At 34.4% G+C, this 143831-nt stretch overlaps 16 protein-coding genes, 1 long non-coding RNA gene and 2 pseudogenes across 22 annotated transcripts in view; 7 read left to right on the top strand and 12 right to left on the bottom strand.

The window, feature by feature from the left end:
* LOC145559166 (uncharacterized) overlaps window positions 1-3045 on the top strand; it is a 7313-nt gene extending 4268 nt beyond the window's left edge. For both annotated transcript variants that reach the window (XM_081620598.1, XM_081620606.1), the window contains exons 3-4: window positions 1-328; window positions 562-3045. The exon at window positions 1-328 is cut by the window's left edge and continues 474 nt beyond it. In XM_081620598.1, the coding sequence (XP_081476724.1) occupies window positions 1-328; window positions 562-2612 (2379 nt within the window). In that variant the 3' untranslated portion in view covers window positions 2613-3045. The remainder of the gene's footprint in view (window positions 329-561) is intronic.
* A 2136-nt stretch (window positions 3046-5181) lies between these two features.
* On the bottom strand, window positions 5182-7997 carry LOC145637165 (pentatricopeptide repeat-containing protein At2g03380, mitochondrial pseudogene; annotated as a pseudogene).
* An 857-nt stretch (window positions 7998-8854) lies between these two features.
* LOC145559158 (uncharacterized) lies at window positions 8855-16084 on the bottom strand. Its single transcript, XM_081620589.1, has 15 exons — window positions 15858-16084; window positions 15010-15401; window positions 14481-14558; window positions 14010-14065; window positions 13417-13536; window positions 13260-13330; window positions 12458-12551; window positions 12111-12320; window positions 10539-10790; window positions 10230-10338; window positions 10066-10133; window positions 9811-9880; window positions 9621-9695; window positions 9420-9511; window positions 8855-9209 (listed from the first exon to the last, which is right to left on the bottom strand). Exons 2-15 carry the CDS (start codon window positions 15325-15327, stop codon window positions 9134-9136), a joined length of 1689 nt encoding a protein of 562 aa, XP_081476715.1. The 5' UTR covers window positions 15328-15401; window positions 15858-16084; the 3' UTR covers window positions 8855-9133.
* A 1961-nt stretch (window positions 16085-18045) lies between these two features.
* On the bottom strand, window positions 18046-19307 carry LOC145622091 (uncharacterized). Its single transcript, XM_081676387.1, has 4 exons — window positions 18943-19307; window positions 18759-18848; window positions 18523-18619; window positions 18046-18344 (listed from the first exon to the last, which is right to left on the bottom strand). The coding sequence occupies exons 1-4, from the start codon at window positions 19175-19177 to the stop codon at window positions 18206-18208; spliced, it is 561 nt and encodes a 186-aa protein (XP_081532513.1). The 5' UTR covers window positions 19178-19307; the 3' UTR covers window positions 18046-18205.
* Window positions 19308-20638: 1331 nt separating this feature from the next.
* On the bottom strand, window positions 20639-26034 carry LOC145621886 (uncharacterized). Of its 2 annotated transcripts, XR_014108748.1 has the most exons (6): window positions 25794-26034; window positions 25573-25705; window positions 22449-22573; window positions 22175-22321; window positions 21177-21379; window positions 20639-20981 (listed from the first exon to the last, which is right to left on the bottom strand). XR_014108748.1 is itself a non-coding variant. In XM_081676368.1 (5 exons), exons 1-5 carry the CDS (start codon window positions 25980-25982, stop codon window positions 21245-21247), a joined length of 729 nt encoding a protein of 242 aa, XP_081532494.1. In that variant the 5' UTR covers window positions 25983-26034; the 3' UTR covers window positions 21023-21244. The 2 variants fall into 2 exon arrangements, 1 of the variants encoding a protein (XP_081532494.1); XM_081676368.1 differs by lacking the exon at window positions 20639-20981 and having other exon boundaries at window positions 21023-21379.
* A 2995-nt stretch (window positions 26035-29029) lies between these two features.
* On the bottom strand, window positions 29030-43587 carry LOC145621629 (thiamine biosynthetic bifunctional enzyme TH1, chloroplastic-like). Of its 2 annotated transcripts, XM_081676358.1 has the most exons (10): window positions 43445-43587; window positions 42889-43122; window positions 41599-41673; window positions 40769-40844; window positions 40606-40681; window positions 40001-40135; window positions 31805-31869; window positions 31547-31674; window positions 31102-31352; window positions 29030-29973 (listed from the first exon to the last, which is right to left on the bottom strand). In XM_081676358.1, the coding sequence occupies exons 1-10, from the start codon at window positions 43481-43483 to the stop codon at window positions 29442-29444; spliced, it is 1611 nt and encodes a 536-aa protein (XP_081532484.1). In that variant the 5' UTR covers window positions 43484-43587; the 3' UTR covers window positions 29030-29441. The 2 variants fall into 2 exon arrangements, with proteins under 2 accessions (XP_081532484.1, XP_081532487.1); XM_081676361.1 differs by lacking the exon at window positions 31547-31674 and having other exon boundaries at window positions 31102-31189.
* Window positions 43588-45142: 1555 nt separating this feature from the next.
* On the top strand, window positions 45143-46108 carry LOC145559140 (uncharacterized). Its single transcript, XM_081620567.1, has one exon. It carries the CDS (start codon window positions 45302-45304, stop codon window positions 45992-45994), a length of 693 nt encoding a protein of 230 aa, XP_081476693.1. The 5' UTR covers window positions 45143-45301; the 3' UTR covers window positions 45995-46108.
* A 3143-nt stretch (window positions 46109-49251) lies between these two features.
* LOC145559132 (nodulin-related protein 2 pseudogene) lies at window positions 49252-50126 on the top strand (annotated as a pseudogene).
* A 1539-nt stretch (window positions 50127-51665) lies between these two features.
* LOC145621531 (uncharacterized) lies at window positions 51666-52452 on the top strand. Its single transcript, XM_081676291.1, has one exon. It carries the CDS (start codon window positions 51798-51800, stop codon window positions 52230-52232), a length of 435 nt encoding a protein of 144 aa, XP_081532417.1. The 5' UTR covers window positions 51666-51797; the 3' UTR covers window positions 52233-52452.
* A 25263-nt stretch (window positions 52453-77715) lies between these two features.
* Window positions 77716-79982, top strand: LOC145559116 (uncharacterized). The gene is made up of 3 exons (XM_081620539.1): window positions 77716-78090; window positions 78758-78823; window positions 79166-79982. Exon 3 carries the CDS (start codon window positions 79167-79169, stop codon window positions 79962-79964), a length of 798 nt encoding a protein of 265 aa, XP_081476665.1. The 5' UTR covers window positions 77716-78090; window positions 78758-78823; window position 79166; the 3' UTR covers window positions 79965-79982.
* Window positions 79983-81232: 1250 nt separating this feature from the next.
* Window positions 81233-83089, bottom strand: LOC145559097 (uncharacterized). Of its 3 annotated transcripts, XM_081620519.1 has the most exons (6): window positions 82961-83089; window positions 82770-82834; window positions 82422-82673; window positions 81869-82325; window positions 81699-81780; window positions 81233-81614 (listed from the first exon to the last, which is right to left on the bottom strand). In XM_081620519.1, exons 1-6 carry the CDS (start codon window positions 82984-82986, stop codon window positions 81417-81419), a joined length of 1080 nt encoding a protein of 359 aa, XP_081476645.1. In that variant the 5' UTR covers window positions 82987-83089; the 3' UTR covers window positions 81233-81416. The 3 variants fall into 3 exon arrangements, with proteins under 3 accessions (XP_081476645.1, XP_081476639.1, XP_081476653.1); XM_081620513.1 differs by having other exon boundaries at window positions 81233-81780; XM_081620527.1 differs by having other exon boundaries at window positions 81233-81780; window positions 82913-83039.
* On the top strand, window positions 82126-84468 carry LOC145559125 (uncharacterized). The gene is made up of 4 exons (XR_014092670.1): window positions 82126-82237; window positions 82449-82664; window positions 83811-83867; window positions 83974-84468. It is a non-coding gene; the product is annotated as an uncharacterized LOC145559125 (long non-coding RNA).
* Window positions 84469-85294: 826 nt separating this feature from the next.
* Window positions 85295-85972, bottom strand: LOC145637141 (putative aspartic protease At2g35615). Its single transcript, XM_081688640.1, has one exon. It carries the CDS (start codon window positions 85970-85972, stop codon window positions 85295-85297), a length of 678 nt encoding a protein of 225 aa, XP_081544766.1.
* A 1545-nt stretch (window positions 85973-87517) lies between these two features.
* Window positions 87518-88015, bottom strand: LOC145637134 (aspartic proteinase nepenthesin-2-like). The gene has a single exon (XM_081688636.1). It carries the CDS (start codon window positions 88013-88015, stop codon window positions 87518-87520), a length of 498 nt encoding a protein of 165 aa, XP_081544762.1.
* An 11548-nt stretch (window positions 88016-99563) lies between these two features.
* LOC145637127 (aspartic proteinase nepenthesin-2-like) lies at window positions 99564-101260 on the top strand. The gene is made up of 2 exons (XM_081688629.1): window positions 99564-99933; window positions 100608-101260. Exons 1-2 carry the CDS (start codon window positions 99564-99566, stop codon window positions 101258-101260), a joined length of 1023 nt encoding a protein of 340 aa, XP_081544755.1.
* A 1521-nt stretch (window positions 101261-102781) lies between these two features.
* On the bottom strand, window positions 102782-104712 carry LOC145637121 (protein ASPARTIC PROTEASE IN GUARD CELL 1-like). The gene is made up of 2 exons (XM_081688624.1): window positions 104334-104712; window positions 102782-103452 (listed from the first exon to the last, which is right to left on the bottom strand). Exons 1-2 carry the CDS (start codon window positions 104710-104712, stop codon window positions 102782-102784), a joined length of 1050 nt encoding a protein of 349 aa, XP_081544750.1.
* A 1461-nt stretch (window positions 104713-106173) lies between these two features.
* On the bottom strand, window positions 106174-108461 carry LOC145637115 (aspartic proteinase nepenthesin-2-like). Its single transcript, XM_081688621.1, has 2 exons — window positions 108002-108461; window positions 106174-106829 (listed from the first exon to the last, which is right to left on the bottom strand). Exons 1-2 carry the CDS (start codon window positions 108459-108461, stop codon window positions 106174-106176), a joined length of 1116 nt encoding a protein of 371 aa, XP_081544747.1.
* Window positions 108462-109859: 1398 nt separating this feature from the next.
* Window positions 109860-111716, bottom strand: LOC145637108 (protein ASPARTIC PROTEASE IN GUARD CELL 1-like). Its single transcript, XM_081688618.1, has 2 exons — window positions 111341-111716; window positions 109860-110512 (listed from the first exon to the last, which is right to left on the bottom strand). Exons 1-2 carry the CDS (start codon window positions 111714-111716, stop codon window positions 109860-109862), a joined length of 1029 nt encoding a protein of 342 aa, XP_081544744.1.
* A 29661-nt stretch (window positions 111717-141377) lies between these two features.
* The window catches only part of LOC145637105 (protein ASPARTIC PROTEASE IN GUARD CELL 1-like), a 3239-nt gene continuing 785 nt past the window's right edge, over window positions 141378-143831 (bottom strand). Inside the window, exon 2 of the mRNA XM_081688614.1 lies at window positions 141378-142039. Coding sequence (XP_081544740.1) covers window positions 141378-142039 — 662 coding nt within the window. The remainder of the gene's footprint in view (window positions 142040-143831) is intronic.

The raw sequence follows: 143831 nt of genomic DNA, 5'->3' as shown, positions 1-143831 counted from the left end.
AAACGGTTAATGGACTATCCTGCAAAGACTGAATTTCAGGGAGATGCTTCAAGATCTAATTTGCACGTCAGTAAACCTAGGGCTCTGGCGGACTTGAATGAGCCGTTACTTATGGAAGAAGCGACCTCTGTCTCATCTGTTGACTTTTTGCGCCGTGGTGGTAGTCACATTGATGTTCAGTACAGGGATCTTTCTGCACGGTTGTTAAGGTCATCTAATGATGTTCCTCAGAACCCCAAGAATAATGGCAGCATGAATGGGACTTTGAACAATGTACACTTAGAACATAGATCAAATGGCGCGGACTGGTTTGGTACATTAGAACAAGGTAATAATGAACCACATTGCTCTTAAAAATTTTGGTTTTCCTGCATTTGGATTCTTGATCTCTAGAATTAGGAACTTGAGGCTTCATTAGAACAAGGATTCTTCATTAGAACAAGCCATGACTTCACTTTTAGACAAGTGATGTATACTTGAGTCTTCTCATGTGTTTTATTTATTGTATTATCAAGGTAGTTGTTCGTACTGTTGATCATTATTTCCGTGTCTAAATTGCAGATAATAAAGGTAGCATTAGATCCATCAATCAAGGAATCTGTCCAGAAAAAGCGCCTGTACCATCTCAGCCAGTACATATTATGCTTGATCAAGTTTGTCAACCTCCGGCTTTTCTGACCAGTGATCGTGTCAAGGGAGATCTTTGGAAAGCAAAATCTGGTGGCATCGTAGAAAAATCTGACAGAGGTTATTCTCTATCCAGCTATAATGTTCCTGGAACAGGTGCTTCTCATCTTCCAAATCAACCTGGATTTTTTCAGCCATGGGATCAATGTACCTCATCTTGGGGGAAACCGGGCAGCTTTTTTGGCCAAAAGCCCATACCAGTTCAGACAAGTCCATATCCAACTTCTGCTACCTTGAGCAAGAGTCCCCAGTCATCTGCCCAAAGCAATGATTTGTTTGGCAATAATAAGTGGAATCTAAATAGCAGCCCTTCAGCTTTGGGGACTGACACACCTGTGAGAAACGGTTTTTATGAAGGTTCATCATATTCTTATAAAGGCGCTGATTATGCAAATGGCAGTTACAGTGAGAAAAAGGTGCCTTGTTCCAGTATCAACTACTTCAAGGCTACAAGTTGCTCCAATATGAATCCTGTAAAAGATATGAACTTAAATGTGGCACTTCCAAATGGTATGTCTGACGATCATTATAGCAGGCAAGGTGTTAGGATCTCAGACAAGGAATACAGATCCGAGGATCCTGTAGCTGTTTTGCCATGGCTCAGAGGAAAGGGCGCTTGCAATAATGAGGCAGAGAATTCAAGGAAAGGTCTTAACTCGCTGGATTCAGCCCTTTCTCAATGGGGTTCAGTCGCTTCAAATTCATGTGAGGGTGATGTTAAAGCCAAGGTTCTTGATAGCAGCAGAAAAATTCTTGGGGTACCCATTTTTGAAAACCCTCCAACACCGAAGAAAGAGATTTCCAATCCTTTGCTTATTCACAAATGTTCAGGAAACAAGGAGAGTGAAAGAAGTGGGAGAAAAGGTGGTTTTGATATGAATTTACCTTGTGACCCCACTGAAGAGGAAGTTGTGATTGTAGAAGAGAATATTCAAACTGAATCTGCTAGTCTCAGACATCATTTTGATCTTAATTCTTGCATATTTGAGGAGGAAATTCCGAGTGAAACCCCTCTTCCAGAAAATAAAACCTCCTTGAGGAATTGCACTGGTATAGATTTGGAAGCTCCTTTCATTCTTGAAGACGAGGAGGTCATTCCTCCTGATGAAGATTCTTTAATAAAAGAGACGGAGAAAGAGCCAGAGTTACCCCAACATGATGCTGGTGATGGAGAAGCCGAACTTGCCAAGTCAGCAGCAGTGGCAATCGTTGCCATTTCATCATTTGTTAACCCAAATCAATCCAAGGAAGCAACTTTCCTACAAGTCGAAACTGACTTGGATGATCCCCTTCAGTGGTTTGTTGATATCGCTTGTTCTAATGGATCTGATCTTGAAAATGTGGATGGGATACCCGAAGATTTGGATGATTTTGAATTGATGACTTTGAGACAGAAGGAGTGTACTGCAGAAGAGTCCTTCCCGAAACCAAGCTTTCCTGAAGTCCCTAACATTGAAGAAAAAGGGACGTGTGTCTTAACTACAACTAGAGCACGAAAGGGACATGGTCGTAGAGGAAGACAAAGAAGAGACTTTCAAAGAGACATTCTTCCTGGCCTAACATCACTTGCAAGGCACGAAGTAACCGAAGACCTCCAAATGTTTGGTGGTCTAATGAGAGCTACAGGTCATCCTTGGCAATCTGGGCCAAATAGGCGGAATGCTACTAGATCCGGAGGTGCAAGAGGCAGGCGACGGTCTGTCGCATCAGCACCAACACCAACACCTGCACCTGCAACAGCAAATGCAGTCTGTGCCCTTCCATTGAAGCAGCAGCAGCAGCAACATTTACAGAATAGTAATACAGAAGTGGTTTTGGAAGATAGAAGCCTGACGGGATGGGGAAAAACAACTAGACGTCCCAGAAGACAAAGGTGCCCTGCAGGTAATCCTGCATCCGCCCCTCCTCCCGTTCCTTTGACCTAATTTATTGAATCGAGGCTCTGATTTCATGAATCGGGAAAAAACCTATAGAGCGAAACAAAACAAAAAAAAAAAATACTCGAGTAGAGTTGTTCGTTGAAGACCTTCGGAACTGAGCTTTTCCTTTCTCCTCCTTTCTTTTTTTTTTTCTTAGTTACAAAAGGGGATTGTCTTTGTACATGTTCCTTAGCCCAAAATTTGGGTCCCCTTTTTAATTATCTGTCTTTTGCAACCAACTTTGTATTGTTTCATGAATAATGTTGCATGGGGTTTCTTGTCCTTAGCTTATGCTTTTGTGCATGAGCTAATTTGAACTATAGTAGATCATGCACCTGTATTGTGTGCTTGTCTTCTTCATATCTTTCTGATGATTATTAACAAAGCCTTTTTCTGCTCAAATCTAGGACATATATTTTATATAATCATTTTTGAGTTTCATATACTTTTAAGATATTGTCACAGATTTTCATAAATGTTATAGTCCCTTTTGTTCCTAAATTAAGTTATATAAAAATGTTCATAAATGTCCTATGACTCAGTCTAAAAGTATGATCTTGAATGTGGCCATGTGCTACCGCATTTGTTGCGGGATTTCATCCTTTTATTTGGACCCTACTCAGGCTCACTCGGTTGGGATTTTGCTGTCTATTTAATGTAACAGCAGTGTTGATTTTGCCTGATATAGGTGTTTAATTAGAATGAACAAACTTGTATTTCAACTAAATCTAATTGGCACTAAAGTCTTTGAGTTGTTGAATAGTACTTAATTTGGAATAAACCTCTATACATATAGAATCGTGATTGTGTGTCCTAAGATTATTGACTTGGGTTTAAGGAACGCTGTTTTATTGGTGATTCTATAAATTGCATTGAAATGGATACGGAATTTAATATGGTTAGATATAGAATGGGAATGGGAGTGCGGTGATATAAAAATTGAAGATTTTTTATATATACGCAAAATGTGTACATAATATTTACCGAAAAACACTCTTGTTGAACATTTTTGACAAAAAATCTACTACTTCCAAGGTAAATTATTGGTGGGTTTTTATTTTTTTACTTTTATTTGTAAAGAATTATTTATCACAAGTATATAGGAAAATAATAAAGGAAAAATTATGGACGGATAATTTTACAAAAGAACAAGCACCAAGTTTTGAGGCATCTCCAGACTTAAAGTGTAAGGACCACAAAGAGAATCACAATTCATAATTAAATTTAATAAATGAATTTTATTTAATCAATCAATGAAAAAAAAGTTTGAGTCATTATATGTCACGACTCACGAACCATCAACCTCACATAATAAATAATGCGAGTAATACCAAATCAAATATACTTCTATCAGATTCAATTTCTATACCATGCATCCGTGTAGAAATAGTTGCACCAATTTAATTTTTGCACTATGAATTCACTAAATTTAACCCTTCTTTTAAGTAAAAATAATTTTAACATAGATAATAAATTTAGCTGGATATATCTCAATGTCTAATTTAAGATTTAAGAATATCAACTTTTAGAAAAATTTACAACATACTCCCACTGTTTTATGTTGGTTGTCTCATTTGTGATATTGAGAGATTCCAATGGAAATAAAATCTAGTACTTTAAAGATTTTTCTATATACTTTAAAAAATAGTAATGTGGAATCTTGTAAGATTTGTCTTAATTTTATTTTTCAAGTATGCAATTTTTAATCTTACAATTTTTTTTTTTTTTTTTTAATTTTTTGGTAATTTGTAATTTTTACCAATTGGATTACAATTGTGCAAAAAGAAAATGAGAGAAAAAAAAAAAGAATAAACAATAAGGAAGTAATAAGTCAAAAGTGTGCATTCCTAACATGAAAGTCAGGAGGCATGTTCGGCAAAATATAGTTATGAAGGTACGTAACTGTTAGCTGTGGAGGTAGCTGTACGCTGTGTAGATAGTGGTTGACTAGCTATTACATGTAAAAATTAATATTTTATTTTTAAAACTATAGATTAAATTTTCAACAGGTACCTCAAAAGTTTCAAAAGCTAATATTATAACTTTTCATGAAAACTAACTCCACCACTAAAATTTACCGTAACCACTACTTTGCCAAACACTCACATTTTTTTGTTAAATGCTACCTAAAAGCTACTCGAACGCTAATGCCGAACACGCCATATAAGAAGAAAGTTTTAACGGATAAAGTAATTTATTCAATGCCTTCATCCCATTTACTAGGTCCATTTTCCTTTTTGGATTGTCATAATTTACTTTTGCAAGTTAAATTTTAGAAAAAAAAAAAAAAATATCTTTCTTCTTTTTCTTGAGTTGTGTCTTGCATTCATCCACAGACGGAGGGAGTGAAAATAAAAGGCGGAGTAAATTTCAGTTTAGTGAAAATTAGATGAAAAAAAAAAGCTCAAGAAAGAATTGGTATTTACGGTCTAATTAAAGTAAGAATGGGAAGAGAGTTTTCAATGATGAGTACAATGGTCACTAATTTTTACTTCCTCTCTCATTCTAGTAATTCAGTGGTCTGGATACTGCACAGAAACCTCACTCCACTAGCTAAAATTGCAATTCTCTTATATGATGAACTAGCTACTAGATGATCAAGTATAATAAGCGTTGGGCAAACCCCATTTGCATATAACACATTTACATAATTACAATGTGGAGGAACTCTATATATTTCATGTCAGATACAGTATTTCGTAAACATCTGCAGGTAGAACAAAATTAGCTGTATTATAGTCAGTATTCACCAGCTCAATACCCCCAAAAATTCGCTCTTTCACAGAGATCAGCTTATAAAACCACTATCATCTTTGAAGAGAGAACATTTTGTTTCCAGCTGACAAATTTGTGCATCATAGCCACCAAGCCATCTCAGTCATTCTTGAAAGTTAAGTCTTTTTAGGTGGCTTTGCCACAGTCCACAGATCCAGAATGCAAAACCTTTTTTTCTACTCTTACTCCATGCAGCTGCTTTCGTTGATAATTATAGGCAAGGAAGCTCCAGAGATAATCACCACAGATTTTTTTTTTGATCTTTTACTCAGTCAGTGACACGGAAGATATTACTATCTTCTGTCTTGAGCGATTACCTAGTAGAAGATAATTGCAAGGAAGGAAGCTGGTTAAAACTTTCCATCTCTGAGGAGCTCCAACCAGGTGACTTGCTCAACCCTCTTTCCTTCATTAAATCTCTGATCTCATCTGCCTTGTCCCATCTTCCATCTGAAGCATACAACTTATACAAAAGCACATAGTAACAAGCTTCGTTAGGATGCATGTCTAGCATTCTTCGTGCTGCAATCTCTCCCAGTTCAAACTGGGAATGAAGGCTGCATCCATGAACAAATGCTCCTAGGACAGTGATATCTGGACAAATAGGCATATTCTCCATGATGTCTGCAGCTTCCTCTAATTTTCCTGCACGAGCTAATATGTCTACCATACATGCATAATGTTTCATGGAGGGCACAAAGTTATGCTCCCTACAGATAGAAGTGAAATATTTCCATCCTTCACCGACATTTCCTGAGTGACTACATGCTGATAAAAGAACAGTAACATGGACATCATTAAGTTCCACATCTTCCTTTAACATATTGTTGAACAGTGTAACAGACTCCTCGCCATCACCATGCATCCCATAACCCCTAATCATAGAACTCCAAGTTACTTCATTCTTTACTCCCATCTCATCAAAAACCTTCCGTGCACATATCACATCACCACACTTGGCATAAAAATTTAGAAGTGCCGTGCCAACATAGGTGTTAACAGATGACAAACCTTCCCTGATTAATAAAGCATGTAAAGAAGAACCAACTTTAACAGCATTTATAGAAGCACAAGCAGAGATTACGCTGACCAAAGTCACTGTATCTGGAGACATAGATTCTAAAGTCATTTGATGAAAGAGTTTAAGGGCTTCAAGAGCATACCCATTTTGGGCGTAACCTGAAATCATTGAATTCCAAGCAATCACACTCTTGTTGTGTATTGAATCAAAGATATACCGAGAATCTCTCATCAGGTTGCATTTTGCATACATGTCAATGAGGGCATGTTTGACATCAACATCTTCTAAACCTTGCAAAGTTGCAAGGCAGTGAACCGACCTGCCCATACTCAGATCTCCGAGTTGAGAACAAGCTGAAAGTACACTAGCTATGGTCATGGAATTAGGAAAAATTCTAGCTCGCCTCTTGTCTGCAAATAACTTCAGGGCCTCATTAGGCTGGCCGCATTGAGTGTGCCCAACTATCATAGCGGTCCAAGAGATTAGATCATCGGTAGAACAGAACTCGTCAAATACAGAACGAGCATCTTTAATGCTCCCACTTTTGACATACATGTCTAGAAGCGCGGTAGCCAGAAAGGAATTCAGATTGATCCCAGCTTTGAGCAAATACCCATGAAGCCACTTCCCTTGATGCAAAGCTCCTAACTTCCCACAACCTGTCAGTAAGCTCCCCAATGTAAACTGATTTGCATCAACAAGGCTTTCCCTCATCCTATTAAACAAAATCAAACCCTCTTCAGAACAATCATTCTGCACATACCCCGTGATTAACGAAGTCCATGAAACGACATTTCTATCCTCTATCTCTTCGAAAACTCCCCGAGCAGAATCAATCTCCCCACATTTAGCATACACATCCACCAAACTAGTAAGCACAAAACTATCAGGACTCCCTGCCTTGACAATATGGCAATGCACCTTCCTCCCCTCACTGACATCCCTCAACTCACAACAAGCCTTCAACACAATAGAGAATACAATATCATCAGTCTCTCTGAGGCATTTCCTCAAACACCTGTAGCACATAATTGTTTCAAGATGCAATTCATTCAAAAAATACCATCTAATCATTACTTTGAAAGAATAAAGATCTGGGTTAGGAATTTTATCGAACACCTTACGGGCAATCCTCAAATACCCAAATGAACCATACAAACTCACCAATTTAGTGAGGCAAAGAAGATTATCAACTACACCATGAACAATGAGTAAAGCATGAACTTTTTGGAGAGAAGAATGATTTTTGCAGGTACCCAGAAGAAGGTAAGCTGGGTTTGAAGAAATGGAGAGCAACGAAGCTTTAGATTGCTGGGAAGTGTGGTACTCCTTGGGAGGAGGATTGAGAAATGGGAAGGAAGAGAGAGAAATTGCCCGCCATTGATGAGGGTATTTGGTGATGAAAGCAGGAATTTGCTTCAGAAAATGGGAAAATGATTGATTCATGATGATTTGAAGAAGATGATTCTAATTTGGGGGAAGAAATTGCTGCCGCCATTTTCTAATTGGGACTTCTTAAGGTTTTGGTTGTTGGCATTGGCGGCAAATCGATTGTTGCCTGTTGGTTTGAAGGCAACTAATACGAGTACGTCCATATAGCTAAAGATGGTGCCGGGCCGTGCCTCATGCCGGGTTTTGGGGCTAGCTAGGCTTAGTCCACAGCTCAGCTCAAAAATTACGTGTTGTGTCATGTCGTCGAAATTATAAATTGTAGTCAAAGTCGTGTTTAAGCTAAGCTTTTTAAATTGTAAAATGTTTAGCTTAAGCATAGTAGTACGGATTATTTGAAGCACATCCTTGGTACTTCAAGGACCATACCCATACAATAATTAAGCTTTTTCATTGAGTCATACTCTTCTTTTTTTTTTAGATGGTAATCAAAGCAATCAGATAAACATGCTAGGTCGCTTATTATGTGTAATCAGTTAGCAGATTTTACAAAGGTATACTTCAAAAAGTGTCTTCTCCATGATCAACCATTTCTATTCAAGTCTTTATCTTAATCACTTTTCCCATCAGAAGTTTACCTAATTTGAAATTCTTTATTCTACTCAAGCCTCACAAATTTACATTTTACTTTAGTCAAGTCCTTTTATATTTCCCTGCAAAATCTTAATAAATGTGAAAAACATTCAGTAGTGTTAAAATTCTCACCAACTAAAAAACATTCAGTTAAGATTTCATTGATCTCCCACGAGTCAATATATACTTTTTTTTTTTACTAATTTAAAATTGTGGGTAAATATGGTTGAAGTTGTGGCTTTAACTATGACATTCCAATATAAAAGGAAATAAATGTAAGCAGATAGGATGAGACAACGCCAACAACAAAAGCCTTAGTCCCAAAATGATTTGGGATCGGCTAACATGAATCGTCATAAGAAATTGTACGATAGAATGAGACGACGCCCATTAGTGTAGTTAAAAACCTTTCTATGTTACAAATTTACAATTAAGACCAAAATATATACACTGAATAAAATGAAAAATTTATTCTTATCATCTTATTACATCAAGATATATCTTGGATAGCTATACTAAACATAGAACAGAAAAAATCAAGCAGAGAAAAAACTAAAGAGAAAGATGTGGATCTAGTATACAAGATTGATGATAAATTCTATCTCAATGAAAGAAAAAAAAATTATGATGTAGTGAAAATTCAAACTTATGGTCCAAAGAAGAAAATAAAGAATACAGTCCCTAACTGCACAGACCGTCAATCTCTAGCTTAAGGTCGTTGATACACATACTTTGTTCTGGGATCTACAATAAGACCTTTCCCTCCGTTCACTTCCAGATCATGCCTGCTTAACCCATCACCATTAATATATAAACATTTACGTAATTTATATAAAGAAAAGACATAATCATGAGTCATCTAGTTAAATTTGTTTTAATGTGGATTTTCATAAAATGAAACTAATGATAATTATGATCAAAGTGCAAATTGGAGACTGCAAAATACAGATGAGTGTATGTTCAAAGAACAAAGGGGGTGAAAGTGTATACTCAACTGGAAAACAAAATCAGGGATGGTTAGCTGCTCACGAGGGACGTATCTGAACAGCTGTAGTAGTCGATCAACATATACAACTTTCTTCCAGACCTAGCCAATCACGTTAATGCATTATAAAGAATGAAGAATTTGGTGGCTGGGAAGTGAGAAAAAAAAAAAACAACCCATTAAACAATGATAAAATATGATGGATGCATACCATATTATCCACGAACATTTGTAAGGCAAATATGGCTGCTTTCAATCCAAATGTTGGATGTAGTACATATATCGCCTATATCAATCAAATCAAACAAAACCATAAGTTAAATTGATCTCTTTTTTTTAGTAACAAATATCAGGTAAGGCAATAGATTATCTTGTAAGATTGAAGTCATCCAGTAGCATACATGCAGATTTCGCTGGTGTTTGCGGCCAAGAATTTGCTGTAATCTTCTCATCCACCCTAAGTCTGGTTGACTGTACACCCAGAAGAACAGATAATAAAAGTTAAAGACATAAATTGACTTGTTATACATGCGAAATATGTAATATACACAAGCTTAGAAATGTTAGATTTCAGGCACATGAACACAGGACATCAATGACAATCATTAAAAGTAAACAGCATCTCATACAAACTTTTAAAGAGACATAATCCTTACGGCTGTAAAGAGGCAGCAGAGTGGAAGTAGACAATAGAATACGGCTTCTGACCTATAGGCTCGAACTCCTAAAAAACAATCATGAGCATATGTTATTATAAGAAACCACATACTCATTACGTCCATATCATGAAGAAATATCATCAAAGAAAAAAGTACTATACCTTCACTACATACATGATAAAACGCTCAAGATCAAGGCACCGCAACAAGAAATGAGCTCCAACTACTACCATAACTGGACGTCCTTCACTATCAACCCCACCACGATATCTGAAGAAAACCAGTAGCATAACTTAAATTAAGTGGATCCCCAATCTACCAAGGTCAAAATATACCTTTAGTCCAAGTCAGAGCAAAAAATCAAGACAGAAGCTGAAAATTTTCTCTAACACTGTATTTTTTCCCTAGAAAGGCTGAGTAAATAGCAGCATTTAATTGTTGGGGGTGGGGAGAGGCATAGTAATGCTTACACAATTTTCATTTCTGCAATCTCAGAAAGGTTTGTAGAATTAGCTTTAGCAAGGTATCTTGAATGGAGAGAATATTCTTCAGCAGCAGATAGTGGAGGGCCACCAAGGTTTCCATATCCAAGCATTTTTGCACAATTCCATCCACTTTGAGCTTGAGCAGCCTTTTCCCACTGCTCCTTTCGTCTTTGATCTGGATCCTTAATTAGTGACATAAATGCAGGATCCAAGTAAGTATCCAAATAGGAGGGATTCCTGTCAGGTTGTGTAAAAAAACTTAATTAGGCCCAATATAAAATTAAGTCCTTCAAAATTTAAAGGGCAAGTCATGAAATTGTCTAAAGTTTGACAGTTATAGTCAATTCTATTATATTATATAATAGATGAAAGGCGAACAGAGGTTACCCAAGTCACAAAGTGTGAAGGAGGAAAAGATGTCCTCAGACATCAGAAAATTTATTACAGATTAACCCAGTTCCTTTTACTTTCCCGCCTTCCCCAACAAAATACTGTCAAAAGCTCAAAACTTAAAAGCCCCAGCCAACTTGGCCCACAAAGATGCCCAGTAAGCACCACAGAATAGCCATAAACAATTCCGGCATAACACCTTCTCCTAAACCTTTCCAAAACCCACAGAATGAATCTGCAGCAACTCCAAATAGTATAAACTATAAAGGAAAACCCAGGACTTCCCACACTCACCTAAAGCCTCCTCAGAGTTAGGGGTGTAAATGAACCAAGCCGATCAATAAACTACTCGTGTTCGGGCTCGGTTGAAGCTCGTTCACGTACGTTTATTTAATAAATGAACCGAACTTTAACAAATTTTGAAGCTCGTTTAATAAATGAGCTTGAACACAAACATAGATATGCTCGTTCAGATAAGTTCATGAACAACTAGTTTTTTTATGTTCATGATTTACTCGTTTATCTATGTTCATGAATCATTGGTTTATTTACAATTGTTAATTTAGTTATTAAATTTAATTAAGATTCAATTATTATGCTAATTTTGAAATTTTCAAATATCAAAAGTACAAAGCTCATTTATTGGAGAAACTCGATTATTATTAAGTTCGTTCATGAAAGACTTGTTAAATAAACGAGTTGTTCACGAACCGTTCGTGAACATATAGTGTACAGTGTACTAAATGAGCCGAGCTTGAACAGAAATTTGAGCTCGCTCAAAAGCTCGGGATCGTGCTCGAACTCACCTAAGTTAAATGAACTTGAACATGAACAAGGTAATACTCGGCTCGGCTCATTTACTCCCCTACTTAGAGTATTAAATGCCATCTCATAATAAAGACATTAATGCAAAACCTGCTATAGGCATGACATATCATGACATACACAGTAAATAGCCATCCTTGGTCTATCCTTCGGATAACATCATTGAAATTAACTCCACTCACTGCCCAAGTCCACACAAAAGGCTCTCACCTTAAAGGAACCCTGGCCTTCCAAAAGTAAGAACTGGTGTTTCACATTGTTTTATATACGCACTGTAGTAAAAATAAAATTGAAAAGGTAACAAATGTAGGATTATAAAACATAGACTTTAGAGAAACTAACCTTCTAGCCAATCCAACCTCATTTAGAGTAATTTCATTTGAAACTTGAGAAGGTTTGGGCTCTGTCTTCTTAGCATTTGGAAGTGGCTTTATTCTGATTTTACGCTCATCTATAACAGTTTCACCATTCTCGTCCCCAACATCAGCAGGAAGTTTTGATATAGCAACCTCTTCTTCATGTTTATCACGAGGGAAGTAGAGAGGAAGTAGTCTAAACATAAAAAGCACATGCAAACAATTCACATATAAGGACATAAACTACAGAAATCAATTAGAAGCATCCAGTATTTAAGTTTACTTGTATGAATAAAAAAAAAAAATAAAGGGTTATAAAAAGAAGTGCTTTACCTTTTATATATCTCCGTGTCAGTTGATGTGGTAGTGCAAAATACAATGGCAGTAATTTTGTCCTTCTGTTTCTCGAGAAATCGTCTTACAGTCCCTATTAAATAAAAGCAGTACTCAGAAAAATGTTTTGACCAGTTTTTTTCACAGAACTGACAATAAGAGAACAATCCACTTAGAATATTTGCATCTATGACACATACCCATGTCAAACTAGGGTATGAATTCAAGTGACACAGCTATATTTTTAATTTTCTGTCCATATTCTTGGTCTGCATCAAGTACCCATACCCATGTTAGAGTGTCCAGAATATGACAAGGGTACTAGAAGTGAAATGAAGAGTCCAAGTGCCAATGTGTCATTGAACCCATAGGAGGTTGGAAGTTCACGAGCTAATCAGCTTGACATATAACAAGTTTTAGCGTACCAAACCCATAGAAGTGAGCAAAGTAAGGCACATTTGTGTGAAGGCCTTACATAGTTCCATATATTAGTAATTATATTTTCTAAGGTAGCCATTATAACAAAGGTACAAGAGGTGAAATGATGAGTCAATATGACATTAAATGCTATAAGGAGGTTGGAAGATCAAGAGCTACTCATCTTCACATATAACAAGAATGTTAGACCACCAATCCCATAAAATTGAACAATGGTAAGGCAAATTGGCAAAAACATTGGTTGCCACTTTGTCTGAAAGCCTTATATAGTTCTATTATTTTAGCAGTATTACATTTTCATAGGAGCTCATCAAGGAAGTCACTTTTTCTAAAATGCAAGAAAAGAAAATTTGAAACATCTTACTGATGGCCACATGTGCTGCAGGTTCACGAGGATAGTTTTTTGACTCTGTATAAATGCAACCCATTGCTATGCTGCACAAGCAAAAATATACAAATTTATACAACAGCAAAAAAAAAAAAACACAGAAGTAAATTAAAACAAGCATACACTCTTAAACCTTCGAAGCCCATTTTCTATAAGCAGCTCAAGGCATGATCGATAGCAATGGCTAAGAGCATTCTCTGCGGCTGTGTGATATTTGACTGCATACTTAGGGCCAACAGTATGAATTACCTTCCTAAGAATATTAATGGACACAAGTCAGTCTGATAAAAAGAAAAGAAAACATCAAATGAGGGGAAGAAAATTGATTAAAAAAAAAAGTCATAGAGTCAACAGATGAAAATGCACCGACATGTCTAGAATCTAGAATTACATGAATAGAGAGCTTCCAAATTAGATATCCTTATATTCATTAATCTTTACTTTTCTCTCCCAGATATGAATAACATGTTACTTACACAGCCTTGATCTACCAATTGCATACAATCAAGCATGACATAAGTTTTGGCTCAATTAGTGTAAACATCAAATGCAACAGAATGATGAACAGATGGACTGAAACATTTAAAAATATCAAAACAGAATTATATTTAGTGCTTGAAAAACTGCTCTGAAATTCCAGGACAATAGAAAGCATTGCTTCTACACGTTAATCATGAAACAAGATTTATCATAAATATCAAATTAAAATATTTATGTTAAACCTACCTAGCTGGAAGCTCATGAGCACCTGTCATCTTCGCCATCCCAGTTCTGCACCCACCCTGCCAAAGACAAGGCCATATTAATTTCAACTCCGACCTTTGTACAAATATTCCCCAAACCAAGTACATGGGTAGCTACACCAATAAGATTGATAGCAGACTAGCAGATCATTAGGTAGTATCAACCACAGACAAGAAACAATCAAACAATGAACATTAAAGAGAATATCCCTCCATCCTAATTTATAGAAGTCAAGTTTTAGTATTTGAATAATCTTTTTATCTATTTTTTTTTTATCTTTTTTTGTAAACATTAAAATTTGAAATTAATTTATACTCTAAGTTTGACCTGCAAAAATACTTGGAAATGAAGGGAGATGTAAATGACGCCAAAGGTAATGAGCCTCTACATTAAACTGACACTTATATCAATTGAAAGAGAAACTTGATCCAGACTTGGAGTGGAAAGGCCTACCAGTGTAGCACATTCTTCAGCCAGGCCAGGACCAGCAGCAGCATGTAAACCAGGACTGCTATGTGCTTCATCCATATTCTGTCCATAAACCAGGCTATTTTGTAAAAGACAATACAGGAAAAAAGCATTCATACATACATTCACCTCAAGAGCGATATTTACCTAAAACAGTAATCCCTTTATAATCTAGACTTGAAAAAATACCATACACAAGCAAAAGCAGCAAAGTGACTTAAATCACAAGTGACCCCATTGCATTCTACTGCTCGCTTAAGTATTCAAATAAAAAATGCTGCCTCATTTGTACACCATGATCATATTCCAGGTCCAAATGTAAATGTAATTATCCATATAATATGTAATTATCCATATAATTATTTAAGCCATCTTACTGACGCCAAAAACAAGATAATAATGAAGTTAATCATGTCATTTTACATTTTACTTCGTATAAAGTATTGCCTGTACAGAAATTTATGCATGCAATACAGGCAAAGAGAAACACAGCAAAAGTATGATAGTAAGTTACCTCGTTCGTGGAGTTAACAACATCATCTACTTCAATATTCCAAGGATTTCCCCTCCATAGATAAACCTTCGAGTTAATCTCATGGTCAACAGGAAATCTAGACACCATTCCATTACTTCCATTCTCTGAAGTAGAAGCTGATGCAAGAGGATCAGGGAAATGAGAACTAGGATAAACCGAGTCATCACCTTGGTGTTCTGAAGACCAACGAACCTCAGTATCGCTCCACCGAGGAACTTGATCCAAAGTCACAACAGAATCTACCGTATCAGCTGGTGACCCATCCCTAGTGGGTTCAGTAGGCATTGATCTATACATGTTTCCCCAATTACTCAACAAAGCTTTCCTGGGCTCCTCTAACTCAAACCCTCATTAACTAACACCTCATTTTCCTGCCCACCAAATACATAATCATGAAAAGGGTTTCTTCAGCATTGCAGAAATCAACAATTAAACTTCCATGAAAAAGGACAATGACCCAATACAGATCCATAATTCAACAGCACATAAACAGTTAATTTCGCATATTTAAATTAAATCTAGACTTAGAACAAAACTGAAACAAAACCCAAATAAGAATGATTAAATAATCGATTGCAGAAAATATCATGTCAGCAATGGTATACCAAAATTTCCCCAAAAACCACAGAAAAAACCCAAATTAAAAATAGAAAGAAGGGAAGAATCACAATCAAACATGAGGGATAAATAACAAGCAAGATTAACACTTTTTGCAACCATATAACCTGAAAATTGTTGTGATTAAGAAAGAATTGAAAATAATGAAGTAAAGTGATGAAAAATTAACAAATTCATAATTAAAAGAAGTGGGTAGAACAGAAAAATACCTGGAGAGAGAAAGAGGGAGATGGAGAAAGAGGAAGAAAGGTGGGCGAAGATGAGTTTGGAGAATTATCGATGAGCTTGAAAGGATCAACTTGTACCAGAACCCGACATATGATTGAAGACGTCTTTTTTTCCTTTCTTTTTTCGTTTGCAATTATTCTGGGTATTTTGACTTGGATATTGGCTTATTCCATTTGTTTTTCTTTTTGTTTGCCAGCCTAGCTTCTTTAGCCTCGTAGGAGGATCAAATAGCATCGCATCACAAAGGTTGAGTGTTCGATTCTCTATCACTTAGGTATTGACGTATTGTGGTACTTAATGGCGGATCTTGCTGAAATATAGAAAGATTGGAATTTGAATCTCTGACCTTTCACTCAAAGCTAATCATTATGACGCAATATTTTATAAGTAATAGGGTTATATTTAGGATTAATAACTAATTAATTACAGAAGTGCGTCTAGTGACACTACGGTAAATGACTAATTCTTATAATTCATGGGAATTTTGATTTTGATTTTGATTTTTTTTTTTTTGGGGGGGGGGGGGGGGAGGGAGGGGAGGGGAGGGGGTAGACTGTATTCTATACTGTTTAATAACGAGACTTTTACATTACTTCATGAAATATTGAAGTATTCATGAGCCTTTGGCTTTATAATCTTTATGTTAGCAAGATTTAGAGAGTTTCATGATGGCTTACAATACAATGTTTATTTTATAACTATTTCTCACGTATTCTTCCTTTGTGTGTAGAATGTGAGAGGGTGTAATTTTACATCCAGGTCGATCATGTGTATGATTGAAATTCTAGAACTTGTATGAGTAACAACTTAATCATTAGTGAGTACTGGATAGTGACCCTCTTAGAATATCCTTCAAGATACACCAACTACGGAGCATGTTGTATACTTATATGTGTTTTGATCTTCAATTTTAGAGTTTGCTTCCTCCCTGATTTTTGGTTGCAATTTTAAGGTTTTTCCCTAACCATGAGTGAAAGTCACCTTAGTTCGTTACCCCAAAATTGAAAGTCTCTGTAATACTCACTCTTGAATATATATCTACGCATCAAGTTTTATCACTTGTACCTACCTCTCAAAACACCTAGTATTAAATTTAATGTTTCCCTCATAGTGCAACTACATGCATATAAATATATCCGAGTACTTCGTAAATTCGTAAAATATTGTGGTTAGAATAGCATTAAAGTCAAATGTCTATATCATCAATAATCATCAATAACATAATACTAAAGGCGAATCTGATATGACATTTGTTATGTTTTGATTAAAAAAATTCCCGCCACTTTTACTTTTATTTTTTTAACAATATTTATGAATATTATTTTATAATATCCTATAATATTTAACTTTCAATTTGACAACTATATATAAAGTATATTCTATATGCATTCAATCAATGAAAATATTTTGACATATAATATTTTGTAATAGGTATTTTTCTATATCAAACAAACATATACTACATATAAGGTAATATAAGGAATATAGGAATAATGTAAAACTCCAGTTTTCCATAGTTCATATCATTCTACATCATATATTTTTTTTCCTTTGAAAGATTTTTTGCTCCAACCGGGATTGTTACCCTATAATCATTAAATATTGCTTCTTTTTTTTTAAATAACTTTTGATATCAATATAATATAAAATTCAATGGAAAAGAAAATCAAGTATTGTTTCAACTAAAAATATTAATTTTTAATTATTGTTAAATTAACATTATAATTTATAAATATGCTAAGTAAAAACCGTGCATTGCACGGGACTTAAACTAGTATATATATATATATATATATATATATATATATATATATATATATATATATATATATATATATATATATATATATATATATATATATATATATATATATATATATATATACAAGTCGTGGCAAAGCCACCCCGACAACATCATCATGTAGAATACGCCCTAAAACTAGGGGAGCATTGAATCGATGAGGTTGTTCTGGGAAACTCCATGATTACCTAGCCAAATGTCTACATGTCTATATTAATTAATGGTTTTTAAAATATTTTTTCATGGAAAGTTGATAATACGGTATTTTCTTAATAGGACGTATTACGTCTATTATTTTCCTTTTATAATAAAGATACTCTATAAAATTATATGTATGTAGTATAATTGTATAAGTTAAAACAAAGTAGTTTTATAAGAATACTTTCATGAAAATTAGATTCAAAATTTCAAATGAGATCAAACAAGAGTAAAACTTTAATAACTTGTGTACATGGATCATGATCTACCTAATTAATGGCTTACAAAAAGATTTTTTTTTTTTTTTTCTTAAAAAAAAAAAATGAAAAATCATTTGGTGCCAATCTTCTGCTTGAGCGTTTCTATGAAAGTATCTCTTTCCTCTGCTGTCATTCCTTCAGTAGAGCAATCTCCAACTCCCCACTCTGCTCCTCGTAAGCAATACTTGTCCAATATTTCTTGTTTGTTCCTGTCAATTTTACCATAACCAAATTCAGTTGTCACATTATCGATGCAAATAACATGTTATCAACGTGACAATTAATTTTGAACAAAGCCGAGTGATTTCAATAACATAACAAGAATATCCTACCGTAGCATATAATAAACATGATGTTATAAACTTTGTAAGGGTATTAGAAATTTACTTTTCCTTATTCTTTTTGGACCGTTCAAGTAGCTCTTTGATAATTGGGGATGACTTGATTCTCTCATCATTTTCAGCGTACTTCTTTTGGTTCTCTTCTGCAGGTATCATCAAAGTAACCAAACAGCGCAATCACAGTTAGTTTAGTTGTCACATTGCTAGTTCAAATTATTCTAGTAACACGTGACATGAGGATAAAATCCGGACTAGAGTAGTACGAGTTTATGGACTACATACCATTAAAGCGATCTAGGAATTCAACCTTGGGAAGTTCAGGACCTGGAATAGATTCAATTCCAGTAGAGCCTGACAAGAACCCTGCTTGAGCTACATAATTTCACCAAAAAAAAAAAAAAAAAAATCAGTAAAATCCCAAATTCATCAAATAATAAAAATGAAAGAAAATTAGAAATGAGATTACCTGGATTAGACCAACAAAGGACTAATGAAATAGCTAAAGGAACACAATATTTTTGCATTCCTTGTTGGGTGAGTTTAGGAGTAGGAGGATTGTTAACATAATTGGACACTAAGTTTTTTTGAGATTTAATTTGGGAAATGAAAATTGTAGATTGGAATTTTTTTGGGTATTGATTGGAAAGAGGAAGTTGAAGAGAAGAGCCATGAAAAGAGGAGTGTAAAGATGAAGAAATCATTGGAAAGTAGGGGAGTTTCTCACCTTCTTTCTTCTTCCTTTCAAACTTCCTCTCTTACAAAGAGAGTAGAGAAAAGATAACAAGAGAACAAAAACAAGCGGTTGGCATTAGTTTTGATTGTCTCGCCTTTTCAAAGGCATTAGGCCCGTTAGTTGCTATTCCCTCTTTTCATTTTTGTTTGTCTTATATGTGGACATAATTTCTGATTTTAGAAAAGTTCCGGTTAATCAAAATGGTAAATAAAACAATATAAAAGTTTAATTATCATATTATTTTCATAAATATATTAACAGTGGAACCCAAGATTGCGTTCTGTTAAAATGATTTTTACTTATCTGAACTTATCTGAACATATTAGTCCTTATTAAAACTTATTTTAGTTATAAATTAAACTTGGATAATCCTGATTAAACTTTATCACAACTTATCTGCACTTAACATTTTTTTTTTTTTTTTTTTAACTTATTAACCCTGAAATAAGTAGAAAGAAGTGAACAGAATAGGACCCAAATTTAATAAAAAAATTGTTGATTTATTTACAATTTTACCATTTGATAAACAAATTTTGTTTATCATATTGATAAACTAGTATTTTTTGTCTATTGTTTTTATAGAATGCCCCTTGATATTACTCAATTGCGTTATTTGGTATATTTTCTCATTTGATGCCCTACTTGCTTTCTCCCTCTTCCTTTTAAATTAATCAATTACACTTCTTAAAAATGAACTTGCTCTATATAAGGAACACTAAAAAAGACTGGAATCCTATATATCAATTAATATTGGATGAATGGATTATGTAGGATGCAGATGATTTTTTCATTAAAAATCCAATCATTCAAGATTTAAAATCTTGCTGAAGGATTTATTTCGCTAGATAAAAAAAATGATTTTCCTAGATAATTTAAAAATTCCAAATGCATCTTTTGATTTTACAATCTCATATTGTCCAAGCTAACAAGTGAATCCTTTTTTTTTTCCCCAAAGGAAGCTAAGTGAATCATTATTAAATAAGACTAAAAAATCGTTGAATCATTACACTTGTTTAAAAAAAAAATAAAAGTGATATATTAAACTAAAAAACTAATTTAATTGGTGTTTCTTAATTTAATAAACCTCTAATTCAATCAGTGGGTTAATGGATGACTATTTATCTACCATGACTGAATTTTATGCACGATTTTCCCAGATAAACTGCTAATCGAATTGATAGCTTTCCTTGGTACAGCACTAAACCACAAATTGAGTTATCGATTATTTTCTTCATATAACATCAATTATATTGACCCTTCTATCCCGAGGAAAAAAAGTCATTCAACAAGGAGATTCTAATTTTGTGGAATCAAGTTGTTGAGTGTTCAAAGAGCGGATTCATTACTATATTTGCATTTACAAATACGTAGTATAGCGCTCAAACTAGAGGAGTAGAGTGTTTAAAAAAAAAAAAAAAAAAAAAAAACAAACCTAGAGGGTTATAAATTGTAAGAACTTGTGTCTACCAAAGATGAGACAATTGTCAAACGTAAGGGCAAACTCTTTTTTACACTCGTTTATTCGATGGAGGAATATGCATCTTCATCTATTCCACGGTAATTGCCAAGCAGAATACAATGGAATCACAACAAAAGAAATAATATCAACTCCCTTAATATGAAAAAGCTTCCTTCTTGAAGATGAAATCGATTTGACAATGCTTGAATATTTCAAAACCACTTGACTGATACAACACTGCAAATGCTTACCTCTGAAGTTCAAGTGAAAACTTGGTTTACTCCCTTCTGTACAGTCAAGGTTTTAATGCAATCTGCTGATAGAAGTGGATTCATTAAAATGTTAGTATTGTGTACCAGTAACAGCAAAACATGTTATTCCGTAAATGATGTTGAAGTTAAGCTGATCAAAAAATTGGAAGTCTTAACAAGTATTAGGACTGCCTTTGAATTTCCAACACCATTTACATCAGTATATAGGCTCAACAAGGAAGATATGAACGCATGACCTTAGCATGCCATAACCACTTAGGAGGGGGTATCTCTTGTCAAGTTTGTAACCACATCATCTTCTGGTTTAGCCTTCCATCATGGCTTTTGCAGCATCAATAATAGCATCCCTAAGATCCTTAGGAGCGCGACCTAAGACTGTATAACCTTCTTTGTCTTCAATATCTACATCGGCTCCATGTCTTACTAGAAGAAGTGCAACCTGTCACCAAATCAATTCCAGAAATCAGATTATGAAGCCAAGTTCCTTGCAACAGGTGAGGTACATACTGCTGATAGCAATGAAGTGCTGTTTTTGAAACCGGTAAATGCAGTTAGAAAGTTAAGTGTGATAACAAGAACAGAGTTTTAGGTGTAGGCGTGTAGCAATAGTGGAAAGAAAATTATCAAGGTAATTTGCTGCAATTTTGACTGACAGCAAAGTTTAAAAAAGAATAACAGAGTTCATATTGGTCACATCGTCGAAAACTTAATTGCAGACTGGACAGTGGCAGTAAATCTTACTAATTTAATTCTGAATAGAATCAACTTCCTCTGTTTGATATTGGTTGGTATATATACTAGCCGTTACCATTCTAATATATAGGGTATATGAATATATGATATCCTAATATGTCCTTACTATTCAAGTAATGGAGAGAAGAAAAAATTGTACACAGTGATTATATAGGGTGCATTTGAAAATTATAAACATGAACTATGAGACGGGTGGACAATGTAACAACAAATTCTTATTGGAAGATGTTTGCTGTCAATCATCTCAGATATCTTAATCACAAGAGCAGCAACAGGGCCAATTTTCAAAGTGGCAGACCAAGATGAAAACCACCCAACTTTATTTTTGAGGAGAAAAACCACCCAACTTAACCCTCTTTAAATTTTCGTTTATTAGTGATATTTTGAAGGGAAGACCCAAGAAAGAATATGGAAAGAAAAAGAATCACATAGCTAAGGCTGGTAAGAAGACATCACAAAGAGCTAGTCATCTAAAAATTACCTGTCTGTCTTCACAAATGACAGCAGTCATTAGAGGAGTTTGATCAGCTCTGTCAAGGGCATCAATCTCTGCTCCTTCTTCAATGAGGAGTTCACACAACTCTGAGTTCCCTGTGCTAGCTGCACGATGCAGTGGTGTGCATCCAACCTAAAACAAACTCTTGAGCCGCATTAGCCACAATGTGCAACAGGAGTATTTAGATCAAAAATTACAATAAAGTTGAAAAAAAATAAAATGTTTCTTTTCTCTATAAAAAGTTATTTTGACAATGAACCTTGTCCTTAGCATTGATGTTTGCACCATGGGCAAGCAACAACTCAGCAACCTTCACCCATCCCTTGCTAGCAGCATAGTGAAGAGCAGTTCGACCACCATCATTTTTCAAGTTAACATCAGCTCCTGTCCACAGGGGTGGAGCCAGGAAATTTTATTAGAAGGATCAAAACCACATATTATACACTCATATCATGCTGTAAAAAATCACTAGAATGACTAGATTCAAAAAATATTAATTCGACTAATTTTTGTGTGTTTATAAAATAAACTAATAATTCATATTAATTCCGTCCCTAAATTAAAAGCCTATTTCTCTTTATTATGTGAGAAATAAATATTAGAAATAGGCTTCTAATAAAGGAATGGAGGGAGTACTACGTAACTATTTTATACACAAGGCCTCATTTGTTCACCTTATTTCCACTTTTTTCGGGGAAAACAAGTTCGGATAAGTTTTGATAAGGATTATCCATGTTTAATTTACAACTACAATAATTTCTAATAATTTCAGGTAAGAAGTAAAAATCGGGTAAATAGAACACACCCTGAAAAACAATAAACAACAACAGCAAAAATAACAATGATTATGATAATTAAATCCAACAAATCCAGATGTTGGTAAAAAAAGATACGACATTGGATATAGGAAAAAGGAAATAAGTGTAACGTCCTCAAACACCTCGAAATGCTTTTTAGGTCAATCAAGTATTCAAAACAGAATAAATAGGGCTCTTTGGTCTTGTAATCTCATCTCTACCCAATACTGTAAATGTTTTAATTAACAGCGATCTTATCTTTGATTGCTTTTTATGAAGTCGCACAAAATGACAAGTTTAAAATTTGGACCGACTTAAACGCCAAAACAGGTTCCATCCCAAAACTAATTAGCATTGGGCAGAGTAGCTCCTAGAGCTTATAAGGTTAAAAATCTTTTTCCAATTCTCCAGCTCGCATGTCAATAACATAAGGAATAACACTCCCCCTCACACGTGAAGGTCCTAAGAACTAAAAAAAAGATAAATTCTCACCAAAGTTGTGCCTTTTGGATAATTCAAACACTAAAGGGGTTTAAATTGCTCAATCTGCTGACAAAAGTCACAAAACAATCTTTTGCCTTTATAGATGTTAAGTTCCATGAAAACATCTATCCTCACAGGTTGTTTTAACCTAACCAATGCCCACCAGCATCCCTTGCTTGTCATTACATCATCATATTTCTTTCCCTAGTCATGCATCAGGGGCCCCTAATTCCTCCAGTAAAAAGAATAACCAAGACCTCACTGTACTTCAACGTTGACTCCAAATTATTGACCCATTTACTCCTCATGGGACAACCTAAACATAACTGACCTACAACCTAATTTTGCTGCATTTCTGTCATTGGTGAAACCCTCCTGGTTCCTTCTTTCAACTGTTGATGTTATGAGTAGGCCTTGACCACATCAACTTCACTTCCTATGCCTTGAACAAAGGTCGGTTACTCCTAGCATTCAGCATCTATATATTTGATCAATACCAGTCGTGCTTCATTAACTCATATACGCATGTTTTCTTTTGTACTTAGTACCTCAAAAGACAAGAAATCGACACACAAACATGAGGAAGGAAAGTTAGTATATAATTTACTCTAATTGCCAATTTACAACCTCTGCATTTGCCCACAAGCTGATCCTATTAGCAAGAGATTTGAAACCAAAGACAGTTTAAATTCTTTTTCATTTTGCTCATTAACAATCCTCATTTTTCCAATTGTATAAACCTATTTCTAACTTTTAATTTTCTTATGATGGACCAAGGACATAGGAACAAGGGAAACTAAAGCCACTCTCTCACCTGTTGCATCACTCAGAGAACTTTCTCTTAATGTACAACTACTACCCTATGGTCCTACCACAGAAGTACAGACACAGCACATCAACACCCCTTGCCTTTTCAGTAGTTTCCTTGGAGGCTTTTTAATTCTATGACAATGCCATCTAGACTGAAAATATTGAAAGGTGTTGTCCAGAGATCTAGGACATATCAGTATATTATATTAGATAACTAAATTGATTCAAAGCCCACTCATCGCATGACAATATAATTATATATGAGTGTCAATTTAAAAATATTACTATGATATTCAAAACATAGAAAGTAGAGAGATGGAATCAAGGGATCACACCGCAAACGGTGGTCAACTACAAAACCTTAAGAACCAAATATTATGATTTTCTTGCTACAAAATAACTTCATTCACTAAGGTTGCTTTTGTTTTGGCGAAAAACATTTTATTATAATCTTCTCAAGTGTGAAAAATAGATTTTCCAAGAGTAAAAAACATCCTCCTTTTAAAAATGATAGATTGCCACATTTTTCTCACAACTAATATCCCTTTCCTCTCCTCCCATCCATCTTCTCTCTTCCACTCACATTTTTCCCCTTCATCTATAATTTATCTTGTAAAGAAACAAATGAAAACTATTTCTATAATTATGTTTTTCCTTGAAATTGTTTTCCATGGGAAAAATGAATTTCTATTGAAACAATGGAGCCTAAAGTATCACTTATCATTTCATAAACTTACTCCATCGTCATCAATCAATTGAGCCCAAACTTATCATCATCACTTCATCAGACAGAAACTAACACTAAAACAAGTATACAACAACATTAATATCAGCGACATGCAGCATGCATCTTGCCAGTGACAACAGGAATGCAGTTCAAAACACTCTTTCTAAACAACAGTGTGTCGGACCTCATACCGACATATATATTTAGAATCATTCAGTTTTTATGCACCCCAAAACCAAGTGCAATTACTGGATAAACCCAGCATTCAAGCAAATCTACAATGCCAAACACATAGTGCCTCCGCCCTCGAGTTAAACATATCACTACAAATGCTTGTTAACATACAATCACAATACAAATATGAGTACTTGTATATATTATTAAGAACTAAAAATACGAAGTATTTCAAATTATAAACCAATCTAAAAGTTCAACAACCAACCCCATTACACCCTTAATTCAATCAACCCAAAACCTTGCTAAAATTTGAAGGGTAAATGACAAGAATCCTAAAATAAAATTAAACCCAGGTTAATTCCACTGAATTTACAAAGGAAATCACAAACCTTTAGTAAGGAGAATTTGGAGAATGTCAAGATTTCCAATACTAGAAGCAGAATGAATTGGGGCCCACCCTTCTTCATCCTTGTTATTAATCACTTTCCCTGTTGAATCAGCTTCAGCTAGAATTTCAACCACCTAAATAAAACCCAGAAAAATTGAAGTTGATTAAACCAACAAAACCCTAAAAAACAGAAATCAAAATTGAAGAATTGAAAAATGCAACCTTGGAATGTGCAGAGGAAGCGGCGACATGGAGGAGCGAGCGAGCGTCGTCGTTTTGAAGAGAGAGAAATTTGGAGAGTTGGGTTTTGGAGAGAGAATTGAAGAGGGAAGCGTCGCCGGATTCGGCGGCTTTGAAGAGTTGGGTTGAGGTGATTTCTGTGTCATTTGAAGCGTCTGTCTCCATCTCCATTTTCAATTGAAGATCACTATGTCAGTTTCCTCTTCTTTTTTTTGTACTTTTGGTACTGTACAATGTAGAATGTGGACTGAGATTAACTCGCTAAGGTTTAAAATTTGACCTAATACTCAATAATCTTATCGTCAAAACCTGACCCGATCTTTTTAATTCGAAATCAACTCGAAAAATATCCTACCTAATATTTCAATTGTGATTCGCATGAATATAATAATTTAATACTTAGTATGACTTAAGTTTAAAATTTGACCTAATCCAATCTACATAATCAAACTCAATCCTAATTTTCAAATTGATACCTTTGGATGTTTCCAAATAGTGCTTTTGTAAAAATAACTTTTTAAAATAGTCTCCACTGTTTTCAATATTATGCAAGGTACCCATTAAAAAACAGTTTGGTAATCAACTATATCTTTGTCATTAACCTTTCGTTAAGACTCAAGAACTTTTGTTAGTTTTATGTTTTCCATATTTTGACTTTTTTGGCGCCTCTTCCTATATTTGGTGAGAAAAAAATTTCACTCCAAAATTACCACGGTTCTTCTCCTCTTTGTTTATGAAAATTTTGTTTTTCCCTCTACCCTTTGTCTTCTCACTACATAAAGAACCATGCAATACAAAAGGTTTCAGGAATATCAAAATTGAATTGATTTCGACACTCTTTGTCAAATGACCTGTTTGTCACACATAGCAGTGTTATAGTCTATAAACATTACTTACATTTTACAAATAGACAAAACAACAAGAGAAACTCATACCTTTAGCAATTGAATGTATGAATATTGAATGTATGAATATTGAATAATAATAATAATAATAATATTGAAGAACAAGATATTTCCCAAAGGGGTGACCTGAGAACACAAGAGATAATTAGCAATCTTAATAATGCAAATTAAGCTAATTACATCCTGTGTTCTCAGTTTTCACTCCTCTGGGGTGTATCAATCAATCAATCAATCAATCAAAGCCTTAATCCCAAAAGTGGGGTCGGCTAACATGAACCAAATTTGATTATTCCGTGTAGTCATCAACATAAATCTTTCTCCTCCATCCCTTACGATCCAAAACTTCATCCTCACGTAAATCCATGCACTTCATATCCTTCCTCACTCCTTCCAACCAAGTCATCTTTGGTCTCCCTCTTCCTCGTTTAATCCCTCCATGGTCCCACTCTTCCACTCTTCGCACCGGTGCACCCTCGGGTCTCCGTCTTACATGTCCAAACCAACGCAGACGATTTTCCCTTAATTTATCTACAATGCCCGCCACACCTACTTTCTTGCGAATAACCTCATTTCTGATTCTATCTCTTAAAGTGTTTCCACACATCCACCTTAACATGCGCATTTCCGTAACCTCCATCTTTTTAATATGCTCTTTCTTAGAAGCCCAACATTCTGTACCATAGAGCAACACTGGTCTTATGGCAGTCCTGTAGAATTTTCCCTTCAACTTTAAGGGAATGCTGCGGTCGCATAACACTCCCGTGGCCGCTCTCCATTTAAGCCACCCTGACTTAATCCTGTGGGTCACGTCTTGATCAATGTCACCATTCTTCTGGATGATCGACCCTAGGTACTTAAAACATTCACTCATGGTCAAATCCTTTCCATCCAAACTCACCACTTCATTGCTTGTCCCCCTCTGAGTGCCAAAACGACATACCAAATATTCAGTCTTACTCCGACTTAGCTTAAACCCTCTAGATTCCAACCTTTGCCTCCATTGCTCCAACTTGACATTAACCCCATCCTTAGTCTCATCCACCAAAACGATATCATCTGCGAACAGCATACACCATGGAACCTCATCTTGAATTGGTCTAGTTAATTCATCTAGAACCGTTGCAAAAAGAAAAGGGCTTAATGCAGACCCTTGATGCAATCCGATTGTAATAGGGAAATCTTTTGTCAACCCTCCGCATGTCCTCACATTTGTTGACACATCCCGATACATATCCTTAACTAGGTCTACATACCTTCGTGGGATACCTTTCTTCAACATTGCCCACCAAAGTATCTCTCTTGGCACCTTGTCATATGCCTTCTCTAAATCAATAAAGACCATATGAAGATCTTTCTTCTTTACCCTATAAAACTCCATCATTTGTCTTATCAAATGGATTGCCTCCATAGTAGATCTCCCAGGCATAAAACCAAATTGGTTATCTGAAATGCTTGTGCATGCCCTCAACCTTTGTTCAATCACCCTTTCCCACAACTTCATAGTATGGCTCATAAGCTTAATTCCTCGATAGTTAGAACAATCTTGAGCGTCTCCTTTTTTTAGAACTTCAATTCTTGTTTCATTTGTATTGGCCTCTTGATCGATTTAATACATTTGTTTGCATATAATTGATATTCTTGATATTTTATAAGGTTGAAATCATGACATTATGTTGTCACATGACGACATTGGTAGTTATTTGACATAATTCTTCCATAATGTTGTCATCTACTCCGTAATAACGTCCTACTCGTCACCATCAAAGCAAGGCAACAAGTAGTTAGAAGAGTAAGGAGTTGAAAGACTACGTACAATTGTACAAAACTCATATAAACCCTTCCAAAATTTTCTAAGAAACTAGGTACAACTAGTTTATGAATATATCCACCATACGTTGTGATACTAGAGGTAAATGTAACATGTCCACACCAAAAGGCGCGCGCACACACACAGAAGGAACGGGGAAGTCCATAGAAAAGAAAATTAGAAAGGTTTCGTGCACCGGTTGACAAGCATAAGGGAAGAGAGAAAATAGCGATTGGGACTACAAATCCATCAGTGTCATTGTTTAGTAGTTCTTATTATTAGTTCGTAAACTTAATACAAAGTATTAATTTTGGTATAATTAGTTGTTACAACTACCAATAAATGGGTCAATACTCCATACACAAGATATTCATGAAATTGGCCAAGTTGCAAATTTGTGCATAACATGAATACATCCATATGGGCCATATCCCAAAATCAAAAGTCACCCTTCATTGAAAACCATTTATCCTAATACTCAATAATCTACCAGTACATCAATCTGCTTCACAAAATCACAAATCACAATGATAAACCAACAATAGTAAATGTTGGGTTTAAAGATTACAAGTGTTCAAAAAGCTCACCCTTAAATTTATAATTGCCACATTTTAAGTACATTATTTAAAAAAGAAAAGTAACAAAAATAAATAGAATATAAAAGATGGACAAATCACAACGCGCTAAATGGATCGACCATTCCTCATTGTAGCCATGAATCCAAAATCAATAATCAAGAGCAAATAAAACGAGTCAATGAAAGGCATGAGATCTCTGATATCTTCCACATGATCTTTCTCATCTGTTGAGCATTGTATGTTAAGCTTTAAACTCACCTCACCAAAAAATGCATTTTAGAGCACACAAATGATCAGAATGATGAACAGCAACAGCATTTCCATCACGACTCTTCTTTCCCTACTTTCTTGTTTGTACAGCCTGCTTTAGAATTTCATGCAGCTGCTTAGTTGCCAAAGAAACACATTCGGCATTAAAAAGGGCTGAGACAACGGCAACACCTTCCAAATTTGGCACATTGATTTCCATAACAGAATGAGCATTGGACAAGCCTATACCACCAATTGCAACCACAGGTAGTTTTGACGCCAAGCAGACCTCTTTCAGGCCATCCAAGCCAATGGTCTTATTATTTGCTTTAGTGTTAGTTGGAAAAACACCACCAGAACCAATATAATCAGCCCCATTGATCCAAGCTTCATGAGCTTGTTCTTGGGTCTTACATGAAACACCAATAATCTTTTCAGGTCCTAGAAGAGATCGAACAAGAGATACTGGCATGTCAGATTGGCCAACATGCACACCATCAGCATCAGAAGCCAATGCTACATCAACTCTGTCATTTATTAAGATTGGAACTCCTTTAGAGTGGCAAATGCTGACACACTCCTTGGCTGCTTCAATGAAGTCCCTGGTTTCCAAATTCTTTTCCCTAAAAAAAAAAAAAAAAAAAAAAAAATAATTAAAAAATGAGGACTTAAAACTAGATCTTTCAGCACATATTAGCAGCAAATCTTGGAAACATTATCATGTCCAGAAACAAAACTAAATATAAATCATTACCATAAGCTGCAAAATTGTTAGCTACAAACAAGGTGAAAATGTCCAAACAACGAAGAGAAACAGGGAAGATAGGCAACACACAAAAGGGAGGAGAAAAGGCCAACTGGTTGAAAATAAATATCGTTCGTAAATTCCTTATAAACTTTCTGAAGCCAATAGCAACAAGCCAAGAACAAATACTAAATAAAAAGCAGAAAACGCTTCTCTGAGAAGACTTTGTTCATTTACTGTCTAAGGAGAAGAAGCAATGATGGTATCTGGGGAATAAGCATCGGCTAAATAATTTAATTCAGTTTAAAACAATCCATCATTAGAATCCTTTTTCGAACATGATAATAGAACCCTTGGCTATTATCCTGCCAATTTTCAGCTTCATTTTGAACTCAGTTAGAAAGCACCGGACCTAAAAATGGAGAGCTCGTTATCATAGGGGGAAAAAAAAAACAGAGACAATAATTGGTGCGAGACTGCGAGTAGAGGAACAAGTAAAGGTGATGATCTGGAGAAAAGTAAAAGAACAAGAGTCCCAACAACGTAAAATCTTAACTATGCCATAGCAACTGGAATTTAAAGATCTAGCACCACTTATGAGTTCAGAACTTTCATAATTGAGAATTCTTAAATAATTTGTTATGCTCACGTTTCAACTAGTGAAATACCATACTTCGTGTATTATCTTGGAGAAAAGGGTCTCTAAACTTAAGGACCTTGTTTATAATTGAATAAAATACATAAGCCAGTATCCCAGTAGTGTAAAGTAATATTTTAGCAGCACCAATCAGAACTCAAAAGAAAATCCCAATGTTATGGAAAACTTCCATTTAAAAACTAAAATCAGCTGAATAAATAAATGCATATTCCTAGTACAGAATAGAATAATTTCCCTCAAGTTGCAATTTACTTAGTACTAGTTTCTTGCCAAACTGAACTCACACCACACTCAAGTCTATTGTTGAAGCAAAAGGCTAAAATGAATGTATAAGTTATCAAAACATACCTGAGTTGAACAATGGTTGCTCCTCCTTCTATAGCAGCTTTAACAGCATCTGTAATAGAACGGCCCCATTTCCCATTCATCCCAGAATCTGTAACAGCATAGAGGAATAAATCTGATGGACAGAAAGCACGAGGCGCAACTGATCTGCAGACTTTAAGCTTTAACAAGTGATCAAAGGGGCCTTGAGGTCCTCTACCAATAGCCATATCTTTTCCGTAATTCAAGGCAGTCTCAACATAACGTTTGGCAATCTGCAAAAGAAAATAGAAAAAGATGTTAGAATTTCATTACAACAACCATATTTATTACTGCCTACCAAATGGGTCTCCATTAGTGATTAGTAGTCTATAAAATAGCAGATCTTAGAAGTATGTAATGACACAAAAATCAAGGATTACAAATGACCTCACCATGACACAAAAAAAATAAAAAATAAAAAAATTACCTTAACAGCTGAAAGCATTGGCAAACCTTTCGCTAACTCAGCTGCAATACTTGATGCCAATGTGCATCCAGTGCCATGAGTATTACGGGTATTAATGCGTGTTGAGCCCAATTCATACAAATTTACTCCTGTAAATATACATTTATTAGGGGGGGGGGGGGGGGGGGAAAGCATAACCTGTCAAAGAAAAGGTGAAATAGCAGAGAGAAAAGGTCATTCTCATGACCTCAGTAGACTTGAAGGGATGTAATAGCATACCATCAAAGAATACATCAACTGCATCCATTGAGGCAGGGAGGTCACCACCTTTCACAAGCACATTTCTGAAATAAGAAAAAGTATATTACGTATTTGTTAGCAGAAAAACCTTTGCAGCTTGTGTTCTTCATCAGGCTTAAAAATTAATAATCGATTCACAATTTTACATTATTATTTATCCCTCATTTAATTTTCTCACTGTTTCTTTTTTGGCTGCGATTCTTCTACAAATAGTCAAACCAAAGAGTCCAGGTCCAGGACCCAGGGCCTCAATCTCAACAACTAACCAAAGACCCATCACCACAGAGTGATGGTTTTAAAAATTAAAACCATTCCTACAAATAGCAACTGCATGAGATATTATTACATGCACCAAAAACACCATGTGATCATCACTCAAGCCAGTTATTGATCAAAGCATTTATAGTATTGGGACTGGCTGGCCATCTAGGAAAAAAAATGGGGGCAGATACATAGTGATCTAGAAATATATAATTGGTATGGGCTTAAATGTGCACTGGTGAAGAATGAAGAACACAATAAGGCAATATAGCTTAAGAAAAAAAATAATAAAGAGATCATTTTATCAGCTTTTTAGAACTGTGATACAGTGATAGACCTGATAGTAGTATTAGATAGAAGAATGAAGAACACAATTTCACATACTTCAAATTAAAACAAACTGCAAGAAACAATTTTTTTATCACTGAAAACACCCAAAACATAGCTGGATTTGTTTAGCTTCAACCAATTGGCAGCTTATTCTTTAAGGTCTGAAAACATTTTGCAGCTTATTGTTAGACCTGGCAAATGGGTCATTCGGGTCGGGTATGGGTCGGGTCATTTCAGGTCGGGTCAATTTCGGGTCAAAAAGTTATCGGGTCAAGTTCGGGTCGGGTCGGGTCATTTCGGGTTTCGGGTTGATTTCGGGTCGACTGATAATCGGGTCGGGTCGGGTATCGGGTCAACACTTCGGGTCGAGATCGGGTCGGGTCGAGTTTGGGTCGGGTGAGTTCGGGTCGGGTCAATTTTCGGGTCGGGTCAGTTCGGGTCGGGTCAATTTTCGGGTCCAAAATTCGGGTCAACTTCGGGTCGGGTCATATTCGGGTCGATGCATTGGGTTAAATTCAACTCTGTATATATATTTATTTATTTTTTGACGAGAAACTCACTATATTTATTATTTACTATTTAGTAAGGCTACTTTTTTCATGGAATATACCAATATAGTAATTGTTAGACTTTTATTGACGTTTTTTTTTTTTTGGTGTTTAGATTGAGAATCAATTTCAGGATCTCCTGAAACTAAGAGGGATGCTCTAACTAATTGAGTTATACCTCACTCTCTTATTGACCTTAGTTTTAATACTCTTATTATCATTGTCACTGTTGTAATAATTTCTTTGTATTATTCTTATAATAATCTATAATATAATCTATGTTTTTTAAGTGCTCCATTAATTTTAACTGGACATACATTGATACATGTATGCAGGCATGCCAGTGCAGGAAATTGATCAATAATGGACTTCCTATTATAATTATCAGTAATTTACATTATAAAATTTTACCAATTGAATATTCTTAAAATATTTATTGTGGTGGCGATTTCAACAAGTACACACAATGACACAAGAGTGACAAGACTATATTTTTTCTAATAAAGACTTAAAGAGTAGTAGCGTGGATGGACACCAAGTACACTTACTCGCGTTGTGAACTTTTCTTAACCAATTCGATCAGATATATGTTATGACATGCTTCGTTTGAAATTAAATTTACTGCTAAATTGCAAATTAGGAGGTCAAACCAGCCAACATATACTCAATTTTATTTTTGTGACCGATTCAATCAAAAATAGGTTATAACATGCTTCGTTTGATAAAAAATTTATTGTTAATTAGGAATTCAAGTCAACTTAAACTCAGTTGTAATTAGTTCTTAAAATTACATGCTTTAATGTATAATAATATATGTGATCAAGTACTTAAACATAAGGGTGGAAAACGACACAAAATTTAATTATAAAGTTGATTAACAACATTATTGTAAACATATCCGATTCCAATCAATTTTTTTCAAACGAAACTCATAACAAGGTTTTTCCTGTTCAAGGTAATTTGATCTCAAATTCAAACTTGATAAGATTAGATTAAAGCTTTTTCGGGCTACTTAATAGCTCAGTCTCCGACTCTCCGGTCTAAATTACTTCATAGGATGTCTCATCACTATTAGTCTATTATGAATTAATGAATTATGAAGTATTGCAGTTATCAGTTATGCAACTATGCTTGTATCTATCTACTAGTCTACTACTCAATTAAACAACTAAACTAATGTAATAAATGAATATTACTTTTTGATTGAATATAAGATTTATCGTGCATTATATATTGATGTTTATATTTATAAAAAGAAAAAATTTATTAAATTATAAACTTATAATGACTGAGTGTTGGGTAATTGGTGCACAGTTGGCCAGTTGCACATAATATGATACTTCCTCTGTTTCTTTTTAGTTGACACGTTTCTTTAGTCATGTTTGCTGATGCATAACTTCAACCATTTATATCCTTAATCACCGATAATAAAAAATTATGAAAAGTTGATATTTTGAAAATAAATATCGTGACGAATGTTACAAGATCCCACATACTATATTTTTCATTACATATAAAACACAAAATACGGTCAAAGAGGAGTGTGTGAATAAAGTCAAAACGTGTCAACTAAAAAAAACGAAGGTATTATTAATTAAGTGAAATATTCTCATATTCAGATAATCATATGTAAGATTACGAACACACTGTTGATCAATTAAAAATTTTCAAAATTTCAATTTTAACAAAGTTACAACTTAAAAGTGAAAATTTAAGAGGGAAACAAAAATAAACATTTAACTTGGTTAAAAATTGTGGGAAATTCTTCCCCCCCAAATGGCTAAAACTCTAAAAGTATTTCATTATGAGGATAATTGGTAAATTATAAGCGGGAATACTCCCTCCAAATTTCCACGAGTGAAAGGATAATTGGTAAAGTGACGAAATTAAGTAAATTCTAAAATACAAAAAACAAAAATAAAGTAAAACAATAAGAAAGAAAAAAAAAATCTACAGCCCTAGAATCTTCCTCACTTCCTCAGCCGTTTTCATTTTTCATTCCATCCATTACTCCATTGAAGTCCAATCTCTCTCTTTTGTGTTCACTGACTTCACTCTTCTCTAATCTCTATTCTCTACACACTTAATCTCATTTTCCATTCAAGCGTTTTTTACTCAAGTGGCCTAGAAGATTTCGTATTCCCAGAATCTCAGGTAATTTACTTCTATTTCTTAGATCTGATATAATGTATATTGAATTAATCTCTGATGATTCGGAAAATAGTTTATCTGCTTAGGTTGACTGCTTTACTTTTAATTTAGAGATTAATGATCAAATCCTTTCAATTCTTTCATTATCTTTGTTTAACTATGCAAAGCATAAGTATCTCTGTGCTCACCTAGCTCCTGATCACCAAAAAGGCGAGATGACAGCTTTTTATGGTTGTAGCTTGTAGGTTTGCTGTAATTTAGAAGATGTGAATTGGAATCTGAGATTTTTGAGCTTTCTTCTGAATGTGTAGGAATGGCGTACAACAAATTAGTTTTTTTAAAAAAAAAAAAATTCAATTGGGGGTTTCTATGGGATAAATCTTAATGCATTAGATAAATTCTGACGGTATTTCTCTCTTATTCTAAATTTATTGAGTTTTATAAGAATGAATCATATTAATTTGTATTGCATTTTGTTTATTATATATAAATCTGTGCTTTATTTTTTGGGGTTAACTTATTTTTGTGTTAGATATGTTTTAGAGTGATTAATGAGATAGAAATTGATGTAATGATTGATGGGGTTTTGAGCTTATTTCAATTGTCCATTATGTGGTTTGGTATGCAAATGGAAGAGTCCATTCGATTGATTAAACAACTAAACTGCAAGCAAGCTGCATTCTAACAAACAAATATCTTTTATAAGTGTGTTGACATGGCCTTAATTTGAATGTATATAAAAACAGAAGGTTGATTTTCCCTTTTTGATTGGTTTAGATATTATTATTTTGTCTCCACTGCAACATTTCAAATTCTGTGTGGATATTAGTTTCAGAATTATGATTCAAATATTTGAACATTATTGGATAAGAGATGCTACACCTTATCTTAATCTGACAATAACTAATGATATTATTCTTGCTTATTTTGCAGCAATGGATGATCATATTATTTATGACGAGCCTATTATTTCACCAGAGGGTACAGAGGATGAGTGTACACCAGAGGAAGGAGCCAATGTTCGTACACAAGAGGAAGAAGACGGTGATCCTGAACTTACAGTTGAAAACAACAATGTGAGCACTATGGAATCTGGATTTCAAGCTGTAGAAAAGAAACGGAGTCTAGTTTGGCTGGAATTCCTCACGTTTGACAAGACGGAATCTAGTGATGGGAAACAGAGGTCAATTTGCAAACATTGCCAGAAAGCATCCTTCATAACCGACCCCCATTATGGAACCCAAAATATGCAAAGACATCTCAGAAAATGCAGTGCATATGAGAAATATATGAAAAACCAAGGAGGAAACGCTTCAAACAAAGGTAAAATCTTTAACCAAATTGTGTACAGAAATCTGGTAGCTAAAGCAATAATAAAACATGGGTATGCTTTCTCTTGGGTTGAGCATGATGGTAATAGAGAAATTCATGCATATTTAAGTGATGATGTAAAATTCATTTGTAGGAACACTGCTAAAGCTGATTGTTTAAAAATGCATAAAACTTTGAAGGCCCAGTTAAAGGAAACTCTAAGTAAAGTCTCTAGTCGTATCTCATTAACATGTGATATGTGGACCTCTTGTCAAACAGAGGGATATTTGTGTCTGACAGCTCACTATGTGGATGATAATTGGAAATTAATTAGTACAGTGCTTAACTTTAGTCATATTGATTCACCACACACTGGAAAGACCATGTATTCTGCTGTGTTGTCCATGCTTCAAGATTGGGGTATTGATGATAAGATTTTTTGCTTCACATTAGACAATGCCTCTAGTAATGATAGAATGCAAGACTATTTGAAGGAAACTCTACTTGCACGAGATGCTTTATTGTATAATGGTGAGTTTTTTCATGTACGATGTGCTGCACATGTATTAAATCTCATTGTTAAAGATGGACTTAAGGTCATTGAACATATAGTTGAGAAAGTAAGACATTGTGTGAAGAAGGTAAAATATTCTGAAACAAGAAAAAACACTTTTCGATCTTGTGTAAGTCTAGCTAAGATAAAAGAAACAAAATCATTGTGGCTTGATGTTCCTACGAGGTGGAATTCTACATACATGATGCTTGATAGGGCTATCTTATATCGTGAGGCTTTTAGGGAGATGTCTGAAGTTCAAAAATGGTGTCCTACCTCTGAAGAGTGGGATGTTCTTGAGAAGATTCGAGATGTTTTAGAACCCTTTTATGAGATAACTAAGATGTTTTCGGGAAGTGAGTATCCTACCTCAAATCTTTATTTTGGGAATGTTTGGAAGATTCTCATGCTTTTGATAGAGTTGGAGCACGATGATGATGATGTTTTGAGGACAATGGCAATAGAAATGAAGAGCAAGTTTGATAAGTATTGGTTTAACTCAGAACAAGATGATTATGGCATGTTATTTGCGTTTGCTATGATTCTTGATCCTCGTTGCAAATTATCAGTGCTAAAGTTTTGTTATGAAAACATATTTGGAGATGTTGAGGCTACCTTGAGAGTTAGTGATCTCCATCTTAAGTTGGAGAAATTTTATAAGCTATATGCCCAAACTGGAACATCATCAACATTGAACAACAACACTGATATGGCACATGCCTCACATTCCAGAGCCTCCATAAGCAGCACTTCAACTGGAAACCGCAAGCGAAAATTCGACTATTTTGCGGTAATTGTAATTGTTCTTCTGTTTTTTTAATCCTTTTGATTATCCTTCATTCTTAATCTATTGATTAGACTTTTTTTACATATTTGGATTCTGTTTTTCTTGTGTTTACTTTATTTAATCTGTCAATTATAATCCTTTTGATTATCCTTCATTCTTAATCTATTGATTAGACTGTTTTTTACATGTTTGCCTTCTGTTTTTCTTGTGTTTACTTTATTTTTTCTGTCAATTATAATCCTTTTGATTATCTTTCATTCTTAATCTATTGACTAGACTGTTTTTTTTTACATATTTGCCTTCTGTTTTTCTTGTGTTTACTTTATTTTTTCTGTCAATTACTGGTTTTTTTTAAGATTATAAGTTAAGTTTATGTTATAAGTTAAGTAGTTGTTATTAAGATTATAAGTTAAGTTTATGTTATAAGTTAAGTAGTTGTTATTAAGATTATAAGTTAAGTTTATGTTGTTTTGTTTGGTGATGTGTTTTATGGTTTGTCGTTGACTCGTTGTGTTGAATACAGGAATATGACGATAAAGAGGCCTCATCTTCTTTTGGTGAGAGGTCAATATTGGATGTTTACCTTGAGGACCCTAAACTAGATCGGAAAGCGGAGCTTGACATATTAGCTTTTTGGAAAGAAAATGAGCATCGATATAAAGGCCTTTCTCATTTGGCTAGAGATATTTTGGCCGTGCCCTTGACAACCGTCGCTTCCGAATCAACTTTCAGCATTGGGAGTCGAGTATTGAATAAATGGAAAAGTTCATCAATTCCTGAAAATGTGGAGGCTTTAATAACAACTCGTAGTTGGATGTACTCTTTTGAAAGTAAGTATTTTATTATATTTTTTTAAAATATGTATATTCATGTTCCTACATTTTTCAGAGTTGTACATTCTTGTTTCTTTATTTTTGCATTTATAGTGTATTACTGTATTTGCTTATATTATTGTTTTTATATTTATGTAGCAAATGAGGATGATGGATTTTTTGGTTCTTATGTGGATTGGGCGGCGACTCCAAGTGTTAAATGTCAACAATTTCAAGAGTCGAATATTGGAGTATAATTATTTAGAATATTTTGTAATTTCATTTGGTATTGAACATTATGTTATGTACGCATTATTATTGTACTATTTTTTTTCTCTAGACTGGTGAGAATTGTGACTTTTATTTCAAGCTTTAGTAAATTTTTTCTTAATTTTATGGACAAACTCCGTAGAATAGTCGTTAAATTTCAATCTTTTTACGAATTTTTAATAACTTATAAAGAGAATAGGCCGAAGAAATCGAGAAAAGTAATGCTCAAAATATGTAAATTACTTACACTGTTACACATTACAGATTAATAAAAAAAAATTAAGTCAGTTTAATTGCGGTTATTTTCTATTTCGGTTTGCTCAGGTCAAGTCTTTAGCTTAAATAGATTCTGGTCATTTCAGGTATAAGGTAATTTTAGTTAGGGTCACTTTGGGTTTCGAGTCTATTTGGGTCAATTAATTCAAGTTAAAGGTCGGGTCACTTTGGGTATCGGGTCAACTTCGGGTCGGGTCAACTTCGGGTCTCGGGTCACTTCGGGTCTCGGGTCAACTTCGGGTCGGGTTATTTCGGGTCTCGGGTCAACTTCGGGTCGGGTCATTTCGGGTCGGGTCGTTTCGGGTCGGGTCACTTCGGGTTTCGGGTCAAGGTCGGGTCAATTCCACTTCGGGTCGGGTATGGGTCGGGTCGGGTTGATTTCGGGTTTCGGGTCAATTTCGGGTCACTGTTTTCGGGTCGATTTCGGGTCATTGGTCGGGTCATTCGGGTCGGGTCATCGGGTCTGGGTCAGGATTGCCAGGTCTACTTATTGTTGCAATATGATATTCTACATTAATTTTCATGCTAATTTCTTAGAAAGGGCACCTGCAATCATTCATAGAATTTGCTTGAGAATTCTATAGTTTAATAAGCCCAAGGCTTGGGATAATAATGGCAACTCTGATCAGATGGAAATAATATGTCTTCACTTGTCTCCCCATTTCACAGGCTCAGGTTCGCTACAAAAACTACATCAAGTTCTGTAGCTCCAACTAAAAAGATACAAATTTTGTTTCCACACTTAAAGTAGTCACATGTATCAATTACAAATAACAATCATCTGAATAAAAGGAAAACATCCTAATTATAAACTAATAAGCACAGTAAATAAAAGAAGTGTATAATAAGAAAATCAAAGGCATGTAAAGGTCTTACCGTGGACCCATATCATGTATCAATTTTGCAGCAGACCGCATGTCAGCAACTGTTTCAAGGTGCATGCCCCCAAGCAAATATGATGCCTCTTTTAAATTTGGTGTCACTAAATCAGCCATAGGAAGCAACTCTTGCCTGTTTTATATAGTTTACTTAAAGATCAATAAAGAAACAGGGGTAGCATGTAGAAGTAGAAGTATCAAAATTAATTCCAGAAAGCAACAAATATTATAATTAGAACATACAAATTCAAAACAGAAAATTATTATAAAAGCTGAATGGGCATCAATGCTACAGCCTTGATAAAAGGGAAGAAATCATTAATCGAGCCAAAAAGCCTAAAAAAATAGTGGCAGAAAGAACAAAGCTACCTTCCATTAGTTCCATACCAGCCTCTTTTTGCAACTACAGTCTAACAAATTCTATTTGATTTTGCCTCTTCATTGCTTTGTGACTAACTTTGGTTAAATATCAGCACTGAAAAATATTCTGCTTTCCTATTTCTAGGATGAAATTTTATTATACATCACACATAGACATTGATATCATATTCACTTCCCCTAAGGAGGCAATGCATCATAGAACTGTCACACATTGGCACATACCTAAATACAGGTAGAACAGACGAACCAGCCAGCACATCTCCACTGGTTGCTACCATCACAGGATCCACCACCAAAGCTTCCTTCAATAACATGATTAACTCAGCTCACAATACACAACTGCAGCAAAAACTAAGAATCATTAAATCCAGAGACGCATACATACCTTGAACTGGGTACTCCTTGATGGAATGGAGGAGGACCTTGACCATACCAACAGAAGGAAGCATACCCGTTTTTACCTGAGAAATTTCAAATCATTACAACAAACCTACAGTCTAGTAACATGAGACAGGATATGTAGTTGTAGGAATGTAAGCTTTTGAGGATCAAAAGATAAATTAGTATAAAGAAAGTGGTGATAGCTGGGGGCAGAGGGGGGGGGGGGGGGGGGGAGGTGGAAATCACATCAAGAGTTTAAAATAAAATGACTCTTTCAACTCCAAATTTGAAACCAAGCATCTAATCTCAATCACTTATGCTCTCCTGTTCTAAAATATAATCAAGATGTTTAGCAGGACAAAAATCCATACTTCGGCGAATGCTTTTCAATTGGTTTGACTTACATTAATGCAATAAGTATCAAGATAATTAAGTTTTACCACAGGGAGTTCTTGGCAATAGTTCAAAAAAAGTTTATTAATTTAAATGCAGATAAATTAAGCAACTAGCAACTGATTAGCTGATGAATACCAGCATGGAAACAATAATGAACCCAGGTCTATAGTGATATTCTTCAAAGATTTTGAAGCAATTAACTGATGAATGTCAGGCCATACAGTTTGAATAAATTGACATAAATACATTCATTCATCATGAGAGACTAGAGCATGTTTAGTTGAAGCAATCAACAAAGGTGCATAAAGTAGCAGGCCTAGCAGCTCAGCAAAACCTAACCCAAGGAAATGTCCTATCAGGACCAAGTTCAGCCACTAATATACCTCTTGAAGAAAAACCCTTCACAAAAAGGATTCAAATAACTTCAACTGAACTTACCACATCAACTTCCATATCTGAAAGCACAGACTTCATTTGCTCGGCCACAAAGTCCTCTGGCAATATGTTGACACCCTATAAAACAAGCCAAATATTTCCCATTAGTAACATCAAAGTTCGCAAACAGCTCACCATTGTATTAAAACATGACATGTTAGCACACAATACAAAAAAAATAGCTCCTTATAGGATTCCACAAGTGTTCATAAGCAACTAGATCAACCAATAGTAAAACATCTAGGAAGACAGGACTGAGACCACACAATAAGTACGAGCTTTAGTCTCCTAATAGACCTAAACCACAACCTCTTTCGCAAAGGTTAGTCCCCATTAAAATAAATAAATAACAGTGGGATACAATGGTAGCTTTATTCAAATATAATTGCACTTTCTCACCCTCACCTAAGAATACATTTAATACCCTGAGAGATAGTTAAACTAATGTGAAAATATTATGTGCAATTGTACACCCTACATACTACGTGGATTATGCACTCCTTTTATCCAGAAATTCTGTTACACCCTCAATAAAAGCTTGTGCTTTCCTCAACTCAAGCTAGATTGGAGACTTTTTCCACGTTGCACTCCCCGATATATAACAGTGCTTGATACTTTGGAAAAACCTCTTAGCACATTAAAACTCCTAGACCACGAGTTATCTTCAAACTTCACACATAACTCATCAATTGAGAGCCTTCAAAATTCAAAGGTATGCGAACAATATTGCATGCTAAATAAACCAATCACTATCCTACAATCACCCATTTGTATGGATCAAAACGACAGTGGAACCCATATGGATACAAAATACAATCATATAATTATTAACCAATCGTGTAAAATGTAGGCTCTGAATGACTATAGATAACCTTCTACCAATGTCAAATCAAGAATCGGCACCTTAGATTCCCTGCCCAAGTGTTAGCAGTATATGTGGCAAACATAGTACTCCGTACTAAACTTCTAACTTTCTAAGATTTCACAAGGGTCAGTGAGCACCAAGCTGAATTTTTTAATATCACTATAGAGTTTATCATGATATATTTTATCATTTTTTCCTTCGACATACCACCAACCTTAATAACAAGGCTACAACCTAGAATGCGGGATTAGACAAGGTCAAATCTACGAAGCATTACCATTACATTAACAATCAACTGTTAGTCATCCCCTACAATTACTGATAAGATGTTATAATTCCATAGACCATTGATCAATAACAGAACATACCAAAATGCACATCCTCCTATATCACATATACATCAAAAACAATGAAGATAAACAATAGACCTGAACCCCAACAGTATTCTGAGCAGTAACAGCTGTGATCACAGTTGAACAATAAACCCCAAGTGCAGCACAGGCCTTCAAATCAGCCTGTATTCCTGCACCCGCCCCCGAGTCCGCACCCGCCACCGTCATAACATGCGGTATTTTCATTTTGTGGCCGTTGTTCTCCGTTGAAACCATTGAAAATCTTGGGCAACTAGAGCTTCTATTAGCCCTAGGTAAACTCAATTTGCCCTAGTCAAAATGTTAAACATCATCAATACCCAATTCTATTAATAATTCATGAAAACCAACAAATTTTAGCAATTAATTTGGTTTGTTCTCTAAATATATCAATTGGGGTGATTAGGGAACGAAAATTAGAATTGCTATCAGTGATTTTAGGTCCAAATTTCGATTAACGAAGACAAATTAAGAGCAAAATTTCGGGTTTATGTAAATTATCGTGTATTGCTTCAATCTAATTCCGAAATGAAATGTTGTAATTTGGGTCGTAATCATGCAATTCGATTTCAGAATAAATATTAAAAAATAGAGAGAGGGAAAAGAGAGATACCAGAGTGGAGGAGAGAGAAAATGAGTGAGAATGCAACATGAAGATGGAAGAGGTTCCGGAATCCAGAATGCCACTTTTCTAACGTACGTCAGGAGCCAGGAAGGCGAGTTGCTAGAAATGGTTAAAAGAACTCTTCCCTCTAAAGACCCAATGCGTGGATTACAAATCAATAAATCATGGATTATATATTTATATGTCAAACCTCGACTCAAGTTGGCTTGTCTCAAGATCAGGTTCGGCTTAAGAAGGTAAGAGTTGAACTATCTTTGGTTAGACCGTTAGACTTGAAATTTTGTGAACAAACTTAATTTTTTTACTACCTCCATCACATGTTACGTGCAACGATTTGACATAAAACAAAGAGGTAAAATGTCTAATCGTTGCACATAACCTGTAACAGAGGTAGTATTTTTTTTACTATGCTCAAAAGTTGAAGTATAAAATTTGTAGTCTAAAATTATTTATTAACATTTGGATTTTGGGAGTTATTTTCATATTTGGGTTTTAGTGAGGGATTCCAATTATCATTTGATAAAAACACAAATAATTTTAAGACTAGGATCAAGCATTTGATGTTCAAGCCCTAAGCCGAGCTTGTGTCGAAGGTTTTGAGCTCGATTTTCTCAAGCTCGACTAGCTTCAGCTTTGAGCTTGAGCTAAGCCTAAGCTCACTAGTGTCAAGCTCGAGTCTGAAATCACAAGTGTCTACCGAAGTAACTAGAGAATGTAATTGTATATATGCTATCAATATTCACCTTTCTCTTTTCTCGTTTGGTCAGAGGTTACTTGTAGGGGGTTACTCATTCGGTCAGGATTACTTGTAGGGGGTTATTTGTTTGGTCAAGGGTTACTTATTCTAAGGCTTCTTGTTTGGTCAATGGTTACTTGTTTGGTCAAGGGTAAATTATATGATTTATTTATTATTCAAGGGTTACTTGGTCCGTCGGGGGTTACTCTCACACGAAAATTGCGCTAAGCGACTGAGTAAGTAACCCTTGAATAAATAGCCCATACAAGTAACCTCTGAATAAGTAACTCATACAAATAACCCCTGAATAAGTAATCCATACAAGTAATTCCCAAATAAGTAACTCATAGTCTCATACAAGTAATCCTTGAATGAGTAACTCATACAAGTAACCCCCGAATAAGTAACTCCGATCCTACAAGTAACCCCTGCCACAACTAAAAAAATGTTGATATTCTTATTAATTCATATACTTCCTCGGTCCCCATAATATGTGACACAGTCAAACATTATATTGCACACATGCCAATGCACTAATTTGACTTTATTTCTATATGATTAAATATTAATGAAAATTATTTTTAAAATTATGTTATGAAATTTAATATTAAAACCTATCTAACAACATATTTTATAATAAAATACTTACCTCCGTTTTTTATTAGTTGGCACGTTTTTCTTTTTAGGATTTTTTTTTAATTGACACATTTCCTTTTTGGGAAAGTTTTATACCTTCTTTTTTAAGTGTACCCCAGTTGCTTTATCATTCTCTTTCACATTGTCTCATCTCCTTAATATGTGTGCCTAAATTGAACATGTCAACCAAATAGAAAATGAAAGAATTATATTTACACAATCTAATAAATAATTCGTGGAAGTTAAATCTTGTGTATTAAGTCATTCACCCCTCGGCGTTGACAACTCAACTCAAGTCTTTGGACGGCCCGCACAACTTCTCCGCTCTTCCACCGCGTAACAGTTCACTATTAATACAACAAACAAACCAACATTTCTTCCTCATCCACAAAATAAAACTATTTCTTTTTATCACAACTTCATTGACTATTCAATTTCCCAAAACCCCATCTCAAATCCTCAGATCCAAAACAATGGAAGACGAATACTACACAACAAGAGGCAAACCCACCAAAACCCACTCGGGTCCGGGCCAACTTCCGGGTCAGGGTCACACCCCCAGCACATCAGAACTCATGGCAAGCGCTAAACTCATGGCAGACGCAGCTAAATCGGCTTTAGCCCACGATACCGAAAAGATCGATAAAGCTAAAGTCGCCGGAGCCGCCGGTAACCTCCTCGGCGCCGCTAAACATTACGGGAAACTCGATGAGAAGAGTTACGGTAAATACGTTGGTAAAGCTGAAACTTATCTTCATAAATATAACTCATCATCTTCTTCTTCTTCTCAATCTCATTCCTCATCGTATACCTCTTCAACCACCGCGCATTCCTCCGGGTACGGCGGCCCCCACGACGGTGGTGACGGGAAGTATAGTCATGGTCAGGGTCATTCCGGTGGTGGTGGTGGTGGTGGAAGTGGTGGTGGGTATGGGGAGTATGTAAAGTTGGCGCAAGGGTTGTTGAATAAGAAGCAAGATCATGGCGGCGAAGGCGGTGGATCAGGACATTCTAGTAGTGGTGGTGCTGGGGATTATATTAAGTTGGCTCAAGGGTTGTTGAATAAGAAACAAGATCATGGCGGCGAAGGCGGTGGAACGGGTCATTCTAGTGGTGGTGCTGGAGATTATATCAAATTGGCTCAAGGGTTTATGAAGAAACATTGATTAATTAATTTGATGGTTTGGGTTAATGTTGTTTGAAATTGTGTCAATTACATACTGACTTGTTGTATTGGATTATGAGTATGATTATTGTATGAATGTCAATTACTTGATTAATTTTGTGCTTTGTTATTTCTAAGTTTAGCTTATGCAAAAAATTATGCTTGTAATCTTGAGCACTAGAATAGAAGTTGTATTCCGATTGACCAATTCCTTTCATTTGCTCTAGTACAATAATTTTGTGAATTGGCTTATACAGACGAGAAAATGAGGAATTTTGATCGGTTCTTAGTCAAACATAAAATACTACCTCCGTTAACTATTATGTGCAACAAAGAGGTATTATTTGTGAGACATAAAATATTCTTGTCGCACGTAATAATTGATGGAGGTAGTAATTTTAATCTGTGGCACACTGGCACTTAAAAGGTTTGACAAAATGAGGGTTATGAGTGAATGATATTCGGCTTCTGATCTTATAAGATTTTAGCCTCTATATTCTGCTTTCCATATGACCTTAACTGTATGATAGAAATTCATGTCCTTCTATAGTTCTTTGAGGGGAATAATATTAGAATTTAATAGTACTAATAAAAGTATTTGGCTAAGTCAAATATCTAATTAAAATCAGCTAAAATCTCTCTTAGCCACCCTCTTCATACACCAAAATCAGGTAGTTTTATAATTCATGTTTCTTCCTTGCCTCAAACTTTTTTTTCATTTTAAATTCTTCTCCAAATCATAATATAAACAACCAAGAGTAATCCGGATTATATCAAGTGCACATAGCTAGAATAATGGAAGAAGAACGGTCAACCACCAAAAGCAACACCAAGCAAACCTCGGCTTCCAATGCAGATATAATGTCAAGCGCCAAGGTGATAGCTGCTGCGGCGAAATCCTCATTTGGTCAAGAGAATGACAAGATTAACAAGGATGAAGTTGCTGAAGCCGCGGCTGACCTTCTAGGAGCTGCCAAAAAGTATGGCAAATTGGAGGACAAAAGCTATGGAAAAGTCCTAGACAAGGCTGAGGATTACCTTCACAATTATCATTCTTCTAATAACTCCACCACCTTTGCTGTGCATGGTGGGTCCCACGTCGAAGGAGGTGGGAAAGAACACGGGCATTCTTCAAGTGGCGGCGGCGGTGGTGGTGGGGGGTATGGGGAGTATGTGAAGATGGTTCAAGGGTTTTTGAAGAAAGATGATGATGATCATGGACATTCAACAAGTAGTGTTGGTGGAGCAAAGAAAGATGGTGCTAAAAAAGGTGGTGATGGTGGTCATCATGGACACTCGAATAGTGGAGGTGGAGGAGGGTATGGAGATTATTTGAAAATGGCTCAAGGAATTCTAAAGAAAGGATGTTACAAGTCATCCTCCTTGGACCATGTTTGTATATTATAGAGTATGCATGAAATACTATTTTAATGTTTTGTAAATTTACTACATACTTCGTATATAGTTTCAATTGTATGATTGATGAATGTGTTACGTTTTGAAGAAAATTCGTTGTAAAATTCGTTGTATTATCATAACCTAGGATAGAGCATAAAATAATATAATTATACGAGGTCATTTTTCTTGGTCAATTTGAGATTGAGGATAGGATTATTATTATTATTATTATTATAGGATCATGTCAATTGGGCTTTTGGTATTTCTTGAATCATAAATCAAACTACACAAGCCTGGGACTTAAATAAGGCAATTGGGACACATTTGAGTAGCCGAGTAGTTTTTGATTGATTTTTTGCAATCTGTGCGCCTAAGCACCAATTCCGTGGTTGACAACAAGTCACTTTAATTAATTAGACAACTGAAAAGCAATTGATCCTTGCCCTTTCTTAGCAAATGTAAATGCTCTTAGTGTGCTCTTTTTTTCTAATGGGGTTGAGGAAAAAAAAATGAAGTAGACGAAATTTTATATGTAGTTAAAGATTGTTAACAGTGATAGAGTCCCTACATGCTACATGCTACACGGCCACACTATTAGGAAGAATTCAATTCCCTTATTCTCAATAATGATGTTTGATAAACGAATCGAACTTGAATACCTTGATTTTAATTTGTTGCTCATTTCCACAAATAAGTTAATGTTTGTTTATAAACTTGAACATTTTATAATTATTTACAATGTGTAGTAAAGGGGAAGTGATTCTTCCATGGAATAATCAAATTGGTTCACAAGGAATTCCTATTTATTGAACCATCAAATAGGCTCATGCTCGTAAGATCGAATCGCAAGTCGCAAGCAACTTTAGAAAAGTAACAAAGCAAGCCAATATACCCGTGATAAAATGAAAATAATAGTGACTCGATTATTGATATGGTCCGTGATTGGTGGATGGTGGGCACTAAGCATGGGCTTAGATAATTATTCATGAAGATTGAAGAGGGTCGACAGTGACAAAATTTTTACTCAATTTGCGTGATGGTATCGTGGCATGTTTCAGGACTGTTATCTTAAAAGCCAAATACAAAGAGTAAAGCAAGTACATAGGAGAAAGCTTAATTGCATTAATGAGCTTGGTAAGGGATATTCGCAGTGGCGGAACCAGAAAATTTATATAGAGGGGGCCATAATTATAAACACAGCTCAGCAAAAAAGTTCTACACTAATTGAACCCAAAGAAACCAACTTTGCCAAGTTTACCACTACATTTTATTCAACAATTATTAAACTTTACCATTTACAGGGGTGGCCATGGCTACCCCCAGCCACCCCCTAATTCCGCCACTGGATATTCGGATATACTTGTAGTTTGACTAACATACACCTAAGTATAAAGAGTAACATCGATTATAAATATTTTGATGATGACAATTTTAACTAACATACACTCTGATCCTTTTATTTCTTTTAAGTGTTACATCTATATTAACCGACCATCAATTAATTTTAATATTAATATTATTATTTTCTGGTTTCTACGCAACACGGCCATATTCACATATACTTTCCTTCGAATTGTCCAAGGAATAGCCTCAGTCACTCTCAACTCTTATGAGTAAACAGTACGTCATTAGCAGGTTCAAGAAGAAAAAGGCACGTAGCACTTTAAATCAAAGGTTGTATACGTAATTGCATTAAACTTATGGTTGTGTCGGTAACGACTTGGCAAAGCAATAAGTTTACTCCTCAAATATGGGCCCAATTTTAAACACCACCATAATTTTTCCAAAAGAAAATATCTCAATCATACATTTATCCACTATACTCCACATTCCTTAACCCCTTTAAATCCCCTACTATTTTCTAACATCTCATAAACCAAACAAACAACCTAAAAAAAAAAGTTCATTCATTCTCTAAAACTTAGCCAACTTTGTTATTTATTCCTCACTCATATTTTGTTCATTATGGCTGAAGAAGCTACTAATACCCACAGTGCACCATCATCAACATCCGATCTGATGGGGAGCGCCAAGATCGTAGCCGAGGCGGCGCAGTTTGCCTGCTCCAACCAGACTGATAAGATTGACAAGGCTAAGGTCTCGGAAGCTGCTGAGGATGTTCTAGAAGCTGCTAAGACGTATGGGAAGCTCGATGATAATAGCGGTGTTGGACAGTATGTTGGTAAGGCGGAAGGTTATCTCCATAACCTTCATGGAGAACACGGTGGTGCTGCGGTGGAGGGTGGTGAAAAGAAGGCGGAGTTGGCGGTGCCGGAGAGTGGTGAAAAGAAGGAGTCTAGTGGTGGTGGTTTGATGGATATGGCTAAAGGACTATTCAAGTGATCAACGGGTGATCATATTATAATCAATAAGTTTGCTTAATTTAATTTTATGGGATATTGAATAAATTCTTCTAGTATATCCTGTTTGTTACGGAGTAATTGTTAGTTATTGTACGTTTTTGTTTTTATTGTCGTTGTCGTGGTACGTTGTTTAAATAGAAAAACAAATTAAAGGAAAGGAAAAAATGTTTGTGGTGTGGGTGTGTAAATTAAAGAAATGTAATTTGTTTGTGTTTGTGTGATGTAGTGATACACTAGATTTGTATATTAGTGAAAAAATAAAGAAAAAAAAAAAAAAAAAAAAAAACCGTACTACTCTTTGTAAGTTAAATTAGTTGTAATATTGTACGTTTTCAACATATTACGTAAGGAAATATTATTTTTAATGTGGTACGTCATGTACTTGAGTTGTTAATTATCATTATTTGATCGAATTACACTACTATTTTTATATAAAAATACAAAAAATGGGCAAAGTAGTCATGAATCATGATCGATGTTATCGATCTTTTACATAGTTATACTTAGCTTGAGATTATAAAGATCAGAACACCCGATTTTACATCGACTTAACTTAATCAATGATGACTTGAATCAAATTAAATTATAATATATATAAACTGACCAATCGACCAACTAATTTAATTAATACGTTAAAGCAAGTTTAGTAAAATAAACTACTTCTTACATTTGATGCATAACAAGATAGTAAAATAAAATCCTTTTATTCTTCTATGTTTGTCTTATTTCTTTTATATATTCAAATTAAGTATCAATATATACGGTATATAACAAGATCCTATTCTCCATTGAGCCAGACCCAGTTGATATCTGATATCAACAAACTTTTGTTAATATCATCATTTTTTCTCTCTCCTCTCCTCACATGACCAATTTTTCTTTCTCTCAATCTCCTCCATTCCCATGGCTACTACTTCCTTCTCTCTCCTCCATTCCCATGCCCAAGGTCGACCACATACGCGGATCTACAGTGGCCGACCGGCCAAAAAAACGACACCCTAGTAGCAATTTAGAAAATTGGGGCTATACAAACCCTTTAGGGAAAGGGATTTGCTCGTACTAGCTTAGTGGTGTTGCGGCGCTCGAATGTTGGCGCAGCGGCCTGTGGTGGTCGGCTGGGGTCGATTCGTAAAGGCTAGTGAAGCTAAAGGTGGTGTTGTGGGTGGTAGCTAGTGGTGTTTGCGGCGGTCAAATGTTGGTGCGGCGGCCGTGTGGTGGTCAGCTGGGGTCAATCGGTGGTCGGCAGGGGTCGATTAGTGAAGGTAAAGGTGGTGTTGTGGGTGGTAGTAGAGGTTGCACGGTGGTGATAGAGGGGAGAGAAAGGGGGTGTGGTTGCTAAAATTACAATATTACCCTTGGTGTGGTAGCTAAATTTACAAAATTAGCCTTGATATTAACAAGTTTTGTTGATATCTGATATCAACTTGTATTTACTCCTAATAATATGCTAATCAAACAACTCTTACAATTTGCCACTTTTAGATATCTTGATCTCTTACTATCCAATCATCTATTCTTTACTTATAGTGAATATTTAAGTAAATTATTAGTGGATTGGAGTACTTGAGTATAATACTATATATTTCAATCAATAGTAATATTCATGTCAAAACACAAAATGAATAATAGAGCTCTAATTTTATACTCGTACAATACATTGAGGCCAGTCACATTTACTGAATTATTAAACTAAGCTAAACTGAAGTGAATTAAACTGATTAGAGCTGAAATGAAATTAAACTGAAATGAGAACATACCCTAAGCCTACTCTATAATTTATCATGTCGGCAATGACTTAAACATATTAAAAACTCTTAATTCTTAAGAGTTTAATCATCTCAATGGGCCCATGATTAAACACCACCTTACAAACTTTATTATAACGATAGAAAATATCTAATCCTACACATCATTTATATAATACTCGTATATGATCATATCCTCAACCCCTTTAAATTCCTAGCCATTTCTAAGCTAACATCATCTAAAACTTCCAACAAAATAATTACATCTAAATTGTTAAATAATACGTAAAACTTTAGTATGGCAGAAGAAACTCCCAAAAGCCAAACCCCATCTGAGTTGATGGCAAGTGCCAAGGTTCAGGTATCCGGAGCTGCTACAGATGTTATAAATGCTGCCAAGACCTACGGTAAGCCCGACGGAGATAGCGGTGTTGGACATTATGTTGGCAAAGCTGAGGATTATCTACACCAGCTTCACTCCCCCTCTGATCAACCCGAGAAGGCCGAGTCTGTTGTAACAGCTGAGGGTGCTGAAAAGAAGGCCGCCGAGTTTGTTGTTGTAGCAGCCGAGGGTGCTGAAAAGAAGGCCGCCGAGTCTGTTGTTGTAGCAGCCGAGGGTGCTGAGAAGAAGGCTGAGTCTGCTGCTGCGGCTGCAGAAGGTGGTGAAAAGAAGGTTGAGTCTAGTGGTGGTGTTGGAGGTTTGATCAATAAAGCTAAAGGATTATTCAAGTAATCATTGTTTCATCATTTTTATTTGTTATTACATACTGGATTTCATGGAGAACAATCTAGTTATAAACGATCGATGTTGTATAGTTGTCAAAAACACTACAAAAATATGTTGTTAGTTGTGTGTTATTTTTATTTACTTTGTAAATTTGTAGGCTTTCTTAAGTGTGTAAAATTGTTGTTTTTGTTCATGTAATATATCTAAGGACATGTTTTCTTCCATCTATTTTGATTTTTTACCTGATCTCTGTCATACATGTGTTTTAATATATGTAATACGAAGTATAACATTTGACTTTTTACCCACTGTCAAAAAAAAAAAAATATGACTTGTAACGATTTTAAAATCATGAATAGCTAGCATAATAGATAATGATGGTGACTTGATGAACCATACATTGGGCTCTTGAAGCGCGCGAATCCAAGTGGAATCTGGAATGGGCTGTGAGCCTGTGAGCAACACGGCCCAATGGCCCACTTGTTAAGATATACTTCGTATCATCTTATACGGAGTACAAGTATGTATAACTACCACACTTGACAAGTTGACAGTTGACCCTACACTACTACACTCCAAACTACCTCTTGTCTTTTCTCTTAAATATTCTCATATATCGGATTAATAGCTCTAAACTTGTATAGTAATCCCTAAGAATCTAATATATCATTTTCTCTCTCTTTTTTTAACAGTGGAATGGCCGGTGGAAATGTTACACAATTTGTTAAAGTGATACAATGATCTTTCTCTAATTTTTTTTCGTCTTTTTATTTGAATTTTTTTGTGAGATAAATCAAAGAGAGATGAAACAATCAATTAGAACTTTTAAAGCAGCAATATTTTTTGAAGAAACAGATTTATGCAAACATATCCAAAGTTATTTAGCTAGTAACTTATAAAGAGTTACAACTTACAAATTTACAATACAATAATCCACCCCTTAATCACACTATTCAAATAACAACATATCTCTGGTCCAAAACTAAGATATATACTGTACTAATAATTCAAACTAAAACCTTTGATTTTATTTCGTTGTAATCAATTCAATTTACAACCTTTGATTTTATTTTGTTGTAAAGTTTTGTTTTACACTGCTCACATACTCAAAGGTGTTGGTTGCTTATAAAGTGATACTTATAAAGTTATAAGTTTAATCTTACAATTGAGTTGGTTACTTAGACATGAAATTAAGAGCTAGTGTAATAACAAGAAGGTCATTCACTTATTTGTAATCTCTTGCGTTAATTATCACAATTTTCATTTTAATTCAAGATAATGCCAAAATTATAATTTTTCCTTTATTTGTAAACTCGTGAAAGTCGTGATATTTCATTGTGTATGTCGGCAATAGCTTTAGCAGTGTAAAGATATAGCTCTCCATGACGATGGGCCCAAAATTCAACGCCACCACAAAACTTCAATGAATATTGCCAACAAAATATCTCAACCATACATCCACATTACTCGTTACACAACCCCTATAAAACCCCAACGTCTAACATACTACAAAACAACCAAAACTTTCTACTACAAAAAAAAAAAAAAAAAAAAACACCCGTAAAACCTTAGCCAAATATTCTCATACTAAGCAATGGCTGAGAAAACAACCATGACTAACATAGTAGATGGTGCCAAGAATGCCGGGGAGACGGTGAAAACAACCGTCACCCAACAAACTGACAAGATTGACACGGCTCAAATTTCCAAATCTGCCGGAGAAATGGCTGAAAACATCAAGAACACCGTTGGAGATGCTCTTAACAAGGCCGGGGATTTTGTTAAACCCGCTCCTCCACCACCAGAGGAGAGTTTGATGGACAAGGCTAAAGGTCTCTTCAAGTGATTGATCATTTTTTAAATTTATCCCATTTCACGGGAAATTGTTAAGATCTCGTCTTAATATATGTTGTTAGTTGTACGTTCTTGTTATTGCAAAATGTGGTTGTGGTACGTTAAAAAAAGACTCGTGCATTTGTAGCGTGTGCTTTTGTGGCCGTACTGTGGTTACTGCTAGCTAGGCTTGTACACAACAATCCGAGAATCCAAAAATCCGCAATAATTGATCCGAATTTTAGGATATCCGATCTGATTTTCATTTTGTATCGGATATCGGATACAATTTTGGATATTGGTTTTAAAATTTTCGGATAATCGATATCCGAACCAATATTCGATAATTTAAACGATAAATATTGAAATTAGATATATTTTTTAAAAAATGAATATTCCTAAAACAAATTAATAATCAAACAAACACTGATTCAAGATGAATATTCCTAAAACAAATTAATACTCACATTCAAATTTCAATCTCTCACTAAAGTAAAAACCCTAAATTCCTCCCCTTATATTTCTACGCTCACTCACTCAAGCCGCCACCCTACCTTTCATAGCCACCACCCGGATAATGGATAATTGGATATCAACCACTGATTCAAGATTACTCTTATAAACAAATATGGTCACACTATGTGGCTAACCACATACAAGACTTACCCAAATAATTTTGCATTTTATAATTAAACAATTGATAAAAAAAAAAAAATAAACTCTCACTGTTCTCTCTCTTCAAACCTACCCACCATAGTAAAACTTAGGGGCTACCACTGATAAAAAAAAAATTATGTTTTTTGACAATAAAGATTACCAACAGTATGGTGATTGTATTCAGTCCCTCCATGTAGGGTTTAGTCAGTTCCCTAATGGTGGGATGATTAGTATTGTTTGTTTGTTTATTTTCCGTGTGTACAGGAATACAAATTTGAAAGATTTGTCTTGAAAATTTGTGAAATTGCAGGCATGTTGGTATAAGGGTGCAAATTTAGAAGATTCGTCTTGCAAATTTGTAGATCTTGATGATCAATCAAATTTTATCATTTTTGTGACTATACATCAATGGAGTTCCGTCAAAAATAATGTAAAGGCATCTAAAACTATCATGGAGCAGTTCAGAAGCGATGCTAATAGTTTAGCGGTGTTTAATTCTTGTATTGAGAATTTAGATCTTTTAAGGAATGAATATAAGAGTCGAATTATTATTATTATTATTATTTAATGAAATCACCCCTCTCTATTCCATTCAAAAAAATAAAAAATAATAACGTTTATTAATAACCGCTATAAGGTGATTATGATATCTTTTATAGCATAACTAACAAAACCGCTATAAGAAAAAAAAAAAAGTGCTATAAAAAGCTAATTTTGTACTAGTGGGGCCTTCTATCTTTTTGGAGAGAATTTATTGAGCGATTTCCATAGATAATGTTGGAAGATATTAAAATTCCCTAAATACGCTACAAATTATTAAAATTCCGGATGTACCGTCCACGTCATCAACTACATATATAATTTTTTTTTTTTTTTTTTTTTTGCCCAGTTTAAAAGGAAACCGCTAATTGAATTAGCGGTTTCATATAATATAAAACCGCTAATTCAATTAGCGGTTTGAAGAAACAAGTAATCAAAAAAAAAAAAAAAAAAAAAACAGTATTCTGACTTTACTCCAGTAATTGTTAATGGGTGAAAAATAAACCGCTAATTGAATTAGCGGTTAAACTAAACCGCTAATTCAATTAGCGGTTTCTAGATAATTATTTTTAAAAAAAATCTGATTAACTATTGATGACGTGGACGGTACGCCCGAAATTTTAATAAATTGTAACGTATTTAGGGAATTTTGTTCTCTTTTAACATTATCTACGAAAATCGCTCGAATTTATTTTCTTTCTTTGTTGACAGAATATTGCTTAGCTTTTATTACGGTTTTGATTGTTGAGATTTTCTATTGGGGATCTATTAATTCAGTCTCTAATTCCTTGATTATATAGCTGACTCTTACACTCCCTTGATCATTTCTCTTGATTGACTTAGTTAATTTGGACGGTTTTTTTGGCTAAGTACTTTCCTTCTTTTCTGTTAGCCGTTTCCACTTCTGCTTATAAATATTCGGTTCTTCTTCAAGCAAAAACACACAACAACAATCACTTTCTCTATTCTCTAAAATTGCCAAACACGGGTTTTAATCTTTTCTGTTTTCTGGGCAAGTATTCTAAATTCCAGTTTGGTTTGTAAGTGCATATAAACTCTGACGCCATGCTTATCCTGGAGGCCAGGGCAGCCACATCTATCACGTCTACTGCACCGAAAGGTAGCACGAAATAGTCTTTTAGGTCAGTGGTTTGCTAAGATACTACTACTGTTAGTTTCATTCACGCAACAAGAGATAAGTAATTATTGTTTTATTGCTTATAGTATGACAAGTATTTCGTATTCTCAACTTTTGTTTATGGATATTACAAAAATCAAAGTGTGGTATTTATTACGATTAATTTATTTGGTAGATTGGTACTCATATATCATGATAATTTATGATAATTGAAGAAGTTGAATTGAAGAAATTAATGGAGTAGATGATTTGACAAATTAAATTCAACTCAATTATCATGATGAATAGCATACTTGTAAGTTGTAATAGATGATGATGGTGACTTGATGAATGAGGCGAACCATACATTGGGCTCTTGAAGCGCGCGAATCAAAGTGGAATGGGCTGTGAGCCTCTGAGCAGTACGGCCCAATGGCCCACTTGTTAAGATAAAGGAAGTAAAATCTTGTTTGTCAAAAAAAAAAAAAAAAAAAAAAAAAAGTAAAATCTTATTCGTATAAGTGTATAACTACCACACTTGAGACTTGGCAGTTGACGCTACACTACTACACTCCAAATTATCCCTTACCTAAGGACTAAGGATTATACCTTCCAATCTTACCCTTTCCCCCTCATTTTTAAAGTGTCTGACCCGTAAATACCGAGTCAAAACACCGTGAGGGAGTTGAGGTGTAATCAAGGTCAATTATCCTTAAAAAAAAAAAAAAAAAAAAAAATTATCCCTTGTCTTTCATCTTAAATATTCTCACGCATCAGATTAATAGCTCTAAACTAGTAAAGTAATCCCTAAGAATCTAAGATATCATTTACTCTTTCTCTTTTTTTTAACACAAATTTTTACATGCGACCTGTTGTACCGTGCAGCAAGGGTTACTTGAGTTTCTCGCTCAGGGGCTACTTGACTTTCTAGGGTTACTTGAGTTTCTCGGTCAGGGGTTACTCGAGTTTTTCAGTCATGGGTTACTCGAGTTGTTGGGGTTACTCAACACAAGTTTTTGATAGCACCCTATCCGAGAAACTCGAGTAACTCCTGACTGAGAAACTCGGGTAACCCCTGACTAAGTAACCCTTAATTGATTGAATCCCTCGAGTAACCCTTGACTAAGTAACCCTTAATTGATTGAATCCCTCGAGTAACCCTGTCTGAACCTCTCAAGTAACCCCTAACCGAGTAACTCAAGTAGCCCTTGACCGAAAAACTCTAGTAATCCTGACCAAGTAACTCAAATAACCCCTGACTGAAAAACTCAAGTAACCCATGGCTGAAAAACCCAGGTAACCTCAAACAAAAAAAACTTGAGTAATCCCTGCCGCATGATCGCATGATGTGGCCTGCTGCACCAAAAAATTGCTGTTTTTTTAATAGTGGAATGACGGGTGGAAATGTTACACAATACGTCAAAGTGATACAATGATGCTCTCTCTAATCTTTTCGTCCTTTTTTTTTTTTTTTTTTTTTTGAGGTAAATCAAAGTGAGATGAAAAAGTAGATTAGAACTCTAAAAGGAGCAATGTTTCAAAAGAATTTATGCAGACATATCCAAAGTTATTAGGGGTCGTTTGGTTTGCACGGGGTAAATGAAATGGAATGAACAAAGGGATTCAAAGAGAATGGAATGAAAAACCATTCCATATAGTATGTTGTTTGTTTTACAAAAAATAAAAGGAATGGAGCCACCGGTCCATCACCACATAGCCACATAAACAACTCATTTCTTGTTATTTCCAGCCACCACCCGGCCAACCAACCACCCGGCCACCACCCAGTCACGCTCATATATAGCCAAAAACCCCATTTCCCCCATAAAACCTTCCCCTATCCTCGAAAAAACCCTAGAAATCCCTCATCCTCCCTGTAAAAACCGCCCCTCTTTCTCCCTCTACAAACCGTCGGCTAGAGTTTCGAGAGTGGTCGACGGTTTTTACAGGGAGGAGATCGAGATTTCTAGGGTTTTTCGAGGTAGGGGGAGGGGAGGGGTTTTTGGGCGGCGAAGAAGGGCGACGAGAGAAAGATGAGTTGCGGCGAGGGTAGTTGGGTGGTGGCTAGGCGGCGGGATGGTCGGGTGGTGGCTGGAAAGTTAAATAAATGAGTTATTTGTGCAGTGGGGGGAGGTTTTTAGGGGAGGGGAGGGCTTATCGATGGGCGACCATGGTCGGGGAAGGGGCGGCGATGGCGGTGGAGGTGCGACTGGGTGGCAGTTGGGTGGTGGGGGTAAGGTAAAAGGGTGGTGGCTAGTGTGGGTGTGGTGGTGGAGGGGTGGCTAAGGAAAGGGAATAGAAAAGTCTAGGGGGTTGGAGAATCAAGTTTGAAGGATTTGGGGTAATGGAAAGGGTAAAGGAAATAAAAAATGTGTCTAACAAACAACAACAAAGGGAATCGAAGCACTTGATTTCCATTTCCTTTGATGAATACCCCTAAACAAACGACCCCTTAGTCTATTCCATCTAGCTAGTGGCGAACTAAAAAAGTAAATAGTTAATACAATATAATTCACCCCTTTTACATGAGATTAATCACGCTACTCAAATAACAACATATCTCCACTCAAATTTCCAAATACAAGATATATACTCATAATTCAAATAACAACCTTCGATTTTATTTCGTTGTAAAGTTTTTGTTTCACACTACTCACATACTCAAAGGTCTAAAACTCTAAATGTAAGTAATCAAGTGATATTTATCGGTTTAATATTTCAATTGAATTGGTTATTAGACTGAAATTAAGAACCAGCACAATAACAAAAGGGTTACAAGTTTAAATCTCAATCTGACACTTACTTTTAATCTCTTACATTAATTAAATAATAAAAAAAAAAAAGTCTCTTACTATACGTTAATCATCATATTTGTCATTTAAATTCAAGATAATGCCAAAATTATAATTTTCCCTTTATTTGTAAACTCGTGATATTCATCGTGTATGTCGGCAATAGCTTTAGCAGTGTAAAGATATAACTCTCCATGACGATGGGCCCAAAATTCAACGCCACCACAAAACTTTAATGAATATTGCCAACAAAATATGAACTTTGTTAAAAAAAATATCTCAATTATACATCCACTATACTCGTTACACAACCCCTATAAAACCCCCAACCATTTCCATGTCTAACATATTACAAAACAACCAAAACTTTCTACTACAAAAAATACTCGTAAATCCTTAGCCAAACATTCTTATACATTAAGCAATGGCTGAAAAAACCATGACCAACATTGTAGATGGCGCCAAGGATGCCGGTGAGACGGTGAAAACAACTGTCACTACACAGACCGACAAGATTGACACGGCAAAGATTTCCCATTCTGCCGGAGAAATGGCTGAAAACACCAAGAATACCGTTGGAGATGCTCTTAACAAGGCCGGGGACTTTGTTAAACCCACTCCTCCACCACCAGAGGAGAGTTTGATGGACAAGGCTAAAGGTCTCTTCAAGTGATCGATCATTTTTTAAATTTATCTCATTTTACGGGGAATTGTTAAAATCTCGTCTTAATATGTGTTGTTAGTTGTACGTTCTTGTTGTTGCAAACTGTGGTTGTGTGGTACGTTAAAAAAAGATTCGTGCATTTGTGGCCGTGTGGGTAGGACTACACGACTCCTTGTAACTTTGCTAGCAAAATTGCAATGTATGCACCTGTAATTTCGTGTTTTTAATGAGATGATTCCTCCGTTCTTACATGTACAATTCTACTTTCGAAGCATTTGACGATTTATAGAAGTTTGTTTGTGCATATTACTTGGACAGCTTTATTCTATTTTTAGTTCTAATCGGGTACATTTATCCATGCATGCAAATGTTAATATTAGTGTCGTACAAAAAGTACGATGGTCTCCCACTCTCCCCTCCGTACTTATAAGGCCATAGCAAGCTAACAAGTAACAACCATATGATGTGTTAAGTAATACGGAGTACACTAATACTCCGTAGATGACTAATAGTATATTTTTAAATAAAAAGTAACTTAAACTCAGAAATAGCTACTCAAGTATATATTTAGGCTAGTTTAATTTTAATTTATTTCATAACCTTAATGCTAAGACCAAATAATCAATTCAAATTTTAGAAAATAAGTAAAAAGTTATGGTCAAACCTTAATGTAATTTTTATGTTAAATGTATTTAATTTTGTAATGAAAATTAAATATTTGAAAATACATATTAATCCAAATTAAATAAGGCCTCAATATAACCTTAGGGCTTGTTCTGATTTACTGGAAACAATTAAATTGAACTGATTGAGGCTGAACTGATTTGGGCTGAACTGAACTGAACTGATTTGGGCTAAACAGAACTGAACTAATTAAAGCTGAAGAGATCTGAAATGAAATTAAGCTAAACAACTAGAATAGACCCTTACTTAAGTATGTGAAGGGCTGAGGAGGAAAACATAAATTTGAAGTGGTAGATGATTAAAAGAAAATCTAATCTAATTCTAGACATTGGTAAAAGATGGAAATTGAAGTTTGAATAAAGTAGGAGTAAATTAAGGATACAAACTTGCTTGTCCTAGTTTATCTTCATGATTAATATTAAGGTTATACATATTTCTTCTTAACTTATTTGATGTTACGTTTACACTCAATTAGGTCCATAAACTTACTATTTCAAATTCTCTTACAATCAAGTTTAATAAATTAAAGTCTCATAAGCTATAATCAAGTTCAATAAGTAATCGCAGCCTAATTCTATATGTAATAAGTTCAAATTAACATATACACTCTATTGAATTCAAAGATCTCAAACAAAAAAATGCACTCTAATTCTATATGTAATTGTTGTTTATACTCCGAATTTATTTTCAATCAAAATTCTATGATTAAAATGAAGATTTGTACTTTGTACTATTATTCTCACGTGCTGGATAAAAAAATAAAAAAAAAAAAAAAAAAAAAGTCGGTGATAGCGACGTGTGCGATCAATTGAATCAAGGATAAAGAGATATGCCATGTGGCTCATGCTCAACGGACTACTAAAAAAATGGCCGAAAGGGGTAGTATAGTTTTTCTAAGGCTAATAAACGTTCCTTAATCCTTAATTCCTTGTACATGGAGTATGCAACGTCTCTATTTCTTTTTATGAAATGGATCACGAAAGGAGAAAAAGACTGGAGTAAAAAAAAAAAAGTAGTAGTTTAATGATAATAATTCGTATTCCCTCCGTTTTTAAATACTTGCTCCATTTCTTCATGCGCGAAGTTTTAGGAGAAATTGGAGAAAGTTATAAAATATGGAGGTAATAGGGTTGGTGGAAGAATAAAGAATTGTAAAAAAGCAAAAGTAGTGGAGAAATTGGAGGAGAGAAAAGATGAAATTAATAAAATATGATATTTGTTGGGTCCACTAGGTGAGAGAAATGAGTTAAATATTGTAAAAGCTTTCCAAATAAGGAAATGGAACAAGTATTTTAAAACGGCCGAAAAAGGAAAGTGAAGCAAGTATTTAAAAACGGGGGGAGTTTTTTTCTATTCAAAAAAAAAAAAAAAAAAACTTCATAATTTTTGAATCTTTAACATTATTATTATAGTACCATACTTATTAATTTAGACATGTAAGACAAAATATACATTCATAGAATCATAGAAGCTATTAATGTATATGAGTATGGTTAAAAATTTAATTTTTAGCTCATTATTGCAATCATTACTCCGATCCTTAAGGTTTGGATATATTTCATTTTTTTTTAAAAGGAGAAATTCTCAATGATAGTCCTCTATTTTTGCTTATTTTCAATGGTAGCCAATTTTTATTTCGATTATCTTTGGTAGCCATATACTTTTATAAATTTTCAACCGTAGCCTTATTAAGCCTAAATCCGTTAAATAGCCATTAACTTTAACCACGGTTAACCCTTATATCTCTATTTAACCATTTTCTTTTCTCATTCCCTTATCTTTTATGGCTGTCAGGCGCCTGCCACCATGCACTAACCCCAAAACCCTCCACCAGCAACACCTTCCACCACAAAAAACACCCCCTCTCCACCCCCTCCACCACAACCTCCCCCGAAATCGGCCATCGCCATCCCCAAACCCCACTCAAAATACCCTCCACCCACAAAAACCACAACCCACCAAAACCTCACCCACGAAAAATCCCCCCACGAAACCAGTTGGCCACCCACCAAAACCCCACCCACGAAACCCCCAACCCACAAAAACACCATCCGCCAAAACCCCACCCACGAAAAATACTCCCTTTCCCACGAAACCGATTACCCATCAAGACCCCACTCAAGAATCGTTATTTCTAGCGCTTGAATTAGGGTGTGGCTTTGATGTTTAATTATCCAATAATGGTGCTAATCCATGAGGAGGAGAGAGAATAAAAAACCCTAATTTTTTTTAAGAGGGAAGAGGGGAATGAAAATGGAGGGGGATCATCGGCTCATCTATGCATGCATTAAGTGTGGCCTTTGTTGGCCAACAAAATCCATAGCATGATTATGTTGTTGAAAGAAACGTCAAGTCAAAGCACTAAATAATATCTTCATTTTCATCTATGAATCACGTATGATATAGTTTTAATATTCCAAGGATTCTTTCCAAGAAAACATTCCCTCCATAATATCTACTATGAAGCAACTTGTAACCATTACCAAGTATATAATAAACCAAATTATAATTTATACAATATGTTGACCTTATATGTTTTGATGATGACTCAAGGAACCTAAGCAAACCTATAACAAGTTTAACTTTCGATTTTAGCTTTGATTTATGACAGGTTTGTGCTAAGAAATTCTTGAGTGAGAAGGGAGCATGGAACAAGATCAGAGCTAGCTATGGAAGAATAAAGAAATCAATCAAGTCGAGTTCCTTTAAGGGAACTGAAGCTCAAGAATTGAAGCTTCAAAGGGAAGTTCCTTTGGTGAGGAACTGCAGCTTCAGAGTCGAAGCTTCTCAGAGTATCAAGGAGTCTAATGTATTTTATCTTTACTTTAGGCAACTTGTATTTGCGTTAAGTACATTACAATTGATAGGATTTAAGTGGATTTAATTTTATTTGATAAAGATTTTATTTTTCCATATTTTAACTTGTTTTAATTCTATTTCAAAAATATCTTTTTGAGTTAAAATATCTTGTTAGTTAAAAAGATTTTCTGTTTTAATTTTATCCTATTATTTTGGAAAATTCAATTTGGAAAAATTTCTTTATGAACGGCTGTTTTACTTGGTCAAGGAGGTTGAGAAAAAAGTGGAAGCAGTAAACCACTTCTTTGTAATATGCTCAGCTTGCTGCCCAAGTATCCACGAATTGCACTTCCTCAGTTTAAGGAAGTTGTGATTAAGTGGTGATCAAGGCAACTACGTTTTAACTGTCAAACTCTTTTTATAAACAGCCTTGGGTTTTTAGTTGGAAAAATACACTTGAGCATTACAGTCTTTTAGCTTTTGAAAAAGAGTCATAATCCACTTAAGTCCTTGAGTGTCTTTGTACTTAGCAATTTAGAGTTAATCTTTGAGTTGTATTGGGTTAGAGTTTGGGGAAACTCTAAGAGTGTTTTATTGCTTTGAGTGAAGTGAGGAGAAAGAGAGAGAGTTTGAGAGTTCGACTGATTGAGGGATCAGTTGAAGGGAGCTTAAGTTCATAGAGGAACTTGAGTTTAGAGTCTTAATTTGTAATAGGTTGTTTGCCCTATTATTATTAAGAGTTGAGTTAAAATCCCTTGTGGTCGTGGTTTTTCTTCTTGATTAGGGCCAAGAAGTTTTCCACGTAAAATCTCTCTTTGCACTTTTAGTTTTTATTCGAGTTCCTTTATAAATTCCGCAAAAATTACCCTAGTTCCTCTACAATACAATTCACCCCCCTCTTGTATTGTTCATTCGAGTCAACACAATAACTAAATTACAACCCCTTTGACAAACACAACCCTTTTAACTAAATAACTAATTGGTGATGATAAGTCTCCGGGGCCTGATGGTTATACGGCTGGTTTATTTAAAACCCACCGGAGTGTGGTTGGTTCCCAAATTGTTGAGGTTGTTCATTACTTCTTTGCTCATGGTTATTTACTGAAAGAATGGAATCGTACTTTTTTTGTTCTTCTGCCGAAAGTGGAGAACCCAAAACTGCCTTCTCAGTTTCGTCCGATTGGACTATGTAATGTGGTGTATAAATGCATTGCTAAGTGCCTGATGAATAGACTTCGACGTATTTTGCCTTCCTTAATATCGGATTCTCAGACATCGTTTGTTCCAGGTCGGCTAATGTCAGATAACAGTCTCTTGGCTCATGAATTGTTATCTTATATGTCTACCTCTTCGTCTAAGCTTTGTTCAGCGGCTTTGAAACTGGATATAAATAAGGCCTGTGATAGAGTAAAATGGAATTTTTTGTGGGATACTCTTCGCCGATTTGGGTTCCCTCCTTACTGGGTCTATATTCAACAGCAATGTGTGACGACGTTTCATACCAGATCTTGGTAAATGGCTCTCCAACCCAGACCTTTCGGCCTAAATGTGGACTCCGTCAGGGTGATCCGTTGTCGCCTTACTTGTTTGTCATGTGCATGGAGGTTTTCTCTTCGATGTTACGAAGAGATGAAGGTCTGGGTTTATTCCAAGGTTTGCAGGTCTCGCGTCGTGCTCCTTCTATATCTCATTTGTTCTTCGCGGATGATGCCTTGTTATTTTTCAAGGTTTATCCCTTGGCCTGTGACCACATCCTCTCGGTCACTAATGAATTTTGCTCGGTTTCTGGTCAGATGATTAATTTACAGAAATCCTTTGTTCGCTTCAGTCCCAATACTCCGGATGATTATCGGGATTTTTTATCTTTTGCACTCCAGATGCAGTCTCGGTCCTCCATTGGTGATTACTTAGGTATGCCAGTTGATTTGGGCCGAAGTAAATGTAAAGACTTTCAGTTTATGGTTGATAAGGTGGTTCAACGTCTGGCTTCCTTTGCCTCTTTTCAGTTATCAGCGGCAGCGAAGTTGTTTATTATCAATTCGATTTTGGTTGCTTCGTTCAAACATATTCTCTCGGTTTTTAAAGTCCCCGCTTCTATTTGTGACCGAATAGATTCCCTCCTCGCAAGGTTCTGGTGGAGATCAGCTAAGGACTCTAAAGGGTTAGCTTTGGCTTCCTCGTCGACGCTTCATCTCCCTAAGGGTATGGGGGGGTCTTGGTATTCGTTAGTTTCGCTCCTTTAATTTGGCCTTGTTGGGTAAACAGGCTTGGCGACTTACGCATAACCCTCAACTCCTTGTCTCCCGTGTGCTTAAGGCTAAGTACCCTTTGCTTCTTACCCCCCGGCCTAGTCTTTCTCGTCCCCGGCCATCATGGGGTAGTTGGGGTTTGCTGGATGGGGGTTTGGTTGTCTCCAAAGGCATCGCCTGGAAGGTTGGTCGGGGAGACAAGGTAAGTATTTTGGGGATTGCTGGGTTCTTGGTGTTGACGTTGTTTTCAATCCGGATGTCCCTCAGGCTGACATGCCTTCTATGGTGTCAGATCTAGTTTTACCAGACTCTTGTTCCTGGGATTCTTCCTTAATTAGGCATCTTTTTCCTCAGCATGTGGCTTCGGCTATTCTTGGTCTATATTGGCCTAGACAGAAGATAGCTGATTTTGTGTACTGCAAATTTACTCGAGATGGTTCTTTTTCTACGAAGTTGGCTTATTCATGCTTACTGAATCAACATGCAAATTTTTCACCTGCCTCTCTTCCCAGTACTTGGTGGAAGCGTTTGTGAGGTTTACCTATTCTCCGAAATGGAAGTTATTTACTTGGAAACTTCTTCATAATGCTATGCCGACGACTACTTTGCTTGTGCTAAAGGGCCTTCCCGTTGACCCTGTGTGTGTGCTTTGTGGTGTGGCTTCTGAATCAGCGGAACATTTATTCCGGGAGTGTCGGTTCACGACATTACTTTGGGATGCTCTGCCTTGGGCTCATCGTTTAAGGTTGGGGGTTGTTACTCCTTTTCATGTTTGGTTTGCGGATTTTGTGTCTGCTGCTGCGACACTTAAGGATTGGTGTCTGTTGGAAAATTTCTTTGGTTTATGTTGGGGTCTTAAACATGCTACTCAGCAGGGGATTAGACGAATTTTGTTGTTCACAGACTGTGCGGTGATTCCTCACATGCTTTTGGATTTAGGTCCTAAAGATATTTCGGTTGCTTGGATTCTTGTTGAAATCCGGGATATCATCTCCTTGTTTACTACGTGTCATATCAGGAAGGTTCCTAAGTCCTCTGTTTCTGCTGCTCATTCCTTGGCTGGGGCTGCTCAGCGTAGGGAGTTACTTTTTTTTTTTTTTTATTTATTCCTTTTAGTTTGCTGTTTTTGTTTGTTGGTTTGTTGTGTGTCATCTTTGTCAAAAAAAAAAAAACCCTTTGACAAATGGTAATCGACTAATTAAATGAGAAGGTACATCTACATAATTTAAAATGAAAATTCACATGCATATATTTCTATGGTCGTCTATTATCCTCGAATATCACGTTTTATTTTTATTACCGTCCAATATCTTTAATTGGAAGGCTATTATTGAGTGATATGTGTACTTCTTTCAATCTTTTTTACTTGACTTGTTTAATTTACCATGATTGCTAAAGCATAATTTTAACCATTAATAACTTTAAATCTCAATTAGTAAAATTATCAAAATTAGATATTATTGCTCATTTGCTCGCATTCGTCTCATTTTTTTTTCCAACATTAGAATATGTAGTAGTAATTTTTTGCTAATGTAATATTTACGTGTAATAGTAAAAATATAACTATTACTTCAAATTCATCGAGTAAAGTCTTTTGAAAAAACTCCCTTTACATGTGACATGTAAATATATAGTAGTATTTTTTTATGAAATGATTCTAACAAAATCTACATGAATACATTTTTTCTCACATATAACTCTCAAATGATGATCAAAGGAAGAGAATGTGAATAGTATAAAAGTCAAATATAACAGTAATAAGAAGAGAGAAAGTTTAAGGGTAAGCAAACATTTTGAAGGTCATTATAAGGATGGATCTATTGTCTATTTGGATTCTCAAATAGTCTAATAGTCATATGGGTATTCCATTATGCCTTAATTAATTAAAATGGTCTTTAAAAGCCCAATCAAATGGTATTTTAAAGCCCAAATAAGCAGCTAGTTAGCCCATATTCCAATCTCAATGACTGTATCCTCATACTTCGTATTAGAATAATTGCAAACCTTAATACTTCTTCCTCTGTTCTTTTTTACTCAATTCAGTTTAATCTCAGATAAATACAAATTTAAAACAGTATGAACATGTTTTCTTTCATACTTACTCCCTAAACTATGTCTTTTTTACTTCCACTAGTCAAGTAACATAAAGGGTTTATTTATTTATGTTTGTTGTTTAGAGTTTATGCATTTTTGTGTAGACCAACTTAGATGAGTCCTAGCTTGAGCTCGAGCTTCCAACTGAGCCCTTGTTTAATTTTTATTTATACTAGGGCGGCCGACACGCGCGTTGCGCGTAAAGTGGCTAGCCATTACGATTAAGTTATCTTAGCTTGTGTTTAAATATCATAGATGTATGTAGAAATTTAAATTGGTGCATTAGTGATTATGAATTACTTACACAACCTAAAGTTGGTGCACAATAAATAACTTTTCATAAGTGATACATCCAACAATACTTGCTTATCGAAAAACATAAATTAAAAATCCAACAATTTTAAGTTCTAACCAAGTACATACTCTAAATAGCTTTTGTGTTTTTGTAATCAAAGTTTTTCTAATTGAAGCCTTTTGAAGATTCAAGTTAGGCCATAATTATTATGTGTAATGCAAAAACAATAATATTTAGAGGTTTGAAATTTTTTAACATAACCATAAAACCATTGCATCTATCCAAAAGGTTTGGGCTGGTTAAGTAGTACCAAAAAAGAGTTCAAAGATGATTTGTGTTTTTTAAAAAGCAAAAATTACAACCAATGACCCATCAATGTAGTTTAATCTTTCTAGTACAAATTACATTGGTATCAAAAACTAACCAAAAGGTGTTGTCTATGCCAGTGCTCTTTGTAAGAAGCCACTTCATGTTGCTGCTATAGTTGCGTTCAAGCAAATAAAATGGCTTTCCTTTGCCATTTTAGAACCCAAATTCTGATCAGGGATGTTGGAGCAAGTACATGGCTTTAATCGCCAAGCCGGTAGTTATTGCTTCAAATTCTGGCAAATCACCCTGTCCAGTAATGCTAAAAACATTCTTTTAGGGGAAAAGACATAGGAGTTTATCTAATAAGCTACTATCACACAATGTTAATTCGGTAAGTTATCAAGCTTAAGAGTTGATAAGCGAGTACAAATATGTAAGAGTGTTCATGACTTGTTTTTTTATAAGCTTAATAATCACCCGCGTTTGACTGAAATAATCTTATTCTTTTTCATTTGCTGCCACCAATTAATAGCAATATTCCAAACTAACAAAGCAACAAAGCATGACAGGACATCAGAGGTGAATAGAGGTTCTTGTTTAGTATCAATGGGGGCAGACGATTAATATAAATAGGAAAGTTTCGATCTAATAAAAAAGAAAAGTCTCTTAGGACAAAAATTGGAGTTAAGAGTGGTAAGAATTGCAGTTAGAGTAGATTGAACATTGAAATAGCAATTAGGTATGGGCAAAATATACTACACTTCCATGTCTTTGTTTGAATTTGAGTGTTATTACTTGTCTGATTTATCTTATCAATTGTTAGGTTGATTAGTTAAAAACAAGGGGAATACAATGAACAGCTCAATGTATGGAGAAATTGCATACCCAATCAACTAACTTGTCATCCATGTAAGCTATATTAAGGAATAATTAGAGTAATCTAATTAATCCAATTGTTAAATGTAAATTCAGTATATATCCTTAGTCAATGTTGTTAGACTTAGTCTAGGTTGTTAGTTTGTTTTCCTTAGATATAGCCTTATCTTAGCCTTCTGTTTTTCTGTAATTATCTTGCTCTGTACAATCTAGTCGGCTATTGTACATCACTAGGGTATTTTATATTTGCCTATTTAAAGAGGCTAAAGTGATCAATCAAAGTATCAAAAACTTTCACATTTCTTATATGGTATCAGATCCTAGATCTTAAAACCTGATTTTTTTTCTTTTTTTTTTTTTTTTTTTTTTTCTTTCCTTATTCATTAACAATGGTGAACGACTCTTCAATTCCCAATCACTCCGATCCTTCCAAGCCATTCACTCTCATCCAAGTCCATAATTCCATCAAGCTAACACCTGCCAACTACATTGCTTGGAAAACTCAACTTCAAGCAACCCTTCTCGGGTATGATTTATGGAATTTTATTGATGGTAGTTACCCATCTCCTCCCACCTCGATCACCGTTGATGGTGCTTCTGTGGCAAACCCAGCCGCCCTAACCTGGTTTCGCCAAGATCGCTTGGTCTTTGGTGCAATTGTGGGCACCCTTTCCCAAGATCTTGTTCCCCTTGTTTCTCAATCTGGAACTGCTCAAGAAGCTTGGAAAATCCTAGCTTCCACCTATGCAAATCCTTCCAGGGGACATTTTAAGCAAATTAAAAATCATCTTAACCAAATTACTCACGGCCTCTGTTAAGGCACCCTCCTCTTCGTTCCCTGCCACGGTGAACGCAGCTCAGTACCGTAGCAAGCCAGCCGCTACCTCAGGCAGCCAGCAACAATACCCTCGAACCAACACTCAGGCACCTCGCCAACAGCGGCCTTACCTTGGCAAATGCCAGTGGTGTCGTGAGCAAGGCCACTCACTCACCTACTGCCCAATCTTCAAGGGTCAATTCCCTTCAATCTAAGTACCTACTGCCAACCATGCTCATGCTGTACAAAAGGGTTACATCCCACCTTTCCAGGCACCACAAGCACACGTTGCTACTGCTGGCACGTCTCAGTCCAACGCTTGGCTACTGGACAGTGGCGCTTCCCATCACGTGACCAATGATCTTGCCAACCTCTCACTTCATGCTCCATATGACAGCACTGAAGAACTCGTAATTGGTGATGGTTCAACCCTTCCAATACAGAACACTGGTTATTTCTCTCTTTCTACATCTTCTACTAAGTTTCATTTTTCTAATGTCTTGCATGTGCCTTCCATCTCTCGCAATATTCTTTCCATATCTCAATTTTGTAGAGAAAACAATACTAGTATTGAGTTCTTATCTTCCTTTTTTCGTGTCAAGGAGCTTTCGAGGGGCACCATCCTCCTACAGGGTCCAACTAGAGCTGGTGTTTATGAATGGAGTCCAAGTCCACCCCAAGTTAATGCATCTCTCAAATTCCCTAAGCATGACTGGCATCATCGTCTTGGTCATCCCTCTTTATTTATTCTTAGGACTTTAAATTCTAGTTTCAAATTAGGCATTTCAGATTTTCCGATGTCTCATTGTAATTCATGCAACATGAATAAAAGTCACAAATTACCCTTTTAAATCTCTTCTTTATCCTCAAATGCTCCACTTGAACTTATTTTTACAGATGTTTGGACTTCGCCAGTGCTATCTCATGATAAATTTAAATACTATGTGATTTTTGTTGACCATTTTACAAAGTATGTTTGGCTATATCCTCTTAAAAAGAAGTCTGACACATATGATGTGTTTATAAGGTTTAGAGCATTAGTTGAAAAATTCTTTAATACAAAAATAATTAAAGTTTTTTCTGATAATGGGGGAGAATATGAAAAACTCAAACCATATCTAGCATTGAATGGTATCTCTCATCTTACTTCACCACCACATACCCCTGAGCATAATGGTTATGCAGAACGTCGTCACCGGCACATTGTTGAAACTGGATTATCATTGCTTACTCATGCTAGTCTCCCTCTCACCTTGTGGCCACATGCTCTTGCTACTGCAACATTTCTCATCAATAGGATCCCCACCCCTTCTCTTAATAATAAGTCACCATATCACACACTCTTTGGGACTCCACCAGACTACACTAAGCTTAAGAATTTTGGGTGTCTTTGTTATCCATGGTTAAAGCCATATGCCTCTCACAAATTAGATCCCAAGTCTCTTCCCTGTGTCTTTGTTGGTTACTCTCCAACTCAAAGTGCTTATTATTGCTTGCATCCTCCCACTAATCGCATTTATACATCAAGACATGTGAAATTTGTAGAAGATGTGTTTCCTTTCTCTGATTTGTGCAGAAATTACACTTCCCCCAAGGTCTCTTCGGTAGATGAATGGTGTGTTGTTGACATACCACTTGTGGCCCCTATACCAGCTCCTGTTCCGGCACCACCAGAACCGCCATCTCCACCTCCTCCCCCACCACAATCAACTCCACCACCTCCTCCTCCCCCACCACCTCGTCCTCCAAGGACAATAGTTACTCGGCTACAAAATAATATCACCAAACCCAATCCAAAATTTGCCCACCACCTCACCACTACATCATCACCAAGTGAGCCCACAAACATAACCCAAGCCTTGAAAGATCCTCAATGGCGTGCAGCTATGACGGATGAGCATGATGCTTTACTCCGCAATCATACTTGGGAACTTGTGCCTTCTCATCCATCTCAAAACTTGGTTGGTTGTAAATGGGTTTACCGTATCAAGTATAAGTCTGATGGCTCAATCGAGCGCTACAAAGCGCGACTCGTAGCTAAAGGATTCCACCAACGTCCGGGCGTCGATTTTTCAGAGACTTTTAGCCCTGTGATAAAACCTACTACAGTGCGGTTGATGCTTTCTCTTGCTGTCACAAATGGTTGGTCAATTAGGCAATTGGACATAAACAATGCCTTCCTTCAAGGGTCTCTAAAGGAAGATGTCTATATGTCACAACCTCCTGGCTTTATGGATAACTATAAACCCACACATGTGTGTAAACTTCGCAAAGCTATCTATGGTCTCAAACAAGCCCCTCGGGCTTGGTATCAAGAGTTGCGGTCGTACCTCTTAGCCTTTGGGTTCAAAAATTCCATTGCCGACCCCTCCTTATTTATGTATCGGCAGCATGGTACTATCTTTTATCTACTTGTCTACGTTGATGATATCATCGTCACGGGTCCATCTCCCAATGCTCTTCAAGAGTTCATCACTTGTCTGGCTACAAAGTTCTCACTTAAAGATTTGGGTCCCTTGTCTTATTTTCTAGGCGTTGAGGTCTTACCTCACAAGCAAGGACTATTTCTCAGTCAAAAGAAATACATTGGAGACTTGCTAGTTCGTGCAAATATGACAAATGCTAAACCTGTTCCTACCCCAATGGTGTCTCATCCTCCCCTCACTCTTGATGCAGGTTCTCCTCTACCAAATCCTACTGAATATAGAGCAATGGTTGGTGCGTTACAATACTTGTCACTAACTAGAATGGATGTTGCCTTTGCCGTAAATCGACTGTCACAATTTATGCATAAACCCACTGACTTGCATTGGACAGCTCTTCGACGGCTACTTCGATACTTAAATGGCACTATTGATCATGGTCTTACACTTCATCGCAACTCCCTCTTGCACCTACATGCCTTTACAGATGCGGATTGGGCGGGTGATCGAGACAATTATGTCTCGACTACAGGTTACATTGTCTATCTAGGCCGCAATCCATTATCATGGAGTTCAAAGAAGCAACAAGGCCTAGCTACTTCATCTACTGAAGCAGAATTTCGTGGTGTAGCATCCACAACGACTGAGGTATTGTGGCTGCAGTCGCTTCTTTCTGAACTCAATATTCACCTAGATAAAATTCCAAGCATCTACTGCGACAACTTGAGTGCCACACATTACTCAAAAAATCCAGTCTTCCACTCTAGAATGAAGCATCTAGCGTTGGCTTTTCATTTTGTGCGTGAGAAAGTTCAGCTCGGAGTACTACGGGTTCAACATATTTCTGGTGATGATCAGTTGGCAGATGCCCTCACCAAGCCCTTACCTCGCACAAGATTCCTCAATTTACTATCCAAGATTGGTCTTGCTCAAGGCCGTCCATCTTGCGGGGGCGTATTAAGGAATAATTAGAGTAATCTAATTAATCCAATTGTTAAATGTAAATTCAGTATATATCCTTAGTCAATGTTGTTAGACTTAGTCTAGGTTGTTAGTTTGTTTTCCTTAGATATAGCCTTATCTTAGCCTTCTGTTTTTCTGTAATTATCTTGCTCTGTACAATCTAGTCGGCTATTGTACATCACTAGGGTATTTTGTATTTGCCTATTTAAAGAGGCTAAAGTGATCAATCAAAGTATCAAAAACTTTCACATTTCTTATAAGCTATCCCCTTAAGATCCTCATGCAAATATGCTTATCCTTTTGCAACTCCAAAGGCAATCCTCAGTCTTGCAGGCCTTTCCAATTTCCATAGTAGGCTGCCCTTTACCTATGAATAGACCATTTAAAATTTCAATTAAATAAATGCCAATCACTAATTATAAGCATAGGAGCCAAAATGAGTGTTATACTATGCTGGCAGTGAGTGCATTAAAAGAGAGACAATGCAGACACATATAAAAGCAGAGAACTAAAGACAATAAGCTTACAATGAAGATGGAACTCGTTTGGAATGAACTCGAAGTCTAGCAACCTATGTGCACCACTTTTAGAACTTGACATCACAAAAATAATATGAAATTGCATAAAATTAAAATTGATAGATCTAGAAAGAAAAAGCGAGAAATACCTGAATGTCGAGCTCCCAGGAAGCGACCATGAGGTACCACGAACAACAAAGACTGGAGACTCTTTGCACATGGGCATTGTTCGGAAGTTGTGCTTACTTCATAGAGTGGAGTTTTCATAATCAAACGACGGACGTTCGATGGCACCAAGATGTGAGGCTTGCGACATTTTCGACGAGCGGGGGACTGGAGACTGTTGGTTGTTCTTCATCTTCTCTATCTCCTACTCTTTGGGGTTTCTTCTACTCATGGTGAACAAATATGAGAAGGAGGGAGAAAGGCAGAAAGCTCAAAACTCATTTATCAATAGGGATAACAAGGTAAATAAACATTTTAAAGGGTAAAAAGGTCTGTGCACTGTTCATAAGAACAATCTCTTACTTTTTATAAGGTAGGGATTTATTTATTTAATTTATATTTATATTTATTTATTTATTTACTTATTATTATTATTATTATTATTATTATTATTATTATTATTATTATTATTATTATAATATTTTATTATTTTTTATTTTTATTTTTATTTTTTTTATTTTTAATTATTTTTTTAATGCAATAAGCTATGTTTATTAATTTGGGAGGTTAAATACTTAGTATAATGCTCATGAACAACTAGGTTAATTATCGAATTGAGTTTAAAAATGAGAATTTTTTTTTTGTTATTTTAAAGAGGTTTTATTATAAACGAATTTATTCTTTTAATGACCTTTGTACTATTAAGAATTGAATGTAAAAAAACATCAAGCATCATTATCAAATTCTAATAATAAAGTCTAGTGTAGTAGTGTTGTATTTGATAAACTAGCAAATCAATATCAATATCAATATATATTATTAAAACTCATGGCAAGACATGCTATTTTGTCATTTGTCACCAATTTTGCCATTTGACATATATTGTGACGCCACATCATACAAATTCATTAATGATTGAAAACTCAATATATGCATAATCTCTATATATTAATGTTTTGTTTAATTGAAAAACTCTTCATATACATAACACTATAGCTATTTAAATTTCTCTAGCTTGGAATGTAACTCCTTAATAATTGCATAATAATAAAATTTTTAAGAAACTAAACATTACTCTATATTTTTATGCATTAATTCATAAGATTGTAATTATAAAGTAAAAGTTTTGATCTAAACTAGTTATTGGCCCGAGCGAATTATGGAGTACTCCGTAGTATATATATATTGACATTTATACAGATTTGATTTATCAATTATATATATATATATATATATATATATATATATATATATATATATATATATATATATATATATATATATATATATATATATATATATATATTTTCACATTGGATTGATTTATCATTTACCTATATGGAGGGTCAAACCAGCTCATACAAACAACTAACTACTTAAGCTATCATATTAAAAAAAATAAATAAAAAAATCTTAAGCTCTCAACGACAAACAAGCCAAAATATATATAGTTCAATTAAATTAAAGTAATAAATTTATAATGACCCGGGGCATCGCCCGGGCCAATAACTAGTTTAGATCAAAAGTCCCGATCGAATAAATCACTAAGTTTATTAAACGAGCTTTGATCCATATTTATAAACGAGAATGTTTATTAACGAATATAAATGAATTGTCGCTTATACACTTATATGATAGGAGAATATCTATGTTAAGTTTACGTTCATTTATTAAGCGAGATTCAAAAACTGTTCAAGGTCATGTTCGCCTTAGTTTTACTTACTCCCTCTTAAGTATTAACACAAATCAACCTTGGCACACATGCTGCCAAGGCAATAATTTTAACTAAAACATATATAATTAAATATTAGTAAAAAAATATACTTGTAATAAAACACTAAAAAATTGATATTATGAAAATCTATCTATCTATACTATATACTAAAGTAATCACCAGAGTTATGTACACATGTCACATTCACAACAAAAATTTTTCCGCCCAAATATTTTTTAGCTTTTTTTTTAAATTTCTTTTTTTCCCTTAAAAAATAACATGATAAAAAAATTTAATGAATAAAAGCTTACAATAATTTATAAAATATTTTAAATAATGTATCTAACATGAGAATTTTAAGGATAGACATGATATGAATTCAAATTCAAAAATAAAAAATGTTACATACAAGCCATTTCATGTAAACTAACTCCATTTTAATTGACTTTATTTATTTATTTATTTATTTTTATTTTCAAGTCTTATTATTATAAATCATTGCATTTGCTCGGGGATAAAACTAGTTTAAATTAATACGGAGTATCTATTTTTCCTCAAAAATAAAAAATAACCTATTTAATAACATGTGTCAAAATAAAATTTGTTTTTAACACAATAATTTGTGAATAGTGAAAAAGGGCCAACATGTTAATCATTATGGGATGGAGAGAGTATTTTTTTAAAAAAATATGTTTAAATAAAAATTAATACTTTGCTCAATACAATTTACATCTAAAATAAGTTTTAAAAATGTATAGTAAGTTTAAATTTGTTATAATCCCTACCTTATAAAAAGTACAAAAGAACTCTTATGAATAGTGTGATGACTTTTTTACCCTTAAAAATGTTTATTTACCCATATACCCTTTTATGTCATATTAACTCTTATGCTCCCGTATTTATTTCTCTATGCTTCTTTAGTCTTCCTTCCCTTCCAACTTCCAACCTTTTCCTCTCTTTTAAACCCCCCTTTCTCTCTCCTTGCTCCTTTACTTCCCTACTCTCTTTCTCTCCTCCATTAAAGCACCTACCGAGCTAAGCCACATGAAGAAGAAGAAGAGGAAAAGGAGAAGGAGAAGGAGAAAATTGTTGAATTTAATGGAAAAACTATTTAACGTGAAAATAATCCTCTTCAAAGGGTGGGGGAATAGTCTGGATATAACCCACTTTGTTACTATTTTCTTTAAAACAAACACACACACACACACAAACCCACTGAATTTAATAATCTAATTAGACATTTTTCTTTTGAATGTTTTTCCGCTAAATATTTAGTTGTAACATTTTAACTTTCACGCTTGTCAATACATAATTTCAATCTCTTGGATCTCTAAGTATAGACATATAAATAATCTAAAGATTAAATATTTAAAACATATATATAAATCGAAATGAATCTAATAAGATCCCACATGACTATTTTGCCCAACAAAAAAAGTCAATAAAATAAAGATCAATTATTAAAAAAAATAAAAAATGTATATATTTTCAAGTGTTGCAACTAAAAGTGACGGATGCTATATAATTGTATTTTATAACTCATAACAAAAGTCATATTACACCATAAAAAACTTAAAACTAAAAAGTGAATAGTGTTTATATATTTTCAAGTGTTACATTTTTGTACCCATGCAAGGGTATGATTATCAACAATTTATTTATTAGTATATGCGTTCAAAAGCCACCCAATAAGTTTTGGGCGTCATGACAAGCTATTACAAGTCGATCATAAACATCGATTATGTCGCGCGCAACGCGCGCGTAGACTCCCCTAGTAAGTAAAAATTGAATATAGTCCATCCTAAATAAAAGAACATAAATGAGCTTTAGTTGAGCTCGAGCGGTTTATTGAGAGTCTTAACTCGTATACACAATCCATTGTTAACTTTAATTGATTATTTATATAAGAAGGTTATAAGTGGAATAAAAATTCTCAAATGAATCACGAATTCAGTTGTTGCAAAAAAACAAGGGATTATCGTTAAAAATTTCCCAAACATTTTATATCAAACTAAACGGGCTTCAGTATATCTCGATTTCTCAACGAACGGGTCTAGGATAAAAATTTTATAATTCAATGTGTCAAAAAAAAAAAAAAAAAAAAATTATAATTCAAAGACTTATTTTTTCCTCTTTTCTAGCTACTTCCATGGTGAAAGTTGTGACGTATGACCCTGGTTATATCACGATCTAATTTTGCCGGTTTTAATTATGGTTAACCAAACAAATCAACATCAATGGAGAAATTTAAAATTCCAAGTATTAGTTGATCTTCTCCGGGAAGTAGGGAAGAGGCACCCTCATTTTCAAGATTAAGATTTCACATTGCCCATTAAAATACTGCCGAATTTCTGGGTAAGATCACATCTTTCTTCTCTAATCTTTCACTAATCGAAATACATATATAGATTTGACCCTTTGATTTAATTATTTCTATGTAATTAACATTTAGCTTAATGGGTTTAATTAGTTCTTTAGAATTCGAATTTTGTTTTCAATTTATTTTGGAAATTATCATTGGTACATTTTTATATAGCAGTGAATTCAATAGACTTGAATTCCAATTTTCCCCTGTTCATAATTGATGGTATATCTAGTTTAGAGAAAACAAAGAGATGTTGTAAGTTGTTAAATGGTATCTTAAATGAAATAAAAAGTCACCCCGATCTCACAATAAGTTATTGTAAATTCGTCTCAAACAAGATTTTATCGACATGGAAGTTACATGAATGTTCAAATTCTATGTTATATTACAAGGGTAAGTGAAGGTTTAACTATTGGGTTTCATTGGTCTAATTCTAGAAGACAGGTCAAACAGTAAATTTACAACTTTTGTTAATCAATCAAGTTGATTGTATTAGTGGGTTATGTAGAATGAAAGTGTAAGATTATTTTATGGTGCAGTTGTTTGTGCTGATTTGTCAAACTCTATGATTTAGTAGTGCTTTTTATTAATCTTATTGTATGTACAAGATATGTGTGGTCTTACATATTTTCTGTTTCATGCTCTTTCATCTCTCAGATAAATTTACTGGAAAAAGGTGTAAAGCATTCAAACAAAGAGACTGAATATTGATACATTTCTGAGGTCAGTATATTGGAACATTACACTTGTTCATCGGTATTTTCGGTGTTTAATCAGAAGATCATAGATTTTTATCATGGAGTGATAGCTCAACTAACTATGTGAAGTGTAAAAACAAATACAAGTTGCTCTCTGGTTGAAGTAGAGTCTAGTACTCTAGTACCAATTCCTCATAATATGTGCATCATCCACTAATTTATATATGCAGTAGGCTACCATTGTATCTGTGACGAGAGTCTGTGAAATTTATGAGACATGTAGGTTCAATGTTGTGTCTTTAGTGTTAAATGAGTAGTTCCAACTGTACTATACTAAATCACTAACTAGCAAACTTTCATTGGTTAGAATGTGGAGTTTTCCAAATACAATCCCAAATCTTCGTCTTCGGAAGGTTTCTACCGAGCCAAAACTGTGTTGTGCTGACTCGTCAGATGATGACACTGGGTCAAGTTCTAGCAGAGAGGAAGGTCTAGAGTGCCCAATTTGCTTTGAATCCTTCAATATCATTGAGAATGTGCCTTATGTCTTATGGTGTGGTCACACTCTCTGCCAGAATTGTGTTCTTGGACTTCAATGGGCTGTTCTGAAATTGCCTGCCCAGAAGATTAAACTTCCGTTTTTTGTTTCCTGTCCATGGTGCAGCTTGTTATCGTTTAGATGGGTCTATAGAGGAAATCTCAAGTTTCCTCGAAAAAACTACTTTATCCTTTGGATGATAGAGAGCTTGAATGGAGAACGGGCAGAATCTTCTTGTTCAGTAAGAGATGATAGCCGGCCATCATTTTCTCCAAGAATAAGCTCACTTATTGGTTCTCCCAACAATGAAAGCCCTAGAAGGGTTCAATATGCTCAAACTCGAGGATGGTTGGGAAGCAACCTTAATAACAATCGTGTTGCTGGTAATATTAATGTGGAGAGGCCTCAATTCTCACTTCATAAGTCTCTTGATTACTTCATCCACGTTGCTTCTAAGTTCCCGCTGGTTATTCTTTTCTTGGTGATTATATTCTGCGTAATACCAGGAAGTGTGGCTATATTGGTCCTGTACTTGCTAGTCAGTGTTCTATTAGCTCTGCCATCTCTTTTGGTTCTCTACTTTGCGTACCCTACTTTGGATTGGTTATTGAGAGAAATTGCAAGCTAAGGTTTGTTTGATTCTGCAGTTTGTGTTCTTGTTGAGTTTGTTGGCTTGCAAGATAATTTCTTCTTTACTTCCAGTTTCTCCATTATCCATGTATATTGGTTGGTCATTGATTGATTGATTAGGGAAGTGTGATGGGAGACCTGTGAAGTTGCATACTTTCTCACAGTTGACATCAAAATTGTAATGCTTTGTTGTGATTATTTGGAGTCCTAGAGGCTCATAATGAAATGGGCTTCCCGTATGAGGGACTATTATGATCAATTGTGCTGTGATAAATACTAAATACGCCTCTGCTAGATTTTTGTGTGTTTGAATTCATCTTATGGACTTTATCCATTGTGATACTGTTGAATGCTGAATCATTCACCGTGCATGCAATTGGGCTACTGATATGCATAGTCCTCAATTTCAAAAACTATTCTGGGTGTATATGGGAGTGTTCAATAAAATGAATCAGAAAATATATGCCACAAACACAAAAGACATTTTTTGTATCAAAATTCTCAGATGTGCATCACTCTAGAGTCTAGAATATCAAATTGTCAATATTTTGGCTGCAACTTAAGGCTTTTGGATGTATGTCTCCTTTATTTTAGATTATGTTGCTATTGATATATACCTGAGCATAGAACGCAATTTAGGGCTTCTTGTTTTTTGATGCTATACTATGCATCAGAGTTATTTTCCTTTTCCCTATTTTTTTCCTTTTTCTTGAATAAATAAACTTTTGAGTTGATGTGATTAATGCCTCATAATATCTTGTTGTTCATGGATAATTTCTTTTCATATCCCTATTTTCCTTGTAAAACAAGATTTCATATCTTTAGATTCCTGGTTTATTTACTGAGTATTTTCTTCTGGTACAAAGATTAAGTATTAAATTAATTAATTAAATTAGTTGTAGCATTAGCAAGCTGTAGTTTTTCACACCCCAAAAAAATAAATAATAAAAGGCTGCATTGGCTTCATTAGCTTGGAGGTCTTATCAATTGTGTTTTCATGGCTTTATTGTGTTTTGCTTAAACGAAAGGAATGGTGGTCTGTTGCATTTGATAGGAAAATAATTTGCTTGGGCCTCTTGTCCGCAAGCAAATTTACTCAATCTCATCCCTAATAGGTATGAAATGGTAGACTGTTACAAAAACACCCTTGCGCAAACATTTTGCTTGTAACAAAAACACAGGGTTCCATCTGTTTAAGTTACTGATTTGTTATATCAATATATTTCCACACCTCACGCTTTGTTCAAATTGTATTATACATATGACTTGTTTGAAATGTATGTTTGTAATCTATTTACACCTAAATATGATACATACTGATTGTCCTTTTGCAAACACCTTTGATGAAAATGTAACAAGAATTAACTGCTCTATTTTTGTCCAAAGGCTTTATGTGTTCCTCTGTGTACTGTTGTAACTTGATGATAGATGCCATATTGCTTCGTTGCCTTTACAAACAAAGGCACATTGGAGGCAGAGGAGGTTCTCCTGTTGCTCGGTATTTGTTAGCCTTCTCCTTCACCTTGAGCTCTTCTTTCCTCCGTTTTTCCTTTGCCTGTGCTCTTGCTCCATCAGCTATCTGTTTTATGCGTTCCATCTCAATTTGATAATTTTGCAATGCTTTAGCCCTCCTTTTTTCCTTATTGCTCTGCGATTCTTGCAAGCAGACCTTCGTTAGAAAAGCTTTCCTATATTTATAGCAACTGGAGTCTTGCTTAGATTTAAAGCGAACCTCTGTTGATTCCAATTTGCGTCTGGCTTTCTTCTTCTTCTTATCTTCCCATTCCAGAATTGTTGCATTCAGTTTCTCATATCTGTGTATATGAATACATGCCAATTTTTAAAATTTAAAAATTCTACATTATTGCATTTAGAAAGTTAGGTATCAAACTTCCCATCTACCTTTCTTTAATTTTAGCCATTTCTTCTGTCTCCCAAGCGTCTGCATCTGTGTCAAAGCTCCCACGCCTGGCTCTGTGTGCCCGTTTTGGTGGATCTATAGGCTCTATGTAAAGTGGTGGAACTGTGGGTGGAGGGGGGATATTGGATGGTGGATAGAGTCTTGGTGCTGAACTTTTTTGTTTAGTGGGTTTAGCATTCTGTGTCTGTTCTTCGCCAAAAGTTGGACTCCTTTTCACAGATGGACTCCTTCTGGTGAAGGGAATGGTTGGTTTCAATTTTTTGGCATCTTCTGACTCTTCATCAAAAGTTGGAGACTTTTCGATGTAATTGTAGGGCATCCCGCTATCTTCTTGCAGCTCATCAGCAAAGGTTAGTCTTTTCTTTGGCATAGTTGGAATCCTTTTTATTGATGGTACTGGATGGATAGTTTTCTCTGGTATTCTGGCTTGATGATCATCTGACACAGTCATAAAAATGCTTCAACTTATTGTAAATAAAAACCATGCAAATCAGCTATAATGCTATATATTAAATTTGAGCCTTGAGCTTTTACCATTGTTTCTGTTTAATGCTTCATCAGGCTGTGCTGCTGCCGAAATTCTGTCCACAATCCCGCTTATGATTCTTGGAAGAGAGAATTGTGGTCCTGCTTCTGGTGCTTTTTGATCCGGGCTCTCTGAATCAAGCGAAGTAATGGCAAATGCAGCTGCTGCAACTGCTGCAGCATACTCTGCGTCCTCAGCTGGCTCTTTGTTACTCATTTGGCGTGAGAACTGTCTCCTGAGCCACTTTTGAGGTTTACTCTCTGCATTTGTTAATAGAATTCATTTTTTTTTAAAAGCTGCTGATTTCTTTCTTTTTCCTGAACTGTTCTGCAATTTGCTAAAGCATAAAACCTTACCTCTAAACGATGATGTTCTTTGGTACCTGGTGTTTCCAAGTTCTTCTCTCCCACTGAATTTCGACCTAACAAAACAGAGATTTTTTAATCAAAATGCATTTAGATAACATTAGTCATAAAAACTCGAAAATGTAAGCATTTACCCCTGAGGAATACGAATACTGTATTATTGGGAGTGATTGTAGAGGTACCTCACTTGACTGAGCAGTTCTTCCATTAATGGATTGATATCGTTCAGATACGTGATTTTGAGGAGATTATTTGTAGGAGCATTATGTGTTGTGAAATGCAGGGGACGTCAGGGAACTTTATAATCAAAGGTGGGTTACTTGGGAAAACTTGGAAGATGTTCCTAGGTAATAAGACTCTATAAGGTGAAGAATGGTGTTGGGCAAGTAAAGATAGAATATTCTTTGCTGCATGAAGATAACCTTTATTCTTTGTTAGAATCATCTTCTTACAAGAAAGTACGTTTCCTTTTATCTTTATGCCTGCTCTTCTTCTGTTTTTAAAAAATACGAAGTATAAAAAAGGACGGATTTAATTATTTCTTTTACCTTGTTTTTGTTCTGGGGATTATGATTTCAAAAGTAGAAAAAAAGAAGAAATATTCCGCAAGTAATTAAGGGATCTAATAAGTTCATTAAAAGGCAAACACTATCATTTTATAAGCTTTTTTAGCAGGTTATCTTGTCTTTCAAACATTTCTTTGCTAATTTTCTTCTGTGTTTTGTTACTCTTGTACTGTGTTTGTATACCAAAATTGAATTTTTAACATGCAGGAATGAGAAAAATTAGTTTAAATGGTCAATCTATATTATAAGTTAACAGAATCATTATTATGAATATTTGTAATCTTTTTCAACAATCATACCAAGACAAACCAAATAAATAGTACTAATATTTTTTAATTGATAAAATGATTCTAACTAGCAGTTTCGCAATCAGTCTGTTCCATGTACATGAGGTTATTATTAGGATCATGCCCAATATTGTAATTTACAAGCAGATAAAGTTGACATTGTTCTAATCATTTGCAAGCACTCTATGTCAGCTTTTGGGATTTTCTGCCATACTCGAAATTCCTCGAATTCTAAGGTAAAATCAGTGACCTCTAGTGCTATAATCGGCCTTTTATCCTCCTGCCCCTTTCCAAGCTTTGAGGAAGTATAACAAATCTCGAAAATGGCGTACTTTGTTGCAGGGCCAAGGAATTGCTCTATCTTCTTCTTCAATGCATCAAAAGCTTCTGTTGTTAGGATAGTTAGGGCGGTAGTAGAGTCTGCGATGAAGCCTCTTGTCCCGTTATTGTTCATCTCAAACACTACTGGTCTTACATCGATGTCTTCTCTGTTCACTTGGACAGAGACCACGTCGAGGTAGTAGAAACTGGTGTGAAGGTTCTTTACCATGTCAAGGGTATCACCCCTGAGTTCTGCTGCTGGACCAAACTTGATCAGGCTTGTTTTGGACAGGTCATCGGATATACAATATGAGAACTTGGGATCGTCTGGATATAGTTGCCTTGGGAGTGATAAGCCACTATTAGATGCACCTGTTAATAAAAAAATAAAAAAAATAAAAAATAAAAATGTTATAATTGAAATTTGTTTGCTTAATATTGGAGAAATAAGTCACTTTTTTCCTTTGTTGTATACTTGTATGTATATAGACTATAGCGTTGTCAAATCAATGACAATTACGGATCTAAGATTTTACGGATAGTGGCTCACTACTACTCCGTAAGTAACAATGCATTGGTAAGAAAATATCAATCTCGAGAGTCATTTCAGGTAGAGTCGTCTATTTGATGATCCAATCCGTTTTTAATTAAAACTTAATTTTTTTTTTAAAGGTAAGTCCAATTTGATTCAAATTTTACTTAAATCTAATCTGATCTAATTTGAATTAAAGTTTTGGTAATACCATTCTTTCCTAGTCAAATTATTTGTTTTAAAACGTGATTAAGAAAAATACAAAATGTTACAAATTGGTCATATTGGTTCACAATCTTGAAATATGTCTTAGAAATAATTAAAATAGCTTAGTTGTGTTGGCCTATTGAGTATATCCTTACCCCTTTAATCTGATCCAAATTGACAATCAGATTCTTCAAAAAAAACTTCAATTTGTTTCGATCCAATATAGAAAACCATTTTCTTTTTCTTATTAATGGTGGGTCCTATGATCCATCACAATTCGCCAAATGCACACAATCCCAATTCTTGATTATTTATACTCCGTATTATCTTCGACTTTATACCTTAGCTTAATAATTCAATACAAATGGTGTGTCCTATGACCCACCATGACTAAGAACACTTCCCCCAAATGGACACAATACCAATCCAAAACTATTTATATTCCTACGAAATAAATATAGAAAATTGACTTACGCACAAAAAGATTTGGTTTTGACACATTAATTGAGAAGAGCGTTGAAAATTGTGCCCTCATAAATTCATAATGAGGTGTGTGCCAGAATCAATTTTTAGTAAACATTTGTCGATATATATGGGAATAGTTTAAAACTCACCTATGGCCCCCATCATTCTGGGGCTATTCTTAACGCTGCATCCAAAGATGAAATCTTGGACAATCTCCGACTCGGGTTTGAATGTGACAACATCAGTAGCCAAGGGACCATAAGCAACCGTCGCATTCTCATAAGTGGCCATGAATGCGCAAGGAGGTAGTTTCCCTTTGCATCCTATAATGTTTGCATAACTAGTGTTGCATTTCACATCATCACACGGTACATGTTTGTAAGTAGAGGACTCACTATAGTTATAGTACACAAATTCATTCTGTTTTGCTTGCTTGGCGCATTGGATCCATACAATATCACTCGATGTGTCGAAGATCCCGTACACTCGTTGCTCTGGACTACCCAAGTACATGTCTACTACGTGATGACCCGCATCCCTTTGAAATGAAACCTCTCCTTGCTTGTTTTGTGTATATTTTGTTATGAGCCACTCCATGTATTGGCTTCGGTTTAGAGTAACATTTTTCGTTGTTGATATGTTGTTTGCTTTGAGTATTTCGGTATAAAATGGAGAACGAGGAGAGGTTGGTGGGATTAGAGGTGCAGTTAAGCCTTTGCTAGGAGAAGAGGCCGAAGCCAAAGAGACAACCAAAAAGATGGTGCTAATAAGGAAAGTTTTGGTGAACATGTTGAGGAAAACAAACATCATATGCATGTGATACTTGAATGAATTATGATTTATGAATGAAATTACATTTTTAAGGACTTCGTTAGTTCGTTACCAATTCTCCACATTATGTGTGTTTTTACATGTTATGAACATTTACATATTTAATGCATGATTGTTATGATGTTGTTTTTTAGTCTTATTCCATGTTTGATCGATATGGTAATAAATGGAAATGTGATCAATATTAATTTTGGCCAAGTGAATCTGTGAATGTAATTACATTACATCCTTTCACTTAAGTTAAATGTAACGCGTGCTTGACTATATGTTATGACTTATGACATTATTGGTGTAATTAATCTGAATTCATATTTAATTTAATATGGTAATCCATCAATTCCTAAAGATTGTTACGTATTGGGATGGCAATGGATTGGAGGTGGGTTGGGTGATGCTTTATCTGCCTCCATCCACTAACGATCCATTCCTCACCCAATCCATTCATTACCTAATTTACCTTCATCCACATTGATCCATCCATCATCAAAGGTGAACTAATTAAACTTTGATATATCCGTCTAATACTTGCTCCTTTTTACTAACGTTAAAACTTAAAATACATGTCAATTCCTAACATTTCAAATAGACATTAAATTATTATACAATGATATTTATTTAAAAAATATATATTTAATGGTTAGATGGATGGATCGGGTGATGAATTAGATGTATCATCACGAACCTGAATCCCTCACCCTACCCATCCATCATCTATCCGTCACCCGGTTAAACTCGGGGTTGGATGACATTACCACCCCGATAACCTTTGGTGATTATATGTGGATATTCATGAAAATAAGGTATATAGTGGAAAAAAATGATTTGATCTCATATATCAAGTAATCCATGTTAAGGTAGTTAGTCAATGTTGGAAATTATAGGAACATTTACATTGGGACTTGGGATTAAGTTTTTATTTTTTATTTTTTTTTATTATTATTATTTTTTTTGAAGCAATATTATTATTATTATTATTATTATTATTTTTGTTGAACATAAATAATTTGCTTTGGGCATAGGTAAATTATTTTAGTAGGTAGAATTAATTGCATAGAAAGTTGTATGTATGAGGGAAAATATCTTTAAAAAAACTGTTTTAATCTAGCATATAATTAAAACATAACACCAAAAGAGAACACCCAAAATAACTAACGTAATTACTGTATCTTTTTAAGAACAGACGGAGTAATAAAAATGTTTAAGCAAAAACAAATTATGAGCTTGTTCACTTTAGCTTAATTTCAGTTCAGCTCCAATCAGTTCAGTTCAGTTCAGCTCCTAATTTCCTTCTCTCATAAAATATTCATTTCAGCTCAGTTAAGCTCCAATCAATTCAGTTCAACTCAGTTCAGTAAATGTGAACAAACCCTATATTTTAATTGACGCAGAAATATAAATATCAAGAAAGTGAGGATTCACCAGAGTTTTAACTTCCCACAAAACATGGGAGAGAGTACTCACACATTACGATAATCAACTAACATATATTATTAATATTATATGAAGTATTAATTCATATAAAAACGAAAGTTAAAAAGGAGTAGGGCACTTGATCTTATCAAAATACAAGAGTCCCTTATTAGGATCATACCCAACGTTAAAATCAAGAAGTGGTTGATTTCCAAGTATGGATATGGTGTTGTTCTGTCTGTTAAGTATTATCAAACATTGCAAGGTGGAACTGGGTATCTTATACCATATATTTTTCTCCTCAATCTTTAACAAATAATTCTCGAACTCAAATCGTATAACAGGCGGCCTCCCATCTACAAACTTTCCACTTTCATAACAAATCTCAAAATATTTGTACTGGACCGGAGGACCAAACAATTGCACCATCTTCTTCTTCATGGCCTCGAAAGCCACCGAGGTTAACCAAGTTGAGGTGGTGCCTGAGTCTATGATGAAGCCTCTTGTCCCGGAATCCGACATCTGGAATACTGATGGTGGCACATCTAACCTCTCATTATTCACTGTGATGGCAAGGAGTTCAATGAAATAATTATCATTGTTGAAGTTTCTGAACATTTTCACGGGTTGGCCTTGGATCCTTGCTTCAGGACCAAATAAGAGGACATTGATTTGACTTAGGTCACTAGATATGCAGTATGAAAACTTGGGGTCATCTGCGTTAAGTTGTCTTGGGAGAGAGTACTCATTGTTGTTTGCACCTGAATTTAATTAACAAAATTAAATTTTGTTTTTCAATGTATTAATTCAAATGAAAAGTTTGTGTATAGTGATGAAAGTCAAAATATATATGTTACTAATATGAAACGAAAAAAAAAAAAATTACACATGTTATTCGTTTAAAATAAACACAATACACAATATTAATAGTACTCGAATAAAATAAGGCCATGCTTGGTTCACCTTAATTAAGAACCTTTACGTTCAAATTAAATTAGATAAGACCTAAAAAATTAAGTGCAGATCATATGTTATTTTTGTATGAGCGATATTAATTTTAGTCGTTACATATCTTTAATTTTGTAATGAAAAAATATTATGATGATTAAATATTAATTTTATTTTAACGGAGATAATTACATATTAAAAATAAATATACTTTGTATATACTATTTTGAATTTAACTAGACCTTTCTTTTTATAAATAGATTAGAATGAATATAAGGTTAAAGTTTGGTCAAATAAGATAATAAATTTAGATTTGATATGAGACAAAAAAAAAAAAAAAAAAAATCATATCAGAAAAAATAAGTTTAGATTTGTTCTTATCGGAAAAAAAAAGGAAAAATAGAAACTAAAAATCCAACCTTTGTGCGGTTTGACAATAAAAATCCAACCTTCCATTAATATCATAAAAATTCAACCTTTATACCTCACCTTCTCTCACAGATCCATTTGACATTTAACCTATTAAACAGGTTAAATTTTTTTTTTTTTTATAATTATATTAATTTCCCTTCTCACTCCTCTTTCTCTTTCCTCTCTCCAACAAACCACCAATCCACCAATTCCGCCACCCCAACAACCCACCAAAAACCCGACCACCCCAGCCAACCTAAAGCCCGACCAGCCTAAAACCCCGACCACCCCAACCAACCCCGGCCCACAAAACCCGACCCTAACACCAACCACCCTAAACCCCGACCACCCTAGAACCCCAACCACCCCAGCCAACCTAAAACCTGACCACCCCAGCCACCCACGAAACTCAACCCACAAAACCCCGGCCCTTACACCAACCACCCTAGAACCCCGACCACCCCAGAACCCCGACCACCCTAGCCAACCTAAAACCCGACCACCCCTATACTCGCCCCCTATTTCTTCTTGTTTAAGGGTATGGGTGTCGTGGGTGGTCGGGTTTAGGGGTGATGTGGGTGGTCGTGTTTGGGGGTAGTCCATATTCGAGTTTGGGGGTGGCTGCGGTGGTTAGTTTCGGGTAAGGGGTGGTAGGATTTAAGGGTATGGGTGGTCAGTTTTGAGTAAAGGGTGGTAGGATTTAAGGGCATAGGTGGCTGCGGTGGTCAATTTCGAGTAAGGGGGGTTGGTGTGGTGGTTTAAGGTGGTCGGGTTTCAAGGTTAGGGGCGGTGGGGATGGGGATGTGGTGGTTAGGTGCGGTGGTCAGGGAAGGAGGTGGGGATGGGGATTTTGGTTTTTCTGATTTTTTTTCTTTTAATTTTTTTTTGTTTTTTAATGATTAAAAAAATAATTGACCAATTAATGACTGACCCGTGGCACATAACTTACAAAAATCGGTCATCAACAGGTAATGGATCTGTGGGAGAAGGTGGTGTATAAAGGTTGGATTTTTGTGAGATTAATTAAAGGTTAGATTTTTTTTGTCAGACTGCGCAAAGGTTGGAATTTTAGTTTCCATTTTTCCAAAAAAAAAAAAAACAAATCAGATGAGCAAAATAGGACTTAATAATTGGTTTGGGGCTCAAAACCAGACACACCTACGAAAAATCACATTTGTAATGCCTTTATGGTTCATCATTTACAATTTACATAAATAAGAATTAAAGAGCACGTACCTATAATCCCGGGGAATTTGTTGCTGTCAGTATAACTGCAGCCAAACCTGAATTGTACCAATGTCTGAACTGGACCGATTCTAAATGTGGTGTCATCCATAGAAAGATATCCGGTAGCCCAATCTCCACCTGAATACGTAATATCAAATATACACCCATCTGTTTTATCGCAACCTTTGATATACTGTTTTTTAGTGTTACACTTTTGCTGGTCACTACATCTTACAATACGATAGCTAGCTGATTGTGTTTGGTTAAAGTAATAGAATCCCGCTTTTTCTATAGGTTGATTGCATTTGAACCATGACAAACTACTTCCTGTGTCGAAGAAGCCATACACAATTTGCAGTGGATTACCCATGAAAATTTGTACTACATGTTCTTGTAATTCTTGTATATAATCTACCTCACTCACTTCGTTTGGGGAAGATGATGATAGTTTCGAAAGATACCATGTCATGTAATGGTTTCGATCTAAGGTTATGTTTGTTGTAGTTGATGGGATGGTGATGTTGTTGGCTTCAAGTACTTGAGTGTAGAGTGGTGATTTGGGAGATAAGGGTGGGATTAGTGGTGCAATTAAGCTTTTAGTAAAAGGAGGAAAGGAAGCTAAATAGATGATTGATAATATGGAAAAAGATAGAATGTTGGAAAGCATTTTGATGTTGAAAAATTGCTAAAATTATTGCTGGTTGTATATGAAAATCAAATGATTTTTTTTTTTTTTTAAAAAAAAAAAAACCCTTTAAGAGCATGCATATTGTGAAAATTTGGCTTTAATTGACACATATATACACTAGTTAGTGATCACGTATAGTAATAATTAAAATGTATAGATTCAATTTATTTAATAATTATTTTTTTATCACAAGGAAATATGGGATTATGGGAATCGAAAAAAGAGGAAAGAAATCAAGAATATTTAATTCAGAAGATCATCAAGTCAATTATGTGGAGACATATATACACTAGTTAGTGAATTAGTGATCACTGGACATGCTTGCCATATTGCCATGCACATGTTTGACCGTTTATATATTTTATTATATATTTATATAAGGTATAAAAAGTTTATATTAAGAAACTATACATTAAAATAGATCCAACAACATTTTACATGATTACATTGACTTTCATATAATAGCTAAAAAAGATGGTCTAAGTGAGATGTGTGGATAATGTAAAAAGTCAATACGTTGTGAGTAATTTGGGACGGAGGGAATACCTACACTTTCTCTCTCCTACCCTTAATTATCTGTCCTTAAATTCATTAATCATCTATTATGAAATTTTTTCTTAAAATCTGTGTTATTGTGTTATGGTGAAAGTTGCAACTAACTTAAAACAGAGGTAGTATATAACTTTTATAATTTTTACCTATAAAGAATTGAAGTTATTAATCATTAAAGTTTTGTATTGATAAACATAATAAAAGAAACATGTCAAGTTTTTTTTTTTAAAAAAAAAAAGAATTATATTTATTGTTTGGTTTCCAAATAACCAATTGGTATTACATAGACCTTGGTGCACCTACAAATAGGTGCACCAAGCTCAAATAATAGCCCAGTAGCTATATTCACCCAAAAAACATGCCCAATACATACCAGCTCAATACTATTCAGATTTTTATTAAGAAAATTTTTTTTCCTCCTCTCTCAACCCCCATATAAATTTTTTAATTTGTTTGAAAAATTATGTTTCATCTCATAATTTCAAAATCTTTTCTCATTTATTTATTTTAATTTTCTCTCTCCTCTTTCCATTTTTCTCTCTCTAAAAAACTGTTTTACTGCCATGTATAAAAACAAATAACAGTTCTAAAAGGTGAACATTACTTAAATTTCTGTAAATTTGCTAATATAATTCAACAAATTTCAAAATTCATGAACATACTTGTCGTTTTAATTTGTTTTTCTTTCAATTTATTTTTTGTAGAAAATCAAAACTATGTTCTCCTACTAATGAAGATGAAGAAGTGTACTTAATTTATTACTCAAAATCCCAATTTTATCTTAAATTTTCATTTTTGGAATTGAATACTAAATTAAACCCTAAATTTTTTTTAATAGTCCAATTAGTCAAATGTTCAACTCAGAACACCAAAAAAAGAAGAAGTTAGATGATATACCTAAAGGAAGTCCAATTGTTTGTCAAAAAATATTGGAAGAATTAGACAAAGAAATATCATAAAGTCCAATTAACAGGTATATTTATGTTCATATAGTTTATGTTTGATGTTCATATACGTTGTGCTTTATGTCCATATATTATGTGCTTTATGAAGTAATAATTTGTATAGAAATTCAATTAATTACGTTCGTATAATGTAATAATTTTTTTAGATATTATTTATTTGCTCACTTTGCTGTTTGATTTTTAATTATCAGATCGACCAAGTACTGAACAACCACAAGAAACTTATGAACAACACACAATAACCACTGAACAACCCCCACAAACCACTTACTTGCCCTCACAAACCACTAATCAGCTCCCAGAAACATCTGACCTACTCCCATAAAATACTGATCAGCCCCAAAAAACACTAATCAGCCCCACAAAACATTGAATAGCCCCTACAGACATTTGAACTACCCCCCACAAAACACTGATCAGCCCCCAAAGATATCAGAACTACACCCACAAAATATTAAACAACCTTAATTAACTTCTGAAAATCCCCTAGAAACCAATGAAAAGCCCTCTGAAATCATTGAAAAGCCACCAGAAAACACAGATAACCCACCAGAATCCGGTGAAAAGCCCCAAGAAACAAGTGAAAAGCACCTAGAAACCTTTGAATCCTCCACCAAAAACCTCCGAACCCCCTTCAAAAACCACTGAACCCCCCTTTAAAGACCATCTCTGAATGACCTTTTAAAAAACCTAAAGGAAAAAATTCCTACAACAAGTAGAGTAATAAGAAGTAAAAGCTCCCAAGAAGCAGGTTAGATTGAAGAAGCACCAGAAGTTCAGGAATCAACAAACGTTCAGGAATGAACCCCTTACAAAAACTTCTGAACCCCCCTATAAAAACTTTTGAACCCCAACCACAAACCATTGAATACCCTATAAAAATTCCTAAACCCCAACCACGAACCATTAAATACCCTACAAAAACCTTTGAACCCCTACAAAAACTTCTTAACTCCAACCACGAACCATTAAACACCCTACAAAAACTTCTAAACCTCAACCACAAACCACTGAACACCCTACAAAAATATTTGAACCCCTACAAAAACTTCTGAACCCCAACCACAAACCACTGAACTAGGAATGGCAATGGATCGGATTCGGGTCGGATGTGGCTAAATCCGAATCCGATCCGTTTAGTAAACGGACCCCGGACTCGGATCCGAATCCGAGTCCAAATCTGAAAAATCCGAGTCCGAATCCGATCCGACTCGTAATTTTCGGATCCGAATCCGGTCCGTTTATTCGGACCTCCGAAATGATCCGAATATTTTTTTTTAATTTTTTGTAATGTCATATACCTATAATTGCTTGCATTGTCATACTAATTAAAGTATAAACATAACATATTTAAATTATAACTTAAGTTACATAGCAAAATTTTTCTACAAAACAAGCAAATAATTGTCCCAAGTTATAGAGCATATGCTTATACTCTTGGATTCGGACTCGGATCGGACTCCGTCGGACTTTGCGTAGGGTCCAAGTCCGATCCACCTCCTATTCGGATTCGGATCTATTTTATCGGATTCATATTCGAACTAATTTTAAACGGATTCGAATCGGATTTTTTCCTTCGGATCGGATCGGATTCGAATCGAATTCGGTTTAAATTGCCATCCCTACACTGAACACCCTACAAAAACTTCTAAACTCCCCTACAAAAACTTTTGAGCCGCAACCACAAACCACTAAACACCCTACAAAAACTTCTGAACCCGAACCACAAACCAATGAACACCCCACAAAAAATTTTAAACCCCCTACAAAAACTTCTGAATCCTAACCACAAACCACTAAACACCCTACAAAACTTCCGAACCCCAACCACAAACCACTTAACACCCTAAAAAACCTCTGAAACTAACCCCTACCAAATTATTTGAACCCCAACCACAAACCACTAAACACCCTACATAAACTTCTGAACCCCAACCACAAACCACTAAAACACCCTTCCAAAACTTCTTGACCTGAAGACACTGCTCAGATGTTGCTCAGCCTTCATACTTTCCTTATAAACAACTTCATATGTTCTAACTGCAATAAACAAACATAGTTTATAATAATCATTACTGGAGTTCAAAAATAAAACAACAAAGTTCAAATATTGGAAAAAAATGTTCATAATTACGTTTACAATTATTTTCTAAAAAACATATATACATACTCAGAAAATTATGTAAAATGGAAGATTCATTATAGTAACCTAAATGTTCATAAAAATAGAAACAGTGTTCATAATATGATACTGCTAATAACAATTTTGATAATAAATACAATGGAAAGTGCGTTACTCAAATTATATGAAAAAAATATTCAAAAGCATGGTATAAACAAATTATATTCATAAAATACAAATTAAAGTATCAATTCAACAATTAAATTATAAATGATACTGAAAATCATATAAAAAAAATTTAGCAATTAAAATCAAAATTCAAATTCAACACACTTTCAACAGCTTACATAACATTGAATATATGAATATCTTTCAAATAATCAATCTAAATCAGTTGTTCATAAAAAAACAAAACAAAAAAAAAAAAACAAAAACATGCACATGTTCAAATATCTAACATAATAGGTTTATAATTACAAAACATAAAAAAGTTTTAAAAATTCATAACTAGAAAACATAATAAATTTTCATATGCAAAGAATCAAATGTTCAGATATATAGATTATAAAGTATAGAACACCAATTTTTTAAAAATGATTACAAAATACACAGATCTAAAAAAAGTTCATAAGAAATGTATCACATGTTCAAAATTATAATTAAGATGTTCATAAATCCAAAAATATTTGTCAGTAAAAATATATCTTTATAGAAAACGTATCCTACGTTCAGATTTTTAACTTAAAATGTTCAAAAGACCAAAATGTAACAAAAAACAGATCTATTAATAATAGAATACACAAATATCACTAACAAAAAAAATTAAAATAATATAAAATCTACATATTTCGAAATTCAAACCTAGCCATAGTGATTTAGACAATGGAATTTCATTGGAAAATAATCTACTCCGTCGTCTTAAACACCTTCTCCTCGTCAAATCCGCCATTTTAAACTTCACTTCTCTGCAAAAACTCCATTAACAAAGCTTCAAATTGAAGGTTGAAGAAAACGAATTTTGAAATTATGGTGATCAACAATGGTGATGAAGAAATTAAATCAACAACAATAATGAATGAATTTAAGAAAAAGAAAAATAGAGGTGAGAGAAATTAATTAGAAATTATGAATTGTAAGAGGAAAAGATGAATGATCTCGATCTATAGTGATAAATGAATGAATTTAAGAGAGAGAAAAATAGAGGAGAGAGAAGATAGAGGAGAGAGAAATCAGAAATTAAAAAAAGTGTGAGGGAGGAGAAGAGAGGAGAGAGAAAATACTGATATACTCCGTATAATAATGTTGGCAGTGATGATAAATTGTAAAAAACGTGGCATCTTATTGCTGGTGATGCACACAGTTTAACATGCACCATGGAGCATGTTATAATTATAACCTTATTTGGGCTGGTAAATTTTTGGCCCAAAATTCCACAAAAGGATCTTTCCTTGCCTAAAGTCAAATTCCGTGCCTAAGTTCAAAGGGCAGTCCACTGCCACTTGGTCCAAATCAGCCCATGGCTAGAGCCTACGCATCTATAAGGTATAATTACCCCAATTTATACCAAATAAGCTATTTACTCCCTTAGTTTTAATACTAGATTAGTACCCGTGCGTTGCACGGTGATGATAAATATTTTACTTAATTAAAATTTATATTATTATTTGAAATTAATCATTATCATGCGTTTTTTATTTAGTGAGATTAAAAGTTTACTTGTTCTTTTCTTCTTTTAATTAATGTGTATATATATTTCGTAATCAAATTATTATGTTGAAGTAATCAAAAAAATAATAGTCGTACTCTCTTATACTCATAACATATTGGACATTTTTGTTTATATGAATTTTACGGTAAAAGAGGTGAGTATATATTGTATAAAAATAAATTATCATTAATTCGATAGTATCTAATTACTATATATAGTAGCATTTTTGCTCCTTCAGCATTTCTTTAAAATAAATAAATAAATAAATAAAATTTAAATTGTTAATTGAAATATGGAAGACAAATATTTTCATACCTTCAAATACATAAGACACACACAATGTTGAAAAAAGTTGCAACATTTAAATTTAGATATATATTAGCAAATGCTCCACATGATCACCATGCATTAGATAGTTTCGTATTCATAGGATAATTATTGTTTTTTTTTTTTTTATTATTATTATTTACACTTATCCTCACAAACCATAACTAATGGATGTTATCTAATAGTGTATAATACTTGAATTTGGAACAATATACAATGTGATAGCTACGTAATTATAGGCAACCAAACAAACTTTATCTAATGCAATTTGTTATGCAATTTGATACAACCGTATTTATAGTTTATCACAAATTTTTGTATGTGGCTGGCCACACGGTGTGGCCAGCCACAATTATTATTGGTTTTTTTATATACCACAACTCTTCTCTCTCCTCTTTTCTTATCTTTTTCTCCAAGCCAAACCACACATCACCAACAACCATATCTCTACTCCACCCATTTTCTATCTCCTCTTTTCTTATCTTTTTCTCCAAGTCAAACCACTCATCACCAACAACCATATCTCTACTCCACCCATTTTCTCTCTCCTCTTTTCTTAGCTTCATCTACAAACCAAACCACACATCACCAACAACCATATCTCTACGTACTCCACCCATTTTCTCTCTCCTCTTTGCCAAATTGCTGCAATTAAAGCCCAAAATTGTAGAAATTGGGTGTCAAATTGCAGTGAAAAATTGTGATTAATTATCCTTAAGATCATCAACAATATTTGAAGTAGTGAAATCGATGAGAACCAAAGAAATGTGAGCTCGTTTTCTTCGTGGAATCTTAAAACGAATATTCTACGTCAAAAATTGTAGGGTGTTACTAGTTTGGTGGGTACTTGTAGGGTGTTACTGGTTTGGTCAGGGGTTACATGTAATGTGTTACTGGTTTAGCGAGGGTGTTACTGGTTTGGTCAGAGGTTACTTGTAGGGTATTACTGGTTTTGGTCAGGGGTTACTTATAAGGTGTTACTGGTTTTGGTCAAGGGTTACTTGTAGGGTGTTACTGGTTTGGTTAAGGGTTACTTGTAGGGTGTTACTAGTTTTGCTCAAGGGTTACTTGTAGGGTGTTACTGGTTTGGTATGGGCCTTACAATCAATCCTTGAATAAGTGACAAGTAACCCTTGAATAAGTAATTCATACAAGTAACCTTTGAAGTAACTCATACAAGTAACCCCTGAAAAAAAAAATATATAGGTAACCCCTGAAAAAAAAAAATACAAGTAACTCTTGAAAAAAAAATACAAGTAACCCCTGAAAAGTAATCCATACAAGTAACCCCTGAAAAAATAAAATACAAGTAACCCCTGAATAAATAATCCATACAAATAACCCCTAAAATAAAATACAAGTAACCCCTGAATAATACAAGTAACCTCTGAAAAAAAAATACAAGTAACCCCTGAATAATACAAGTAACCTCTGAAAAAAATAAAATAAAAATACAAGTAACCCCTGAAAAAAAAATACAAGTAACTCTGACAAAGCCAGTAACCCCGAATAAGTAATCCATACAAGTAACCCCTGAAAAAAAAATACAAGTAACCTTTTAAAAAAAATACAAGTAACCTCTGAAAAAAAAATACAAGTAACTCTGACAAAACCAGTAACCCCGTTATACGAGTGAACAGTAACCCCGTTATGTGCGCGTAATCCGTTATTTTTACTGACTTGGCAGCAGGCCACACCATAAAAAAGCTCTGATAGTTTATAGTATTCATCTATTATCTATTATCTTATCTAATACAATATTTATAATTTGATGCAACTTGTAGTTTTTTTATTAAAAAAAAATAAAAATAATGATGACATCATAAAACAAAATGGCGGGAAAATTTTTAATGTGGAAGTGACACGTAGGACAGGGATGAGGTGTATGATGTCAGCAAACTTCTGTTTTAGTAATAATTAATAGATAAGTGTTACATTAATACGATCGTATTTTAATAAGCGTTACATTTCTTTTTTTTTTTTTGGAAAAAACCTACCTTAACATTACAACATCTATTTCATATTTTTGGCAACTTTGGATTATTTTATCTCACAAATAATACCTCAAACTTGCAAAAAATACGAAATGGAGGTAGTATATCTATCTCCTTCCATGGTCCCACCCAAAGCCCACTAATAATATTTTTTTTTTTATAATTTATTTCCTCCCACATTCATTACTTTTTAATAAACTATTTACCCCACTATCTTTGTTTTACAATTTTTTAATACTCTAATTACCTCACTAACCTATTATATTATTTAAATCAATTAAATTGCCTAAAACTATATGCAGGTGAGACCAGAGTGTAACATTTATTAAAACACAAAGGGATTACAAAACAATCTCACATTTATTACACTTGCATGCATTGAATTCTCTCCTTGAGCTTCAATCACACGTACTGACTTAGGCATTGGATGGGTTTCCTCGGATACCCCCTAAGGTCAGTTAACATGGTCTCTTGTGTAGGTGATCTTCGGCCTAGTCTCATACAGACATAACCCATCCTTCCATTTACAAATAAAGGTCAAAGTCTTAACCACATTGTTCACTCCAAACATTTACAATTCAACAAAAATAAGTTAAGCTATACAATCATACCCACCATTATTTTCTTTGCTATAATTAGCTTCTTACTTGTCTCCACATAATTGTCTTGAGGATCTTTTGGGATAAATATTCTTGATTTTTTTCCCTCTTTTTTCGATTCCCATAATCTTATATTTCCTTGTGATAAAAACATAATTATTAAATGAATTGAACCTAGCCATTTTAATCATTATAAGTGATCACTAACTAGTGTATGTTTGTATCAATTAAATCCAAGTTTTCACAATATACTCTTAAAGTTATTTTTAAAGAAAAACATTCATTTGATTTTCATATACAACCATCAATAATTTTAGCAATTTTTCTTAATATCAAAATGCTTTCCAACATTCTATCATTCACCATATTATCAATCATCTATTTAGCCTCCTTTCCCCCTTTTACTAAAGGCTTTATTGCACCATTAATCCCACCCTTATCTCCCGAATCACCACTTTACACTCAAATACTCGAAGCCAACAATATCATCCCATCAACTACAACAAACATAACCTTAGATCGAAACCATTACATGACATGGTATCTTTTGAAACCATCATTAGCTTCCCCAAATGAAGCGAGTGAAGTAGATTATAAACAAGAAGTACGTGCACATGTAGTAAAAATGCATATAGGTAATCCACGACAAATTGTGTATGGCTCCTTCGACACTGGAAGTAGTTTGTCATGGTTCAAATGCAATCAACCTATAGAAAAATTGGGATATTGGTACTTTAACCAAACACAATCAGCTAGCTATCGTATTATAAGTTGTACTGACCAGCAAAAGTGTAACACTTGTAACAAACGATATATCAAAGGTTGCGACAAAACAGAAGAGTGTAGATTTGATATTACATATGCAGGTGGAGATTGGGCTAGCGGATATCTTTCTATAGATCAAAACACATTTAAAATCAAATATGTTAAGACATTGATAAATTTCAGGTTTGGATGCAGTTATGTTGACACCACCAAATTACCGGGGATTATAGGTACGTGTTCTCCAATTCTTATTTATATAAATTTAATTGTAAATAATGAACCAAAAAGGCATTACAAATGTTAGATTTGTTGTAGGACCTAGGTTTTGAACCCCGGGGAAGTGATTAAGCCCTATAATTGCTTATATGATCTGAATTTTCAGAACACATTTTTTTTTATCTGATCTAATTTAATTTTATTATCTTATTTGACTAAAATTTAACTTTATATTTACGCTTATCTATAAAGAAAAAGTATCAAATAGGTCTTGTTAAATTCACAATATATAATATGTACAAAGTGTATTTATTAATATGTAATTACCATAATTTTTTCATTATAAATTTAAAGATATGTAGCGATTAAAAATCAATATCGCACATAAAAAATATAACATATGATCTGAACTTAATTTTTCGGATCTTATTTGATTCGAAAGGTTCTATATTAAGGTGAACCAAATATGGCCTTATTTGAGTACTGTTAATATTTATTTTGTATTGTGTTCTGAACAAATAACATGTGCAATATTTTGTTTTCTTTCGTTTCATATTAGGTGACATATGTTGACTTTCAACACTATACACAAACTTTACGTTTAGAATTTATACATTGTCAAACATAATTTAAGTTTACAAATATATGTTTCAACTAATTTTTCTTAATCGTAATGTGCTACTTTCAGGTGCAAACAACAATGAGGACTCTCTCCCAAGACAACTATACGCAGATGACCCCAAGTTTTCATACTGCATATCAAGTGACCTAAGTCAAATCAATGTCCTCTTATTTGGTCCTGAAGCAAAGATCCAAGGCCAACCCGTACCAATGTTTAGAAACATGTTCAATGATAATTATTTCATTGACCTCCTTGCAATCACAGTGAATAATGAGAGGTTAGATGTGTTACCATCAGTATTCCAAATGTCGGATTCTGGGACAAGAGGCTTCATCGTAGACTCAGGCTCCACCTCCACTTGGTTAACCTCGGTGGCTTTCGAGGTTATGAAAAAGAAGATGGTGCAAATGTTTGGTCCTCCTATCCAGTACACGGTCCAAGGTAGCGTACATTTTGAGATATGTTATGAAAGTAGAAAGTTTATAGATGGGAGGCCGCCTGTAATAGGATTTCAGTTCGTGAATTATTTGTTAGAGATTGAGGAGAGTAATATGTGGTATAAGATACCCGATTCCACTTTGCAATGTTTAATAATACTTGATGGAAAGAACGACACCATATCCATCCTTGGAAGTTACCAACTTCTTGATGTTAATGTTGGGTATGATCCTAATAAGGGAGCCTTGTATTTTGATAAGATTAAGTGCCCTAATCCTTGATAACTTTTGATTTTATTTCGATTAATATACTTCATATATTATTAATAATATGTTAGTCGATTTTCCTTCAAAAAAAAATATGCCAGTTGATTATCATCATAATGTGTGAGTATTCTTTTAATTTGTCTTCCCCATGTTTTGTGGAAAGTTAAAATTTTCACGTGAATTCTTTTAATTGGGTGTTGGTGTAGTGGTGATTGGGACTACACTTGGTAGGGAGAACTTGTGTTCGATCCCCCGCAACAACAATTGGGAGGGGACTGGAACCTAATCACCCAGAACTGATCTCCGAATCCGGATTAGCCCAAAGGGTGAACCGGGTAGAACACTAAAAAAAAAAAATTTCACGTGAATTCTCACTTCCTCTATATTTACTTTTGTGCATCAATCATCTGTAATTTTGACTCTTACCACAAAAAATCACAAAATCGTTTTAATTTTACCACCAAAACTTCCCAAACTTTTATTTTATCACAAAAAATAAAAATTCTAAAAATTAAATTTTACCACCTCCCGTAAAAAAACCATTAAATCTAACGAAATTTTAAATATTCTTCGTTTTTCGTTCCATAAACAATGTTTTTTTAAGGGTTTTAGGGTCATTTTGGTCCTTTGAGACCGATTGGATGTCTAAATTGACAAAAAATATCATAAATGTCTCGTTTTTCATACTAAAAAAGACCTCGAATTGCGTGAAACATGCAAAATAAGGCATTTACGATTTTTTGGTCAATTCTAACCTGAAATCGAGCAAGGCCAAAACAACCCCCGACACCTCTAGTGAACATGTTTTTGCACAAAAATCGAAGATTTTTCTTTGTGAAGCGTTAGATTTAACATGTTTTTTGACGTCTGATTGTGAAAAACAATTTTTAGAATAGAATTTTTTTCTGGTAAAATAAAACTTTTAGAGGTCTTAGTAGTTAAAAGCAATTTCTTTTTTTTTTTTGGTGATAAAAGTGTTGTATAGTTTCTTATAACATTTTAAATGTTATTAGGTAATTTATTACAATTTTTTTAATTAGGTAATTTTCACAAATTCTGGGCTTTATTAGGTAGTTTTTGACAAAAAAAAAAATCCTAAAATATACAATGAGACGATTCTAACATAATCACTTATATACTAACGAGAATTCATGCATGGTTAACGTTTAAAATTTTACCTATTTGTATATACAGTGAGGCAAAAAAATAAGGAAGGGAGAACTTAGGTTTTTTTTTAATGCAAGATAGAAAGAAATCCCTTACAAAAAGAGAAAACCAAACCAAAAAGGTAGAAAAAGAAACAGACAAAAGAAGAATAAAAAGACCCCTAGGGTGTTCTTAGGTTGGCATCAAGTAAATAAAATCTTAACATAAAAATTAGGGCGTTCTTCCGTCAAGTCAAGTAAACAAAATCCTAGAATAAAAAAAATACTTGTAGCAATTAGGGCATCAAGTATTGAATCCAAAACCTCTTATTTGAAATGTAAAAACATGAGTCACACTAACATACACAAGTTCTTCATATTATATGAAGTATTATTTCAAAAATACAAAAGGATTAGGGCATTTGATCGTATCATCAAAATACAAGAGTCCCTTATTAGGATCATGCCCAACATTAACATCAAGAAGTTGATTACTTCCAAGCATGGATATGGTGTCGTTTTGTCCGTTAAGTATACTTAAACATTGCAAGGTGGAACTGGGTATCTTATACCACATATTACTCTCCTTAATCTCTAACAAATAATTCTCGAACTCGAATCCTATAACAGGAGGTCTCCCATCAACAAACTTTCCACTCTCATAACATATTTCAAACTGTTGGGTACCATTGATCGTGTACTGGACCGGAGGACCAAACAATTGCACCATCTTCTTCATCATGACGTCGTAAGCCTCCGAGGTTAACCAAGTTGAGGGGGTGCCTGAGTCTACGATGAAGCCTCTTGTCCCGGATTTCGACATCTGGAATACTGATGGTGGCACATCTAACCTCTCATTATTCACTCCGATGGCAAGGACTTCAATATAATAAAAATCAGAGTTGTTGTTTCTCAACATTTTTACGGGTTGCCCTTGGATCCTTGCTTCAGGACCAAATAAGACGACATTGATTTGACTTAGGTCACTTGATATGCAGTACGAAAACTTTGGGTCATCTGCATATAGTTGTCTTGGAAGTGAGTCCTCATTGTTGTCTCCACCTGTATTATTTTACTCGTATTATGTTTGTCAATGTATAAAATCAATTGTAGTAGTGTTAAAAGTCAAAATATGTCAATTAATATGGAACCGAAGAAAAATAAAATTCACACGTCAAATAACATGTTAATTTATTACTTTATTCTTATTGGTGGTAAAATTTTGACAATTTATTTGTATGTTTATCTAGTCTAATATCTCTCTTAAATGCTTGTCAAAGTGGTGTGTTGCAAGTATATAAAAACGGAGGAAATATGTATCATTATAAATCTAAAATGATTCCACTTGATATTTCTTTATTGATTAGCGCATTCCCTTGATAGTTTTTCAAGTGTTACACTTTAATTGACACATAGTTTTAGGCAATTTAATCGACTTGAATAAATTAAGAGGTAAGTGGGATAGTTGAAGTATTAAACAATTGTAAAATAGAATAAAATAGTGAAGTTAAAACTTTATTGAAAAGTAATAAACGTGAGAGGCAAATATAATAAAAAAGTAGTAGTGGCTTTGAGTGAGAACGAGAGATATAATATTAAAATACAACTTGTTGTCCAAAAAAAAAAGTGTAATAATTAAAAACTTGAATGTATTTTGTATGTGTAACACTTAAAAAATCAGCATATAAAAGGTCAAAGTTTAGTCAAATAAGACAATTAAATTGATATGATAAAAAAATAGAAAGTTAAGGCCAAATCAAATATGAAAAAATAAATTCAAATCTCGAGGAAAAATTAGATTAAATAATCAAAAATAAAATAAACTAACCAGGGCCTAATAATTGGCCCGAGGATCAAAACCAGAGACCTGCGACAAATATGATATTTATAATGACTTTATGGTTCATTTACATACTGGTAATTAAGAATTAGAGAGCACGTACCTATAATCCCTGGCAATTTGGTGGTGTCAAGATAACTACACCCAAACCTGAATTGTGCCAATGTCATAAAATAACCGATTCTAAATGTGGTGTGATCCGTAGAAAGATACCCGGTAGTCCAATCTTCATCTTCATACGTAATATCAAATTTACACCCTTGTGTATCATCGTCACAACCTTTGATATACGGATACCCTTTTTCAATGTCGCACCTTTGCTCGTCAGTACAACTTATAATACGATAGCTAGCTGATTGTGTTTGGTTAAAGTAATCGTATCCCTCTAATCTTTCTATAGGCTGATTACATTTGAACCATGACAAACTACTTCCTGTGTCGAATAAACCATACACAATTTGCAGTGGATCACCCATATACATTTTTATTATATGTTCGCCTACTTCTCGTTTATATTTTACCTCACTCACTACGTTTGGGGACGCTGATGATAATTTTGAAAGACACCATGTCATGTAATGGTTTCGATCTAAGGTTATATTTGTTGTAGTTGATGGGATGGTAAGGTTGTTGGCTTCGAGTACTTGAGTGTAGAGTGGTGATTCGGGAGATAAGGGTGGGATTAATGGTGCAATTAAGCCTTTAGTAAGAGGAGAATAGGTAGCTAAATATATGATTGACAATGTGGTGAAAGATAGAATGTTGGAAAGCATTTTGATGCAATGGAATATAGCTAAAATTATATATGGTTGTAAATGAAAATTGAACGTATTTTTTAAAACTTTAAGTGCATATTGTGAAAACTTAGGTTCAATTGATACATATATGCACTGTACTTGTTAGTGATCACTTTACAGAAATAAAATGGATAGATTCAATTCATTTAAAATTTTGCTTATAAATGTATCCTAAAAATCAAAATGTATCTGTGTTTGATTTCCATAATTGAATACATTATGCTACTATCACAAGGAAATATTGGATGATGGGAATCGAAAAAGGAGGAAAGGAGTCAAAAATACTTAATTTAGAAGATCATCCAGCGGATTTTGTGATTAAAGCAAAGGAAACATATAACTTTTAAGTAAACATGGTTCACATTCATTTATAGTGGACCAGTAATATTAGTGGTCCATTGTTGATTTATGAAGGGGTTTTTATCAGTTTTAATCGATGGAAAGACCCTATACTTGTTTTTGTACAAAAATTTCAAATTTATAATAATGCTTTCTTCTTCAAAAGAACGGGTTTCCGATCTATTTCGAAAGATAATGGTTTTTCGATATCCATCGAAAGATAATGATTATCTCTTCTTTTCGAGAGAGAGATTTCTTAGTTTTAAATTTGTAATATTAAATATAATGGATTGTCATATAATTATTTCAAAGGATCATTAGATTGTTTCTCCAACAAGACATTGATTTCCAACGATATAAGCAAGAGGTATATTTCATAATGCAAGCTGACACCTACATGATGATTGTTGTTTTTATGAAAGGAAAATTTTGATTGATTAATACCTTATATATTTGTTAAAGTCAAATATTCTTTGTAAATATCATATGATTTTCTATTCATAAATTACTTTTACTATTAAAAAAAAACCTTAAGTAGGAGAATAAAAAACTTTATCAATCAATGTGACAAACAATCATCGTCATCATTTAAGTACTTAGGTTCGTTGGCATCAAGTACATGTAATCATAAAATTAAAAAGGGAATCAAGTAAATAAAAGCACAAAAAAAAAAAAAAAAAAAAAAAAAAAAAAAAAAAAAAAAAAAAAAAAAAATAAAAAAAAACTTTTAGCAAATTGGGCATCGATTATTGAATCCAAAACCTCCCATATGAAATGTAATTAAGAACATTTTGTTATATATCAAATCTAAATAAAAGGATTAGGGCATTTGATCTTATCAAAATACAAGGCTCCTTTATTAGGATCATACCCAACATTAACATCAAGAAGTTGATAATTTCCAAGGTAGGATATGGTGTCGTCCTTTCCATTAATTATTAGCAAACATTGCAAGGTTGAACTTGGAACCTTAAACCACATATTACTCTCCGCAATCTCAAGCAAATAATCCTCGAACTCAAACCCTATAACAGGCGGCGTTCCTTTTACAAACTTTCCACTCTCGTAACAAATCTCAAACTGTGCGTTACCTATTGTGTACTCGACTGGAGTACCAAACAATTGAACCATCTTCTTCATCATGGCGTCGAAAGCCTCCGAGGTTAACCAAGTTGAGGCGGTGCCTGAATCTATGACGAAGCCTTTTGTCCCGGAATCCGACATCTGGAATACTGTTGAATCCACATCTATCTCCTCATTATTCACCGTGACACCAAGGACTTCAATGAAATAATTATCATTGTTGTTGTTTCTCAACATTTTTACGGGTTGGCCGTGGATCCTTGCTTCAGGGCCAAAAAAGATGACATTGGTTTGAGTTAGGTCACTTGATATGCAGTATGAAAACTTGGGGTCGTCTGGGTTAAGTTGTCTTGGGAGAGAGTACTCATTGTTGTTTGCACCTGAATTTAACACATTACGTCAACTAATGTTTAAGAAAGTGATTTAGATTAGGTAAATGAATGAATTAAGTTATAAAATTTAAATCGTAATAACTCATTACTTATTATTGGTGTTACAAGTAAATAAAAACGGAGAAAGTACATTTTATATATGTGAATTTAATAAGACCCCACTCTGATATATTTTCTTTATTGATTAGCGTATATATATGGTCAATGTGTGGTCAAATAAAACTATTAAGTTTAATTTGATATGAGAAAAGAAAAAAGAAATTCAAATCAAGAAAAATAAGTTCAAATTCGTCCAGAAAAAGTAAGATCAGACTAGCCAAAATAAGGTAAACGAAACAGTACATGGCCTAATAATTGGTCAGGGGATCGAAACTAGAGACCTACGACAAATGTGATATTTATAATGCCTTTATGGTTCATTTTAATACTTCTTACATTCCTAAATAATTGACACGTTTGACTTTTTTCACTATTTATACTAACTTTGACCCTCATTTTTAGTAATGTATCTCCCTACTTTATAAAAAGTATAAAACTACTCTTATGAATAGTGTTATGCCATTTCTACCCTTTAAAATGTGTATTTATATATATATCCTCATTAATTATGTACAATTTTATTTTAATAAATAGTGTTTGGACAACTAAACCATATAAAATATATAGTTATTTACTTATTTGGCCTCATTAATGATAATTACCTCTTTCTTTTATCTATTAAAAATAATGTGTGAACTTTTATACCCGCATATATATATATATATATATATATATATATATATATATATATATATATATATATATATATATATATATATATATATATATATATATTCTCTCATTATGCTGCTAATAACTAAAATTTTAATGTAAGTCCAAACCGAAAGAGATTTCGAATATGGCTAATTATAGCGCTCACATAGCGCGCGTTTTCTACCTTAGTATAAAAAAAATATTTAGAAATATATTTTGAAATAGGTATTAATATAAGGTTTCATAATATCAACTTTTTGATATTTTTTTAACAATATTTAATCACAAACATTTCATATTAAACTAGTGTAATATATAGTGTATTAACATTTGTATCAAGTTTGACTGTGTTAATTATTTGAGAACGCAGAGATTAAATAAGAATTAGATCAGAAGAGCACCCGTACCTATAATCCCCGGCACTTTGGAGGTATCAAGATAACCACATCCAAACTTGAATTGCACCAATGTCTTAATATAACCGATTCTAAATGTCATGTCATCCATAGACAAATATCCGGTAGCCCAGTCTTTACCTGCATATGTAATATCAAATACACACCCTTCTGTTTTATCGCAACCTTTGATATACCGTTTGTTAGTGTTACACTTTTGCTGGTCACTACATCTTACAATACGATAGCTACCAGATTGTGTTTGGTTAAAGTACCAGTATTCAGGTTTATCAATAGGTTGATTGCATTTGAACCATGTCAAACTACTTCCCGTATCGAATTCTCCATACACCGTTTGTAGAGGATCACCCATATGCAGTTGTACTAAATGTCCACGAGTGTCTCTATTATAGCCTACCTCACTCACTTCGTTTGGGGATATCGATGATAATTTTGAAAGATACCATGTCATGTAATGATTTCGATCTAAGGTTATATTTGATGTAGTTGATGGGATGGTGATGTTGTTTGCTTCAAGTACTTCAATGTAGAGTGGTGATTCAGGAGATAAGGGTGGGATTAATGGTATAATTAAGCCTTTAGTAAGAGGGGGAATGGAAGATAAAGAGATAATTGATAATATGGTGAAAGATAGAATGTTGGAAAGCATTTTGATGTGAAGAAAAATTGCTAGAATTATTTCTGGTTGTGTATGAAATTCAAATGAATAATTTTATTTTTTTTTTTATTTAAAAAAAAACAACTTTAAGAGCATATTGTGAAAAGTTGGCTTTAGTTGATATGTATATATAATCACCTATAGTAATATTTAAAATGGATAGATTCAATTCATTTAATAATTATGTTTTTATCACAACGAAATATGGGATTATGAGAATCGGAAAATAAAAAAGGAAAGAAATCAACCATATTTATTTCAGAAGATCATAATCAAGCTAATTATGTGGAGACAAGTGAGATCATCACGACTATTAATTATCGTTGGATTGTCTCTCCAACCATTATCCTACAATTATAAAGTCATTGATATCAGATGTTTATATTTGCCGTGATAGTGCAAGATCCACCAAACAAAGGAAAATAACTAAATTTGGCTTCGAGTATTTGTGTGTAGAGTGGTGATTCTGGAGATAATGGTGGGATTAATGGTGCAATTAATCCTTTTATTAAGAGGGGAAAAGGAAGCTAAAGAGATGATTGATAATATGGTGAAAGATAGAATGTTGGAAAGCATTTTGATGCAAAGGAAAATAGCTAAAATTATTGGTGTGTATTTGTTTTAAAATTAAAAAAAAAAAAAAAAAAAACTTTTAAGGCTCTGTTTGATTCACCTTAATTTTGCTGAACTGAAACTATTTTTACTGAACTTAAATTATTTTTACTGATTTTCTATTATAATTCTTCTTTAAGAAAACTGAATTTTACTGAACTGAAATTAATTTTACTGAACTGAAATTATTTTTACTTAATATTATTTTTTTTAAGGTGAATCAAACAGGGCCTGATTGTGAAAACATAACTTCAATTGATACATTTATACAATAGTTAGTGATCACTTTTAAAAATTAAAATGGATATGTTCAATTTATTTAAAATGATTCGTATAATCATATCTAAAAAATCAAAATTTATCAATGAACGTGACAAACTATCACCGTCAATTAAGTACTTAGGTTCATTGGCATCAAGTAAATAAAATCATTAAAAATAAAATAAGGGCATCAAGTTAATAAAAGCACAAAATTAAAAATACTTGTAGAAAATAGGGCAGGGCATCAAGTATTGAATCCAAAGCCTCCCATTTGAAATGTATGAACATTAATTACACTAATTAACATGTACAAGTACTTCATATTGTAGGGCATAAGAGCTTATCAAAATACAAGAGTCCCTTATTAGGATCATACCCAACATTAACATCAAGAAGTTGATAATTTCCAAGGGTGGATACCTTGTCGTCCAGTCCGTTAAATATTAGCAAGCATTGCAAGGTTGAACTTGGAACCTTATACCACATATTTTTCTCCTCAATCTCTAGCAAATAATTCTCGAACTCAAATCCTATAACAGGCGGCCTCCCATTTACAAACTTTCCACTTTCGTAACATATCTCAAAATGTACGTCACCCTGGACGGTGTATTGAACTGGAGGACCAAACAATTGCACCATCTTCTTCATCAAGGCGTCGTAAGCCTCTGAGGCTAACCAAGTTGAGGCGGTGCCTGAGTCTATGATGAAGCCTCTTGTCCCGGATTCCGACATCTTGAATACTGATGGTGGCACATCTAACCTCTCATTATTCACTCCGATGGCAAGGACTTCAATATAATAAAAATCATAGTTGGGGTTTGTTAACATTTTTACGGGTTGGCCTTGGATCCTTGCTTCAGGACCTAATAAGATTACATTGATTTGACTTAGGTCACTTGATATGCAGTACGAAAACTTGGGGTCATCTGCGTACAATTGTCTTGGGAGAGAGTACTCATTGTTGTTTGCACCTGAATTTAACACTTTGTGTCAACTAATTTTTAAGAAATTAATCAAATTGATTAAGTTAGTTAAATGGATGAATTATGTTATAAAATTTAAATGACTTATCACTTATTTATTACTAGTGGTTAAATTTTGTTGATTAATTTATTTGTTTATATAGTCTAATATCTAAATTGCGTGTCAAAATGATGTGTTACAAGTAAATAAAACGGAAGAAGTGTATATTATTGTTAATCTAATAAGACCCTACTTCGATTTTTTTTTTTATTGATTATCGTATATATAAGGTCAAAACTGGTCAAATAAGACTATTAAATTAGATTTGATATGATTGGAAAAATAATAATATTTGATCATATCTGATTAGAAAAAATAAGTTTAGATTCGTTTAGAAAAATAAGTTTAGCTTAGATTAGATTTAATTTGTCAAAATATTGTAAATTAAACAAAACCTAATAATTGGCTCGGGGATCAAAACCAGAGACCTACAATAAACCTAACATTTACAATGCCTTTATGGTTCATTTACATACTTCCTCCATTTTTGAATAATTGACACGTTTGACTTTTTTCACTATTTATATAATGAAATTAACCGATGTGTTTTAGTTTTGTATAAAAATAATAAATTTTATCAAAAATATATTGCGAAATAGGTATTAATATAAGGTTTCATAATATCAAATTTTTAATATTTTTTTTTTCAATATTTAATCATATATATTTATATTTAAGATCAAACTAATGTAATAATATATCGACATTTGTGTGAAATTTGGCAGTGCCAATTGTTTAGGAACAGAGAGAGTAATTAAGAATTAGAGAGAACTTACCTATAATCCCCGGCGATTTGGTGGTGTCAAGAAAACTGCATCCAAACCTGAATTGTATCAATATCTTAACATAACCAATTCTAAATATGATTCGTTCCATAGACAGATATCCGGTAGCCCAGTCTTTATCTGCATATGTAATATCAAATAAACACCTTGTTTCTTTGTCGCAACCTTTAATAAACCATTTGTACTTATCAGTGTTACACTTTTGCTTGTCATTACAGCTTACAACTTGATAGCTAGATGATCGTGTTTGGTTAAAGTACCAGGTTTTTGGTTTATCAATAGGCTCCTGGTTGCATTTGAACCATGACAAACTACTTCCTGTGTCAAATAAACCATACACCGATTGTATTGGAGTACCCATATTCATTTTTACTATGTGTCCACGTGTGTCTCGATTATAACCTATTGAACTCACTGTGTTTGGGGATTTCGACGATAATTTTGAAAGATACCATGTCATGTAATGGTTTCGATCTAAGGTTATGTTTGTTGTAGTTGATGGAACTGTGATGTTGTTGGCTTCGAGTACTTCAGTGTAGAGTGGTGATTCGGGAGATAAAGGTGGGATTAATGGTGCGATAAAGCCTTTAGTTAGAGGGGGAAAGGAAGCTAAAGAGAAGATTGATAATATAGTGAAAGATAGAATATTGGAAAGCATTTTGATGCAAAGAAAAATAGCTGAACTTATTGGTGTGTATTTGTTTTAAAGGAAAAAAAAAAAAAAAACTTTTAAGTGCATATTGTGAAAACTTAGCATCAATTGCTACATTTATACACTAGTTAGTGATCACTTTTAAAAAAATAAAATGGATAGATTCAATTCATTTAAAATGGTTCGTATAATCGTATCTAAAAAATCAAAATGTATCTATGTTTGATTTCCTTAATTGAATATATTAGTTTTTATCACAAGAAAATATGGGACAGTTCGTATAATCATATCCAAAAAATCAAAATGTATTTGTGTTTGATAATAAAATATCTCAAGGAAATATGGGATAGTTCGTTTAATCATGTCCAAAAAGTCAAAATGTATTTGTGTCTGATTTCCCTAATCAAATATATTATGTTTTTATCTCAAGGAAAAATATGTGATAGTTCGTTTAATCATATCCAAAAATTCAAAATGTATTTGTATCTGATTCTCCTAATCAAATACAGAGTATATTGTATTTTTATCTAAAGGAAATATGGGATGGTTCATATAATCATATCCAAAAAAATCAAATATATTTGTGTTTGATTTTCCCAAATTAAATGCACTATGTTTTTATCGGATATATATATATATATATACTACTTTTGTGCCCCGGCGATGCCCGGGTTGTTTATGGACTTTTAAGATAAAATTATACTACCTCCGTTAATTGTTATGTGCAACTTTAAAATATTTTATATCTCTCAAATAATACCCCAAAATTGCACATAACATTTAACGGAGGTAGTATTATAATTCAATTTGATTGAAAATAGAATTCTAAATTAACTTTTTTTGCTACAAAGTCAATCTATATTTATCCAACGTGGTACGATACTTGGCGAAAAATTAAAACGCTAAATGATGTTGTCTTGTGGCCTAATTATAAATTTATTATTTGGTATTTTATCGAAAATATAACTCTAAACTAATAATCTTATTCTAAAATTCTGTTCTAATTTGATTGAAAATAGAATTCATACCTAATTTTTTTTTTTATCTTATGAAATGTATCCAAGGTGGCGCGACACTTGACGTTTTTTTATCATATGAAGTTTATTTAAATCTATCCAAGGTTGCGCGACACTTGGCGAAAAGTTGGAATGTCAAGTGTCGCTATTTCGTGACCTGGCTAAAAGTTTAGCTTTATATATTAGTTATATGATATATATATATATATATATATATATATATATATATATATATATATATCATCATCATGCGGATTTTGTAGGGCCAAGTAAGAAGCTAAACCAGAGTATATTATTGTAGAGAAAGTAGTTCATAATCTGTAGGGAATATCTCAAGCGTTAATCCCCTAGCTTGAACCTCATTGTGATCATACACTAAAGTACGGTGGCGTCCAAAGGGAAAGAAGATAGAGTAAAAGAGTCGCCAACAAGTTTTTTTAGGAACTTGTAAACCGTTCACGAGGTGAAGGTTACACCCCTTAACGATCCAGGAGATCGTCAACTCCATAAGGTCTTGAACCATGACTGGTAGTTTGGGGATGAAGGTACAAATCCAATCTAAAAGAGATTGAACCTGCCCTAATAATAGGCCTCTACTTTATTCTGATCGTATTCATGTGCGTTTTCTGACTAACATGCAATCAATAGGTTAACCCTAAACCTGTTTATCTATGTTGGTTGAATATTAATGCACAAATAAAACTATTATTGGCGATCACTTGAACTATAATCATATTAACCCTAAACAAGATTATTAATTATCTTATTAAGCGTGATTACAAGTACAAATTCCCTTTAAACATGCATAAAAGGTGTGATCAAGCAATAACAATAAATATAATCAAGCAACATAATAAATTAAAATAATAATTATAATCATCATGATCATAAATTATAACAATTATAATCATAATTAACATAATCATGTTAAAGCATAATAACAATAGCAAGATCCTAGGCATGATACTAACAAGATTAATAACAAACCCTAGCATGTCACTAAACAATAAAAATCAAAGTTTTAACCCTAACATGATACTAACAATCATAAATATTAGGAAGAACATAAAAGACATCATACTTTTAATCATACTAAATATTAAAGTTACCCTAGACATGATACTAGGAATTTATTGTTGTCACCCTAATTTAAACATCAAATTAAGGAAAACATCCTAACATGATACTAGGAATCATAATAACAACCTAAGCATGATTTCTACATCATAATATCAATTAAATAATTAAAGTACTTACTTGGATGCCTCGTATCTCTTTCTAATAACAAAATACACACGTTAGTAACTTTAAGGAAAATAATAATTAAAACAAATTAAATTAAATAATTATTAAAAGAGAGATTTGGGACCGAACCCTCTGAAATTAAACCTTTCACGTCTAGGGCGAAGGCAACTTCGAATATGGTTAGGTGTATCTAAGTCTTGCGAATGCGGAATTTTGTATTTGAGAAAAGACTAGTTTATAAAAGAGAGAGAGAGAGAGTAATCAAGAGAATCTTGATGAGAGTTGGTGATTATTGATGAGAATTGATGAATGAAAACGGAGTTTTTAGAACGCTATTTATAAAGAAAATCAGCCGAAAAGATAAAAATTCAAAACAGAGTTCTAACGCACATAAAACTTGATTAGCGTCGACGCTGGCAATTAGCGCCAGGCACCAAGCCTTAGCGCCAGGCGTTAATGCTTAGCGTCAAGCGCTAATAATCAGTTTCACGCGTTTTTGTTTTTATCATATCTTTTGATCCAAAAGTTGAAATAAAGCATATAATATGTCGTTGGAAAGATCTTGAAGTCTACTTTCGAACCCAATTTGAATCAGATTAAAATATTTTGTAGATAAAAAGATATGGCCGAAATAGTGGAAGAGTGTCAGTTTTGGATAGAGTTTCGTGTCTCATTCATATCTTTTTCGTTATAACTCGGATTTAATATTATAATATATCATTGGAAAGATAATTTCAATACCTATCCAATCATATAAAATTTGGATAAATATTATGAGTCACGAAAATAAAATCTGAATATATTCCACTTCGTATAAAACAAGGATTCTCAAAAAGAGTAGTTTTATTCAATTTCAAACTCTTTAAAACATAATTATCAATCGTAATTCCATTAAGATTTAAAAGAACCTTCTAGAGTATTCTAGAAGACTATAATAAATCCTAATACCTTTAGGAATGATAATTAATAATAGGCCCTCCCCTAGATCATTGGGCCGCATATAAAAACCAAATCGGGCTCAGTTTAGTATTTTGGCCATAACTTCCTCATTATTCATCATAATTGGGCTTATAATATATCGTTGGAAAGGTCTTTTCAAGCCCTATCCAACTACACAATTATTTGACCCTTATCATGGACCAAAATAAACTGGAATGCACGTTTTTCATAAATAAGGTAAGAAAAGAAATATTTTCAAAAACAGAAAGAAGAGATATTTTAATAAAAACATCCTCATCACTAGACTTTTTCACACTTTCGCTTTGTTTGATAATCAAATGACGTGAAAGGTATTCATCACTGGGTTTATTTTTGGGGAGACACAAATGGGTGTCTACATAATCACACTGTTATTTTGGAATTAAGGTTATTTATTATTATTTTTTTTCATCTTAAATTACTATCAATGGATTTAATCATATGGTTTCTTATTTAATTATTACACCTACCAACGTATAACATATTGTTTTAAACAAAAGATAATTACTCCCTCTGTTACATATTACTCGCAACAATTACTATAAATAGACGGTACGTATTACTCGCAACAAACTTTTTTCTTTTCTATTGTGGTAAGTTTTGTTGTGTGATTTTACAACATTACCTTACTTTTTTTTAACATCCCAATTAAACTATTGATTATATCTTATTAACTTAAACCCTTTCATTGATTATTTTAACCATTTCTACCAAAATCATTCCCCTTCCATCTAAATTCATCATCACCTTCATTGGCAACACTAGTAGAATAAAGTAAATGAGCAGCCCCAAATGGCAAGCGGTTATTGAATTCCGCTTCCAAAAATACCCAAAAAAATTAAACAAGCAAACGACAAGCGATTTTGGCTGAATCGCTTGCAAAATTGTAAATGGCAAGAGGTTTGAACATTGAACCGCTTGCCATTTGCTAAAAAATCCCTTAAAAATTAAAACCCCATCTCACGCCCCTTATTCTCTCTCCTCTCTCCCCTTTCCCCTTCATTTCTCACGTTCTTTCTCCTTTCATTTCTTAGTTCGCTCTCTCTCCTCCCAAGCCTCACTTCTCTCTCCTTTCTCCCCTCCATTCACGGCTCACTTCTATCTCCTCTTCCCCCTCCATTCTCACGCCCTTTCCTTTTCCCATCTCCTTCGCTTTCCTCTCTCCTCTTATCACCTACCACAACAACGACGAGCCTCATTTAGATCTAATCGGAGCACCACCGACCGACCGCCGAGCATACAACCGAGCAACCTCCCACGCCTCACTTCTCTCTCCTTTCTCCCCTCCATTCAAGGTATGTTCCCTATTTTTTCATTTATTTTGTTTTTTGAGATTTCTTTTTGAAATTTTATGGTGATGGGTTGGTGCATCTTTTTTTTATTTTCAGCCGACTTTGATTCGGGTAGGGGTTTTCGTGGGGTTCGTGGTGGGTGAGGTAGGTTTTTTTTGTTGTTAAAGGTGGTTGCACTAGTAGAAAATACTTAATGGGAAGCGGTTCAAAATCGCTAATGGGAAGCGGTTTTGAACCGCATGCCCTTAGGGGGCTTGCCATTGGCCATTTAAATGGTAAGCGATTCTAAACCCTTGCCATTTGTAGTTAAAGGGTAGCGGTTCGTTTTGGCGCCAACCCGCTGCCCATTATAGCTATAAACGACCCCCCACCCACCAAACCCTCACCGAAACCACGACCCTACTCACCAAAACCAGATCCCCACCCAAACCACGACCCCACCCACCAAAACCCTCATCGAAACCACGACCCCCACCAACCAAAACTAGATTCTCACCCAAACCACGACCCTAACCCAGACCACGACCCCCACCCACCAAAACCAGATCCCCACCCAAACCACGACCCCCACCTACTAAAACCAGACCCCCACCCAAACCACGACCCCCACCCACCACGACCCCCACCAAAAATCAAATTAAAATCAAAATTAAAATCGAAATAAAAAATAGAACCTTAGACCCACCTTAAAAAAAAAACCATCTAACCCACCACGATCTCCACCCAAACCAGATCCGCGACCATGAAAACGCCGATTTTGGCTTGAAATTATGGTTTTAAAGGTCAAATTCGACCATAAAAACTCTAGATCTAGAGTTTTCATGGTCGAATATAACCTAAAAAACTTGAACACCCACACGCATGCACGAATTTTCTCGAAATTGTACTCGAAATTGTCCTCGAAATCTGCTTGAAATTTTACTTGGGGTTTTGGTCGAATTTGCTCGAAATTATCCTTTCGTGGTTCGAATTCGTGAAGATGAAAAAGAACGAAGAAAAAGAGAAAGTGAAAGAAGAGAGGAGCGAAGGACAGAGAAGAGAGAAGGAGATCGGAGATGAAAAGGGAAGAGAAGAGGGGAGAGAGGGAGAATGGGAGATATGGAAGAGGACAGAGAGAGAGCAGCGAAAATGAAAGTAAAGAAATAGGAGAGAGAATCGAGAAATGAAGGGAGGGGTGGGCATGTACAAGTACTATTAGTTTTAGGGTTTTTTTTTAAATGGCAAGCGGTTTGGGGTTGAACCGCTTACCAATATATCTAATGGCAAGCGGTTCAACCCTATACCGCTTGTCATTATATATATATTGGCAAGCGGTTTGTGCCAAAACTGCTTGCCATTCAATATTAGAGGTTTTTTTTATTAAAAAATTTGGTAAATGGCAAGCGGATTTTTAAAACCGCTTGGCATTTGGGGCTTCCCATTACGTTTTTTCTACTAGTGTTAGTGGTGGTCATATGTGAAAGGGGACTGAGGGGTGGTGTTGCGCGTGGATGAGGACTGATGGTAGGTGGTGCGTGGCTGAGTGGTGCGTGTTGGTACATGGTGCGTGCTTTGGCTCTTGAACAAGAGCAACAACAAAAATAAATTTTATTGAATTTATCATTGATTAATTAATTTATGTTTTTTTAAGGGAATTAATTTATGTATTTTGATGGAAATGTAAATTTTTTTTACATGGAAATGTAATATTCAACAAATGATTAATGAAAAATTGAAAATAGTTATGTTTATAAATATTTAAGTTCTTGTGTATCAATTTAATTGATAAAAAACAATTTTTTAATTTATTATTATTATAGGTGTAATGGGAAGCGGTTCAGCCAAAATCGCTTGCCATTACCTTTAAATGGGAAGTGGTTTTGAACCGCTTGCCATTTAATTAAATGGACAATGGCAAGCCCCCCAGGTGCAAGCGGTTCAAAAAGCGCTTCCCATTAGGGTTTTGAACCGCTTGACATTTATTATTTTCTACTAATGCAACCACCACCACCACTACGCTATTTACCCAGACCGGTCTCCACCGCATCCATGGCGATCACTATCGTCGCCGGAACTCACTACCGACGTCCCGTTGCTGTTTTGTTGTTGTTTGTCGCCGGAACTCTTTTTCTCTCTCTCCTCTTCTTGCTATTATGTCATTGCCTCTAAAGCTTAAATTTGACCAATTAAAGCTTAAATTGACTATAGAGAAGGCATTAGTTTGTCATTTACATCCATTTCGTCGGTTCGTGGGTTGTGGGTTTTGGGGTTCTAGGTTCGCGTTCGGGGTTATGGGTTCAAGGCTTTGGGGTTATAGGTTCGAGTTGATCAGGGTTGTGGGTTATGGTTTTTGGGGTTCTGGGTTCGAATTCGAGGTTGTGGGTTTTGGGGTTCTGGGTTCGAGTTGTGGGTTTTAAGGTTCTGGTGGTGGGTGGTTTTGTGGTACTAGGTGGTGGTGTTGGGTGGTTTCGCGGTGCTAGATGCTGGTGTTGGGTTGTTTCGTGGTGCTAGGTGGTGGTGGCCCGGTGTTCGTGAATTCATGGTGTTGGGTTGTGAGCTTTGATTTATTTTATTTTTTTTAAGTTGGATTAACACTTAAGTGTATACCCTTATTTTTCATTAATCATGCTTTCAATATTTTTCCTAGGAGTCCTCAATCTCCTAGTTTGTTGCGAGTAATTCGTAACGGAGGGAGTATAAAAGTTTAGGGGATATACGACATGTGGTCTTTTCTAAATACAAGGACTCATTGTTACGATCATACCCAACATTAACATCAAGAAGCTGCAAATAACCAAGAATGGATATTAAGGACTTTTTTTTTGAAATACTATTTAACAATGCAAACCAAAGTATTTGTAGTTGCCCATTGTTCTCCATAATTTACCATCTTCAAACTCATAAATTAGACCATTCTGAAATTAAAGTCCAATCATAGGCTTCCCTTAAAAAGAAAAATGTAACAAATGTTTGTAATTTATACATAAAAATAAGTATAGTCTAATTCACTTTGACTAATGTTTGTGATTTATACATAAAGATAAGTATTTGATTCTATTACTACGTAATCTGAAATGGTTAAGTAACTATGGTTATAGGAGTCAAAACTTAGGCGCTGTTTTGTTCACCTTATTTCAAGAAAAATAAGTTCTAATAAGGGTTAATAATAAGTTCTAATAAGTTCAGGAAATATAAGTTTAGATAAATTGTGATAAGGATTAATCAAGGCTACCCAAGTTCAATTACAACTAAAATAAGTTATAATAAAGACTAATAAATTCAGATAAGATCAAATAAGTTCTGATAAGTAAAAATCAGGTTAATAGGAATTATACAACGCACCATTAGCTTGAAAATTATTACAAGTTTCAACAATCACAATTTGCATTCAAGTAACTCAAAATTAAATCAAAACATTACAGTAGATAATACTCCCTCCGTTATGGTAAACATTTCGGAAATTTTTATTTCTGGGCAAAAAAAAAGTCAAAATTTTCCAAAATTAAAGGCTAATATCCACGTTTTTTTAGACTTTTCAAAGGTTTCGGGGCCTGGTACGGTGTCGAAAAGTCAAAAAAGCCGTTTTTTTAGACATTTCAAAGGTTTCGAAGGCCTGGTGTCGAAAAGTCTTAAGATTTTAGGGATACATCTTCGGGTCATATAATGCCGTTTAGAACCATATGTGATCATTAAATAATGTCATAAATGTTCGTGATAGGCTTGATTTAAAGAAATCGATGCAAATTGTAAATCGGTAAATTGGCCGTTTAAAAACAAATTATAGGGTTCCACCCACCCAATTGGACTCTCGGAGGGTATTAGGGACCATGGTCAAAATTTCGGCAATTTTTATTTTCGGGCGATAAAAATTCAAAAAATTCCAAAATTAAAAGCCAAGATCCACGTTTTTTAAGAAATATTAGAGGTTTCGAGGCCCAGTGTCGAAAAACCTTTAAATTTTATGAGATAAATCTTAGAGTCATATAATGCCGTTTAGAACTATATATGATCATTATCTGTTGTCATAAATCTTCATATATGGTAGGCTTGAGTTAATGAAATCGATGCAAGTTGTAAACTAGTAAATTAGTCGTTTAAAGGAAAATTGGATGGTTCCACCCAGCATTCAATTGGAATCCAGGAGAGTATTAGGGACCATGGTAAACATTTCGGCAATTTTTATTTCCGGGTTAAAAAAAAGTAAAAAAAAATTCCAAAATTAAAGGCTAATATCTACGTTTTTTGAGAAATTTTGGAGGTTTCAAAAAGTCTTGAAATTCCAGGGGATAAATCTCGGGGTCATATAGTGCTGTTTGGAACCATATATGATCATTATATGTTGTCATAAATGTTCGTGATAGGCTTGAGTTAATGAAATAAGTGCAAGTTGTAAATCGGTAAATTGGTCGTTTAAAGGCAAATTGGATGGTTACACCCACCTAATTGGACTCCCTGAGGGTATTAGAGACCATAGTAAAAATTTAACAATTTTTATTTTCGGTCGAAAAAAAGTCAAAAATTCCAATTTTGAAGTCTAATATCCACGCTTTTTAAGAAATTTTGAAGGTTTCGTGGCCCGATGTTGAAAACTCTTGAAATTTTAGGGAATACATGTCGGGGCATATAATATCATTTGGAACCATATATGATCATTATTTGTTGTCATAAGTGTTCGTGGTAGGCTTGAGTTAATGAAATCGGTGCAAGTTGTAAACCGGTAAATTGGTCGTTTAAAGGATAATTGGATGGTTCCACCCATCAAAATGGACTCCCGGAGGGTATTATCTAGGTATCATTGTAAAAATTTTAGCAATTTTTTATTTCCGGGCGATATAAACTCAAAAAATTCAAAAATTAAATTCACACATTTTGCGAAATTTTGGAGGTTTCGAGACCCGGTGTTGAAAAGTCTTCAAATTCTATGGGATACATTTCGCGGTCATATAATGCTGTTTGGAACCATTTATAATCATTATATGTTGTCATAAATGTTCGTGGTAGGTTTAAGTTAATGAAATCAGTGCAACTTGTAAACTGGTAAATTGGTCGTTTAAAGGCAAATGGGATAGTTTAACCTACCAATTGGACTCCCAGAGGGTATTAGGGACCATTGTAAAAATTTTGGATATTTTTATTTCCGGGAAAAATAAGTCTAAAAATTCCAAATTGTAGTCTAATATCCACGCTTTTTTGAAAATTTTTGGAGATTTCTGGGCGCGGTTTCGAAAAGACTTGATATTTTAGGAGATACATCTCGAGGACATATAGTGTCGTTTAAAATCATATATGATCATAATATGTTGTCATAAATGTTCATGGTAGGCTTAAGTTAATGAAATCGGTGCATGTTGTAAATCGGTAAATTGGTCATTTAAAAGAAAATTGGATGGTTCCACCCACCCAATTAGACTCCCGGAGGATATTAGGTACCATGGTAAACATTTCGGCAATTTTTATTTTCGGGCGAAAAAAAGTCAAAAAATTCCAAAATTGAACTAATATCCATGCTTTTTAAGAAAATTTTGAGGTTTCTGGGCCCGGTGTTAAAAAGCTTTGGGATTTTAGAGGATACATATCGGGGTTATATAATACTGTTTTAAACCATAAATGATCATTATACGTTGTCATAAATTTTCGTGGTAGGCTTGAGTTAATGAAATCAGTGCAAGTTGTAAACCGATAAATTCGTCATTTAAAGGTAAATTAGATGGTTACATCCACCTAATCGGACTCCCGGAGAGTATTAGGAACCATGGTAAACATTTCGGTAAATTTTATTTACAGGCGAAAAAAGTCAAAAACATTCAAAAATTTAAGGCTAATATCCACGCTTTTTGAGAAATTTCTCATGTTTCGAGGCCTGGAGTCAAAAAACATTGAGATTTTAGGGTATACATCTAGGGTCATATAATGTCGTTTGGAACCATATATGATCATTATATGTTGTCATAAATGTTCGTGGTAAGCTTGAGTTAATGAAATCGGTGCAAGTTGTAAACTGGTAAATTAGTCGTTTAAAGGCAAATTGGATGGCTCCACCCAATCAATTGGACTCCCAAAGGGTATTAGGGACCATGGTAAAATTAAGGCAATTTTTATTTCCGGGTTAAAAAAATTAAAAAAAATTCCAAAATTAAAGGCTATATCCATGCTTTTTGAGAAATTTTGAAGGTTTCGAAAAGCATTAAAATTTTAGGGTATAAATCTCGGGGTCATATAATTCCGTTTGGAACCATATATGGTCATTATATGTTGTCGTAAATGTTAGTTTGTGCTAGGCTTTAATTAATGAAATCTGTGCAAGTTGTAAATTGAAAATTGGCCGTTTAAAGGCAAATTGGATGGTTACACCCACCTAATTGGACTCCCGAAGGGTATTAGGGACCATAGTAAAAATTTCGGCAATTTTTATTTACGGTCGAAAAAAAGTAAAAACAATTCCAAATTTGAAGTCTAATATCCACGCTTTTTAAGATATTTTGGAGGTTTCGGAGCTCGGTGGCATGTTGAAAACTCTTAAACTTTAGGGAATACATCTCGGGGTAATATAATTGAAGGAGTTATGTCTTCGATAAGTGCAATTACTAGATATATCAAGGATCACTATTATGGAGATAATAAGTTCATTCTATAGGGTCGTCAATGTTTGGTGCTAGATATGACAATTGATCTTTGGGCTAGCTTAATAGCCCAAAGCCTTATAGAATGGATCCTACAAGGTCACACATAAGAGTATTGGGTTAAACAAGTTAGAGGCCCATTATTGGGCCTCATGAGTTCATGACATACCACATTGATATTTGGGCTTGGAGAATTAGAAGAGTCTAATGGGTTTTGGACATGACATGGTTTTATTTCTAGATACGATCTATAAATATAAACCATGCCCAGGGTTGCATGACAGAACAATTGACATACAGTAAATTGTCACACAAGCAACCAAGCATCCCAAAACCCTAATTCTCTCTCTCTCTATTCGGCCCTCACTCTCTCTCCTCCCTGACCATACGGCTCTCCCTTGTGGGCGGCGCGTGTGGTGGCGCGTGGGTGGTGGTGTGGTGTGTTCGTGACTCGGATCTCCGTTGAAGGTTGATTGAAGCGTTCAGTCACAACTAACTAGCATTAGTGGAGGTTTAATCCGTGCTCGTGGACTAAGTAGAGGAATCACACGTGGGGTTCTTGTTCTCCTTATTGTTCTTGCTCGATCACTTATGGAATCACGCTTCAAAGGTATTATTCTTACTCTTTATGTGTTATGCATGAGATCCTTGGTTAGGTGCTATATGAATATGATTCATGATTATTTCCGCTGCGTAGTACCTATAATCCCCTACAGTGGTATCAGTTAGCCTCTTGCAATTACATATATTGAGTATTAAACCTTTGTTGATCCATAATTTTAATTCAATTAGGAGGGAGAATAATTTAATTATTGGTCAATTATTATATTAAATGTGATTTAACAATATAGAATCATTAAAGATGTTTAATTTGCTCCATATTAGCCCTAAAAAGATCCGAAAATTGCCCTATCAAGTTCAAAAAATTCGAAACCCCCCCCCCCTTAATATTTCGAAAATTTCGAAATCAAGAACCCTAATTTATGAAATTTGTGTTTTGATTTTGATTTAATTCGAAAGTTTTATGTTTAAAGAATTTGATCTAATTGATTTCGTGATAAATTATGAATTTTTTATGATCAACCTATTTAATTTAAAAGTTAAATTGAATTGGGATTAAATTCATGAAGAACCCTAATTTTAAAATTGAATATGATTTAATTTTAAAATTGGATGGACCACATTAATTTTATTTTTAATAAAAATGTTTTGTTTTAAATTAAAAAAAAAAAAAAAAAGGTATTAAGGTGCGGCAGCCGTGGCTGGGTGGCGCAGCCACGGCGACTGCCGCACCGGTGGTGGTCCAGGAGGGAGGGTGGGTTGGGCACGGGTCAGTCAAGGGGGCAGCGCAGCAGTGCACCACCCCGATGTGTGTGCTGCTGCTGCTGTCCGGGCGTCGCTGCAGGGGCAACGCACACCGCAAGGTGTGCGGCCACCGTGGCCGGCTTCGGCTGGCCACACCACGGTGGCTGACGCGGTTTTTCAAAAAATAATAAAAAAAAATTTCACTTTATTTTGAATAAAATCAGTTTTCAAAATTAAAATTAAAAAGATAAGTTTTGATTTTGAAAAGATAATTAACAAAATTAAAGTTGTTAATTTTGTTAAGATAGGATAATTATGGAGCAAAAGATTCTATTTGGATAATAATTGATTAAATAATATGATTATCCCATAATTATTTTAGGATATTAATTGATTTAAAATATGTGATTGGCAAGTAATTAGGATAGAATCTCCTAAAAGTTAGGATAATCATGGAAAATAAATATGATTTATCTTCCATAATTAAAATAAGATTTGATTCTATCTCATACCTAAATTAAAATATATGATATTTTATAATTGGTCATGAATAATATATGATATTATCTGATTACAGTAATTAATTAAAATATGAGATATTTTAGGAGCCATGTTTCCTTTACTGTGAACATTCGATGTTGTAGTTTAGGAAAGCATGATGAGTGATTTATTATATGGCATTTTATAATATATGATGTTATATATTGCTATATAGACTAGTATGGCCCATAGATTCTAAATACGATATGCGCATCGTTTCGTATTTTTGTAATCTAAATACGGTCTGCGTACCGTTAAGTATTTTTGTAATTTATTTTATTTTATTTAAGTAGTAAATAGAATAGAATAGAATTACAGGTTGCAGTTAATCCAAGAATCCATGGAGTGGAGGCCCAAAGGAGCAAGATGGATGAGATCCATGAAGGTTCAAGTGGGAGCTTTTACTTCATTAGTTTTCTTAGGATTAAGGGGCCATACTATGTCATGTTTTATTTATGCATTAGTAGATTATGCATGTTAGATTTTATTTATGTTGTTTGATGATGCGCTAGAGTTCACTAAATAATCACAACATAATGAATCTAGGTCCCAGTAATATTGAGGTTGCTTTCCCAATTAAAAACCCGATGAAACCTTCGATATTTATGGCAGGTCATGCCTCAGCTGGGTGTCATACTATATCTTAGGGGAGTGGGGGTAAATCACGTTTTACACTTTTAATTGGTTATACTCAACGAGGTTACCTAAAGAGTTTAGAACCTTGAAGCTAAGGGTAATAATTAAACATGTGATGGTTAATTATTCAACCAAGAATTACAAAGAGTTGTAATCAGTAAAGAGTTTACTCACCTTGAAAATGCAATGTTTGATGGTAGGGCCTCAGTCCAGTCAATTATTGCACAAATAAAGGATCTTGGAATCATTCTATTCAATAGGGATCAATTAAAGATTGAATGAATGTTTTAAAGTTACCAACTTTATAATCGCTTATGGTACTTTAAAAGTTTATTAAACATAATTATTGAATTTTGCCTCATTTTTGTTTTTGTTTGTAGATGAATAACTTATATGACAACACAATTTTACCAATGAAACTTAACTTAAGGCTGAATCTCAGAAACTTGAGGGAATGGGAAAAGGAGTTGAGAAATGTTCTCACAAGCCATGGGCTTGAATCTCGTTTATACATTCCTGTTGAGAGCAAATACACAGAAAAGTATGGAGCTGAAAGGCATGCTGAAATTGTTTTAGCTGCAGAGAAAATCAGAGAGCTCATTTTAGAATCTATTCCAACTTGTTGGAAAAGAAGATTCAGGCACTATGAGCTAACCATATTGTACAAATGTCTTCGTGCCATCTGTTGAGGTGGCATAGGAGCACTAGGAAGTGGAGGCATAAATGATCAAAATGTAAGAGAGGTCGTTAACTCGATCCCTCAGATTTACTTTTCCTGGACTGACAGTGTAAGATATGAGGCTTACAATGTCCATTGTAAAATAATGGCTAAAAGACTCATGTCTGGTCAGTCAGTAAGGGCCCATGTAAGGGAATTGATTGAAATGTTCAATCAAATGGATGTCCTTGGGAAACCGATCGATGATGACTCTGCTCATGATATTATTTTGTTCTCACTCCATGATGGTTTTGACATTGTCAAGCTCACTCATAATGATGAGGGATCTTCGGTGACATTGATCAATCTGTTGCTTAACCATGCTGAAGAGTTCCTGAAGAGGAGAGGAAGCAAATGCTTCTTTTGCGGTAGTTGGCCATGCCATACACCAGGGTGTCCCCACTATACACTAGTGAAAACAGAAGGTAAAGAGTTACTTGATGTTTTCGTTGTAGAAATTAATCTTACTTCATCTTCCACTTGGGTATTTGATACCGGATGTGGTGCTCATATCGTTAATAACGTGCAGGGCTTGAAAGAAAGTAAGAAGTTGGCAAATGGAGCAAAAGTTGCTGCACTTGCTATTGGAAGCTATCATTTAAGACTTCCCTCTGGACTTATTTTGGTGCTTAATAACTGTTATTATGTACCAACAATAACTAAAAACATTATTTCAGTTCCTGTTTTAGATTCTGAAGGATTTTCATTTGAAATAAGAGACAAGTGTTGTTTTATTTCGAAAGAAAATATGTTATATGCCAACGCCAAATTAATTAATGGTTTGTATGTATTAGAATATACAACCCATGTCTACAATATTGATCATAAAAGGCAGAAAACAGATGGTTCAAACCCAACTTACCTATGGCATAATAGGCTTGGTCACATAAACCAAAAGCGCATCCAGAAATTACATAAGGATGGACTTCTTTCTTCATTTAATTATGAATCATTTGAAAATTGTGAGTCATGCTTGCTTGGGAAAATGACTAAGTCACCCTTCACGGGTATAGGTGAAAGAGCTAGTGATCTTTTGGGACTCATACATACGGATGTGTGTGGACCAATGAGTTCAAAAGCAAGGGGTGGGTTTAACTACTTCATTACTTTTACTAATGATTTAAGTAGATATGGTTATGTCTACTTAATGAGGAACAAATCAGAATCCTTTGAAAAGTTCAAAGAATTCCAGAATGAGGTACAAAACCAACTTGGGAAGACGATTAAAGCATTACGATCAGATCGTGGTGGTGAATATTTAACCCAAGAATTTTATGAACATCTGATTAATTGTGGAATACTTTCACAGTTAACTCCTCCAGGAACGCCACAGTTGAATGGTGTATCAGAAAGGAGGAACAGGACTTTACTTGATATGGTAAGGTCCATGATGAGCTTTACTGATCTTCATATATCATTTTGGGGATATGCATTAGAAGCAGCTGCTAGAATACTAAATAGAAGCCCGTCCAAAGCAGTTGAAAAGACTCCATATGAGATATGGAATGGAAGAGCTCCAAAGTTGTCTTTTCTCAAGATTTGGGGATGTGAAGCCTATGTAAAACGTTTACAAGGTGATAAACTACAACCTAAATCAGAAAAGTGTTTCTTTGTGGGCTATCCAAAAGAAACAAAAGGGTATTACTTCTACAATCGCGAAGATAACAAAGTGTTTGTTGCTCGCGATGGTGTCTTTCTAGAAAAGGAATTCCTGTCTAGAAAGCCAAGTGGGAGTAAAGTGGTTCTCGAAGAAATTCGAGACGAGCAACAAATGGATGTGGATAACACCGCATCAGAGGCGAGGGCGCATGAGTCGATTAATCATGCGTCGGAGCAAGCTAATTCGACTAGCGAGACTCCTATCGTCCCACTTGAACCTAGTTCTTGCGAAAATCTTCAAAGAGTTGGAGAGAATATTTCTATTGTTGCTCCTACCCCTCGTAGGTCTGCCAGAATCAGAAACAAACAGTTTGTTAAGGTTCTGATAACTGAGGATTCTGAAATCTTCTTATTGGAGAATGAAGAACCCACAACCTACAAGCAAGCTTTGGCGAGCCCCAACTCAGATAAATGGCTTGAGGCCATGAAATCCAAAATGGAATCAATGTCTGAAAATGAAGTGTGGGCCCTAGTTGACTTGTCTGATGGGGTAAAACCTATTGGTTGCAAATGGGTTTACAAAATTAAAACAGACAAGGTTGGAAATGCCTACATCCACAAAGCAAGACTGGTTGCAAAAGGATACAGACAGATTCATGGTATTGACTATGATGAAACCTTTTCCCCAGTAGCCATGCTTAAGTCCATTCGGATTCTTCTAGCGATTGCTGCATTTTTCGATTACGAAATTTGGCAGATGGATGTCAAAACCGCCTTCTTGAATGGGTTCTTGACGGAGGAAGTGTATATGATACAACCTGAGGGTTTTGAAGATCCAGAAAATCCTAGAAAGGTATGCAAACTTCAGAAATCCATTTATGGATTGAAGCAAGCATCCAGGAGTTGGAATCTTCATTTTGATAAAGCAATCAAACAGTTTGATTTTATCAAAAGTGAAGAGGAACCTTGTGTATACAAGAAGTCTAGTGGGAGCAGCATTGTCTTCCTAGTCTTGTATGTAGATGACATACTACTCATGGGAAATGACATACCAATGCTTGAGTCAGTCAAGGAATGCTTGAAGAGTTGTTTTTCCATGAAGGACTTAGGAGAGGTTGAATACATATTGGGGATCAAGATACATCGAGACAGATCTCGAAGGATGATTGGATTAAGTCAAGAAACTTATATTGATAAGGTTCTTGATAGGTATTCCATGAAAGACTCTAAGAGAGGATTTCTCCCCATGTCTCATGGCATTACGCTCAGTAAATCTCAATGCCCTAACACGCCAGAAGAGATGAGACGTATTGTTGATAAACCTTATGCTTCGGCAATAGGGTCAATCATGTATGTCATGATATGTACGAGGCCGGATGTTGCATATGCTCTGAGTATGTGTAGCAGGTTTCAGGCAAATCCAGGAGAAGCACACTGGACAGATGCCAAGAACATCCTTAAGTACTTGAGAAGGACTAAAGGAATGTTTCTAGTATATGGTGGAGAAAATGAGTTGGTTATCAAAGGTTATACTGATGCGAGTTTCCAAGCAGATAGAAATTATTTCAGATCACAATCTGGATACATTTTCTGTCTGAATGGAGGAGCAGTGAGCTGGAAGAGTTCGAAGCAAAGCACTGTCACAGACTCTACAACAGAATCAGAATATTTAGCTGCTGTTGAAGCAGCTAAGGAAGCAGTTTGGATTAAGAAGTTCCTAACTGAGCTGGATATTATACCAAGTGCTCAAAAGGGAATCGAGTTGTATTGTGATAATAATGGCGCCATTGCTCAGTCAAAGGAGCCTAGGTCACACTTCAAATCCAAACATGTAGAGAGGAAATATTGCCTCATTCGAGAGATCGTTGACAGAGGAGATGTCAAGATGTGCAAAATTCATACGGATGAGAACATTGCTGATCCACTTACTAAACCCCTTCCACTTCCAAAGCATGAGAAACATGCTAGTGAATCTGGATTGAGGCAAATGATGTAATTAGAAGTTGTATTTATTTTTGGAGAAAAATAAGTTACATATGTAATACATTCATTTGCAGAATTATGTTTAATCAGAAATTTTATTATTTCTCTTATTTAATGATGGTTTTCAATATTAAATAAAATGTCCAAAATAATTATGGATTGATGGGCTCATCAGGTTGATGACCTGGTGAATGAAACCTCACAGGTGAACAAAATCCATATATTATTTAAAGTTCCTAGTTCAGAATCATTAAATTGGACATAAATGATTTCTAATAATGGACTAGCATGTAAGATTGATTGGATAGCGCAGTTTCATGGGCTATAGGAGCATAGTGAGGCTCGGTCAATCACATGGATATGCATGAATGATGCATGATCGAACTATAGACCTACTTTAAAGTTCAAGTATAGAACTTCCGGATATATTAGTGGATTCCTTTGACATGAGTGGAACATTGATTTCATTCAATGGATGTTATAGCTGTGGTACACTCAGACGTCTGCCCGTAACTAGAGTTTATAAAGGGTGTTTCCCGGTTATTTCAGAAATTGAGTGGGAGCCTTGGTTGCCACAAGATTGAATTGAGTCTACCTATTTAATTAGGAATGTGTCTTGGCCTCTTGAAGAGGGAGAATTCAGAAAAATGCATGGCCGTGCTCAAATAGATTACATAGTAATCATTTGTTTTGTAATTCTCACTCAGTTTTTAAGAAAAGATTTTTAGACTAATATGATCACGACATGAGATGCAATCATATTATCAAATCGACACACATTGACTTAATGAATTTGAAAATTGCGCACTTGTCTCAGACAAGTGGGAGATTGAAGGAGTTATGTCTTCGATAAGTGCAATTACTAGATATATCAAGGATCACTATTATGGAGATAATAAGTTCATTCTATAGGGTCGTCAATGTTTGGTGCTAGATATGACAATTGATCTTTGGGCTAGCTTAATATCCCAAAGCCTTATAGAATGGATCCTACAAGGTCACACATAAGAGTATTGAGTTAAACAAGTTAGAGGCCCATTATTGGGCCTCATGAGTTCATGACATACCACATTGATATTTGGGCTTGGGGAATTAGAAGAGTCTAATGGGTTTTGGACATGACATGGTTTTATTTCTAGATATGATCTATAAATATAAACCATGCCCAGGGTTGCATGACAGAACAATTGACATACAGTAAATTGTCACACAAGCAACCAAGCATCCCAAAACCCTAATTCTCTCTCTCTATTCGGCCCTCACTCTCTCTCCTCCCTGTCTGTACGGCTCTCCCTTGTGGGCGGCGCGTGTGGTGGCGCGTGGGTGGTGGTGTGGTGTGTTCGTGACTCGGATCTCCGTTGAAGGTTGATTGAAGCGTTCAGTCACAACTAACTAGCATTAGTGGAGGTTTAATCCGTGCTCGTGGACTAAGTAGAGGAATCACACGTGGGGTTCTTGTTCTCCTTATTGTTCTTGCTCGATCACTTGTGGAATCACGCTTCAAAGGTATTATTCTTACTCTTTATGTGTTATGCATGAGATCCTTGGTTAGGTGCTATATGAATATGATTCATGATTATTTCCGCTGCGTAGTACCTATAATCCCCTACAATAATGTCACTTGAAACCATATATGATCGTTATTTGTTGTCATAAGTGTTCGTGGTAGGCTTGAGTTAATGAAATCGGTGCAAGTTGTAAACCGGTAAATTGGTCGTTTAAAGGATAATTGGATGGGTCCACCCATCAAAATGGACTCCCGGAGGGTATTAGCTAGGTATCATTGTAAACATTTCAGCAATTTTTATTTCCGAGCGATATAAACTCAAAAAATTCAAAAATTAAATCCACGCATTTTGCGAAATTTTGGAGGTTTTGGGATCCGGTGTTGAAAAGTCTTTAAATTCTATGGGATACATTTCGCGATCATATAATCCCGTTTGGAACCATTTATAATAATCATTATATGTTGTCATAAATGTTCGTGGTAGGTTTAAGTTAATGAAATCAGTGCAAGTTGTAAACCGGTAAATTGACCGTTTAAAAGCAAATTGGATAGTTCAACCCACCAATTGGACTCCCGGAGGGTATTAGGGACCATAGTAAAAATTTTGGATATTTTTATTTCCGGGAAAAATAAGTCTAAAAATTCCAAATTGAAGGCTAATATCCATGCTTTTTGAGAAATTTTGAAGGTTTCGAAAAGTGTTAAAGTTCTAGGGTATAAACCTCGAGGTCATATAATTCCGTTTGGAACCATATATGATCATTATATGTTGTCGTAAATGTTAGTTTGTGCTAGGCTTTAATTAATGAAATCAGTGCAAGTTGTAAATTGAAAATTGGCCATTTAAAGGCAAATTGGATGGTTACACCCACCTAATTGGACTCCCGGGGGGTATTAGGGACCATAGTAAACATTTCGGCAATTTTTATTTTCGGTCGAAAAAAAGTAAAAAAAAAATCCAAATTTGAAGTCTAATATCCACGCTTTTTAAGATATTTTGGAGGTTTCGGAGCTCGGTGTTGAAAACTCTTGAAATTTAGGGAATACATCTCGGGGTAATATAATGTCACTTGAAACCATATATGATCGTTATTTGTTGTCAAAAGTGTTCATGGTAGGCTTGAGTTAATGAAATCGGTGCAAGTTGTAAACCGGTAAATTGGTTGTTTAAAGGATAATTGGATGGTTCCACCCATCAAAATGGACTCCCGGAGGATATTAGCTAGGTATCATTATAAACATTTCAGCAATTTTTATTTTCGAGCGATATAAACTCAAAAAATTCAAAAATTGAATCCACGCATTTTAATTTGCGAAATTTTAGAGGTTTCGGGACCTGGTGTCGAAAAGTCTTCAAATTCTATGGGATACATTTCGTGGTCATATAATGCTGTTTGGAACCAATTATAATCATTATATGTTGTCATAAATGTTTATGGTAGGTTTGAGTCAATGAAATTAGTGCATGTTGTAAATTGGTAAATTGGCCGCTTAAATATAAATTGGATAGTTCAACCCACCCAATCGGACTCCCGATGGATATTAGGGACCGTAGTAAACATTTTGGCAATTTTTAATTACGGGCGAAAATAAGTCTAAAAATTCCAAAATAGAAGGCTAATATCCACGCTTTTTTGAGAAAATTTGTAGATTTTGGGGTCCGGTGTCGAATAGCCTTGAGATTTTAGGAGATACATTTCGGGGTCATATAATGTTGTTTAGAACCATATATGATCATAATATGTTGTCATAAATTTTCGTGGTAGGCTTGAGTTAATGAAATCGGTGCACGTTGTAAATCGGTAAATTGGCCGTTTAAAGGCAAATTGGATGGTTCCACCCACCCAATTGGACTCCCGGAGGGTATTAGGGACAATGGTAAACATTTCGGCAATTTTAGTTTTCGGGCGAATAAAAGTCAAAATTTTCCAAAATTGAAGGCTAATATCCACGTTTTTTTTTAACATTTCGAAGGTTTCGGGGCCTAATGTCGAAAAGCAATGAGATTTTAGGGAATACATCTCGGGATCATATAATTTCGTTTAGAACCATATATGATCATTATATGTCGTCATAAATGTTCGTGGTAGATAGGCTTGAATTAATGAAATCGGTGCAAGTTGTAAACCGGTAAATTGGTCGTTTAAAGGCTAATTTAATGGTTCCACCCAGCCAATTGGACTCCCGGAGGGTATTAGGGACACCATGGTAAACATTTCGGCAATTTTTATTTCCGGGGGAAAAAAAGGTCAAAAAAATTCAAAATTGAAGACTAAGATCCACGCTTTTTGAAAATTTTTGGAGATTTCTAGGTTCGTTTCGAAAAGACTTGAAAATTTAAGGGATACATTTCGGGTTCATATAATGTCGTTTGAAATTATATATAATCATTATATGTTTTCATAAAAGTTCGTGGTAGGCTTGAGTTAATGAAATCGGTGCAAGTTGTAAATCAGTAAATTGGTCTTTTAAAAGAAAATTAGATGGTTCCACCCTCCCGATTGGACTCCCGGAGGGTATTAGAGACCATGATAAACATTTTGGCAATTTTTATTTCCGGGCAAAATAAATTCAAAAATTAAAAAATTGAACGCTAATATCCACCTTTTTGTGAAATTTTGGAGTTTTCGGGGTCCGATGACTAAAAGTCTCGAAATTATAGGAAATACATCTCGGGGTCATATAATGTCATTTGGAACCATATGTGATCATTATTTTTGTCATAAATGTTGGTGGTAGGCTTAAGTTAATGAAATCGGTGCAAGTTATAAACCGGTAAATTAGTCGTTTAAAGGCTAATTAGATGGTTCTACCCAACCAATTGGACTCCCGGAGAGAAATTAATGACTATGGTAAACATTTTGGCAATTTTTATATCTAGGCGAAAAAAAGTCAAAAAAATCCAAAATTGAAGGCTAATTAACAACGTTTTTTGAGAAATTTTGGAGGTTTTGAGGCCCGGTGTCGAAAAGAAATGAGACTTTAGGGAATACATCTCGGGGTCACATAATGTCGTTTGGAAAAATGTATGATAATTATTTTTTGTCATAAATGTTCGTGGTAGGTCTTAGTTAATGAAATCGGTGTAAGTTGTAAACCAGTAATATAAATTGGCCATTTAAAGGCAAATTGGATGTTTCCGCCCATCCAATTGGACTACCGGAGGGTATTAGGTACCATGGTAAACATTTCGGCAATTTTTATTTTCAGGTGAAAAAAAAAGTCAAAAAATTCCAAAATTGAAGGCTAATATCCACGCTTTTTGAGAAATTTTTGAGGTTTCTGGGCCCGATGTCGAAAACTTTGGGATTTTAGGGGATATATCTCGTGGTCATATAATACTGTTTTAAACCATAAATGACCATTATATGTTGTCATAAATTTTCGTGGTAGGCTTGAGCTAATGTAATACTAATACCCCTAATATTTTAGTACTCTATATTTTTTAAAAAAGAAAAGTTTGATTTAGTTTTTACTTTCTTTCAAAATTACTAGTAAGTTATTTTTCTATTGTAAGTTTCGAGATGAAACTTGTTTTAAGGATGGTAAATTATAATAACCTAAAATTTTATATTTTAAGTTTCGGGGAAGAAACTTGTTTTGAGGAGGATAGATCTTAATACCCGATTATTTAATGATTTTATATAATATATTTTATTTAAAAAATAATTTATTTTTATTTATTAAATAACTTTTCTTATTTCATACTTTTATTTTAGAGTTCGAAAAGTTATAAAACCCTATTTTGTTTCAATAGCATTGTACAATTTAAAGAGTACATAAACTATTTAAACCCCTTTACAAAAAAAATTAAAAAATTTATAACGTACAAAGCGGCGAGATGATAGTCAATTCTTCATTATTGATAATGATGAATTTTGTTTAAATTCTTTTAACCTTTTCCTAAATTCAATGATCGACATTACTCGTGATTTGGTGTTGCAAAGGTAATCACACGCATTTTGCCGAAGTTGTTTAATTATTAATTATTGTTGTATTGTTTGTATTTTGTATTATCATGTGTAAAATTTATAATTTTGTTATTTATATGATCAAGATTTACATTTATATAAGTGCGTGGTCTTATATGATTTGATTTTAATATCATATTATTTTTGTTGTATATAATTAAATTTACAATTATTTTTAGGGTTTTAATGTTGTTGCTATAGGAAGTATTGTTTTATTGAGGTTTTAGGGTTATTAATGCAGAGTATTATTTTTGGGTTGTGAGTTAATTATTTTGGGTGCTAGAATTATTACCCTAAGAGTTGAGATATTTATGAATCGAATGGTTATGTTATTTGGGAATCTGTGCCATTATTGAGATATAATCAATTAGTTTATGAATGATTATTTAATCGATATATGAGATCAAAAGGTACATGAATTATTATTTTGTTCTTGGTCTAAGGCTCAACGTTGTATACCTTAGTCCTTGGCATGTTGGTAAGCGGGTGATAATCATGAGTTAAGAATGAGATACAATCTTTATTATTTATTTTTCTATGGTCCCCTACAGTGGGATTCGACCCATATGTGGTCTGGTTTAAGGTGTTTTCTAGTTATTGGGAGTATTCAAGTTTTTATACTTGTTTGTTTATTTATATATCTAATTACTCATGTCCAAGGCTAGGTATAAAACAAAGAGCGTGACACACTTATGGGACGGATGAGTTAATTGAGTAAAAGATCGTATTACTATTTGAGGTTGAGTTGATAAAGGTTATTTTCAGAGTATATAATTATTTTTGCCTTAAGGTATATATGTGTGATGTTGTTTTGAACTACATTGTTTAAATGAGCTAGTAGTGTTAATTATTTTTTTATTTTTTTTTTCTGTATTCTGATATGTGATGATTACTCAGCTTTTATATAACATGTGTGTGTTAATTTGTTGTGTTACTTGTGTTTGCGGCCATGTTATTTTCTTATGGTAGCCCTGCGACGATCTATTTTGGAATTTGTCCTTAATGGTGAGAAGTCAAGATTTTTTAAGCAGGTTTAACAAGTGATTGTAGCTAAAGGAGCTCAAGTGTTTTGATTAGTATGTTGTAACCAGTTTGTAAAGTTGTATAAATAGCTCACCTAGATTATTGGGTTGTAATTATTGGGATTTTGTAAGTCTTCACTTGACAGATTGTCGACTGTGGTGGTAATACTTCTGATTTAGGTGTATGCTTTCGCAATTTTATTCAAATGTTGTTTATTTTTCCTTTTATTCTTATGTATTATTAGTTAGTAAATCGGGGGTGTTACAGTTAATGAAATCTATGCAAGTTACATTGTAAACCAGTAAATTGGTCATTTAAAGGCAAATTGGATGGTTCCACCCACCCAATTGGACTACCGGAGGGTATTAGGTAACATGAAAAACATTTCGGCAGTTTTTATTTTTGGGCGAAAAAAAGTCAAAAATTTCCAAAATTGAAGGCTAATATACATGCTTTTTGAGAATTTTTTAGGTTTCTAGGCCTAATGTCGAAAAGCTTTGAGATTTTAGGGGATACATCTCGGGTCATATGATACTGTTTTAAAACATAAATGATCATTATATGTTGTCATAAATGTTCGTGGTATGCTTGAGTTAATGAGATCGGTGCAAGTTCAAAACTGGTGAATTCGCCATTTAAAGGCAAATTGATGGTTCCACCCACCTAATCGGACTCCTGGAGGGTATTAGGGACCATGGTAAACATTTCGGTAATTTTTATTCACAGGCGAAAATAAGTCGAAAAATTCCAAAATTTAAGGCAAATTGGATGGTTCCATCCACGCTTTTTGAGAAATTTCGAATGTTTTGAGGCCTGGTGTCGAAAAGCATTGAGATTTTAGGGGATACATCTAGGGTCATATAATTCCGTTTGGAACCATATATGATCATTATATGTTGTCATAAATGTCCGTGGTAGGCTTGAGTTAATGATATCGGTGCAAGATGTAAATTGCTAAATTGGTCATTTAAAGGCAAATTGGATGGTTCCACCCAGCCAATTGGACTCCTGGAGGGTATTAGAGACCATGGTAAAAATTTCGGCAATTTTTATTTCCGGGTTAAAAAAAGTCAAAAAATTCCAAAATTAAAGGCTAATATCCACGCTTTTTGAGAAATTTTGGAGGTTTTGGGTAGAGCTGTCAATTTGGGTAAATGGGTCAGGTTTGGGTCGGTAAGAGTGGTTCGGGTCAATTCGGATTAATTCCATAACCTATGTGCGTCGGGTTTGGGTTGGGTCATGCTTGAGTCGGGTCACGTCGGGCCATACTTCTTATCGGGTTTGGGTCAGGTTACATTCATTCGGGTCGGGTGAACAATAGGTCGGGTTTAATTCAGGTTTTCACTGGTTAATATGGGTTAGGGTATTTCTCGGATTCGAGTCGGGTTCGGTTCAAGTCAATAATTTGCGGGTTATAATCAGGTCATGTCATTCTCGGGTTTGAGTCAGGTTCGGTTCAAGTCAATAATTTGCGGGTTATAATTAGGTCGGGTCATTTTCAAGTCAGGTCATTCTCAGGTTAAGTCAATAATTTACGTGTTATAATCAGGTTGGGTCATTTCCAAGTCGGGTCATTCTGGGATTCAAGTCGGGTTATGTTCAAGTCAATAATTTGCAGGTTACAATCAGGTCGGGTCATTTCCAAGTCAGGTCATATTCGTCTTCAACTAAATATAAATAGATAATTATCATTTATATCAAGCTACTTATTTCCTTTGACTATAATATATATGGCAATATACTAGGGAACTATAGTCTTTAATTTAGGAAGATAATTATCTCCTTTGACCATACAACAAATATATACTATATTTAACTCTTAAATTTGAGGATGATGCTCCTTTCTTTTACTGACCTGGATTGACTTGGTCTCCCTAGACAAAATGCTTTGATCAACAATAATAAGGTGGTCTAAATTGCATTTAAGGTGATTTGAAATCGGGTCAGGAACAATTTGGGTTGAATTTAGGTCGGGTTAATAACAAGTCGTGTTGATTTTGAGTCGGGTTAGTAACAGATCGGGTTGAATTTTTTAGCCGGGTTAGTAATAGGTCTGGTAAAATTCGGGTTGGGTCAATAACAAGTCGGGTTGAATTTAGGTCAGGTTAATAACTAGTCGGGTTGATTTCGGATCGGGTTTGTAACAGGTTGGTTAAATTCGGGTCGGTTAGAAACGGGTCGGGTTGAATTCAGGTAAAGGTTAGTAACAAGTCAGGTTAAATTCGGGTTTTGACGGGTTAAAACGAGTTTGGGTCAATTTCGGTTCAAGTTAGGTTCGGTTCAGGTCAATAATTTACGGGTTACATTCGGGTCGGATCATCTTCAGACCAGTCATGTTCGGGTTCGGGTCTCACATACTTGGATTAACTCGGGTCTAGGGTTGGTTTTAAGTCGGGTCAGGTCGAGTTTAGGTCACCATTTTTTCGGGTTCAGATGGTTTGGTTTATAATCGGGTTTGAGTCGGTATTTCGAGTTGGGTCAACTTTTGAGAGCTCAAATGATAACTGCGTATTTGGTAATTATTTAGCTATATGATATCATGCCCTATGTTTTTAGTCATTAACTAGCATAGTGCCCGTGCGATGCACGATTTATAAATCAAATTATTAAACCCGTAGGAAAAATAAAAATAAAAACAAAGGTAATTCATTTACTATTAAAGGACTTGGTTACTAATTGTCAATAAAAAAAAAAAGTTAAAGGAACGTTATTTGAATAGTATTTTATGTTATTTGAATTTCTTTTAATTTTTTATAATGTTATTTTATTAATTGAAAAATAATTGAATAATACTCCACATAGCTATATAAGAAGTGGACTTATTTATTTATATCTCCCGTTGAGAAAAAACTAAAATTTTCTTATCATACCATTCGCATCAGTAGCTACAATCAATCTAATATATACATGTTTTATTTACCCGTCGCACTCATTCAATCTATAGACACAATAATAACCTTATATTTGACCTACCAGAACATATATTTTCCTAAGTTAAGCATTGTGCCAAAAACTATATAATATATAATAGTCATATATATTACCAACAACTGATTAAATATAGTATACAACACAAATATTTCGTATATAGGTATGGATACTGATAATTTTATATAAATAAAATATACAGAGTATATATTACTATGTAGAAGGTTTTGTGTAGAACGGACTCACATGAGTCCAGTTTATAATGCAGACAATCATCCCCCACCCAAGTCAGCCCATTCCACCATCCGCTTTCGCCGCCATTCCCAAATCCTTTAATCTTTGTCACCATTAGTAGAGATTGAAGACGGTTGATGTTGTAATCAATTTCTTTCCTCCAATTTTGTTGGTTTTCTTCTAATTCTCCCTCTTCTTATTTCGCCATTGTTGCACCTCTTTTAAGCTATTTTAACAATTTTGCTGGTTTTCCTGGCTTTGTTCTCTCTTCTTATTTTGCCATTGTTGCACCTCTTTCTGTCTTTTCTGTATACACTTCTTTAATCTTTGTCGCCATTTCACCATTAATAGAGATTGATGAAGACGGTCGATGTTGTTAATTATCGACTTCTTTCCTCCAATAATACTTTTGGTGGTCTGATTCCTCCAGAAACTTCAACAAAACTTACAGGGTATATATGTCTGAAAAATATTATGTAATACCTGACCAATATTATGTAATACCTTATCAATATTATTTAAATTCTGATACTTATTATCTAATACCTGACCAATATTATCTAATTTCTGACACTTATTATCTAATTTCTGATACTTATTATCTAGTATCTGACCAATATTATCTAATTTCTGATACTTATTATCTAATACCTGACCAATATTATCTAATTTCTGACACTTATTATCTAATTTCTGATAATTATTATCTAATATCTGACCATTATTATTTAATTTATAACAATTAAATTTTCTTTTTGTATGATTGGACTCACGTGAGTCCGTTCTACACAATACTTTTATCCTACCTTAATTATAAAATGGTTAACAAAACTCTTATAATAGTGCATGGACATTTATATATCTAAAAATGTTCTTTTTACATATATTTTCCCCCATTTAATTTTCAAAAGCCTTAAAATTGTCTCTTGAATTCGCTAAATTGTAGATTAATTAATTAGCTATATGATATCATGCTCTATGTTTTTAGTCATTAATTAATTGTAGATTATATATTTGTTGGTTCTATATGAAGCATAAATCTAATTAATAGAAAAATTAGGATATTGTAGTCAGATTATATTACTGTATGTATTTTGATATTGCATGGAAGATTGTGATTTCAATTTTGCCTAATGTCAGATGTTTTTTAATGAATTGTATTTAGAATAAAATAAAGTTAATAGAATCAAAAGTATTATTATCCAAATGACCAAATCCTTCCACCAAAAACCCATACCACCCGATCATCCATGGACCATGATTACTCACACAGTGTTTCGATTACTACTTGGCCTTAATTTGTTCACCTTATTTCAGGAAAAATAAGTTTAAATAAGGGTTAATAAGTTTAGATAAGATAAGTTAACTTATAACTAAAATAAGTTCTAATAAGGGTTAATAAATTCTTATAAAATCGGTAAATTTAGAAAATAAAAATTAGATGAATAGAACGCACCCTAATCTTAAATGTTTAATTATTTAGTAAGGCCCGGTTCACTTCACCTTAAAAAAATAATTAAGTAAAAATAAGTTCAGTTCAATAAAATTAATTTCAGTTCAGTAAAAATACGTTCAGTAAATATAATTTTGTTTCAGTAAAAATAATTTCAGTTCATAAAAAATAAGGTGAAGTGAACGGGGCCTAACTATGATTATAGGAAATAAAACTTAGCTTCAACATTATTACATTATTACCCAAGTTTCAACAATCACGATTTGTAATCAAGTAACTCAAAATTAAATCAAAACATTACATTAGATAATAATATATTGGTACATTATTCATTATTCAAACTAATTTATTACATGGTAGGGCATGTTGTCTTTTGTAAAAACAAGAGATTATTATTAGGATCATGCCCAACATTGACATCAAAAAGAAGCTGATTTCCAAGAATGTTTAACAATGACTTTGTTCTAACTATTTGTAAGCACTCCAATTTATTTCCATTAGAGAAGGCCATAATCCGCCACAATTTACTCTCCTCAAACTCAAACAATGAATTACCAATGTCGATTCCGATAATAGGCCTCTTCTTCCATGGCCACCAATTGTTTTCAGACTTTACTCCACTGTCATAACAAATTTCGAAAACGAAGTACTCTGTTGGAGGACCACGTAACTCCTCAATCTTCTTCTTTAAGACGTCGAAAGCTTTTGAGGTTAGCTCTGTTAGGGTGGTGCCCGAGTCTATGATGAAGCCTTTTTGTCCTGACTCCGACATTTGGAATACTGATGGTTCCACGGCTAAGTGCTCTCCGTTCACTTTGATGCCGTAAACGTCAATGTAGTAGCTGTCATCGTAGTCGTTTTGTAACATGTTTACGACGTCGCCTTTGAGGTTTGCATCAGGACCAAACATTACGGCGTTGGTGGCTTTTAAGTCGCTTGAAATGCAGTATGAGAACTTGGGATCATCTGGGTATAGTTGCTTTGGTAGAGCATACTTATTGTTGGATGCACCTGAATTTACCAGTTTTTTCATTTACGTCAAATTTTAAATTGACATGTTTTAATTTTGGACACTAATTATACTTTAGTTACTTTAAGTGTTTAATCTTTAAGGAAAAAATGGTTATATGAAATCTTAATTTTAAGGAAATTTTGACAATTATCACTTTCTGTTTAGTCCATTTTAGCTATTACCACCTTGTATTTTTTTTTTTTTTTTTGAAAATTACCACCTTGTATTTTCAAAAACATCAAAAATTACCACCTTCTTGTCTCCCAACTACCACATGACGTCATTTTGGTCTCATTCTTTCCCTTTCCTCCCTATTTCCCTCACATTTCTCATTCCTAACTCGATTCTCATCCCCCCTTTCACTTTTTTCCCCTAAAACAATAAAAAAACACTTCAATTCACTCCTCCAAATCAAAATTGACGAACAATTATTGGTGGTTTGGGGGAAAAAAAGTGAAAGGGGAGATGAGAATCCAAATAAAAATGAGAAATGTGAGGGAAATAGGGAGGGAAGGGAAAAAATGAGCCCAAAATGACGTCATGTGGTAGTTGGGGGGCAAGAAGGTGGTAACTTTTGATGTTTTTGAAAGTAGAAGGTGATAATTTTCAAAAAAAAAAAAAAAATACAAGGTGGTAATTGCTAAAATGGACATAACAGAAGGTGGTAATTGTCAAAATTTCCTAATTTTAAAAAACAAAATATATAGAATCCTACATATTGAAAATTACAAATATAAAAATTTAAATTCTAATTAAAGAATGTTTATATACTAATTTACTAAAAATATGGAGATACAAAGCAAAAGTAATACACTAATACATATGGATATTCCAAGTACTCCGTATTTCATGTGGACACAAACAGGTTTAACTCTTCAAAAGTCGGATTAGACTTTTGGGCCTTTTGGGTAATTGAACCAATCCGTGTACCATTTCAATAGTGTACAATATTCAAAGCTCAACTTCAATTACCTTTTGGAACTTATACTAATACTCCCTCTGTTTTTAAATACTTGCTCAATTTCTCCATACGAGGAGTTTTAGGAGAAAATTGAAAAAAGTAATAAAATATGCAAGTAGTGAGGTAAGTGGAAGAATAAAATTTGTAAAAGAAAAAGTAGTGGGGAGAATTGGAGGAAAGATAATATGAAAATAATAAAATATGATCATGGTGGTTCTACTAGGTGAGAGAAAATTAATTTAATATGTAAAAACTTTTCAAATAAGAAAATTGATCAAGTATTTAAAAACGGCCGAAAAAGAAAAGTGAAGCAATTATTTAAAAATGGAGGGAGTATTTACTTTATTAATTTTTTTTAATAAAGTTTAAATTTTTTAATTAAAGATAAAACTGTTGTTAAAGTTATGGACTGACAAATTTGTAACACAGAATTGACGCAAGTAAATAAAAATAGAGGAAGTATAATTCAGACTAGTCCAAACCTCAAATATAAGCTTGTAAAGCCTAATTTGGGTGGTCCAAACCTCAAAAACAAGTTGGTCCGGAATCTCAAGCCTAGTTCGGTCCGGTCCGAACCTCCAAATGCGGGCTTTTTTTTTCTCATTAAAAAATATACTTCCTCCGTTCTTTTATTATTGCATCACTTGCCTTTTTAGGAAGTTTCACAAATATTGCACCATTTTCTGTTTAGGTAAAAAAATATTTCTGTTCACACTACAAATACCCAACATACCCTTGCTTTTTCACACTTACTTTTTAAATTTATCAATATGTCGCATGGACAATTTTGTATTTTTACCTTTTTCTCTCTTACTTTTTTCCACTACCAA

The sequence above is a fragment of the Chenopodium album genome, chromosome 1 (genome assembly GCF_948465745.1).
Source record: "Chenopodium album chromosome 1, dcCheAlbu1.1, whole genome shotgun sequence".
Classification (NCBI taxonomy): domain Eukaryota; kingdom Viridiplantae; phylum Streptophyta; class Magnoliopsida; order Caryophyllales; family Amaranthaceae; genus Chenopodium; species Chenopodium album.
This window is presented reverse-complemented; position numbering and strand designations above follow the sequence as displayed.

What these genes read in the sequence shown, in the direction of transcription:
- LOC145559158 (XM_081620589.1), bottom strand. Translation starts at nt 15,327, where the DNA reads ATGTATAGATCAATGCCTACTGAACCCACTAGGGATGGGTCACCAGCT. An exon ending in TTGTTAACTCCACGAACGAG is followed by an intron (nt 14,559 to 15,009) that starts GTAACTTACTAT and finishes GTTTATGGACAG; the next exon opens with AATATGGATGAAGCACATAG. An exon ending in ATTGCAGAAATGAAAATTGT is followed by an intron (nt 10,339 to 10,538) that starts GTAAGCATTACT and finishes GGTTTTCTTCAG; the next exon opens with ATATCGTGGTGGGGTTGATA.
- LOC145559140 (XM_081620567.1), top strand. Translation starts at nt 45,302, where the DNA reads ATGGAAGACGAATACTACACAACAAGAGGCAAACCCACCAAAACCCAC.
- LOC145637141 (XM_081688640.1), bottom strand. Translation starts at nt 85,972, where the DNA reads ATGCATATGATGTTTGTTTTCCTCAACATGTTCACCAAAACTTTCCTT.
- LOC145622091 (XM_081676387.1), bottom strand. Translation starts at nt 19,177, where the DNA reads ATGATTTCTTCATCTTTACACTCCTCTTTTCATGGCTCTTCTCTTCAA. An exon ending in ATTCCTAGATCGCTTTAATG is followed by an intron (nt 18,620 to 18,758) that starts GTATGTAGTCCA and finishes TGATACCTGCAG; the next exon opens with AAGAGAACCAAAAGAAGTAC. An exon ending in TCCAAAAAGAATAAGGAAAA is followed by an intron (nt 18,345 to 18,522) that starts GTAAATTTCTAA and finishes TAAAATTGACAG; the next exon opens with GAACAAACAAGAAATATTGG.
- LOC145637134 (XM_081688636.1), bottom strand. Translation starts at nt 88,015, where the DNA reads ATGTTCAGAAACTTCAACAATGATAATTATTTCATTGAACTCCTTGCC.
- LOC145559116 (XM_081620539.1), top strand. Translation starts at nt 79,167, where the DNA reads ATGTGGAGTTTTCCAAATACAATCCCAAATCTTCGTCTTCGGAAGGTT.
- LOC145637127 (XM_081688629.1), top strand. Translation starts at nt 99,564, where the DNA reads ATGCATATAGGTAATCCACGACAAATTGTGTATGGCTCCTTCGACACT. An exon ending in CAAATTACCGGGGATTATAG is followed by an intron (nt 99,934 to 100,607) that starts GTACGTGTTCTC and finishes TGCTACTTTCAG; the next exon opens with GTGCAAACAACAATGAGGAC.
- LOC145637121 (XM_081688624.1), bottom strand. Translation starts at nt 104,712, where the DNA reads ATGTATATGGGTGATCCACTGCAAATTGTGTATGGTTTATTCGACACA. An exon ending in CAAATTGCCAGGGATTATAG is followed by an intron (nt 103,453 to 104,333) that starts GTACGTGCTCTC and finishes AAAATAATACAG; the next exon opens with GTGGAGACAACAATGAGGAC.
- LOC145621629 (XM_081676358.1), bottom strand. Translation starts at nt 43,483, where the DNA reads ATGTTGCATTCTCACTCATTTTCTCTCTCCTCCACTCTG. An exon ending in ATACATGATATGGGTCCACG is followed by an intron (nt 31,870 to 40,000) that starts GTAAGACCTTTA and finishes TTCTTATTTCAG; the next exon opens with AAATGTGCTTGTGAAAGGTG. An exon ending in AGTTGATGTATTCTTTGATG is followed by an intron (nt 31,675 to 31,804) that starts GTATGCTATTAC and finishes GTATATTTACAG; the next exon opens with GAGTAAATTTGTATGAATTG.
- LOC145559097 (XM_081620513.1), bottom strand. Translation starts at nt 82,986, where the DNA reads ATGGAAGAACTGCTCAGTCAAGTGAG. An exon ending in GAACTGCTCAGTCAAGTGAG is followed by an intron (nt 82,835 to 82,960) that starts GTACCTCTACAA and finishes CTGTTTTGTTAG; the next exon opens with GTCGAAATTCAGTGGGAGAG. An exon ending in ATGGCTAAAATTAAAGAAAG is followed by an intron (nt 81,781 to 81,868) that starts GTAGATGGGAAG and finishes TCATATACACAG; the next exon opens with ATATGAGAAACTGAATGCAA.
- LOC145621886 (XM_081676368.1), bottom strand. Translation starts at nt 25,982, where the DNA reads ATGGAGATGGAGACAGACGCTTCAAATGACACAGAAATCACCTCAACC. An exon ending in CTTCCTCTGCACATTCCAAG is followed by an intron (nt 25,706 to 25,793) that starts GTTGCATTTTTC and finishes GGTTTTATTTAG; the next exon opens with GTGGTTGAAATTCTAGCTGA. An exon ending in CCAAATTCTCCTTACTAAAG is followed by an intron (nt 22,574 to 25,572) that starts GTTTGTGATTTC and finishes CCCTGTGGACAG; the next exon opens with GAGCTGATGTTAACTTGAAA.
- LOC145637108 (XM_081688618.1), bottom strand. Translation starts at nt 111,716, where the DNA reads ATGAATATGGGTACTCCAATACAATCGGTGTATGGTTTATTTGACACA. An exon ending in CAAATCGCCGGGGATTATAG is followed by an intron (nt 110,513 to 111,340) that starts GTAAGTTCTCTC and finishes TGTTAAATTCAG; the next exon opens with GTGCAAACAACAATGAGTAC.
- LOC145637115 (XM_081688621.1), bottom strand. Translation starts at nt 108,461, where the DNA reads ATGACATGGTATCTTTCAAAATTATCATCGATATCCCCAAACGAAGTG. An exon ending in CAAAGTGCCGGGGATTATAG is followed by an intron (nt 106,830 to 108,001) that starts GTACGGGTGCTC and finishes TGTTAAATTCAG; the next exon opens with GTGCAAACAACAATGAGTAC.
- LOC145621531 (XM_081676291.1), top strand. Translation starts at nt 51,798, where the DNA reads ATGGCAGAAGAAACTCCCAAAAGCCAAACCCCATCTGAGTTGATGGCA.